The sequence below is a fragment of the Amblyomma mixtum genome, chromosome 8, assembly GCF_055824585.1.
Source record: "Amblyomma mixtum isolate Tamu chromosome 8, ASM5582458v1, whole genome shotgun sequence".
Classification (NCBI taxonomy): domain Eukaryota; kingdom Metazoa; phylum Arthropoda; class Arachnida; order Ixodida; family Ixodidae; genus Amblyomma; species Amblyomma mixtum.
In genome coordinates, this window is record NC_143019.1 from 113,872,646 (window position 1) to 114,005,299 (window position 132,654).

At 45.7% G+C, this 132,654-nt stretch overlaps 1 protein-coding gene and 1 long non-coding RNA gene across 5 annotated transcripts; one reads left to right on the forward strand and one right to left on the reverse strand.

The window, feature by feature from the left end:
* The first annotated feature begins 54,375 nt into the window (after positions 1-54,375).
* Positions 54,376-109,802, forward strand: LOC149334003 (cytochrome P450 2C23-like). 4 transcript variants are annotated; one of them, XM_089554979.1, is made up of 9 exons: positions 54,376-54,509; positions 85,907-86,169; positions 86,825-86,949; positions 92,522-92,628; positions 96,385-96,689; positions 99,013-99,125; positions 101,545-101,803; positions 104,205-104,395; positions 108,707-109,790. In XM_089554979.1, exons 2-9 carry the CDS (start codon positions 85,934-85,936, stop codon positions 108,907-108,909), a joined length of 1,539 nt encoding a protein of 512 aa, XP_089411105.1. In that variant the 5' UTR covers positions 54,376-54,509; positions 85,907-85,933; the 3' UTR covers positions 108,910-109,790. The 4 variants fall into 4 exon arrangements, with proteins under 4 accessions (XP_089411105.1, XP_089411104.1, XP_089411107.1 ...); XM_089554978.1 differs by lacking the exon at positions 54,376-54,509 and adding an exon at positions 82,691-82,949 and having other exon boundaries at positions 108,707-109,788; XM_089554981.1 differs by lacking the exon at positions 54,376-54,509 and adding an exon at positions 82,693-82,949 and having other exon boundaries at positions 96,388-96,689; positions 108,707-109,802.
* LOC149334004 (uncharacterized) lies at positions 73,871-77,039 on the reverse strand. Its single transcript, XR_016284707.1, has 2 exons — positions 76,652-77,039; positions 73,871-76,274 (listed from the first exon to the last, which is right to left on the reverse strand). It is a non-coding gene; the product is annotated as an uncharacterized LOC149334004 (long non-coding RNA).
* Positions 109,803-132,654: the final 22,852 nt, after the last annotated feature.

A 132,654-nucleotide genomic window follows, 5' to 3' on the forward strand; every position in this document is an offset into this window, starting at 1 on the left:
GACTTCAAAACAGACTAGGCGAACAGCCTGCCAAAGGGAGGCGATCCATGATCTTTGAAATAAAATTGCAAAATTTCTGAACAGGGTTCAGTAAGAGACAACCTCAAACAAGCTGACGCAATTGCCCTGTTAAGAAGCTGATCTGTAGAAATCGCTGGATAGAAATGCCCTTCTTCTCCTTGGAGTATACGCCAGACTCTCCAGTTCTCACTCCTCAGAATATTCGCCATTATTTTCTTCTCCCCGTCGGGGCAATCGCGGATGTTCAAGAGAGGACTCACTGCAGGCGGGCACAAGTTTTATAGCGAAAACTCTACCAGACAGCCGAAGCTACAAAAGCCGGCACAAAAGCAGGAACCGAACAGCTTCGCTGTCTACTGCACAAAAGCACTATGCAATCGCTGCAGCCTATCACTCCTTCTGGTTTTGTTACCTCTGAAGCGATGGCACACACCCGGGGCGGGGTGTTGGCCAGAGTTTCGTGCAGATCCAAACAGGTGAAAAATTCATCCAGACATATCTCAAGAGTTTGAGAAATGTTGTTGTTGTTGTTGTTGTTGTAGCCTATGACAGAATGGCACATACCCACACTGGGGGATCGGCCAAGAATCGGGAGGTAAAGGTTGGTATTCACCTGTACGTAGTAAAGGCAAAAGGAAAGCACACGGGAGAGGGACACCGGGGGAGTCTACCCCAAGAAGGGCACGAAGAGGATGAAAAAAAATTAAAAAATAATAATAAATATAAATAATAATAATAATCATATATATATATATATATATATATATATATATATATATATATATATATATATATATATATATATATATATATATATATATATATATATATATATATATATATATATATATATATATACACCCTGAGGAAGGACGGTCCTCCGTCCGAAACTGTCGGTATTAAATTAAGATAATTGCAAGGTTGTGACCCCTTCTTCTACAAGTCTTCCTGGCCCATTGAACGACAAGACCTCCTGCAACTACTATATATATATATATATATATATATATATATATATATATATATATATATGAGAGAAGCCAACAGCCACAGAAACCAAGGAGCACAGGGGATTTTTTTATTTTTTACTTTTTTTGTGGTGTTGATCAAGTAAGAATATTACTGAATATATTGTCGCTTAAAGCTAATTAATTAGAAAAGCAGAAGAAAAAACAACCACATGCCGCCGGTGGGATCCCAACCCACGACCTCCGAATTACGCGTCCGGTGCTCTACCTCTGAGCTACGGCGACGGCTGTCAATTCTTCTGCTTTCGGGGGTATTTATGATTACAAATAACCTAACCTTGAGAGTGTTCATCAACGCCACCCACGTTCGTAAGCGGCGGACGTGGAACGTCCTGAGTTACCGCTGGTGTGACGTAGAACGCCATCGAACGGCGAGGGTGGAAGCTGTGAGAACCCTCTTATGCTTCCTATGGCGTCAAGGCTGCCAGAACCGAGACCCTCGCTAAGCAACTAAGCAAACAAGGGAAGGGGAATGAGGGGCTCGTTATAAATATGAGAGAAGCCAACAGCCACAGAAACCAAGGAGCACAGGGTTATATATATATATATATAGGAGTTTGGATTGGAGAGAGAGTGAGAGGGAGAAAAGAGAGAATAATTCGAAAAATAAGGAAGCATAAAAAGAAAATACTGAAAGCTTTAGCAAGGCAGTCGATGAGATTCGAGCAAGAAATTTTGAACAGCGTCACAAACAGACCTGTGGCTGAACCCAAGCGTGGTGGCACCAAATGATAGCAAGTGTGGGCTGCTCAAACTAAGGCCAAGTTGCTTTAAGGGCAACTCCAGCAGTCTTCTTCTCAAAGAGGTGAAACGACGACAATGGAGCCAAAAATGATCGATAGATTCAGGCTCACGGCAAAATGCACAGAGGGGAGATAACGCCAAACCAGATCTGTGCAGATAGAAACTCAGAGCGGGGATGCGGCAGCGCAACCTCGTCAGAGATACTTCTAGCTGCCGAGATGGACAAATTTTCCTGCTCCAGGAATATTTCATATGCTGATATTCCGCCAATGTTAAAAGCCTTGCGCGCTTAATAACGCTCGGCACCAGAACCTATATGCTGTGATATACGCTGTTGCTGGGATGATAGGCAACACGGGGCCGCCTAGGGAAGCCTTTGCAACGTTATCCGCGATCTCATTTACAGTCACGCTGCTGTGGCTGGGTATCCATATCAAGTGAACAAGGCTCAAATGCGAAGGAAGGAGCGGTAAAAAAGTGCTTAAAGTGGACAGTCAACATGCGATCCGAGGGACGAACACAAAGATAAAGAATCGGTAATGACTGCCACTGCAGAAATAGATGGATCAAGCTTGCGCAGAGCAAGAACTACTGCCAGAAACTCAGCTTGGAAAATAGGGATGAAATCCGGAAGGCGCAGCGAAAAGGACCAGTCTAAACGCGGACAGAAAATTCCCACCCCTGCCTTTTCATTGCACTGAGAGGCATCGGTTGCTATTGCAATTTTTGTAGGTAGGGATAGGGGCCTTAAATGATCCTCTAATAGTCCATTTAATATACGGGGTGGTAAAAGTTTCGCGTTTTGAGGAAAAATGTTGTCGAAAACAATGTGGGCAGAGGACCCACTGCTCAGTGCTGGAAGGTGTGGGGACGCCTTCGTCCCCTGCGTTCGCTTTCCCTCAACTCACTAGTTCCCTGTGGTTAGCTTCCCTGCAACGCACTCCCTTTAGTGGGGTTACTTTTAACTAACAGGGGAGGGTGCTCGCGTCGCAGCGACAGCAGCGCCACGGATGGCGTGTTTTGCCACTCGCGCGGGGGGGAAGGCTCGCTCTCTTCTTGGGACCGGGAAGCACGCGGACGTTTCCGCGCGCCGCTCCGCTCTTCGCCGCGGGCGTCTTGCGGCTGGAACTTGCTCCCGCCATCCCGTCCTGTGGGGCCTCGGAGCTTCCCTTTGCCCTACCGTGGGCGAACGTTCTCTCGTAGCCGTGCTGGTGAGTCGGACATCCTCGATTCCTCAGTGTATTTTGTTGCTAGCTGGCGTTATTGTTGTGATAGCAATAAATGCCTTGTTTGTGTCAGCCAGTGTGTCGTTCCTTTGTTCCGGTAGAGCACGGCCCGCCGTGGTCGGCAAGCGCTCGGTAGCGCTCGCGACCCCGGGGTGGGGTCCGCGCGGTTTCGAACTGTGTCAGCCGCGGTTAAATGGGGAATATGTATTTATCCCCCCCCCCCCCCCGCTATTTTAAACCCCACAAAGGATGTTGTCAATCTGCACGTTTAAGGCTCAAGCAGCCTTTGCACGAACACAACCTGTGGGGTATGAAAACGAGGCCAGTGGACACCAAAAAAGGAGGTCGGCTGGCAACAGAAAATGCTTTGCGAACGGTGAAAATGGGATTCAAAGATTTTGAGGAAAGCTGCACAGTTAGAAAGTCAAATCGGGATAACAGAGGAGGAATGCGGGCCTCAAGGTACAGCACATTGGTAGCGACGAATTTGGAGACGCCAAGGCACATCCGAAGCACCTGCCTCTCCAAACGGATGAGAGGACGAAGTTTTTATGAAGCCGAGCCTGAAAACAACACAGAGCCAAATTCTAAAATTGGCCTGACATACAATACATAAATCATTAGGAGCGCATCCCTGCGCATACCGTACCTGTGACTGCATAACCTCCGTAACATGCCTGCGGCACGAGTCCCTTTCACAGCAACACGACCAATGTGAGGCCGCCAGGTGAGTTTGTCGTCATAAATGACGCCCAGGTATTTTAGGGATTGAACTTGAGGTATTGGTTGAAATTTGCATGAAAGAGAGACCACAACAGGACCCTGTAGAGGAAAAGCAAGGACGGCACACTTGTTGACATTTAATGTGAGGTGTAAACTGCTCAACCAGTGCTCAAGAGAACTCAGATATGATTGAAATTGATCATAGAGGGAATGTATATCAGGCGCAGCCGGAAAAAATGTTATGTCGTCCGCATAGACGTAAGTACGAACATGGTCGTGGAGAGGAATGGAGCTCAGAATAATATTGAACAGCACAGGCGAAAGGAGAGCTCCTTGTGGAACACCCCTCGTCGGTTTGTATCTCTCGGATTTTACCCCATTATGAACGCAGAAGAATTCCCTGTTATAAAGAAACGCAGACATCCAAGCAAGTAAATATTCTGGAAACTGGAGGGACTGTAACCTGTGTATTAGGATGGAATGCTCTACACTGTCCTAAGCTTTAGAGACGTCGAGCGTAACCAAAGCAGCATACAGGCGTTGACGACGAGCAAGAAGAATACGACTCTCAAGATCTACATGCGCATTCCATATCGAACATCGCGGCCGGAAGCCGATTTGACACAGGCTGAGAATAGTTCTGCGGTCCACAAAGGCTGAAACCCGCATAAGTAACACACTTTCTAATAATTTTACCACGTTTGATGTTAGAGAAATAGGCCTAATATTTTCCAATTGATAGCCTCCACCCTGGTTTTTAAGTAAAGGGATCACCTTGGCCAGCTTCCACTCAGAAGGGATCCAAGCGTGTTTGATAGAATAGTTGACCAGGTGTAACAAGGAGTCGAGAGACGCCTCAAATAGAATCTTGAGCAGCTTTAGAAGTGACACCATCAGGACCGGGAGCAGAATCTGGTAATCTCTAAACAACTTGAAAACGCTCCGATAGAGTAACTTTAGCGAAATAATTATTTGGCGTCACTGGCGCAAACAACATGGGACGTAAAGGAAATAGTGACGAGAACCGCTTATGCAGGCCCGCGGCTATTGATTCAATCACCTCGATAGCTTCCTTAGGTGACATAACTAATGACTGTAAATTACGAGAAGGCAGGACCTGTTTTCTGGACCGTAAAAAGCCAAATAATGCCCGTCGGTTGCCCGACTTTGAAAGATAAACAAAATGCTCAGAGTCATATTACTCTTGCGCACGAGAATTTGTGCGTTTAAAGGTGGCTACTATGATTTTATAATCTTTCCCTTTTTTTTGGGCATTGGTTATAAAGAAGCTCTTTCTATGCTGCCTTCTTCCGCCTGTAATCCCTCGTACAGTCCGCGTTCTACCAATGATTAGAGGAATTCCGTTTTGATGGCCGCACCAGGAACTCCGACTTTTTACGGCATTCCTCTAAAGCCAAGCATATGTTTGTTGACTGGTGGTCTTCGGCGATGTTAGAAACTGACGCGAGGACAGAGCGCAACATCGTCTGAAATTTTTCATAATTTACATGCGTCCGCAACGGACGAGCCGCAGGTGTTACACGACATATGATATCAAAACGAACAGGCATATGGTCACTTGAGGAGCCGCAATCAACAGTCGACCAATTCATTATGCGAATTCCAGGACTGGTGAATGTAATATCTAAAACAGATTTAGACTGAGCGCAAAGGTAAGTGGCTGCTCCAGAATTTGAACACGTAAGGCTGTTATCAGAAACCCAGTCCCAAAGGCGCTTCCCATATAGATTTGTGTGGTAGCCCCAAGACACATGGTGTGAATTGAAATCGCCAGCCATGAGAACTGGGTTTCCACAGCTAGCGAGAAGCGAATCTAGCGGTCTAGTATCCTGGACTCCATAGGGGAAATAAACATTTACTAAGGAAAATGGGGAGCACCCACGAACAACAGTCTAATGCCACAATCTCACAGTCAGGGGACATTAGCTGAAAGATACCTTAGCCTTGTGGCAAAGTTTTGAAGAAACTAACGTTAGCAAACCCCCTCCTCGTGACTGGCGATCTAGATGAAATGAACGATAATTTTTAAAGTGAAAATGTTTGTCGGCTGAAAGCCACGTTTCTTGAAGAATAATTACATCCGGATTAAGCTGGGAAGAAATACAGTGTAAATCTGTTGAAGCTGTAAGAATAGAGCGACAGTTCCACTGCAAAACTCGCAACGACGCTATGGTTTCGAAAGCAGAGCAGCAGCAACTGCCTGCTCTAAAATGGTGTCCTTCGGCATAGTGCCAAGCTGCTCCTTCTGTGATTTGGATTGTGAACGAGGAGAAGTAGATGGAGGAGATATCGGGGACCCACTGCGCTTTAGGACCCGCACATCAGGCTCCATCATCTCGGAATCGGAGATAATTCCAGCGTCACTGGAAGTACCTGAAGTGAGAACAATGTTGGGGGCAGAAGTTTGTTCCTGGGGCTGAGATGTTGCAGATAGAGAAGAACGGACAAGAGCAGGGGTAATTACTTTCGATAGAGAAGCCAAACTGGCCTGCACAGCATTAGTAAGCTGGGAAGCGAGGACGTTGGTGAGGCATTCCGAAACACTTGAAGCAATTTTCTCTACCATTTTTGTCATGGACGCCGCCACAGCAGGCGCAATTGCGAGAGTCAGCGACGAATCTAATATCATTCCCTGGAGAGCGGTCACCCCTGCATACCCGTAGGACCGTTCCTTAATTTCCAGTATAGCTTCTCGGCGCGAACACCGTTTCCTGTCTATAAGCTCCAAGATCTGAATCTCCTGCGCACGAGAGGGGCAGTTGGAAGAATTAGCAGCGTGGGCGCCACCGCAAAGGCCGCACTTCTCATTCTGCTCAGAGCAAGAGCTCGTGTCAAGACTCTCTCCACAGGAACAACAGCGCAAGGTAGATTTGCAACCGCCGGCGCTATGGTCATAGCGCCAGCAGTTGGTGCACTGCAGAGGCCTAGACGACAACTGGTCAACCCGAAAATTAGAGGCCAGGCCTTTATTTCACTGGGGCAAGACTTGCCGGCAAAGGTGGCAATTACCGACTCAGTGGGCGCCCGCATGTTGCCAACATCCCGGCTGCAGCGGTGCACAGCAACGACACCTGCGGTGGACAGCAGATCAAGGGTCTCAACTGGAGACAGCGAAGAGTCGACGCCTCGGACAATGCCCTTCGTGCAAGCCAGGTGAGGCGGAATAAAAGAGCTTACCCGGAGAGATGCGAAAGACGAGGTAGCTAGGAGATCTCTGACGCAGGCGAGGTCTGAGGACCTGCAGAGAATACCGCCGCGTCCAAACTGGCGGACCTCACTGATGGCTTCATAATGAGAAGTGGCTGACTGGAGCGCAGCCCGAACAATTCCAGGATTGGTCATCTTGATGGCGCCACCATCCTTAGGCACCAGCGCAACCGGGATGCTGCCGACGCCACTGCGCAAAAAAGCCTCCAAGGGCAAGACATCAGGGGAAAGGGATGCCGACCAGGAGGAGCTCCCCTGGCCGGGAGATTGGGTAGACATTGTGGTGTTGGCCGTCTTGGTAACGAGAGCCGAGTCCGTGCTGGTGTCCCATGATCAAGAAAGACCAAGAAGCTTTATTGAACGCATACAGCCTATATATACATGAAATGACGTCACAAGACAGAATCCAAGAGAGTCCACAAAATCGAAACAAAAACTGAAACAAATACAGAAAACACATGAACCACAATACAGCATACTCCCTTTCTTGAGCGAAAAGAATTCACAGATACATATAAAAAACGACACACAAACAAGAAAACACACTCTCTCTCTTCCTTGTAAAAAATTCACAAATACATATAAAAATTGACACACAAGAAAGCACACATATTTCACTTATTCTCTTATTCTACTTAGTCTCTTATTCCGCTTATTTTACTTATTTTCCGGGAAAAAAGATTTACAGCTATATTAAAGAAATGACAAAAACAAGAGAACACACTCTCTCTCTCTATACACACAAAGAAATATCCATACAAACACACAACAAGTCACTTTGAGGACATGAAGCCCCTCATACCACATTGATCAGTTTGGCACAGTTTTGGAGATGCGCCGCAAAGTTCCAGTTCTTCAGAGGTGAGCTGTGCCACGACATCACTACACCAACATCGCACTCACTCCACAACATACACACATCATAAAAAAAAACACGTTCCTGCACAACATGTCCCAGGATGTCACCTCTTTGGGTACAAGGTAGGAGCAGCGTCGGGCCTGAGGCACTTCTCCGGAAAGAGGTGTGTGAGGGAACCCGATGCAAAGTGCAGCGAGCACACGAAGCTCTCTTCCTGCTCTGACGGCATCCAGTCAAGCAAGTCACCACGGCCAGGACACTGTCGCACAAAGTCAATCCAGTTGTGGCTGTTGAGCTTAGGCTCGGGTAAAGATGTCTACGTGGTTCTTCAAAGCGCGCAACCTCACATCGCTCTTGTTTGTGACCACGGTTTTTTGTGGCACCATGTGCGCACAAATGCTCGAAAGGAGTCATCGTAACTACGTCGCTCTGCAAACACGGACCCTTGTCGATTTTGAAGCGCGTTCAAAGACTGTAGTCGGGGAAATGAGCCCTTGTAACAGTAGAAGTTCAATGCGCCTTCAGACGCCGCCGTCGACCGGGAGCCGGCCATCTTAAACTCACCGGAAATACCAGGGCGTTTCCTTAAAATACAACGCTCTACTAACCCGCCCTCCAGCGGAACAGAAGCGCCGCTCCACTCGCCCACTAACGATTGCACGCAATGCGCATGCCCACTTCAGCGCTCGCTTGTCTCAGCCGCAGTGCGGACCGTAAAACCGGTCAGCTAAAACTGCCTATCCGCTTCTGCTTTTCGGTGTGTTCTCAGGCTGCTGCTCACCAACTCAGCGGCGGCTGAATTTCGATGGAGCCGAAATTCTAGAGGCCCGTGTACTGCGCGATGTGAGTGCACGTTAAAGAACCCCTGGTGGTTGAAATTTCGGGAACCCCTCACTACGGCGTCCCGCATAGTATGAGTCGCTTTGAGACGTTACATCGCCATAAACTAAACTAAACTAAACCTTTTTCATTCTATTGTATTTTAAAACATACTGCTGGCCTCTTTCAAAGCTGTTGTAGGATTGGGGTACAATACGGTGGTTTTAGACACGCCATAAGGGCGTTTCTAGAATCACCACATTGATGCCTGTTTTCAACATTAAAAGCCGTGTAGTGGGCTTAAGATGCGTTCCTGCAGTACTTGGGAGTCAAAGTACAGCACAAATTGCAAGCTTCACGATTCGTGGCCGTACGTAAAAACGCTGCCGAAGCAGCGAGATATGTTTACAACAAATTTTGTTTCTTTTACAGCTTGCAATCTTTTTGTTCATTTCATTGAACACCCTACTGAATATTTACTTCTATTTTTCATCAAACGAGCGGACGTGCGTTGTGTGGCATGCTGTCGCTACCATTACCAAGTTAGCCTGGCCGGTTAGTGTGCCCAGGCACCTGGCCAGGTCTGGCCAAGGTGAGCCACGGTCGCTCACAAAGCCTGATGATGGATAGAAGTTTCGGAACCGCGTACGAATTCCTGTTCTGAGTGAGTGAACAGGAATCCTTACGCCGTTCCGAAACGTCCTCCATTATCAGACTTGGTCAGTGACTATGGCTCACTTCATCCCATGCTTATCGGGGCTACATTACAAAATCATTAATTCCAAGGGATGACCTTATCAGTTCAATTAACAGAGCAGGCCGGTTTATCATCCGCACTTTTCATTCCGTAGTCGACGTGCCTCATGTTAGCTGTGGGGGCTTCCGCCTCACCCTCAAATTAATTCTGATGATGTCATGAAGAGCTCGTAACGTAGGAAACTTGAGAACTTGAAACGTGCTGTGAAAATTTTCTCGGCGGAGGAGACAGTGATGTGGATACACGTTCATGGCGGTGCTGAGGATCAGCGCACGGATTTTGTATTTCCATATCAAAGTTCGTTTTCTTGATCAGGTGCGAATAGGTGTTGGTTTTTCTTCTCTACTGCTTGACGGACTGTAAAGTGCTGTCTTCGGACGAGTCTGCAAAAACACAAACACCGGCTCCGACCTGAGTGACTGTGAGCACGCCATTGTTAAGAATTGTTAAGTTTATTTCTCTTGAAATGCCAATACAGAGTTAAACAAGCAGCTGCAGGCGCAGAAAGGTAGAAAACTGCAGGAAACGCTGTATGTCGATAAACATAGCGGTATAGAACGTTGCTTTCTAGTCGCATTCACCACAGCTGCACAGGGAGTGTTTTCGCGGAACAAAAAACAGCACATGTCTGAGGGAAAAATGATACGGTTGGGAATAATTATGCCATACTTTTATGAACAAAATAGGCACTGCATATTTTTGCTGCGCAACCCACACATGCGGTTGTTTGGCATGAGATATGCCCGAGCACTTGGACACGCATTGCCGAGCTAGGCAGGGAGTAATATGCGCCATAAAATAAACCTGACGTGCTATTTTTCTGTACCTGAAAATAGTCACAACACACTGCTAGCTGCACAAAGGGTGTGCTTCATTCACGTGACCTCTCTGAAAGCGCCTGGCGTGTTCAACTGCGCAGTGCCTCCCCCGACTCAGTTTGCTACTGATCAGAGGATCTAGTCTACAAGTCCAAGGCCCCATTCGACTGCAATGCTACGCCAATTTGATTACATGATCGGCCACCATTTTGAATCTAGGACGGGAAATGTTCGAATGTGAGTTGTAAGGGCTAACGCTCTTAAATACAGAGAGGAAAGATGGGTTTTCGAGGAAGCCCGACGAACGGAAGCCATTCACGTGTCGCGAGTTTCGGAAAGACGCGTCCCTTAAGAAAGAAACTGTGAGGGAAGGACAGAATGAATCTCAGAATTCTAACCATGCTTCCGAGCGGCGCAACGATGCGCGACGTTCTTTTAGAAAACAGAAGCCGTTATCTTGCTACAACTGCAGAAAGCAAAGTAACATCGCGGCGAGCTGCCAACAGAAACTTGCTTTTGCAGCACTTCGGGAAACAAACAAAAATGCGACCGTTGGAGCCGTGTATGCAGAAAATTAAGGCAAACGGTAAAAAGTACATAGCACTTCGGGACTGGGTAGCAACTATGGACGTTATCCACCCGTCTTTCGTTTCCTCGCGTGACTTTCGGGGACATGGCGCTTCGATACGACAAGTTGCCGAGAAGCAAGTTGCCGAGAAGCGAGTTTATCGATCACAACGGATATCATTGAAGGATAGTTTGGAAAACTTAAAACAGAAGCCGCTTTGGCTGCCGCCCTCCCGGATTATTTTTCCTACCTCTTCGCGAATAGCTCGCAAGGTGGATATACTATGGTAGCGAAGGCTCCATTGGTACAAAGAAATGACGGCTCATGGGCACCCCAGTGCCACTGGATCCTTGTGGGCACACGCGTGCGTGATATTGAATGACGTCACGCCACGTATGCTTTTGGCGCGAATTATAAACCAGTATTTTTGGTATAATCCGCATTTTCGAGCCTGCGTCTCCTGGAGGTTGCTGCCCTTCAACGTGCGCCGACCTTTGCCAGTCAAATGTGCTCGAGTTCTGGCTAGTCATGTCCTTATTTATGAGCAATTGGAAACCCAACGAAATTGGGTGTCAAAGAAGGCAGCGTAGAAAGGCAGCAACCCTTCTAGACACAGGCTAAGCTTGCGTCATTCGCAGCGCAAATACTAGTGCAAGCACCTTTAAAGTACTTGGTCTCCGAGTATAGCAAAGTTATGATCCACAAAGCACTGGCTCATGTTCACAGTTGACAACAGAGTGCACGGCAAGTATCATTTTCATATTGATGGTTTATTACATCAATCAAATAAACACAGTGATAAAGCACACGTAGCACTGTTAAGCTGGCTAATCATGGCAATGGTCGCAGTACAGACAGGAAAAAGATCTGAAGTGCTACAAATGTTGCCAGTTGCAAAATTTTAATGTACAGAAAACATATGACAACTTCAGTTGAGGCAAAAATGACATCCAATAGGCGCGATAAGATACAAATGGCGCGTAGAGCACTGGGTCTACTCTTGATACTCCATTTATTCAAATGAAAAAATGTAGAAGCTATGCTTACACCTGCATGAAAATATTAAAAAACAAGTTTTAGCGTCAACAAACCTGCTCAACGCTAGGACATTGCACCATACATAGGGCCTGCGGACAACCTCGAGACCGGCTTCTTATGGCTAACCGGGTTAATTTGAACCAATTCTAATCAAACAAAGCATACATAAAGAGCAGTTTACAGTGAAGTGCAAAGACAATCACATAGCTGTAGAGGAATCATTGTACGGTACGTTACAACATAGCCAGACAAAGCTCAAGCGCTGTTCTGGGTGTTTTATTCTGTCATCTCATTGTGCTCGGAAACGCCGTGCTAAAAGCTCTAAGGAGATGCAGAAAACCAGCTTAAGGATGGCTTTGTAGCCAATGGTGGTGAGTGGTAGTTATCATGACGCGGCTGAGCTCGTAAACCGCAGGGGGCAGAAAGGTGGAAAGATTAACCTCAACATCAAGGAAACCAATTGAATCCCTTGCCTAGAGGGTTTCTTTTGAATGGCACTCGCTTTATTGGAATGGAGTTTTATCCGACAACAGTTCGCAAGGACGTAGGGGGCACCTCAATAAGTTGTATATTGCATAAAAGTGCCCTAAAAGGATAACATAGTGAAATGAAAGATGCTGCATTGTTTAACCACTGACTCTTAGCAGCGATACCACGTCCTAGCAAAGCAATATACACAAGAAAAAGATAGAAATACATTATGAGCAGGCTTTTAATCACAAAAACCCTTTGCAGCTTTTACAAGCCCTTACACCAGCCTTAAGAGGTGTGCTGCACAAACGTTTCAAAACACCTGGCAACTTCATAAAACATTCAGCACAACATTCGGCCGCATTTGTCCACTAACATTTTCCAACCACCTTACTAGAAGTACAAAACTAATTGTATGTTACATTGTAAATTTGGCACGAACCTCACATACAGAGCATAGCGAGAGGAAAGGAGTTATGATCCCAACAGCCTTTGGTGTATACCAACCGTAACATTATCACACGGCACACTTAAAGTAGAAAGTACACCAATGAGCTGCTGCAGCATCCCCTTATGATAGTGTCTAATGATGTTCTCTCTCTCTCTCTCTATATATATATATATATATAGACGGGCGACCACGTGTGGGTGTGGACACCAGTGCGCCGCAAGGGATTGTGCGAAAAGCTTTTAAATAGGTATTTTGGCCCGTACAGAGTCCTGCGCCGCCTGAACAGCGTCAACTACGAAGTTGTCCCCCATGGAACTGTGGTCGCCGGCCCTTAGCGTCAACGGCCTGAAATCGTGCATGTAGTGCGCTTAAAGCCGTACTTTTCGCGTGTCTGAGCGTTGTGTTCACGCTGTTTCGTACCTTTTCCCCTTACCCCATGTGTGAACTTGACTCTCCCTGCATGTCATCTAGCGCGCACTGTATAGTTCACCTCACCCCCAGTCTTTTTTTTTGTTCCTCCTCCCCTCACTGTAAATACCCCATTCCACATCGAGACGATGTTTGCTTTCGCGGGGGGGGGGGGGGGGGGGGGGGGGGGGGAATAATGCCACGCGCCTATCGCGCCGCGCGGCCTCCGCGCTGAGTCGAAGACGACGACGAAGCGGCGGTGGGCTCTCGTGGCGCGCTGTTCTGTTCTGTGTCGTGGAAGCTGGCTCCATAATTAAAAGAAGGCTCCCGGTCTTGGGTTCTTCCCAAGGTCTACCTTCACGGCTCCTCGTGACAATATATATATATATTGTAGTGAATTACAATTAACGCGCCTGAACTATTATGAATGCGCCTCAGGTTGCCTCGATGGCAGACGAAGAAGTTGACGACGAAGTGTGCCGGCGCGCGCGGCTCCAGCTCTCTGGCTGTGTAGACTGACTGTGATTTTGCTGCCGTCCGCTCAGCTGTTTGGTGAACTGTACAGCTGAGGTCACTAGTACGCGAACCCCCTTTCATTTGGTGGAGGTGCGGGGTCACGACGCTGCGACTCCTCTGGTGGCGCCATTGCAGGAGGTCATCCGCCATGAAGTTGCCGAGGCTATTCCTACTGCACATCCAGTCCCTTCGGTTGCTCCCTTAACCTACGCCGAGGCTCAGTACCCCCAACCATCTCCTATACCCGCCCGGATGACCTACGCAGAAGCAGCGGCGCGCTCCGTGCCCCTGACTGTTCCACCTCGTCAGCCCGTCCTGCGCCCCGCCCCGTCTCTCCGACCAGCCCCGGTTTCTTCGCCGTCTCCGCAGCGGCTTTACAACCCTTGGCGCACATCGGATAACCGACCCATCTGTTACTCCTGTGGGTACGCGGGACATGTCGCCCGCCACTGTCGCCGTCGCATGGTGGCATCGCCAACCATCTCAACCCCTGTGCATCCATCCCAGATGTTTTATTCGGCTTCTCCATCCTCGCCGCTAGACGCGTACGCCCCCGACCGTCGTGCTTACGAGACCCGACGTTCTCCATCACCGCGCCGTCGCTCACTGTCACCAATGCGCCGTCGCCCTCCCTCCGCTGAAGAGGGAAACTAAGATCCGCAGTTCCGGAGGCAAGAACTGCGCGCTGTTCGAAAAGCTCAAGGCCTCCGTTTTCCCCACGCAACGTTCTTCAGGTCACCGTCGACGGACTGCCGGTACATGCGCTTATAGACACGGGTGCCTCAGTATCAGTGATTCACGAAAAACTCTGCCGCCGCTTGCGCAAAGTCACGACGCCATTTACGGGTCTCTCGCTCCGCACCGCTAGTGAACAGTGCATTGCCCCTCTCGCCTCGTGCACAGCGCGAGTCATCATTGACGATATATTGTATTCAGTCGAATTGTTGGTGCTGTCCTCATGCTCACATGACATAATTCTCGGGTGGGACTTTCTGTCACACAACAACGCCGTCATCGATTGCGCCCGCGCTGAAGTTGAATTTTCCCCTTTGTTTGACGAGCTTACTACTGAAACCTCTGCCCCATTGCCACTCAAGGTCACTATCGCTGAAGATGTTGAAGTAGCGCCGGGAGCATCTGCCCTTGTTTCCCTGTCGTGCCGTGCCGCGTCGGATGACACCGTTTTATTTACGCCGTCTGCTTCCTTTGTACGCCGGAAGAACCTGCCGCTACCTTCTGCTGTCCTCGATGTTCGGCGGGGTGTCACGAAGATGCTGCTCTACAATCCATCCTCGTGTGCCCTTACCCTGCTACCTGGTGAGTCCCCTGGCTGCATTCAACCTGTCTGCCTTCTCTCTGCCCTTAATGTCCACGAGGCAGCCAGCGGTCCCTCTCTAAACGCCATGCATTCCGAGCTCGCTACTGAACCTGATCCTGATGAAATTTTCCGCGCCGCCATCGACGATACTCTTCCGTCCACCTACCGTCAGCAGCTTTCAGCCCTTCTCCACACTTTCCGCTTCGCTTTCGATGCAGCCCATCAGCCTTTAGGCCGTACATCAACCGTGGCTCATCGCATTGAGACCGGCTCCCACCCGCCTTTTCGGCAGCGCCCCTATCGCGTGTCTGCGGCTGAGCGTCAAGTGATAAGTGAGCACGTTGAAGACATGCTGCACCGTGGCGTCATTCGTCCCTCTCACAGCCCTTGGTCTTCTCCGGTGGTGCTGGTCAAGAAGAAAGACGGTTCTATCAGATTTTGTGTCGATTACCGGCGACTGAACAAAATTACCCACAAAGACAATTATCCGCTTCCCCGCATCGATGACGCTCTTGACTGTCTCCAAGGCGCCGAATACTTCTCCTCTCTTGACTTGCGTTCGGGCTACTGGCAGGTCCCGATGGCTGCCGCTGACCGTGAGAAGACCGCATTCGTTACCCCCGACGGCCTTTACGAGTTCACCGTTATGCCATTCGGCCTGTGCAACGCGCCAGCTACATTCGAAAGAATGATGGATAACGTCTTACGGAAGCTGAAGTGGCATACGTGCCTCTGTTACTTGGACGATATCGTTGTCTTTTCGGTAGATTTCTCCACTCACCTCACGCGCCTGCAGCAGGTTCTGACTTGCCTCACCGACGCCGGCCTACAGCTTAATCTGAAGAAGTGCCACTTCGGCGCCCGGCAGCTAACCATCTTGGGTCACATTGTATCTAAGGAAGGCGTTCTCCCCGACCCGGCCAAACTTCGCGCTGTTGCGGAGTTTCCCAAGCCGACAACAATGAAGCAGCTTCGGAGCTTTATCGGTCTGTGCTCCTATTTTCGGCGCTTCGTCCGCAATTTTGCGTCGATCATTGCGCCACTCACGAAACTGCTTGGAACAGACAACCACCTGTCCGCTTGGTCCCCCGAATGCGAAGACGCGTTCACCACACTGCGCCGTCTTCTTACCTCGCCGCCCATACTTCGCCACTACGATCCGAGAGCCCCTACCGAGGTGCATACTGATGCAAGTGGCGTCGGCCTCGGAGCTGTCCTGACTCAGCGGAAAGATGGTTATGAGGAATACGTCGTGGCGTATGCGAGTCGGGTGCTCAGCAAGGCTGAATGCAACTATTCCGTTACGGAGAAGGAATGTTTAGCGATCGTCTGGGCACTCATGAAATTTCGACCCTATCTGTACGGCCGCCAGTTTGATGTCGTCACGGACCATCACGCGCTTTGCTGGTTGTCGTCTCTTAAAGACCCGGCCGGCCGCCTCGCCAGGTGGGCTCTCCGCCTTCAGGAGTTCGACATCCGCGTTGTATATCGCTCTGGCCGTAGGCACATGGACGCCGACGCTCTATCTCGATCTCCTCTGCCCACCGCCGCTGCATGCTCATCCGTGCCTGAACCCGTCCTCTCGCCTCTTACCGCCTCTGATATGCTTGCGGAACAGCGCAAAGACCCGTGGCTTGCGTCGATCATCGACGTCGTGACCAACGCTCACACTGCTGTGCCTTCGCGCACTCTACGCCGCCAGGCACCACATTTTGCGTTCCGTGATGGCCTGCTCTACCGCCGTAACTACACGCAAGATGGTCGACGGTGGCTCCTCGCGATACCTCGTCATTTACGTTCTGAGATCTGTGCCTCGTTTCACGCTGACCCACAATGTGCCCACGCCGGTGTGTTGAAGACGTTTCAAAGAATATCTCAGCGTTATTATTGGCGGGGCATGTACGGGTACATTCGCCAATACGTCCGCTCCTGCATCGCCTGTCAGCGACGCAAGTCTCCCGCGCCACGTACGAGCGGCCCCTTGCAGCCATTGCCGTGCCCGGCTCGCCCATTCGATCGTGTTGGCGTCGACCTCTACGGCCCGCTGCCCTACACGTTATCTGGGAACCGCTGGATAATTGTTGGCGTCGACCACCTAACCCGATATGCAGAGACCGCCGCACTACCCGCTGCCACTGCTCGTGACGTTGCCCACTTCCTAATGCACAATTTTGTTCTCCGCCATGGTGCGCCGCGCGAGTTGCTCAGTGATCGAGGCCGTGTCTTTCTTTCGGACGTGGTGGAAGCCCTCCTCAGAGAGTGTCGCATCATTCATCGGACCACCACTGCCTACCACCCTCAAACTAACGGGCTGACTGAGCGCTTTAATCGCACTCTCGGCGATATGCTCACCATGTACGTCTCGTCAGATCAGTCTAACTGGGACTCTGTGCTGCCTTTTGTGACGTACGCATACAATACCGCCACCCAGTCAACCACCGGATTTTCCCCTTTCTACCTGTTGTATGGCCGTGAGCCGTCCTCCACAATGGACACGGTTTTGCCGTACACTCCGGACGCCTCCGAATGCACGCCCCTTTCCGAACTCGCCAAGCACGCCGAGGAATGTCGCCAACTGGCCCGTTCTTTCACCTCGGACTCCCAAGGTCGCCGAAAGCATGAACACGATGCCCATCAAACCGCGCACGCTTTCTCTCCAGGTTCATTAGTTTGGCTTTGGGTCCCCTCCACTACACCAGGACAGTCTTCGAAATTTCGCAGAGAACATCATGGCCCTTACCGCGTCGTCGAATCAACATCCCCTGTTAATTATATTGTAGAGCCGCTTACACCCTCTTCGGACTTGCGTCGTCGCGGCCGTGAGCTTGTCCATGTCAGTCGCCTCAAGACTTATTACGACCCGCTCCTCTTGCCAGCACCATAGGTCGCCAGGATGGCTCCTCTTCCATCCCGGGGCCATTGTAGTGAATTACAATTAACGCGCCTGAACTATTATGAATGCGCCTCAGGTTGCCTCGATGGCAGACGAAGAAGTTGACGACGAAGTGTGCCGGCGCGCGCGGCTCCAGCTCTCTGGCTGTGTAGACTGACTGTGATTTTGCTGCCGTCCGCTCAGCTGTTTGGTGAACTGTACAGCTGAGGTCACTAGTACGCGAACCCCCTTTCAATATATATATATATATATATATATGAAACCGATCCTTTCATTTTCCATTTCGCTTAGCAGGGAGTACGTGTAGTTTAATTTTTACAGCCACAAAAAAGATATTTCTTTTTACTAAGGGGACTGCAATGTTAAAAAAGGAAACATTCATTCGCAGAAGTTTCCATTTCAAAACCGGCCTATTACTTAACAATTCGATAAAAAAATATTCCGCCAGCACTTCTTCGAGTAGGCACAACATTGTGACACAGCCATCCTAGTACTCTATTGATTTTTTGGAGGGTAATTAGACTATTATATTTTTCATTTGCAACTTCACTAGTTGGGGGCCTCTGTTTTCCAGCTATTTTTGTAAAGTGTAAAGAACTTGAATCCGCAGGGAAGTGCTCCCCTAAGATATGTGCCTCTTCTCCTACACTTGTTTGTGTACCAGGTGTTGTTAAAAGGGGGATTGTGAAGGGTGAGTGACTGCAATTTAATTTTTTTACCTGCTCCCATATTTTTTTTTTGATGTGATTTGACTGTTTATGGGTGATACAAACTCTGCCATGATGCTTTCTCGGCACTACGACGGATATACCGAGCTTTTGCTCTCGCCTTTTTAAAGTTTCTGAAATTCTGATGTGTTGGATATCTACTAAAAATGCCCCAGGCTCTGTTTTGTTTCTTTTTGCATCTTTACATTCTTTTGTGTACCAGTATTTGTGATTTTGTTTTACTATTCAACAGGATTGAGGAATAGCTAAATGTGTGGCAGCTAAGATACAATTTGTGAATTTTAATTGATCTCATTGATGTCATGGTTTTCTAAATCTATTTTCTGTAACGTGGCTTCTGTTCTAAAAAGTTGCCAGTCAGCTAAATGTAGCTGCCAACGCCGTGGTTTTGTGGGAATGACTGTTGGTGAGGATGAGAGACTCATTATTACAGGGAGATGATCACTTGCATATGGATTGTCTAAAACACTCCAGTTCAAAATCGCTAAACACCGACAGTGAACTAAAAGACAAATATAAAACACTTCCTGCGGCTACGCCCTGTACCACCCCCACCTCCGCGCTCCTGAAACCCACACCAGCGGGCCGTTTCTACGCCCTCCGGATGCATTGTCCCTCGAGGTCCTCGCCATTGCGCATGCCCTCCAGTCATTTGCCCTCCCTCTCTCTCTCCAAGAGTACACAGTCTATTCAGACTCACAAGCCGCTATACACCACATACAGAAACGCACCCTAACCCCTTCTCTCCAACAGGAGGTCGAACGAGCGGTCTCCGCTTTGCAGCCTTCCATCGTTTTCCTCCGCTGGGTCCCTGGGCATTCAGGGATTGACGGCAATGAGCTGGCTCATCAGCTCGCCCGTGACACACTTTTCAGGGCACCGTTGATCCCCTGGCCCAAGCCCTCGGAGGACGGTGGGAGACTCTCCCTTCGCCGCACCATAAAATAGGTCTACCTCGAGCTCCGCCTCGACAAACGCCTTTACCCTCCCCCTCATCCATCACTCACAGTGCCGGAGGCTCGCCTTCTTCGGCACGTTCAAATGAATGCAATCATCACCCCGTCTCGCCTCTTTCTCTATCGCTATCTATCGGACCCTTCCTGTCCCAACTGCCCCTGTATCTATGCGGACCTTGCCCATTGCCTCTTCTATTGCCCGGCTGCTCAGCAGTCGGGTTCCTACCCCCCACCTTCTTTATCCATCACCACCTGGCTCGACTGGCTTGGCGCTGAAGGGGAGGAAGAACAGCGACTTCTGGTCGCCCAGGCGGTCGATATGCTCGGCCTGTAAATTTTGGCCGAATAAACGTCTTCTACTACTACTACTAAAACACTCATTTTCCCCGAGGTTGGGGAGCAGTACGTGGGTTTATCCGAGTTCAGTAAACAGACGTTATTGCATAGAACAAAATCCTCTCTAAGATAGCCTCTAGCGTCAGTTTTCTCGCTTCTTACATTAACTTTCAGATATCCCACTTCGATTGTGTCGGGCAGTGTGCTGGTGTTGAATGTGAGGATCAAGTGTTTTGTGTCTATTTCCTTATTATCCTTGCAGATCTTGATTCGGTGGACGTCTATGACGTCTTGGTCACTCAGACCATCGAGCATCTTCTTTTCAGTGATGTGGACAAAATCATTTTCGGATATTACGCCTCGGACAGTGTTCAGAGATGGGTGTGAAGTCACAGAGACAGGAATATACCCTACAGATACCATGTTTGCGAGTTTTGAGTACTGGACGTTGTCACGCAGTTCGAGCAGTAAGTCACCACTGGCCATTTTTCATACCTTGTAGCCAATGCCCAAGGCTTCTGTCAAACACTTTGATACTAGGATGGGCGATAGTATTCTTGCTTGCTTATCTACTACTTCACTATGGATGACATGGTAGTTACGAAAACCATGACTTTTCTTTTCTGGAAAAAATCATCTGCTTCCTGCTCTCTTGAGAGATCGATCATGTTTGGAAAGAGGGGGAGCCATAAAAAAAAAATTTAGTTTCTCGGTCATAGTGTCGGTCATGGTACCATGGAGCCCAACAAGGGGACGGGACAGAAACTTGCGAGCAAGTCCTGCCCGCGCCAGTTGTATGCACCTCAACTATAACCAAATATGACGCAGCTCAGTGTGGTTGGCCACACAAGGTTAACCCTAGCCACCTATGCAAAGTGAAAAAACCGATGAAAGAGGAGGAGGCAGGAGAGTTGTAAGAAAGAGATAGGGAAATGAAAGATGGAGCGGAGGCTAGGAAAAGGCGACTGCCGATTTCCCCCGGTCGGGTCAGGCCGGAGGTGCCGTCTGCAGGAAGCTGGGGCCAGAGTGGTGTCTCGCCTCCGCCGAGAAGCCTTAAAGGTCCAAACGCTCGGCAACGGCTCAACCACTAGGATCCCCTTTTCCGCGGACACGGCGATGCCACGCACGGCTAAGCGCGGGTGCTCGGGTCCATGGTGACGCACTGCTCACCATTATCCCCCTGCGGGGATGTCCCTGCGGGTGCTCAGGTACCCGTGGTGGCGCAACTCACCAACGTCTGCATGAATCAGACGCCGCTGCGGGGTTATTTTCTAATGAGAAAAGGAATGTAAACAAACGCAATCATATGAAAAACATATCCAAATACTGTTCACTGTTAGAGTACTTACGTTGTACAAAACGAACGAACATTTTTTTAAAGAAAAAAAGAACACATCAACAGGAGTGACAAAGCTATTGCACCAGGAACGGAAAAAAAAGAACCCGTCAGATTTGACAGACAAAAAACAAAGGAACGCGCAGAATATATATTTTTTTTCTTGCTTCCTTCTTGCTAGGGAACTACACGCACACGAAATTATACAACGTCTTCACAAAGCAAACAAAATACTGCCTGAAGTCAAAACATTTTTTCCGCTCTTTTTTGAACACAGGAAATCCTTTGTTGAGATAAACATTTATATCGGTTCTATCCAACATTTTAATTGTTCGAAAGTTTAACGTTTGTCGCCCGTAGTTTGTTCTTATTGCTGGCAGTCTAAGTGCAGGATTTCGGATTGAATAGCGAGATGAATTACTAGAGGACGTAGGATAAAGTTCGTATTTATGAATCCATAGTAGTAATTTGAAATAGTACACCTGGTCGGCCCGGAGCATAGCATATTTTATGAAGAGCGGTTGTGTGGGTATTGGATTGGATTGGAATAAACTTTATTTGTGCCTGCAGTTGGGCGCTCGCGCGCCCCGACGAGGGCCTACGTCGTCTACGAGGCTGCCGTTACTCGGCGCGGGTCTCCGCTCGCCGTTGCCGGCTCGCTGGGTCCCTGCCTTTCGAGCGCCCCGAGGACCTGCTGGACGGCCCATAGCTGTTGGTCATGGTCGTTGCTCTTCGCTGCTGCCTCCAGCCGCGGCGGGATTGTTCCTGATCTTGCTTCCCTTGGATTTCTGATGCAGTCCCACAAGATGTGCGTCTGATCTGCCGGCTCCCTCCGGCAGACTCTACACGTATCGGTCGGGTAGGTCTCGGGGTACATGCGATGCATCAGTCCCGGGCTCGGTAGCGATCCGGTCTGGAGCTGTCTCAGTAGTACCGCCTCCGCTCGACTCAGCCTCGGGTGCGGGGGTGGGAGAGTCCTGCGAGCCAGGCGGTAGGCCTTCGTGATTTCGCTGTAGTCGGTCATGCGGTCCTTGGCTCCGAACCACGTCGGACGGTGTGTTGCCGGGGCGCGGTTGGTTAGCGCTCGCGCCGATGCGTGTGCCGTCTCATTGTGGTTCGCACTGCGTTCCGACGCGTCGCCCGCGTGCGCCGGAAACCACTTGATTCTTACTCTTCGGTCTTGCAGTTTAGTCGCTCGGAACCCATGACTCGGAACAGATCAGTGGTGAGCTTAAGAATATGTCATGTCCATCAAAGATCCTGAGAAAACCAGATTCCCAGAAGTTTATTTACTTACTTGGCTAAGAGGGGTGTCTTCCAACCTTACAATCATTGTGTGTGAGTCCTTTTTATTGATTGGCTTAGAAATGACATATTTAGTTTTACTAGTATTTAGTCCTTGCCGATTCATTCGCAACCATGTAGAGAGATTAGAAAAGTAAGTGTTGACTGCTTTCTCCAGGGATTCATTTGTCTGGGCCTTGAAGAAATCACATTTGTATCGTCGGTATACATTATTAATTAGGGAGAACCGGATATTCTTGTTATATCATTAATGCATACAAGCCATAGCAGTGGCCCTAAAATGGATCCCTGGGGAACGCCATGCAGAACTGTCATTGAGACCGTCTCAAAAGATGTGTTCTAATTAATCCCAGTGGAACTACTCGTACTCCATATGCTTGTAATTTGTTAAGCAGTATATCGTGCAGTACAGTGTCAAAAGCTTTACTTAAATCCCGAAACAGACCAAGTGTGAAGAACTTAACCGTAATATTTTCAATTATTTATCTTTGATATTGATGAGTGCCTGTTCTGCAGACTTTTTCTGCTGAAACCCCTACTGAGCACTACTAATTATATAATGCTTTTCAAAGAAGCTCGAGAGCCTCACGTATATAGCACGTTCGAACATTTCTGAAAACACTCGTAGAACCTAAACAGGCTTATAGTTGTTATCATCGGTTTCTTCGCCACTCTTATACACGTGAGTTACTTTAGCAATTTTTAGTTCCTCAGAAAATTCTCCAGACTGGAGCATCTTATTTATAATATCGCACAATAATATCGCACAAGTGTGTTTGGAACATATTTTATGGGTGGTACTTTAATGAGTTTAAAACTACATTGATGGTCATGTATATGCAGAATGGCAATAACGTCTGCGGTCCGAATTCAATTAAGGCATCGTCAAGGCGGCGCACATACAAGTGGTTGAGTTTCCATACTGTCAGTTGCGAGGGGATCCTCAAATTGGCTTCACGGTGATGGAAAACCCACTAATGGCATGCTCAGAGCTATTAGGCAGCACGGTTGGTTTTAAATTGGCCTTGCGGTCAGTCGAAGGCACGTGGTTGCTCCTGAGAGCCCGGTATGAAGTTAAAGTTGGTGACATTCGGCTGCACGAAACTAACTATGAATAAGAGAAATGGTGGGCCTCTTTAGCACTCCTTAGGACTGCAAGTGCGTGCCCTGCGGTTTACTTAAATATCCCCAGTTGGATTCCCCCTTGATCTCGTAGAGGGAAATTTAGTTAATGATGATTGTTGTAGGATTCGTGACGTCTTGAAGATTCGAATTGCTCAATCACATTGCAAGAGGACACTTTAGGAGAGGTTAACTTTTTATAACAATTAAAAGCACAACGGAGGATACAAGCAAGGAGAAAACATATTTACAATTGACTGGCTCGCAGTTCTAGGTGACGAAACCAGCCTCGCCGTACACACGTGCACACAGGATGCCGCCTAACGACTCCGTCCATAAGGGGAGTTTGAAGTCTCCTGTAATCCCCCGCCATTCGGCGCCCCCTCTTTTCCCGCCGGGTTGACTGACCCCTTCCTGTGTGGTTGTGCGGAGGGCCCAAGAAAAAGAACGTAATGTTTATTCCCATAAAGCGACCGGATGCAGCAAACAACATACGGCACCGCGAACTTCACTCCTCCCAACCAAGAATGTCACACGGACACTTGTTGTCAGTGGGACATTGAAGTTCAGCCATGGTGTCCAACAACAAAGGTACATACGCACGCACGTACACATACGTCGGCTGTCCGGTGAGTCCACACACACGCACACGTGCGCCGGCTGTCCAGTCAGTACACCACAACGCACACATGCGCGCACACAGCGGATATTTCAACCCGCACACACAAGGCTGGAGACCAATCTGCACATTCCAGAATTCACCATGTCAGATCGGTGCCCCAAACTGGCAGAAATAAATTCTAGCCACCTACATCTCGAAACAACACTTGTTTCTTTTGAGCCTTGCCCAGAAGACTGGACCCAACTTCCGAATTATCCGGGAAAACACCGGTTCTAAAGGCTGCCGCCACCGTCGGAGCAATGGAGCTCACCTGCTCCCCGCGGGCTACGAAGATTGCTGCTGCCCTCGCGTCTGCATTCTCCACTTCTTTCAATTTTACAGTTCGCTCAGGCCTCTCATCGGCTACTTCGCATGCAGTTTTGCAACGAGATTCAAGTAGCCCTAGCTCTTCGTACAACTGCCCAGAGACGTTCGCTTCAAAGAAAATCGTGCCGTCACGCCTTTTCTGACAACTGCCTTCACCAGCTTGCTGCCGCACTTCTGGCAATGAAACATACTGTGTCTCCTCCACGCTGATACCCATAGGGACAGATGCATTATCCCAATCCTGCAGTTCCTTATCAGCTTCGAAAACCATTGCAGCGAACAAACGCGCATTCCTTCCTTTCTCGGCATCAAATGCAGCCTCATCGCTCGTTGATAGCTCACAATCTGCTGCAGAAACTTTTGCAGCTACCGAATTGGCCTCAAGCTCTACCGGCGTCTTATATTTGTCTCGAATTTTGAAAGGCTTTTCCAAATCAGCTCTCTCAATTTCTTGATGTAGCCGCTCTCTTTCTGTCTGCTCTAACAGCGAGTGCGTCTCAGGTGTTACCAACTTCGCTACACCATCATCTACATCTGCTGCCACTGCGCAGAGTGTCAGCTCCGGCTGGCTAACCGATTCATCTTTGGCAGCCAGCTTACCTTCGCCTGCAAAGAGTGTTGCCACTATTCGTGCCTGCTCTACCTCTTCGTCGAGCATTACAGCTGCCCCAGAGTTTGCGTCAACCTGTTCTGGCCCAGTGCTGTACACCTGTTCACACACAATGCACTCATGTGCCTTCTGGGTCTGCTCTATCTCAGTTTGCTCTGACAGGCAGAGCTTCACAGGCGTGAACAACGCCCCTATGTCCTCAGCCATCTCTCCTGGCACGGCACACACGGTTGGGCCCTGCTGCCTAACCGCTGCAGCTTTCACACCTATAGCCATTGGCCCACAGGTAATTCTCAATACGGGAACATGCTGTTCTCGCTTCGATTTCGGACAGTCAATCATTAGATGCCCAAATTCCATGCAGTCAAAACATTGAACTGCTGCAAATAACATCCCGCTATCGGCTTTCGTTCCCTGCCCTACTTTCAACTGCATCTGTGCAAGCTTTGTTTTTTCTTGCTCAATTAGAAGTTTCAACTTCTCAATCTCCAAACGTCGCATCATGCCCTCCTGATCGTACCGTGCGGCAGCCATCTCCGTTTTCCGTGCTATCGTTTACAGCATGAAAACACTACACCGACATGGTGAATTCGGAGAAAGCAAAAAGGTCTCCTACCTTGTCACTAGTTGCTCTCCTCTGCCGCGGTGATCTCGTCGCCCTGAGTGACGACAGCGGGCTCCTCGATGCGATGAGTTGAGCCCCGGCTCGCGCAGCAGCTCGCTGACTTGAACCTCCTGCCTCTGACTCGCTGGTCGCCTGGTTCTTCTCTTGAACCTCAACGGGGACGCCTGGTTCCTTCCGCAGCTCACGGACTAGGCACCTCCACGACACGTCGGTCGCCTGGCTCCTTCAGCTCCTCGCCGACTTGAGCCTCCTACGTCCCGTTGACAAAGACCAGCTGTCTCTGAAGCTTTCAACGTCGCTCTATGACGCTGACGTTCCTCCTTTAGGACGTACCGCTCTGCAGCTTGTCCACCGACTTGATCCTCCGCCCCTCCGTCAGATACCTCGAGCAGGAAGACGTAGCAAATCCTGTCGCGACTGCGCCAGTTGGTTTCCCTCTTTTGATCTCATAGAGGGATGATTTAGTTAATGATGATTGTTGTAGGATTCGTGACGTCTTGAAGATTCGAATTGCTCAATCACATTGCAAGAGGACACTTTAGGAGAGGTTAACTTTTTATAACAATTAAAAGCACAACGGAGGATACAAGCAAGGAGAAAACATATTTACAATTGACTGGCTCGCAGTTCTAGGTGACGAAACCAGCCTCGCCGTACACACGTGCACACAGGATGCCGCCTAACGACTCCGTCCATAAGGGGAGTTTGAAGTCTCCTGTAATCCCCCGCCATTCGGCGCCCCCTCTTTTCCCGCCGGGTTGACTGACCCCTTCCTGTGTGGTTGTGCGGAGGGCCCAAGAAAAAGAACGTAATGGGCATTCCCATAAAGCGACCGGATGCAGCAAACAACATACGGCACCGCGAACTTCACTTCCCCGATAACATGAAGCAAAGTACGCATGAAACAGTTACAGCTTCGAAACAGGCGCTAAAATCCCGACAAAAGCATATCTAAGCAGGCGACGATGGCAAGACATCACCTGTGAATGTCCAGCGGGAAGCAGTGTAGTAAGACGCAGACGGTACAATCCACGCTGTCGCAATATGCTACGGAGCAAAGTTTATTCGCATGCCGCAAGCTCATCTTGAAATGAAGAGCTGAGCGCTTCAACCCTAGAGCGCGAAGCGTGATACAGCGACGTGAAAAGGTTTCGCACTGGGCATACACCGAAGACGACAGAACCAATAAAACAGCTGAAGCGGTGCAGCGGGGTGCAAATCTTGCCAAACGGTGTCAGAGCAGCGACGAGCAAGGACGACAAAAACTTCTCGAAGAGGCCATTTCGAGACCGGTGAGACTGATTTGTGCGCTTTGCCAGACGCGCCGAAGCCGACAGCTGGTGGTTAGAAATCGCTTAGTAAGCTCCCGCCACTGGCCGCAAACCGAAACAAGCCCAGCAAAGTCGCGCTGCAAGTGCACCACACTCGTAAACCGGGAGCGCAAGAAGAGTGTTACAAAAAATTACAAAATTCGGCATAATATTTTGCTACCCGGCACTGAAATGTATATTTCTTTTTCTTGTTGTATAGCATTTTAATTTGCACTTTTATATTTCTTTATATGAGTCCTTTGCCTCCCAGTTTCTGGCCGTGCTGCAGGCGCACTAAACCGTTTTGGGGCCCAGCCTTCGCCACCATTGTACATCCGCTTTGTAGCTAGGAGCAGCTGCTGAAGGATCAGGGCAAACCATTTTTTGCCGACATGGCGTACATGGCCCTCGTGCGATACAGAGAGCAACATCTGTCAAATGAACTTGATTTCATGTTGCTTAGCGAACAGCGAGGCGGCGCACAGGCCGATCAAGGTAACGAGTGGCGAGACAGCAGGGGGGATGCGGAGTTCGGCGGCTGGCGTGGGCGAGCGTGGTTTGACGTGGCTGGTAGTCGTGCGTGCGCTGCTAGCCGCGAATAGAAAAGGCGCAGAAGTCAGGCGACGCGGGCTCACTCGCTCCGGTTTCCGCCAGCTGGCCAAAACTGGCTGCAGTTGAAAGGGAAACTCTGAATCGCGAGCAGCAGGAAGATTGCTATATAACCGATTCGATGGAAAAGGGTCAGGCTGGATGTGAAGAAAAAGAGGGTTCCATTCTATGAGAAATCTGGCTTATTGTACCGCTGCTACACGGCTAAGAAGGGTCGGAAATATGAGCAGTGTTTGATTCCTCGAAAATATCGTGGCAGGTACTGGAACTCGCACATGAAAATAAGTGGGCAAGGCATCTTGGCTCAAAAAAGACCTAGACTAGATTGGCTCAGGGGTTTTACTGTCCGTATTGTTGGAAAGATGTCGAACAGTTCGTGCGCTCTTGCGACACCCGCTAAAGAGTCGGCAATCCACTGACAAGTGGCAGGCACCAATGAAGTCGGTGCCAGTCACAAGAAAACCTTTTGGGCGACTGGTGATTGATATTTTAGGTCCTCTGCCAGAGTCTGTATGTTCTGACTGCCCTGTGTCTCGAAACCAAGTTCCTATAGGCTGTACCACTTAAGGAGCTAAATTCTCCCCAGGTCATGGACTCTCTGCTCTCAATGTTCGCACCCGTCAGGTTATTTCCCAGATTCAGTGGTACAATGGCGGCATCCTCAGCAGCTGTCTAAGTTTCTTGAACAATGCAGTAGTGAAGTGGCGCATAGTTCGATCCATCACCAGCAATCTAGCTTAGTAGAACTAGGCTACTAGGTTCGCACTCGGTACTGAAGCGAATATTGAGAGCCTTGTGCTTCGAGCGTCTCTGTGACTGGGAAGCCTGCATTCCCGCCGTTGTGTTCGCCTTGAGATCTGATTCTCATGATAGCACAGGCTTTAGTACCGCAGAGCTTGTATAGGGCCGGAGCCTAAAAACTCCGCTGCGCATGCTGCGAGTCTTGGGACGGCAGTGATGACGATCCATATGTAGTCTCCTACTTCCTCAACCTCCTTCAGATGCTTGGAAAAACAAAAGATATTGTAGAGAATCATATAAATGAGGCGCAAATCTTGTCAAATGAATATTGAGAAAAGTCAACAAAAAAGCACTCCTTCGAAGTAGGTAGCCAAGTGATGTTAGCACGACCATCGAAGAAAAACTAGGTCGAGGTTCAGTGGAAGGAGCCCGCGAAGGTTGCATCGAAGCTTTCTGATACTAACTACGAAGTTAGGGAGACGGTCCAACAGAACTTATGGTATAAACTTCATACATACAGCCTCAACTTGACAACGAATGCTCGGCTGCTGGCCCGAAAGACGCGGGTTCGACCCCGGCCGCGGTGGTCGGATTCCGATGGAGGAAAATTTCTGACATCGCCCGTGCGTGCACTGTGCGATGTCAGTGCACGTTAAAAAACCAAGGGCAGTCGAAATTTCCGGAGCCCTTCACTATGGCGTCTCTCATAGCCTTAGTCGCTTTGGGACGTTAAACCCCCATAAACCATAAAACATAAATGCTACGGATGAGGGAGGAGCAGAAATCCTGACGACGGTTGACATGAAACAATCAGGTTTAGAGGTAATGTCGGAACAGTGTATGTCGTACGCGCGTCTAAGCGCCGCCGAAAAGAAGGATATAAAGGGAATAGTTTGAGTTTAAGGAGCTTTTTTCGAACCGTCCCGGAAAGACCAAGGTCGTAGAACACGACAACGAGAAAAAAATGATGGATGAGGAGATCCAGCACATGCGTGACTTGAGAGTTTTAGTACCAAGTGAGAGCGACTACACATCGCCCCTAATACTAGCCCAGGTTTCAGGAAAGAATTTGTTGGCGTGCGTCGATTCTCGGCGCCTGTACGCGGTAACCCGAGATCAGACATATCCGATACCGAACAAGGGAGAAAGGGTAGAGACGTTGCCGAAGTCAAAATACATATCTATGTTGGACCTCGTGCGAGGCTATTGACAAGTACCCCTTACGGAACGCGGTTCGCATTGCTAGTTCGCATTGCTGCATCTCGACTATGTTGCCATCTTTTTCGACACTTCTAAAGGACTTATGAAGCACTTGCAAGTCGTACTGAGCAGACTGAAAAGGGCAGGCCTTTCTGTGAAACAAGCTAAATCTCACCTTGGTTGCTGTGAAGTGACTTATTTTGGGCCGTGTTGTGGGGCGCGGCCTGCGTAGTCCTGCGTAGCCGCTATTGCGTAGCGGCCTTCGCAATAGCGGCCTGCGTAGCCGCTATTGCGAAATATCCCCGCGCAACCACTAAGACTGAGATAATGGCCTTTTTGGATTTAGCTGCATGTTCCCAACACCATGTGGGAGACTACTCTGACCTTGCCAGCCCGCTAACGGACGCGCTCCGGAAATTGTAGCCCGTTAAGGTGACGTGCGACTTGAAGAAAGAGACCGAATTTGAAATGCTGAAACAACTTTTGCCAAATAAGCCGTTTCTAACGGCACTAGACTTTCAGGAAGGTTTTATCATCCAGCGTGACGCAAGAGATCGCGGCATGTGAGTAATGCTATGCCAAGAAGATGCTAATTGTCCTGAACGACCAGTTTTGTATCTGAGTCGCAAACTCAGTTGTAGAGAAGAGGTATACAGTACCTCGTTAATAAAGTGCGCCTGCCTTGTGCGGACCGTTCAGACGCTGGCTGTTACATCGCCGGTACTAAGTTTGTTGCGGAAAGAGACCATTGCCCTCTAACTGGGTTAAGTAACATGTCGTCTAAAAGCGGCCGTTTTCTGAGCTGGAGCATGACACTCCAGCAGCACAATCTCTTTGTCGGTTATAAAAAGGGAAGGTTGAATGCGAACTCAGATGCATTCTGGGCCTCGCTTCCTTCAGTGACCTCCTCCTTACTTACCTTCTCTCGCTTCGCGGCTCACTGTCGTGTTCGTAGGAAGATCTGGACAAAAAATATGACCTCATTTCCTTCCTCAATTCTGTATTTTCAGTCTAATTGATTTCAAGGGAACCATTCTATTTCTTATTATTTTTGCTGATCATTAATTGTTCTTGCCATTTTGTTTGTCACCAGTTCACAAAATGGATGTTTTAATCTTTTGCACCACATACTACACTTCTCTCTTGTTGCAGTTGGAACAAAAAGGGGACAGCATTTAGTTAGGCTGAGATGGACTATGGCTCTGTATGGTGTTTGACGGATGACAGAGTACTTGATCGTGTTGCCTTTGCCGGTCAGTTTTGCAAGCTGCAGAACGAGCAATGTTCAGTGGCAACAACCAAGGGCATCGCAGCGACCCGAGCGAAGCTGGTCGGGGTACCTTGGCGACAACGCTGTGAGCAGAGATGCTGGGTCAGCGAGTGAGACATGGGTACGTGAAGCTACTCAGGAGGAAAAATTGCACCCAATGCCAAAGGGAAGAGCGTGCACAACAAAACAAAACGAAGAACCTACAAAAAACTTTCTAGAAAAGTGTACTCCTCGTTGCTAAGCGTAATGGATGGCTTGCTGACGCATCTGCTCCCTTCTTTCCTGATGTAAAAGGCTTCGACCACCTCTCTCTCAAATCTGTCCTTCCCACTCCTCAAAAAAATAGTTTTCTCGAACTCCGGACGGCAACCCCTGCAGGCTTTACAGTGATCCACTAGGAAGCTTCCTTCGTTATTCCGCGGATTCCGGCAGTGCTCGCTGGCGCGCTCATTAAAACACCGACCAGTTTGGGCAATGTAGCTGAGCCCGCTACATAAAGGCGGGTTTGGTGCGAAATAAAATTCAGTTGCAGGTTGGTGCTGGTGCTGTCGTGTTTGTCTCTTTTGTCCACGTTTTTTTTGCGCCGTTTTCCTCCTAAATCATGAACCAACTAGCCCCAACTAGAGTTCTTCTTATGTGAAGCTACCTGGCGTCCGTACACCGCACGTGAACTTGGAAAAGCCTGGCGAAGGAGTGAGCCCGGCATCCGAACCACGTGGAAGCAGCTCGTCTTCCCGGCGTCCGATGGCGTGGGTGCTGTCACGGACGAGGAAGCCGCCCGGATTCCAATTCCGCCGGGCGCCGAATTTCTCCGGCTAAGCCCACTTGACAAGGTCCGGTGCTGCGCTGCAAGGCAGCGGCGCACAGGCGGGAAGCATCGGCGAGCGATGTGTCCAAACTTGCAGTGAACTGCGACACACTGAGGCCACCAGTTCCCTTGCCACTGAAACTCATCGCGCTGCGGCCTATTTGAAGCGGATGGCAACGCGCCCGCTGGTTGGACCTCTCGGGCTCCGACAAGTGCTGCCTTCGGATTGGACTACTCGAGTGACAACGGTTTCGTAGGCTTTCTAAGCAGCGCTGCAGCTTGCAGGGTGAGACCATCCCGCCATCAGTAGAGTGCACGTTAAAGGTGCACTGAAGAAGAATCTGAAATCGTCTTTTTGCCGCGGGAGCTCAATCTACACGTTCTGAGCATTCGCAGAAACTTCGATTTATTGACCTGTGTGGCCGATTTCCTTAATTAAATCGAAGTAATGTCCGGCTCCCGCCTTTTTTTTTTTTAATTCTCCCTCGTACGGTCGGCGGAGTCGACCAACGCGCGGAGTGCCTTTCACCCAGTCCCGTGGCGGCTTGCCGCTCTGCCATCGGCGGAGTAATACGTAGTAATCCGAAGAAGCAAATAGTCCGCGCGTATTTTTATTTCAGCGGGCTTATTTTGCGGCTATATTATCAGCGAATGAAACCATTTATTCACGAAAACCTAAAAAACAACATAAAGCGAAAGCAAAGCCTCCACGGAGCTGGCTGAAAGGCACTCCACGCGTTGGTCGACTCCGCCCACCGTACGAGGGAGAATTCAAAATAAAGGTGGGAGCCGGACGTTAATTCTATTTAATTAGAGAAATCGGCCACACACGGCAATAAGTCGAAGTTTCTAAGAATGCTCGGAACGTGTAGATCGAGTTCCCGCGGCAAAAAGACGAGTTCAGATTCCTCTTCAGTACACCTTTAAGAAATCCCAGGTGGTCGAAATTTTCCGGAGCGCTTCACTGCGGCGTCCCTCATAGCCTGAGTCGCTTTCGGACGTTAAACCCCCCTAAACGAATTTTATTTCGGTTCGCTTATGGCTAAAACCTGTTTTGCCATAGTGCGTCTTGAAAATGATCCGTCCGCAGCATAAAATACTTTTATAAAATATTGAATTGTTGGATTTCGTCTCGTTTCTATCCACGACAAGGCCGATAATGAGAGAATTAGGCTACTTCTTTACAAGAGCATTCGATATAAAAGAATGGCTGGGTTTTTAAAAGGAAGCGACCCAACCCATTTAGGCGAATTTCTGAAAGTCCGAAAAATATCACACCTCGATCTGAAGAAACCCGAAGGTGCCTGTTATGAACATAAGTTTTCTTTAATAACAGATAAACCTAAACTGGTGTGCAAAGCTTTAAACACTATGACATCCAGCGGGAAACCTCATCTATATACTGTCTCATGGCACGTCCTGCTCTGGTGTAGCATTTGCTGATATATTTAATGGACATTTTTTTTTTAATTCAGGCGCTTCTCATACTTCATTGCACATGTGTTCGCTACCGCTTATCTACATTTCTATGCAAGCTGATTGCTGCGGGTCTCTATTTCTGTCACCCGCTTCTGAAAAAGAAGTGGTAGCGATAGTTAATTCCCTTAAGAATAAATGTTGACCAGGTAACGACAGAATAAGCAGAGCACCAGTTAAAGCCGCTCTCAGTAGCAACAGCGCACCTTTAACACATATAGAGGGTCTGTCCTGAAAGTAGTAGGACAAGTTTTTTCCTGGGCGAACGGGCGGACGAGAGGTGGTCTGCGCGTGCAGGATCGTTGAAGGGGGATATTGGGAATGCTGAGGAAAATCGGCAGTCAGCTCTCGGCCGTTGAAGAGAGCAAGTCGCTTGTACTGTGAACCCATGTCGAAACGTCTCGTTATGCAGAATCATGGAGCGTTTACGGGATCAGCGATACGCGATCAAATTTTGTGTAAAGCTTGATAAAACGGGCGAAGCGACTAAAGACAGGATTAAGGAGGCCTACGGTGACGCTGCCGTGGGTAGATCAGGTGTTTTTTGAGTGGCACAAGGGGTTCCAAGAAGGTAAGGAAAGAGTGGAAGATGACGACCGCTCCGGATGCCCTTCGACCAGCAAGACCAAGGAAAATGTGTAGCGAGTCAAACATTTACTGAAAAGTGATGGTAGGATGAGTATCAGAATGATTGCTGATGACTTGAGCATTCCTCAAACCCAAGTTTTTGAGATCGTGACAGAAGACGTAGCCATGAGGATAGTGTGCTCGAAATTGGTGCCGGGAGTGTTGTCAGAGGAGCAAAAGGCCAACCGGAAAGCGCTCTGCCAGCATCTTCTTCATCATGTGAATGAGGACCCCGATTTTTCGCCCAGCATAAGGCGGCAACGCTTCCTCAGCCACCCTACAGCCCCGACTTGGCCCGCCAGATTTTTCGTATTCCCGAGAATAAATTCGACGCTCAAGGGGAAACATCACGGATCGGTAGAGGCGGTTCAACAGGCCGTGACGAGGGAGCCAAACATCATTTCGGTACGGGCGTTCCTGGAGGCGTACGAAAACTGGAAAACTGATTAGCAGCAGCGTGTAGGTGCCGAAGGGTGCTACTTTGAAAAATGTTATTTATCTGTACTATTCTCATGAATAATTTTTATTAGAAAAAATGAGTCCTACTACTTTCAGAACAGACTCTGTATGCCACAGAATGCTCCGGACGGGTATATTCGCTGCGACGATGAAAAGAATACAATTTGAAGTAATTTACAAGGGCGGCGGCAAAAAATGCCTTAAGCAACTATCCCCGTATTTTGATATTGCCCCTACTTCCTAAATCGCAGAATATATGGAACATAAAGATTAGAAAAATTTTAGTCAGAAGAATCAAATATACAAAGAACAGGATTCCGGGCTTCTAAATCGACGCGAAGGGCATTACAGAAATTAAAAGATAGGCCACTTTCTAACTTGGAACGTTCGGTTATCACCATAGGAATATTTCTTGATTTTAGTAAGGCTTTCGACTGAATTATACACGATATTTTATTATTAAATCTAGAACTATAGGGCATTCGCGGTATTGCACACAAATTATTAAAAAGCTATCTTACAGAGCGGAAGCAGTCTACATGGCAACAGTAGCTAAAATGCAGCACAGCTGCAATAAAATCTGGTGTCCCATGGATAAGGGTCTATGCCTGGTTCTTTGGCTTTAATTTTGTGTAATAACGATAAATCGATCGATCGATCGAATCTCTGATTTCTGTAGTCCTTGCGGGGAGAGCCACAGAGCCCGAAAACTAATGGGGTTCACTGAGCCGTCAGTGTAAACGTGCAGCCTGTTTCCGTAAATGTAAATGTAAATATTCGTGTTTCTAGTTCCACCGGCCATAAATCAATCTTCTTCATGATGCCGGGTATTGAAAGAAGCACATGAGGTTGCTGAAGGTTCCACAGTGAAGAGGACGGTCTAGATGTCGGTGTCATCGTCAAAGGACCAACAAACGAACGCTCCCAAAAATCGAAATGCATCTGCTGAACACGCCCGACCTCTCTTCCAAAGATCGTACCGAATGTCACCACGAGAACGCCAATCAATCAGGGACCCTAACCCAAAGCCTCCGTATTTCGTGGTGAGAGAGGACGTACTACGTCTGCCGCTATGGACGAGGTTGCAGCTGGTGAACACTCTGAAGGTTCGCTCACACTACACATAAATACCCCCGGAAGCAGAAGACTGGACAGCCGTCGACCTAGCTCAGCTGGTAGAGCACCGGACGCAAAATTCGGAGGTCGCGGGTTTGGATCCCACCGGCGGCATGTGGTTGTTTTTCCTTTTTCTTTTATTGTTGAGAACTGCAAATGAAAAAAGTACATCCCCTGTGTTCCTTAGTTTCAGTGATTTTTGCCTTCCGTCATGTATCCCCTCCAGTGGTTACACTCGGGGAATCAACAAGGACTGCGCCCAGTAGAGTCACGCACAGTATGAAAACGCTCTCCAATGTGCACTGAAAATTAAATGCGTACATATCATGCTGTAATGCCGACAAACGAATGCTACGGTATACCGCAGTAGTGAGAAGAGGGTAATTAACAATAATCAAATATTCCGGAGAATTTAAGTTTTTTTAATGCCTGCAGTAGTACGCCATCAGACAAGTGAGATTTGCTTTCCACCGAACTACAGCTCGAAAAACAAAAAATACGCATGTGCCCTTGTCCTCGTTTTATCATGGTATCCACTTTACGCAGCACTTCTACAGCGCGCAAGCTTCTTTCAGTCTAGTAACACAATGTGAAGCGGCACATAAAATGACTTCGTTTGTCTCGCGGTCAAACAACCTTTACGCACGTGCCGCAAAATTTGTAGCCTAATAAAAAACTCTGCTTGCCAGCTATGAAATTAATATTAATTTTCATTTCATTTCTGCGGCATTTGACATAGGCTGTGACGGAAGCCGCGATGGTGAGTGTCGTTTTGATAGCGGATTGCTGACGCGCCTCAGCCCCGTATTCCGGCCTTATGGGGTCCGTACTATGGCCTTATGAGGCTCATTTATTAACGTCAAAAGTAGCAGAGCTATGCCGCCATGAGTATGAAGCGACGCATTCAGGATGAACGCACTAGTTCATATCGCGGACTACCATTAACATTCGGTTCCCTCTGTGACCCCCGCGTAAGCAGAATTTGGGCATTTCGCACAGATAACGTAACTGACATTCAATTCTAACCTTAATTTCATTAATGTCGCCGGTGACATAGGCTGTGACGGGCTGGTCAGTGTCTTTTTGAGAACGCAATGCTGGCGCACCTCCCGTCCGTACTCCGGCCTTATGAGGCTCAGTTATTAAGGGGAAAAGTAGGAAAGCTATGCCGCCATGATCTATGACGCATTCAGGGTGAAAGCCCTAGTTAGGACTGCGGACGACAAGGAACATTCGTTACCCTCTACGACCTCCACATATGCAGAACATGCTCATTTTGCATATATGTCGTAACCGACATTGTTAACTATTGTACAACTATCGGGAGAGAAGTTTCAAGGACGGGACAGGACTCGCGAAGAGTGTATCGCTGGCGGCGATACATTTTTATCGCCTCGACCATTCCTTAAAGAAGGGGCGATCCTCGGGAGATCTTCCGGGAACTGTGCTCCCAGTCCTTCGCCTCCATACTGGAAGCAACGCTTCGGCAGTCCGAACCAGTGATCCGCTCTTAGCATCCAATGGGAAGAACAGCTCGACGGCGCCTTATAAAAGTGGTGGCATACGTTGTGAAGATCGCCAGCTTGTCAACTCACCTTATGGAGGACTTATATTCCCCACACACTGGGGGGCATAGCGGGCGCTATGCCCCCCCCCCCCAGTGTGTGTGTGTACTGCGTTTTAAGAAGGACTTGCAAGATTTTTGAAAATACGATCTGTAAAACAAACTCTTCCCGGGAACACAGCCTCATACGCTGCAGGCGTAAATTACTTTTCCAGTAAGCCGCAGAGAAAAAACTTGGCCTCCTAAAGAATTCATCGACATCCGGAACAATAGCGGAAGCAGGATGCTTTCCGCTCGACGTCATTGCCTTTCAGGAAATTCTGCAAACACCTCTCCGGCACGTCCTCGAAGGAAAAAAAACTACAGAGAATGTTTACTACAATCGAATTGTGCTACGTAGAAGACGACGGTGAACAGGCAGTGCCGCGGGACGGAGCAGGTGGAATTCGATGAAAGCAACGCTCTCCAAAGTGTGGTCAGTTTAACACGAGGAGTGTTGGCTGCGGCGATAGCCCATGCGGCGTGATAACCTTTTCAGGCCTGTTTGTGCAGAAGGACTCGGCTTAGAGCACCTGCATGTGAGGCAGTTGGTTGCAAGTTTCTTCTTTTTTCGTGATTGTTCCCATCCGATTATTAGAGCATTCTTGCAGGTTAACTTCATGACTCTACTTCGAACTTCGTAGTTTCTTCCAGTTTTACTCAACGCCCCTGTTTACTAGGCTTTATGCCGGAAGATTATGCCTCCGTGCGGTTTTTAGAGCTCGGTTTTCCAAATGATTACTTATATTCTGTTTCGCGCAAAAATCTGTACAGAGATTTGATAACGACGCTCTCCCCGCCCCCGCTATATCATTCTGTCTACTTTGGGCTCATGGGTGATGATGATGTTTTAAAGCGAGTGCGTAAAAGGCCAATTTCTCCTTGCACCAATACATTTTTCTATAATTTACACACCAAAACTCTGCCTGTCAACACGTGGCTCGATAGGAAAAACATTTTTGTGTCTTCTGTAAGCTGCCGCTTGTGCAATAAGCCTGAAACAATTTAACATTGTTTTATAGACTGCAAAGACGCGATTTGGTTGTGGGATGTGCTGCAGAGGACGCTACAGAAAGATTTTTCCTAAATTCCTACAGTGTGTGCTACCTTGTTGTTTCCCAACCTGAATGGAAACCCTAGGATATGATTCTTCTGATTGGACTTCATAACCTTTGGAAAACTCGCATGCAAGGCAGCAACGTTGAACCTGTTGTTTCGCCCAGAATTCATTTTCGCCGAATGTTACTGCAGGTAACGGACATTTAAAAAGAACAGGACATTTTACCGGATTGGTTTCCTCTCCTGATGCGCTGTATATCTTGTCGGCCTTTTAGTTGTGTGAAGTTTGTATCACGTTTGAGCCACGTAGCGCCTACCTAAGTGCTCTGTAAATAGCTTTTTGTGCGTACACACACACACACACACACACACACACACACACACACACACACACACACACACACACACACACACACAGACACACACACACAAACACACACAGACACAGACACACACACGCACGCGCGCACACGCACACACACGCACACACACGCACGCACACACACACACACACACACACACACATATCTAAACTGATTTCTTGGCAGCTGATTGATCAATATAAGATAGTCACCACAAATTGAAAAACCTGTTGTTTTTCAATTTCTGGTGACATTATCTTGTATATATACAGGGTCTGTTCTGAAAGTAGTAGTACTGGTTTTTTCCAGGGCGAACGGGCGGACGAGAGGTGGTCTGCGCGTGCAGGATCGTTGAAGGGGGATATTGGGAATGCTGGGGAAAATCGGCAGTTGGCTCTCGGCCGTTGAAGAGAGGAGGTCGCTTGTACTGTGAACCCCTGTCGAAACGTCTCGTCACGCAGAATCATCGAGCGTTTACTGGATCAGCGATACGCGATCAAATTTTGAGTAAATCTTGGTAAAATGGGCAAAGAGACTCACAACATGATTAAGGAGGGCTACGGTGAGGCTTCCATAGGTAGATCAGGTGTTTTTTGAGTGGCACAAGCTTTTTTGAGAAGGTAACGAAAGAGTGGAGGAAGACGACCGCTCCAGACGCCCTTCGACCAGCAAGACCAACGAAAATGTGTATCGAGTGAAACATTTACTTAACAATGATCGTAGAAAGAGTATCAGAATGATTTCTGATGACTTGAGCATTCCTCAAACCCAAGTTTTTGAGACCGTGACAGAAAACATATCCATAAGGAAAGCGTGCGCGAAGTTGGTGCCGGGAGTGTTGTCAGAGGAGGAAAAGGCCAACCGGTCAGATCTTCTTCATCATGTGAATGAGGATCCCGATTTTTTGCCCAGCACAAGGCGACAACGCTGTCTCAGCTCCCCTACAGTCTCGACTTGGCCCCGCCAGACTTTTTTCTATTCCCGAGAATAAAATCGACGCTCAAGGGGAAACATCACGGATCGGTAGAGGTGGTTCAAGAGGCCGTGACGAGGGAGCTAAACAGCATTCCGGTCCAGGTGTTCCTGGAGGCGTACGACAACTGTAAAACTCACTGGCAGCAGCGTGTAGGTACGGAAGGTTGCTACCTTGAAAAATTGTAATCGTTTGTACTATTCTCTTGAATAAATTTTGTTTAAAAAAAATGAGTCCTACTACTTTCAGAACAGACCATGTATATATATATATATATATATATAGGTTGAAAAATCATAAAGTACTTGACTGCTTACAAGAGTATATAGCGAAGTATACGCTTCGTTAAAGGAAACATATTTATTCGATTCGACGTTTCGATCGGGAGAACCATCTTCTTCAGGAGTGATTTTCTGTGCCCACCCCTATAAAAGGGGATGCATTAGCAAAGTAAAATCACTCCTGAACAAGATCGGTCTTCCGATCGAAACGTCGAGTCGAATAAATATGTTTCCTTTAATGAAGCGTATACGTCGCTATATATATATATATATATATATATATATATATATATATATATATATATATATATATATATATGAACGTAATTCGGTTGACACACGGTATAAAAACAACAACTTTATTCTAACGTTTCGACCAGGGTCTGGTCTTCGTCAGAGACCCTGGTCGAAACGTTAGAATAAAGTTGTTGTTTTTCTACCGTGTGTCCACCGAATTACGTTTATGTTCTACCGGATCCATCCGATCTTCACCCCCTTCTTATATATATATATATGTTATCTTTATCTTTTTGATATATATATATATATATATATATACACCTACTTGGTTGCTAGAGGTAAAATGAGAAATTGAGCAACGCTTCATTTGGGTCAATATTTTCTGGGAGTCGACATTTCGGACAAAGCCTGTCTTTTTTCTGTCCTCTTGACTCTTAATAAATGTTTACCTAAATGAAGCGTTGCTCAATTTCGCATATATATATATATATGTGTGTGTGTGTGTGTGTGTGTGTGTGTGTTCCGAAAGCATGAAGTACTTGACTGCTTACAAGAGTATATAGCGAAATATACGCTTCGTTAAAGGAATGATCGAAACGTTGAGTCGAATAAATATGTTTCCTTTAACGAAGCATATACTTCGGTATATATATATATATATATATATATATATATATATATATATATATAAACGTAATTCGGTTGACACACGGTAGAAAAACAACAACTTTATTCTAACGTTTCGACCAGGGTCTGGCCTTCGTCAGAGTGATCACTCTGACGAAGGCCAGACCCTGGTCGAAACGTTAGAATAGTTGTTGTTTTTCTACCGTGTGTCAACCGAATTACGTTTATGTTCTACCGCATCCATCCGATCTTCACCCCCTTCTTATATATATATATATATATATATATATATATATATATATATATATATATTCTGTACATTTATTGTATTATTTATTGCACATTTATTATTGTGCTGCTAACTTGTATCTTGTTGTCTATAAATCCACTCTTGTAACAGTCCCAAGAAGGGACGAACAGTGTGTTCAAATAAAAAAATAACCATGTAGAATAAATACCATAAAAGAAAAAAATGCCGCGATAGCCTAGTGGTCTCGCTGAGCGGCCCTGAAAGGAGGTCTGTTCGCGCAGCCGTGGGCTCGACTCCCAATCATGGGTATTGATTCAATTTCTTTTTCTATTTTCAAAGGTTTGACCTCTAACACAGCTGAAGGTCAAAACTAGGCACCTGGCGATCGATGCACGAGGTCTCTAGTGAAGCTTTCGCTTCGAAAAGCACTTCCTGCACCACGTTCACATAACCCACAGAAGGTTTGGCTTTGATCAAACAGTCAAACTTCTCAACCTCCCTCATATCACTCAGCAAAGAAATTCCTGCCTCCATGCTTTCCACTCTTGGCACTCTCGCCTCTCACGATAAACCAGTACAAACCAGGCATAAATACGAAGAGCCACATGCCACATGCGGTGCTACTACAAGATTCTCTCACTTTCTTTGCTGAGAAACACTCTGCGTACATCCACATCTTCACAGATGGCTTGACTTCGCAGGAGTTTTCCTCTGGTGGTCTTTATGTGTCCTCGACAGGCCAAATACTTTCCTGTGGCCTGCAGCGGAAGGCCTCGTCCACGGCGGCAGAGCTCCACGGGATTAGAGAAGCTGTCTCCTATATCTCACGCCGCAGCCCTGGCCTTTGAGTTGTCTTTACGGTCTCCAAAACAGAGCTGCAATCTCTGTCCAACCTATTGTAGAAAAACAGTCACCATCCAGTTTCTCCTGACGTTAGTTATTTAAACCACCAGGGTACTGTCGCAATCACTCTATTGCACTTCTGTGGATTCAGGCTCACTCTGGAATGGCAGGTAACAAAAAACAAATGGAGCAGCCCGCAGTGGTCTTCAACATCACAACTACAAGTTGATTTACTTCACGTCTGAGTCGTCCCTACCAGCTGTAAAAGCGCTAGGGATGAAAAATGCCGCATGTGGAGCTTGCAGACACATCATCTCAAATTTCTGCACTCTATCGAACCAGAACCGAAATCAAAACAGTCACCCAGAATAATTCCTCGCCATCTGGAAGCTCTTTATCATAGACTTCGTCTAAACGCTGCATTTACAAATGCCTTACAGTTGCGTTTAGGTCAAGCGAACAGTCCGTATCGCTACAACTGCGGCTTAGTAGAAACACTGAAACATAGTTTGCTAGAATGCCCGGCGTATACTGAGGTTCGTGCTCATTATGAACATTTTATGGAATTAATCACTCAAGTGCTTCGAACACTCCACTGTGTATTAGGACCCTTAGCCTGCTATAGGCAGCAGAGGCGCGCTATGAACTCTTTATTTGATTGTTTAATTCGCATTGGAATTATAGGCAAACTCTAATCCCTCCATCTAGCACTCTCGCCGCGTATTACCTATGCACTGAACTTCGTAATCCCATTTCCTACACCTCTCTCATTTGATCTTGGTCTCCCCGAATCCCTTCCCCGCGCAGAGTAGCAAGTCAGCGAATTTAAACGTCAGCACAGTTTCCTTTTTTCCGATCAAAAAGTTTCTCTCTCTCCTCTCTCCCTTTACCTAAACACCGTACAATTAGCTAGCCATTTAACAAAGATTTAGTGATTTCCATTTTAATCACAACTGCATGGTGGCTAATTCGAATGCCGATCTCCCAACCACGAACAAGACAATATTGTATCAGTTCTTAAAGCAAAGAAAAACTTGTACTCTAAAATGCCTGCAGCCCAAGGAACTCCGGCGCTTTTTGTTCTCCACAAGGCCGACACAAAGCTCATAAGGCGCGCAGAAGACGCTGTCGAAACACAACGTCCGCTAGTGCCGCGTTAATGTCCCTACGGCGTCAAATCCCAACTGCCTGCTCTTTCTATTTTCTTTCTGTTTTCAGAGTTTTTGAAAGCATTCTATGAACCACCCAGCATATTCCTTTAATGCTCACCAGCAGCTTAGCAATCGCGAAAATTGGTCTTTGGTGTGACAAGTGGCAAATGGAAACGGATGCCTCAAAAAAATTTTCCATGTCTATGACGCGAAAGAAAAAATCATATCATTATCGCCTACAGCATAAATGGTGCAAAACTGACTTATGTTACGAGCTTATATATCTTGGAATCTGCACTAGTCGTTGTTTGAACTGGTTAACGCATGTTTACTACGTTTGCGATAAGGCCATGGTAAGGCTTTAGTCATTGTGATCAAAACTTCATGAGGCCACCCGCGATGCGAGCCTTTCGAAATCATTCTAAAAAAAGTACGCCTATTTATTGCTGTCAAACACATTAACGCAAGTACAATCTTACCGATACCTTGGAGTTGCTATAGCGAGGAAATTTGACTATTCTGATCACATTTTTAAACTAGTAGCTAGTGCATGAAAAACCTTAGCCTGATCAGAAGATCTCATTACCTGATCCCTCTTTGTCCTCGAAAATTACCCGACCAAAAACTCACTCCTATTAAATTCGAATATTTATCTGCTATACGGATCTCATCAAGCATACTTAACAGTTTAGAAGTCTTATGGACTCAGTGCGAAACACCAGTGCACAGACACAGCGCTGTGTCCGTGTACTCGTCCTGTCCTCGTGTTTCGCGCTGCGTCGATAATGTCCAACCAACTTGCCCAAGCTTCCACTTTGTCAGCTTAGAAGCCTTCCAGAACCTCATAGCCCATTTCATAGCCTGGTATTGTGAAAGTAACCTCAGTATCACCAGAATTAAATCTGTGTGTTACCTTCAACCACTAGAGCACCGACGGATGATCGCGCAACTCGGCCTCTTTCATGAATTCTACTACAACTTTTCTGGCGAGTATGTTTTTGCAGGCTAGTTGGTGCCTAAGCATTGTGGGTTTTTTGCGCAAAAGACGACACAAAGAAACGAGTTGTTAGTAAGCGCTTGTCCTGTCTACCTCGTTTCTTTGTGTCGGGTCTTTTGCGCAAAAAACCCACAACACAAAACTTTTCTGGCCTACGTGAACAACCTGGAGCTCCTACAAGACCATCGCGTCGCCTCTTTAATTCCTTCATTGTGCTGCGTTTAGGCGATTAGCAGCAGATTTCATCAAGTATCTTCTGTGAAGTGCAGTAGAAAATTGGAATCAGCTGCCATACTGCACTTTGAGCAAGCGCGACCCAATTAAATGTAGACAGGTAATAGTGAATCACTGAAGTGAATAAATAATACACAATAACTTTTTCCAACATAGTGCTTTCTTTTTTTTGTTTCTTCACTCCTATAGCCTTTTCCCGTTCTGCATTGAGTAGCACTGCATGGTCTCGTTTTACACTGTACAGCACAGAATCGCATCTCATTCCACTCTGTTACATTATCTTGGATTGTAGTTGTGTTATTACTTTGTATTTTTTCTATTGTGTTCGTCTACCGCACATTATGCAGCTGCCTACTAGGAGCCCTTACGGGTAACTAAAGATCACGGTGATGATGAGGGTAATTTTAGAGCTTACGAAACGCCTGTACTTACAGTGCTGACTTTTTCCAGGCATTTTCGGTAACCGTACAATCAAGCTAACATTTTATAATATGAGTGAGCACAAAACAAGGCCCTAAAGAGTACCTTACCAGGTTAATCTCATCAAAGTACATAAATCTAGAGAGACACATCAAAGTACACAATCCTGATGGCACCCGAGCAAAGTGTTCGAAGCACATCATACTACTGCATTTTGAAACAAATTTTTTCGAAACTCTTTTCTGGTTTGAACTTTAGATGAACGGAATAAATTACCATATGATGTCATTTAGTGTTCTGTTGTAAATTATTTTCAATGCCCTCTTTCCAAATGTTCCTTCACGGCTGGAACATTTTCTGCTCATTATTATATGGGTTCCTGAATCCGTTATATGGTTGGCCTTTTTTCGGCTGCAGCAGCCTTCCGCACTCCAATGCTCCATATAGGTGAAATAAACATTAGCTGCTGCAGATACTGTAAAGTGCTGCACATTTCTTTCGATACACTCTGTGTTACTCATTACTGTGCTATTTCGACTAGCTTAAGGAAGAGGAGTTCTATTTACGCTTTGATAGTTAATATTTTGTATCCCGAATTGTATCCACTAATTTTTCTAAATGTCTGCAAACTTATTGAATGCCTACGGGTATTTATTTCCCGTTATTTTAGAACAATATCAGCTCTCTTTGAATAAAGTGCTCGCCGGGAGGGCGTGCTTTTGCGTACACTTGTGTTCTCTGCTCCCGAAAAGCGTTTCTGAGCCTTTGGCGACATCGGACAGAGAAAGATCATTCTTTGGGTGAAACGCACCACATGCGATCAACCTCTCTTATCAAATAACGCAGTTCGTGCTCATGTGGTGCGTAAGACACAGTGCACTTTTGAGGCCACACAAAGCAGCAGTGAACATATCGGCATCAGTAGCAGCCAGGTTGTATTCAGGAGGAAGGCTGGCACTTGATCACACATCACTCTTTCCCTGTTCAATACCCAGCCAGCCTTCCCTAAATGGGCAACTGCACGAATTTTTGAGAATTCCGCGAAATTCAAGAATTCAGATCTATGTAGGCTGTAGGTAAATCATGCCAAGTGTTTTTGCACTAGCGTTTAAAATAGGGACGCAATCAACGATTGAATTTTAGGCTTCTCCTCAAAGCACCGGTTCAGCGCGGGCAAGTTCGGTGTGACGTCACGGAAGGCAAGATTTTAAACTACCTCTGTCGTCAACCACTCCCCGCTGTGCCTCGTTTGAAGCTGTAAAGTAAAGGCGCCAAAAACTACACACACACACACAAAACAAGAGGACGGGACAGAGCGCCACATCAACCTCAGTTTTCAGGAATTCGCAAACTTCGTCAGATCTTTTAGTCAAAAACGGATCTTCTGCATCTAATTTAGTCAAATGCTTCAACAGGTAAAGACTAATCTGCTTGTGCCACGAACCTTTTTCTGTTACTATCGTTCTGGATGGCAAGCTATTGCAAGTCGTGCAATGGCTTTCTGTGACCATCTGGGTTTTGTCAGCCTGCTAAAGAAATTGACAAAAGCAAACACAAAGCGCTGAAAGTGTTCTTTACGGTGAAGACGCACAAGCAAGGCTTGCCATTCAGAACGATAGTAACAGAAAAGGGTTCGTGGCAGAAGCAGATTAGTCTTTGCCTGTTGAAGCATTTGAATAAACTAGATACAGGCGATCCGTTTTTACTAAAAGATCCAACGAAGTTTGTGAATTCCTGAAAACTGAGGTTGATGTGGCGCTCTGCGACGTTCTTTTGTCTTGTTTGTGTGTCTTGTTTCTGGCGCCTTGACTTTACAATGAATTACCAACTACGCCAGCAAGAAGTTCGTTTGAAGCTGTCAAACAACTGTGGGTGGGAGTTGCCTTCGGTGGCGTTCTTTTGTTTCCTTTAAGGTAAGCGTTTACGCGTTTGAAATCTACCGGTACCTTCGATGACGTCATAATGCGTCCCCCATTTAACGCTGTGCGCTGCGGAGAAGCTTTAAGGCCATCGGGATTTTAATCTTCGATTGCGTCACTATTTCAAATGCTAGCCCAAAAAGACTTTGCATGCTTTTTGTGCAAAGTTAACACATTCGAAAACTTTAAGCCGGTCTATTTCTAATTTCTACGCAGTTGCCATTTAAAGGAGCTCTGAAACAACTTCCGATGAGAGCACATGAACTCTCTCAATCGCTTCATTGTGTTTTCATGAACACCTCAGCCAAATGATACCCTTCTACACGCTGCAGAGGACCCACAATAACGCGCGAAAGTTGGCGAGCCCTTCCCGGCGACTTTTTCATACTCACACCCTCCTCCGTCGGTCGCACCTACGTGTACAAGTTGAGAGATGGCCATTGATTAGATCCTTTCAGACGTCAGGCAGCTATAGCGGCGGCGGCCAATATTCCGCGTAGCTCCGGCAGGCCAGGAAACTCCGCCCCTGGAGGTGGGGCCGGCCGATAAGCGCCGACCTTACAGCGTGCAAAAAGTGACAAGAGAAGAGGGAAAGGCGCGAAGACGCTGAAATTTTAACTTTTACTGCAGATAACTCAGCTTCTATCAAGTGCATTAAAGAAATTCTTCCTGGACAATATTCGTCAAGCGGGGTGCTTTCAAGTCCCAGACATACCGCAACTTAACTACAGCCCGTTTAAAATTTCTGAATATCATCGCTTACCCCAACTCCTTGCCAACTTCGGCGGCTTGTCCTACTGTACACCGTTTTTGACCGATAAAGGTCACCCGGTACATCTGGTCTGCACCGTTTAAGATTACGCAGGTATTTTGAAATATATGCGAAGTGAGCTGCGTCCACAGTAACTTCATCGTATTCTACCACAGCTTCGAGCATGAATCGTCTCTATTCTGACGCCATTACGCTGTGCCGCTAAAGTATCACTGTAATAATGTTACGAATATGTTATAGAAGGAAAAGAAAATATCAGGAAACCCTATGCAAGAAATATTAAATCAGGCTTAGGCAACCACTTTTTGAAACGTCGTCGGATTTTGTATTGGAGCATGCAGCAACAAATGCAAGAGTGTCCCAGCTGCGAAGAGGGTTTTAGCACAGAAGGGCGTTAATGGTTAACTCTGGGCATCGGCACGGATTATACCTCGTGGACTAAAGCAAAAATTGATTTATCAAACAATTAATATATTAAACAGTGATCACTTTAGCGTATAATACAAACAATCCTTCCACAACTTCAAAAACTACCGTAAAAAGCTTTTAGTGGGCAGTGACACTGCATTCTCTACTTGCGCTCATCCCTGATAACACATGTAACCTCAGCTATGTCGCATTTTATTATGTTATTTCTATGTTAATATTTATGTTATATGATATATTATGTTACGTGATTTCTCTCAGCGCTTGTAAAATATATTTGTCATTGTTTCAACATTTACAATGCACGTTAGCCTAAACCTTGTTTTATTGTTAAATGTTTCTATGTACAGATCTATTTATTGCTCATGTTATTTATTTTTTAGACCAATGAATTCTGTCGTTTTTCTTTTCTTTGTTGACTTCTGTTGTAAGCCAATTTTGTTGTTACATAATACCTATCTTCTGCCTTTTCAAAATCTATCATGTTAAACAAAAAATAATGCTTTGAAGACGTGCGATCTGAATAATTGAATTTTTCGTTGCTGTCTGCTGTGTGTTAAGATATGTTTGGCAAATATGTGTGTGAATGATACGTCATGCTGCCTTGAACGGTTGCGGCGCAGAGGCTCTGTCTGGCATTTTGCCTTTACCTCTGCCCCTAACACGGAGAAAATCCGTGAAACAATAAACATTAAAAAAATACAGTATTAAAACTTTCTCCCTTTTGCACTTGATTGCGTGTAAATGGATACTATGCTAGCTCGGCAGCCCCACCTGTGAGAAGAGGTTAATGAACAATATTCGAATCCTCAGCAGATATATTTTCTTTTTATTGTCATTTTAGAATGCCATCAAAGTAGAGAGATTTGAATCAGGCTGAGTGTGGTTAACGAAACAAAACGGCATGTATTCACACATGTTACCGAACGGCATGTAACCAAGCTAAATGTACCGAAGCTTTTAAGAACCTGAAGGTTGTTTACAGTCGCGTGACCCAGTCTGCAGCATTTTTCGTTCTTCAGTTATTTATTAGTTAACCCTAATTAGCTAAGTTTTTAGTTGCAGACTTCAGGAACAAAGTGTCAATGAAAAAGTTGTAGATCGCTTTGAAAAAAAATACTGAAAGGTTTCCACCATGGTACTATTTGTGTCAAGTAGTTTTCCTCCGGCCTTGAGCCATAATTCGCACAATAAGAAAAACCTTCCATGTGACCACGGTGCCACTTCAACGTCCCAAGGCGCGTCTTAGAGAAAAAAATCTCCGTTTTTTTCTGAACTGCTGTCGCCGATGTGCTTTCGTGTGCAGGTTGGAGCAGAGATGTGAGCCAGGAGCTGTTCATGCGATAGGTTTCTTTTGAGGCTACTAAATAAAGGTACATATATTGTGATTCACCAAGGTGGAAATTTGGACAAATCGGTATTGATCCATAGCATCAGAGTAGCGCAAAACCAGGACGACGGACAAAAGGGGAGAGAACACACACCAAAAACACAGGCGCTAACTTCCGACTGACGAAGAAAGCTAAAAGCAACCATGTGAACGGAACCTGTTTTGACCATTGTACAAGGGTGTTTTCACCCGCTACTATTGACCAGCGAAATGCCTACTGACTCACGAGATAACATTTTTTGATATTCGGCTTAAATTCATGGACAACCACGTTTGCTGGTGCTATTCACCTCGCGCCAACAAACCGCTTCTACCCTATACATCAGCTGGATCTGAACTCATGAAACGAGGCATTATTAACCTATGCATGGAAAACGCCTTTGAAAAGTCGTGCCCCCATGAATCCACTTCTAGCTTTCATGAACAACTCGCGAGGTTCCTCGAAGCAGGGTACCTTAAAGATTTCGTGGGTTCAGTCGCCGAAAACCTCCTGAAAAAGAAGCTCCGGAAAAAACGTGACACCACAGAAGAAACGAGGAGCAAGGTGGCTGTCATTCCTTACGCCCATTGTCTCGCGTACAATCTCAAGAAAATAGGAAAAAAGGCAAACGTTCTCGTGGTGTTTTCAGCTCCAAAGAAACTGAGTGTGTTATGCAAAAGATCCCTGCCCTCCGCACATCGCTCCCAAAAGCAGCAGTGTATCATTCGCCACAGGAATAGATTTGTTAAATGTACTGAGGGCAGTGTGTACAATATTCCGCTCTCTTGTGGCAAGCAGTATATTGGTCAATCTGGTAGGTGCCTGAACGATAGGCTTCGGGAGCACACTAACAACACGCAGACATATACCGGCAGCAATCTAGCCTTGCATTGCAAAGATTGCAAGTGCGTGCCTTTTTTGGATAAATGCTGAGTCGTTGCTAAGAGTAGAGATAAGCTAACTCGCGAAATTGTGGAAGCTGCACAGATTGCTGCCTTACAAGATAACTGCGTTAGTACTCCGTCCATTTCCTTGTCTAAACGAGAGCTGGCCTTCTTGGGTTCAAAACGTCCGTGATCTCCCATTTTTTATCGCATCTTTTTTTTTCTTTAATTTTTCCTCTTAGGTCAGCGCATGCGCAACTTTTGCTCAGGTTCCGTTACCTTGGTTGGTTTGAGCTTTCTTCGTCAGTCGGAAGTTAGCGCCTGTGTTGTTGGTGTGTGTTCTCTCCCCTTTTGGTGTGTGTTGGTGTGTGTTGGTGTTGGTGTGTTGGTGTGTGTTCTCTCCCCTTTGTTCTCTCCCATTAATCAACCAACACGCATTACGCCCGAAGTATCAGCGTTACTAGACACCTTCATTACTAATGCATGTGATGAATTGTCAATATCCGGTGCACTGGCAGGTGATCTTAGTGATCACCTGCCAATTTATTTAATTACAAATCTCATAGTCCCCCATAACAAACCTGCAAAGAGGTTTGCTATGCGTATTGAAGACATAAGCCAGACTACTTTACAAACATTTTACGATAAACTGTCGCAAGTAAATTGGAGCAGCGTCTACGAGGAAACCGATGTTGATGAAGCTTACGGTATTTTTATTGCCACCTATAAGCAGCTGTATTGTGAGTCTTTTCCATACAAAACCAGAGTGTCAGCTTCGAAGGCACGTAAGCCGTGGATAACTAAGGAATGCCTAAAGGCGATACGAATTAAGAACATACTTTTTAAACGCTTTCTAAAAACAAAAGATATTGACGATCTGAAGAAGTTTAAGGCTTCGAGAAATAAAGCCAACAGTATCAATCGGCAAGCCAAAAGAAACTACATGAGTAACCAATTTAACGACGATGTAATGAAGCACTCTGATATTGTTTGGGGTCGACTCAATAATTTGCTGAAATCAAAAGAGAAGACTGTAGTAGATGAAATAGTCACAGACGGCACTCACTTGTCCGGTTCTCAACTAGCAGATGCTTTCAACGATTTCTTCGTGTCCATTGCAGACAGCACGCAACCAAACCAATACCTCAACAGCTTGAGTCAAAAGGTCAGCGAAACCGCGTTTTTAACCCCTGTTACAACTAACGAAGTTCTTTCGGTCTTACAGTCGCTTAAAAATAGTAAAAGTAAGGACATAGACGACCTCCAAATACTTCCAGCGAAGTATACATCCCACATACTTGCTCCAATATTAGAACACATAATAAACTTGGCATTTTCCTCTGGAACTTTCCCGAAAAAGCTACAGATTGCCAAGATTACCATCATTTTTAAAGGAGGAGACGCTAATAATTTCTCCAACTACCGACCTATATCGATCTTGCCAGTTTTTTCGAAATGCTTTGAAACGCTTTTACAAGTGCGCATTACAAGCTTTATTAACAACCACAAAGTCATATCACCTTCCCAGTTTGGTTTTGTCAAAGGAAAATCAACGGAAACGGCGTTATTAATCATGAAGGAAATTATATTAGAGTCATTTGAAGAAAAAGAACTAACTCTCGGTGTTTTCGTGGATTTTTCCAAAGCATTCGACTCCATAAATCACCAAATATTATTTCATAAACTTGAGCACTATGGATTTCGCGGCACATTCCTTCAGCTTTTAATAACATATTTAGAGCACCGCCAACAACGGGTTGTAATTAACAATTCTTCATCGCACTTTAGATCCATTCATTCTGGCGTGCCGCAAGGCAGTATTCTTGGACCTACACTGTTTAACATCTACATTAACGACATTGTGAACATTAACAACAGCGCTAAATATATAATGTATGCAGATGATGTCAGCATATTTTTTAGGGCTAAAACACTTAGTGACTTGACATTAAACGCTAATGAAACTCTGCGCAAACTGGTCGAATGGAGTACTGAATCTTTGTTGAAAATTAACGCTACCAAAACTAGAGCTGTACTTTTTAGACCTAAGAACAAACCACTAGAACATTTACCTGCACTAACGCTTGGTTCTCAAAACATTGAAATAGCGCCGTCAATAAAGTGTCTAGGTGTGACACTGCAGTGCAATCTTTCATGGGACATACACATCGACAATATGGTTAAGAAACTTGCAAAATGCACAGGCATGTTATACAAAGTCCGCTCTTTACTACCTCTGAGTGTCAGACTGTTAGTTTATAATGCACTATTTCTATCTACCCTTTCATATTGTCATCTGGTGTGGGGTACAACAACATGGTCAAATACATATAGGCTACAGAAAATACAGAAAAAGGTCATTCGTATCATTGCAAATGCCCCGTTTACTGCTCACACTCAACCTCTTTTCGCATCATTAAAAGCAACTCCTATTAACGACCTATAAATCTATTGCTACGTAAACGATATGAAAGAGAACGGAAAAATCAAGACGAATTCTTTGATATCACAGCTAACTTACGACCCAAAGCTAATTACTACCCAACGCGTAATAATGACGTCTGGTATGTGCCCCGTACTAATTATGGTCGTCAAATGCTGCGACATATAATTCTAATTCTTCTTAATCGGCGCAATGAGCCCTGAGGACCTAACGGTACGGTTTTTTTCTTACTGCAAGTTTTTCCTCCTTTATCCCGTTTTCTTTTGTGATTGTTATCCTTAGTTCATTTTTAGTGTCTTTGAGCGTTGCGTGTTAATCTTGCCGACTTCAACTATCTATAATTTCAAGAGGATGTTCACTAATCTTTATTGAATGATATTTACCTATGCATCATCATCATCATCATCAGCCTGACTACACCCACTGCAGGGCAAAGGCCTCTCCCATGTCTCTCCAATTAACCCTGTCCTTCGCCAGTTGCGGCCACTGTATCCCCGCAAACTTCTTAATCTCATCCGCCCACCTAACTTTCTGCCGTCCCCTGCTACGTTTGCTTTCTCTTGGAATCCATTCCGTTACCCTTAAGGACCAGCGGTTATCTTGCCTTCGCATTACATGCCCTGCCCAAGCCCATTTCTTCCTCTTGATTTCAACTAAGATGTCATTAAACCGCGTTTGTTCCCTCACCCACTCCGCCCGCTTTCAATCTCTTAACGTTACACCTATCATTTTCCTTTCCATAGCTCGCTGCGTTGTTCTTAACTTAAGCTGAACCCTCTTTGTTAGCCTCCACGTTTCTGCCCCATAGGTGAGTACCGGTAGGACACAGCTGTTGTATACTTTTCTCTTCAGGGATATTGGTAAGCTACCATTCAAGATCTGAGAGAACCTGGCATATGCGCTCCACCCCATTCTTATTCTTCTAGTTATTTCCCTCTCATGATCCGGATCTGCGGTCACTACCTGCCCTAAGTAGACATATTCTCTTACTAAATCCAGCACCACGCTACCAATGGCGAACTGCTGTTCCCTTGCTAGGCTGTTGAACATTAATTTGGTTTTCTGCATGTTAATTCTTAGCCCCACCGTTCTGCTCTGCCTGTCTAACTGATTGATTGATTGATTGATTGATTGATTATGATTTACCTATGCACTGTAGTCTTTTTTATTGTTCTGTCCGTGTTCTGTTGCTGCCGGTTTTTATGTACGGGGGTGCGCCCCTCTGTCAAGCCAGTCATAGGCTTTTTGGGTGTACCCCCTAACATCCCTGATGTTTAAATAAAGGTATTTGTATTTGTATTCCTGGTTTTGCGCTACTCTTATGTTATAAACCGACTTAGGGTTGTTTAGAGCCGCGTGGCCCGACACTGCAGTGTTTTGTTCGTTATTCAAAGTTAACTGATTAGTTTAGTCTAATTGGCTAACTTATTAATCGTTGACTTGAGCAAAAAAGCGTCAATGGGAAAGTTATAGATGGTCTCCAAAAAACGCTAGCAGGGCTGTTTTCATCAAGGTACAATACGGTATATGTACCTTTGGGTTCGGAAAGGTTGTATTTTTGGGTTCGGAAATTTCCTTTTCAAAAGCCTGGTTACATTCAGCTGGAGCATCTAGTATATGTCCTTGGCCTGCCTGTATTGTGGACATCCACCCAAGGCATTACTGGCACGACGTGAAGCGACAGATAAAGGCTGACCTCTACTTTTCAGTCACCTTCACGCACGTGTTGCTGAATTTGTAGGACTGAAAAATATGTTTTTCAAAATTTACACTACAACCTTAATTGCGTTGCTGTCACAGCTAACATCTGCCCAGCCGCGCTGATTCCTGTCGTTTTGACAGCGAAGGGTTGGCACGCCTGTATCACGTACTCTGGGCTAATAGGCTGTTATTAGGGTCAGAATGGTACAGGTGCGCTGTCACGAGTGTGCATCAACCCGTCTAGGGTGAGTGCTTTCGCTTTTATTGTAGGAGACCGTTAACATTCACTTCTGGACGATGTCTGCTGATGCAGAACATGCTTTTGCACATAGGTAACACAACCGAGACTGATAACTAACGCTATAAAAGCGGCTAGGAAGAAAAGGCATGTAGTGCGGTACAGGTGCAGCCCAGGCAACTGTTCGTGTTGCTGGAAACCGACGCTGGTAAGTATGTTGCACACCTGATAACAAGATATGTTATCTCCATTTCAGCTATCAGATGTATTCATCCGTAGAGTGGCGGACAGCAGCCATAGAAATTGCTGCTCCCTTTGTTTATCCAGACGGTAACTGAATTCACAGTGGCAGTAGTGCAGGTCATAGTTGTACTCGAAGAATAATAAATGCTGTGAAAAGCCATGACCTTTAGTTCTGTTGGTACTGTAAAAAGCCATGCCGTTTTCTCTCCACCAGTGTTGTTCTATAGGACTGTGTGTAGTGTAGAAAAAGATCAATGGAATAAAAACTGCAAGAAGGTGTGTGACAGCATCGACAACTGCTATCAGCTACCTAAAGCAGCTGTGCCCGAGCCGGCGCAAAACAAACAAACATTAGAAGATAGGCAGAGAAAGCGAAGAACTGGGGGGTTGTAAGAAAAGATAAGAGGAAAAAATGTATATATAATGTTTATAATGAGCCCTGCATTTTCCATCGCCTTTGCCTGTTCAGTAGCATAACTAGGATCTCGGTTCTAGCATTCTTGATGCCATGGGTAGCAAAGAGGGTTCTCGCACAGCTTCCCCCCTCTGTTCGATCCCGTCCTACGTGAAACTTGCGGTAACAGAAGACGTATTGCGTCCGCCGCTACGGAGGAGGGTGACACTTGTAAACACTCTGAAGGTTAGGTTACAGGCAAACATAGAATACCCCCCAAAGCAGAAGACTGGACAGCCGCGGCCGTAACTCAGTAGGTAGAGCGCCAGATGTGGAACTCGGAGGTGATAGGCTCGGATCCCACCGGCGGCATGCGGTTGTTTTTCTTCTGCTTTCTAACCAAGTATCTTTAAGCGACAGATCGCTAACAGTATTAATTTACTATAGATCAACAGCTCTTTTTTTTAAAAAAAATAGTACCATACCCTTGTGCTCCTTGGTTTCGGTGACTGTTGGCTTCCTTCCTTCGTACATATATTGGGCAGGCGCTCTGTTCGATCCCGAGTGCCGCCGGGTACCCTGCGGTTCTCCGATTTGCACAAGATTTTTCCTGGCCTGATGTTCGGCTCTCCTGGCGTGAAATGTTTGGAGGAGGTCTTGGGCCATCCCCGCCCCTCCCTCCATAGAAATTCTGTCTGGGAGGGACAGGAACATGACAATGTCGACACCGGAGTGCCACAAGGCAGCATTCATGGGCCAGTCTTATTCTTTAATTATGTCAACCACATTGTACACTGCACCCACGGTGCGCAGCTGATGTCATACGCTGATGACACTACGTTTCTTGTAGCGGGCGATAATGAATGAGAAATTGAATAAAAGGACAATTTGGCGCCAAGCAGTTTGTCTGGGTAAAAAACACTCATTCAAGAATAAATCCAAATCAATCAAAAGCTCTCTTGTAAATACCAAAAGGGAAGCAACAATCGAGATAGGTTAGCCTACTTACAGAGATGCAACTCATGGAACTAGCTAACTGTGTAAAGCTGTTCTGCGCAATGCTTTCAAAGAATTTAACTTGGAATGAACATATGAGTACCATGCATCTAAAGTATGATCAGCTGTTGGCATGATATCCAGAATGAATCATGTAATGCCAGTAAAACTAAAGCGTTTATTTTACAACGCATTATTGTTTTCGTCTACGCGATATTGACGCGTAATATTGTGTACTACAGTTGTCAGAGACTTCAATAGATTACATCTGGCACAGAAGAGAACAGTCCGATGCGTAGCTATTGTAACGTATTCTCATCCAACTAGCGTTTTGTTTTTATATATGATCTTACAGTACGGGAAAATGTTTCCCTTCTCCTAAAGCGGCATAGAGAAAATCGGTATATCCCTACACCCCGGTCGCATTACAGTAAACAGTGACTATGTTATACTTTGCGTATACATTGTCAGATGAGTTGGCCCTAGAGTATTTTGACCCCTCTGGATAGTCAAAAAGTGTATTATCAATCAATCAATCAATCAATCAATCAATCAATCAATCAATCAATCAATCAATCCACTTTCATTTCCTGTGAAAAGGGGGAGTACGGGGCTAAAAGCTCGGAGAGCTTGACTAGGTCCCGACCCCTAGTCGTTTCGGTCGCCGAAAACATTTGCTCTCCTGCATGTTGCATTATTGCTGTTTCCTCTTATATGATATGAACTTATGAGGTGTGTAACGTTTGTTTTCACACGCAATAAGGTTATGTTTTGTTTCTCGATTTGTATGGTTTATTTCCATGCATGTTTCTTTTTGCCGACACAACCGTTGCCTACAGCGACAATGTATTGCATGTTTACTAGGTGCCGGGCCCTTCTCAAGCTTCTCCTACAGCTTTTAGCCCAGGGTTCCTTCTTTGTAAAAAGAAAAATAAACTGAACTAAACTGAACTCCACTTAATCTTGTGCGGTAAACCACGATTTGGTCTTTTATTTATTTTTTTGCCCATGCGTTTCACCTAAGAAAAGCCGAAGACCTGGCCGGGGAGAAATTTTGTAACCCTTATAAAACCAGCGTGTACCCAGTAATACAGGGGATCGAAGCTGGCGCTCCCGAATGCGAGGCGTAATACCGGGTTTCTGTGATCAAAAAACAGTAACTTCTCGATATAAAGCGCACTTATTACTGAATAAGAAATAATTTCATGGTTCCGTGCACCGAAGCTTTCTGCTCTCAGTGTTCTTGTCGACTTTTTGAAAGCTCGTAATGCGTTCCCAGTAGAAGGGTCTGTGCAAGTAAAAATCGCGACCGCTTTCTCTCAGTTCACAGTGGCACATTGCATACTTATGAATAAACTTAGTAAAGACGATTTACAGCGCGCAGTTCTCCCGTTAAATACCACATGGTTCCACAGGTGCGCTCACAGCACGGCGCCATTACGGGCCTCGTGAGTCGCCGGCGTGTACGCCCCGACGCAGCAGTGGAAATACTGCGGTTGGCTGCCAACGTGTTCTTCCTGTGAAGATGTGAAAAGGCAGAGGAAATGCGTGCTGTGTTGTGGATTCCAAGAATCGCAACAAAGAGCTAAAAGTGCGGGATGCGATCATTTGCGATCTTCACGGAACCGAACTGAGCAAGGACGTACTGCCCCTGTTCGCGCCTGTGCGCCATGTATCATTTCCGAACGGGCGAACGCAACAAACATGTTCGCCTGCGCTGGATACCCAATTTAGAAAGGCAGCTGGTTTCCATCTTGCAAAATCTGCGAGGGTAAGTGCACAACATAGCCGCATGAACGAGCTGTTCAGCCACCGAAACCGTTACTTCGTGCTTTCATTTATCGTCCAGTGCGCTGAGATTGCGTTGTTCGTAAGTTAAGGCGTGCGGCCATTGGTAATATAAGCGTCCGAGGCTGAATTAGGAGCGGGAAGAGCGACACGATTCATTTACAACCGTTACAGGCGCCTATATAGACTCTCCTTCCGCCATGCTGAAACTCGCAGACTTAGAACCACTTGCAGATAGAAGGAAGAAAGCCCGTGTGAACTTCCTTCATTCATTATACTTTTCTCCACTTGGTATCCGCCCTGAAAATTACACCGTTAATGATTCTACACGAGCCTCGCGCCATAAGCATGCCCTTAGCCTGAAACCTATTTTTGCACGCACAAATACCTACAAGTTTTCTTTTTTTCCGAGAACAGTTTCTGAATGGAATGCTCTACCGGAGAACTCTCCGTTGCTTTGTAATCATTCTTGATTTTCACTGTTGGTTTAGTAGCTGTACTGTAACCGCGTTTTCAATTGTACTTTTGCGTTGCTTGTTTTGCGGTATTTATATTGTTCGGTACTATCGCACCTGCTTTGCCTCCTGTATGTATTTCCCTCTCCTGCTTGGACATACAGCATGTCCGCACTATTCAATAAATAAATAAATAAAAGGCAACTTAGGCTCTTACACATCGCTACTGAATAGTGGGCACTGCAAAGCCGTGCGAACGGACAACCTATCGTCAGTCCGTGTATTGCTCGCCGTCTTCGTTCTACTGTTGAACTTCGCTCCAAGTAGCGCAGTTTTCGTGGGCCATAATCGAAATCAAGCATTTGCGTTACGGCTGTTGCGCTTGATGGTTGTCACATCCTCGCCGTCCATGCGACAGAGTTACCAAAATTGTCTCCTGCTCTGAGTGTAGCTGATTGCTTACAACCAACGGCACCTCGGGCATATTCATGGCCGCATATCGAGAATTGAGCGTGCCACAATTTTAGATGGCAGGCTGACATGACTGTGAACTTCGTGTTGTTTGAACGCGTTCCCGTGCGTGCGTTACAATTACATCGCTGAATCCTTTGGAACGATTGCACGCCAGCTTGTGAAGGCCGCCTGATGCGTGATACTGCTTACATGATTAGTTAACATTTTTGTGTTTATTTATTTTTGCCGCCTTTATGTGTTTAACGAACCAGAATAAAATATTTTATGTTTCTTAAGCGCCATTAACTGGTTGTAAACAAATGAATGCGTACGATGTGCATGTGAGCGTTTTAGAGCGGTGTCTACAGGCATGTACCAATACGACAACGATGTGAGATTCCGCAGGAGCATTAAACCTTGACTTTTTAGATAATAACAATTAAAAATTTAGGCAAGGAATTCAGCGGATGCAAAGACTAGCATTCAGGCGATCCAGTCTTTGGCTAGAATAGGCGGATAGCTCAGCGGCTCTCCGCGACATAAAGCCTGATCACGTTTTCACGCCTTAAGTGATCAAGTTAGAGCTTTCACATGTCCTTCCCAGCTTCGGACAAACGATAGTGTTGTCTTCCCACTCCTTTAATACGGTATCAGCAGAAACACTGCCAGTCGGAGCCGTACCATCAGACGCAGCAGCCGTCGCGATGAGGCGCGCGTCGAGCAGTCACAAGGGGGCCTGTAATGGCGGCGTGATCATGTGACAAAAGATGGCATCTCCGATGATACGGCGCTGTAAAGTGTATATACTACATATCTGAACACAGTATATGACCTCTGATTTTGCAAACCTTAGTATGGCATCTCCAATCAATCAATCAATCAATCAATCAATCAATCAATCAATCAGTCAGTCAGTCAGTCAGTCCATCAATCAATCAACCGATCAATCAATCAGTTTTACTTTCACAAAGGAAGAAAAGATGCTTAGCGAAAAAGTGGGCAGGGGAAAAAGCTTGACCAGGTTCCAACCACCAAGGTAACAATGACATGATTGCAGTGGTGTAAAATTATGCTCTTAAATTGGGCATAGTAAATGAAAACATCAGCGGAAATCAGCATGTAAAAGAAACCGTCAAAACAAAACTAGTGTCTATTTCAGGTTTGATTGCAGAAATAACTCCTTTATGTCACTTTTTTTCAGTGCCATAACGTCTATGCGTTGCTTCGGGAAGTCATTAAGTGCGTGGCGGAGGGTGTAGTCAAAGCAATGACTGCCATATTTTGTGCGTGTAAAAGGAACTTTCCATTCTAGTTGATGCCGCTGAGCGTAGAAGTACTCTTTGTTGCGGAGATTAGCGAAGAAGAGAAATGAATTTAACTTGCAATGTATTGCTGTAGTAAAACTGTTTTTTAGTGGGTACTTGTATATATTAGCAGCTTTCGTTATTTTGTATTCATGGAAGAGCATTTTAGTACGGTCCTTGAATGGGAGATTTTCTACTGCCCGAACTGCCGTTTTTTGTAGCAAGATTAGTTTAACTCTTATAGACTAGTTTTTCTCCATACCAGTGCACAGTGAGTACTGAACAAGCAGTTATACAAATGCTGTTAAACTTTGGTGGGGAATAAATGGCGATTCCTATTGAGCATATCTAGTACTTTCCGCGCCTATGAACAAGTATGACCGACATTATAGTTCCAATGCATGTTTTCAGAAAAAAATAATTCCTTCTGTTTTCACCTACCTTCCTCTATTGATTGTGTACACTATGGACCTATGGAAACGTGCTCAGACACTTCTACAAGTTTACCTTGTGCGTGAATGAGAACGCGCTTTGTTTTCTATTCATTCAATACCAGGTTGTAATTCTGAGGCCACTCTTGCAGCCTGAAAGAAACTGAGCTTGCATGCAGTAAAAAAATGGCGAGATCTTTCCCGGCAAAAAATAAGTTAAATCATCAGCATACATAACAAATTTGCATATATTGTTACTTAGTAGAAAATGATTTATAAAAAATAGAAAATGGACGGTTCCTAGATTGCTGCCGTGTTGCACACAGCTTTGCATGCATTGCTATACCTCGGATATAACGTCCTTTTGTGCGTTAATTTTGGATATAACGAACCTTTGTTTGGCACCTCATATAACGAACTTAATGTTTTGACCTCGGTTGCAGTGAACCTAAGAGTACCACCTCGGATAAATTTAACTTTACCGAGTCAACCTCAGATATAACGAATGTTCGGCAGTTAATTCGTTGAAGCGATCCACCGAGGATGGCCAATGAGTGGTTTATCGCATAAATTAGCAAATAATCTGGCCTTAGTGCGAGCAGTCTTCATTTTGCGGAATATTTTATATTTATAATTCGATTCTACTGGAGTTCTCGTGTAGAACAAGCAACAGCAGATGAGTAATCTGCTTTGTTCCGTCTTAAGTGCTAGGCTTTCGCATCAAAATTAAGAAACAAATGACGGACGATTTAACGCGTTCAGGCCAAATTCGAATTAAGTGTGCCAGCACTCCGGTTTTCACTTCTGTTTCACTAGAGGGTGCATTAAGCTCCGCCTTAAGCGTATAACGCGATAGCGATAATAGGTTAAAGGGGTCACGGCACCATTCTTCAGACTCAAGCTATTTATTGCATGTCGTTCGCTGCCCATCTAGGAACTGTTGAACAAAATATGAGCTCGATTCATGCAGCGCGTAATTTGTAAGTAAATGTTTGAAAGTTCTTCTGAACCGTGAGACGGTCAGGCAACACCGGCGCACTCGTGGTTCATGACTACATAGACTGAGAGTCACGTGCTTGATCGCGATTGAACGACTGTACAGCGGGTAATGAGCATAGAGGAGAGAGTTTTCGTTGTTGATGCTTGATTTGCTTTGGGGTGAAGGGGGGAACTTGAAGAGAGGAAGGGGGGGGGGGGCTATATCCTTCCCTGTTCTAACTTGTCCCCAGTCTTGGCGTGTTCATCACGGCCGCGCTCGGGTAGGCGCGCGCTCTGCTCCGCACTGGCCGTACGCGCGGCGGTTTTGCAGCAGACGACGACGCTGAAGCTGATTCAATATGGGCGTCGCTGCCAGGGGGAGGGTGTTAAAATGTATTCATAACGTCTACCTGATGCGCAAAGCAGTGGACGTTGTGCAATTCCCGCTCAGTGTCGCTTGGCCTACAGCTTGCTTCGCATCGAACGCGCAACGAGAGGCAATTTGAAACTCGCCGCCATTTCCGGGACATCACATAATCTTCTTACTAGTCTTCATCACCACAATCACCTCTCATTAAATCTGTGGCAGAAATGTGCTGAGTGAAAACGAGACGAGACAGGACGAAGCGCAGTTTTTACTCAGCGCATTTCTGTCACAGATTTAAGGATGAAACACCAACTAGCCACACTTGTCGCATTGGCACCTCTCATTAACAGGATTAAATAACTTATTAATGTACACACGTTATTTGAGTTTCGGAAAAATTGAGGCGACCAGCCAGTTTTATTCAGGGGTGTCCCTTGCGACACACGTATCGTCGCGACTTTCAATGCGTGTAAATCATCAGTGCTTTCCGTAAAATGCAGACAGCGAAACAAACTGCCCACGCATTATTTCGGGTCTGTTGTAGCCGAATAAATTTAAATTTCGAGGAAGGCACACACCCCGTCAAAATCACGAAAGAATGTGCGATCCTTAAACGATTGTATATCTAAATCCAATTCTCCCATAAAACACTAAAAGAAAGCGCAGTTACCAACTACAGATTCTGCAATAAACTTATTTAAGCACCGCCATATTCCCCAAGGGCGCGACTATCAGTCACTAAAATTGTGTAAGCGGTAATACGGCTTGTGGTAACTTTCAGTGGGAATATATGAAAGGATGACAAATGGTTCTGGATCAATTATCGGAGGTCTCAATATTCTGCCCCGAATGCGGCATTTACTGTCAAAGCGTATTAAGCACACGAAGCACAATTCACTTTTTTATTCTTAATTGTTCCTGGTGTGACCATTCACTAATATCAAATGGTTGCACCCACTTGAAGAGAAAGTTCCTCGAAATACTGCTCATGCTACGCGATTGAACCCGCCAAACACGTTTGTAGAACTTGGCGTCTTCGTGAAGAAGGTGTAAAGCAAGTGTAAGAGAAAATAATTTTCAGTACACCCTTGTTAGACTTAAATCTAGATAACCTAATCAGAGGGCTCATTGCTGCGACAAGTTTTGTGCAAAAATCATGTTGCAATTATGGCCCACAGATTTTGTGCTTGACTCTTAGAAATGTATCTGACCTCGTGTATAAGTATATGGTGCTACCTGTTGTTACGTCAATGTGACTGGTACTCGCTCTATTTATGCGTAAACGCTGACATGCTCAATTCCTATGCATGCGAAATATGTAAGGTACTCTTTTCAAACATCGGTACCGTGCGTTGACATATCTAAAACAAGCTATGGATTTAAAAAAAGCACAATGTAAAGAGTGCGCCACAAGTAACTCGCACAGTGGGAAAGTGAAGTCGCGCGAAACGCCACAATGTCTGGAACAGTTGTCTGCGCAAGAAATAAAGATAGGAAACAAAGTGCCAATGACGAAAGTCTGCAGCAGAAATACGGCATATTCCAAAGGCGGACGGACAGTACTGGTATTGAGAAAGACGATGTGACACCAACAGTGGCTGATCGCTTTTTCAGATTGGTCGTTGGCAATTCAAATGACCAAAAATAAATCAAGAAAATGGTGGGCAATTTGAATCGTTAGACTAAATACAAATTAGGTGCGCCAGCAATTCGGTTTTCCCTTCGGCTGTAGTGTTCAGATCAAGTGTTTCCGCATAGCAGTTGTTCGGTTAGCGATACTGGGTTAATGCCCATATCTGCGGAAATGGTCATTCATTTCATTCATAGATCCCAGGGAGCCTTCGCACCATTCCTGGCGCTATCGTGCAGCGGTCAAGCTGCGATGCGCCACTGCCCTTCAATGGCAGGCGCTGCCATCGGTGAGACTTGGGTTGCTTGGGTTAGGTTGCGAGCCAGGTTGCGACCCAGGATGCAACTCAGGAAAGCCCATCTCGAAAAAAGCTTGATAGATGTAGCCAACGTGTCCTCAGGGTACTGCGTAATTGAAGGATGCAGATGAAAAGGGAAGCACTAGAGCTACGTAAGCACGATGAAGGATGACTTTCTATGGCGGGCCGCCTTCTGTTGGCGTCGGCCTTGAAAGTCATTGACAAGAGACACAATGGCGAGGTGGTGACAGGGGATGTCATCATCAGCCTTACTACGCCCACTGCAGGGCAAAGGACTCTTCCACGTCTCTCCAATTAACCCTGTCATTCGCCAGTTGCGGCCACCGTATCCCCGCAAACTACTTATTCTCATACGCTCATCTAACTTTCTGCCGCCCCCTGCTACGCTTGCCGGCTCTGGAATCCACTTCGTTACCCTCAAGGACCAACGGTTATCTTGCCTTCGCCAATATAAGTGCTTGCGTACTAAAAGCTTACTTCCCCTCACAGTTTGATTTAGCGGATGTAGGAAGCGCTTCATAGCATACTAGAGATTCTGCTCCTTCCGCTCGAACACGTGGGCACCAGTGTGGGTCGCGGCACGTGTCGTGTAGGTGCCCATAGGACAAAAGTGTCGAGGACAACATGCCACATCAAGCAGTGCTCTGCGCCTGCCGTACGCATAGCCTGACACTGAAAAACGGATATGACGGAAACCGAGACAGCAAGATCAAAATTGGCAACGGCGAGTGCCTCGATCGTGCCGCAGTTTGTAGTGTCCTTTTTTTTTAGTTTAGAGCTGAAACCCCATCTCGAAACCGGGAATACAGCTTTCCTTACGCCCTAAAAGGAACCCTTAAATGCGTGTTTTCGTCGTTAGAGAATTAGAACCACATTGCTGATTAAGAAAATTTTAAAGCTGAGCTCATTTTTTATTTGAACGGCCTTCAATTCTGCATTGCAATCTTTCCTCTAAAAAAAAATTAAACTTGGTGGTTATTTTTATTCATTTAACACACTAAATATTAAGCTCTTTGGCGTGCGTAATGGCCGCTTTGCATTGTGCTATTTTGCTGTATTGAATTTTGCTGTTAATGTACTCCCCCCCCCCCCCCCCGCCTACAATAATGCCTCTAATGGCGATGTAGGTACCTTGAATAAATAAATAAATACACCTGCACAGATGGCGCCAACGTGTATCGCATGGTTGTTAAAATAAAATTTTCCATATGTTAAAGATCACCCTTTGTACTCTAATATTTTTCAAGCGTTTTAGTGGCCTGAGAACGTCTACGCATGAAATGCATGTTTACGAGTTAGAAAACGTCCTATAAAGAGAAGGCACTAACCCCGCTATCATTCCCACGTGGGCTACGAACGTCATTGACGTACCTGTTGAACCACGATGGCAGCTGTCGGAATCCACCTGTGCGCCGCGTTACAAAAATCCAGCGATGCAAAACGCTCTCAATGAGGGCACGCTTGTGACTACACTCTTAGAACCCCGTCTGCGTCACTGGCAACCCGCATTCTGTTTCACTTAAAGTAGCTCTTAAAATTATATCGTGGGAGGGAACAGAGCGAAACAAAACGACGGACAAAGTAAGAGGACACAAAGACGAGCGCTGACTCGAAACTGAATTTTTTATTGAAAAACGAAAACATATATACATCACAATCACGTGAACAAACAGAGCAACGAGCATTGGTCTAGCGGAATCAAGACCATCAAATGTACAAAATGCCACGTGGTGAATTCCGAACAAAAGCACCCCTGAAAACCGAAGTGAAGCAAGTCACGAATTATCTAAAAACGATACTTCTTTGTTAACTAATGCCAAAGAAGGCTGGCTGATACACTGTGATTCCTTCTTTCGTATGAAATAAGCTTCCATAATCTCCCTTGTCAATTTATCCCGGTGTCTGAACAAAATTTTTGTTTTTGTGAGCAAAAGGCGGCACTTTTTCTGTTTTTTATCATTTTCCTTCCCACACTCGCGGCAATGATCTTTCAGATGAGAGTATCTGGTGTCTTATAGTGAATTAAGATGTTCCCTCAGGCGAACATTAATACATCGGCCTGTCTGACCAATGTATACTTTTTGGCACGAGAGTGTTCCCTCACACGATGTATCAGTACAAACTCGCCCAGTTATCCATCCTTCTTAAAATTATGCCGTTCACGCAGAGGTCAGTTAATGCTTTCATCCGTCGCATCCGTTTAATGCCGTCGCATGCCACTGCTCACTTGCTGTGAAGGGGGTGGGAACTTTGCCAAGCTTTAATCGCTTTTATTCCCTCCCCCTCCATCAACGTACCATGATGGAAATAAAACTATTATTATTCCTATTATTTTTGTCTTCCTCCCAAACCCTCGCCTACCAAAGCCTTGTCCGACTCTTTCCCTAAGCCTCGTTTCTTGAAAGTTCCTGGTTCTCTTACACCTTAAGTCTCGCCCCGTAAAAATGTCTGCATTACGACGTCCTCAATGCCAGCCTCAGCAGTTTTTACGTCGGAGTTTTATTTGAATTCTGGCAATTTATTGCTGAATTGCTCTTTAATAGCATTATTATTGTTAATAATGCTATCCGCCACATGTTTAGAGGAGGTGATCCGAGACCTGAATTGGAAACACTTGGGGATAAGAGTTAATGGAGAATACCTAAGTAATCTGTGATTTGCTGATGATATTACTTTGCCAAGTCACTCAGGAGATGGGCTGCAACGCTTGATAAATGAGTTAGACAGGCAGAGCAGAACGGTGGGTCTAAAAGTTAACAAACAGAAAACCAAAGTAATGCTCAACAGTCTCGCAATGAAACAGCAGTTCACAGTTGGTATCGAGGTGCTGGAGGTGGTAAGGGAATACGTCTGCTTAGGGCAGGTAGTGACCGCCGATCCGGATCGTGCGAGGGAAATAACTAGAAGAATAAGAAAGGGGTGGAGCGCATATGGCAATTTCTCTCAGACCATGAATGGCAGCTTACCAATATCCCACAGGAGAAATATATACAACAGCTGTATCTTATGGGTACTCACCTAAGGGGCAGAAATGTGGAGGCTAACAAAGTGGGTTCAGCTTAAGGACAACGCAGCGAGCCATGGAAAGAAAAATGATAGGCGTAACGGTTAGCGACGGGAAGCGGGCAGAGTGGATGAGGGACCAAACGGGAGTTAAAGACGTCCTAGTCGAAATCAGGAGAAGGAAATGGGCGTGGGCAGGGCATATAATACGAAGGCAAGATAACCGCTGGTCCTTAAGGGTAACGGAGTGGATTCCAAGAGAAGGCAAGCGTAGCAAGGGACGGCAGAAAGTTAAGTGGGCAATGAGATTAAGAATTTTGCGGGGGTACGATGGCCGCAGTTGACAAAGGACAGGGTTAATTGGAGAGACATGGGAGAGGCTTTTGCGCTGCAGTGGGCGTAGTCAGGCCGATGATGGTGATGGTAATAATGACTCCTGAATATCTAATAAAGGTGCTTACTTCGCTATTTGTGCACATAATTTCTAACTCTTAAAACTGTGCTCAAATTTAATGCCCAGAGGCATCTCACACACCATTACCGTACCCAAAACCTCTCTCGAAAATAGCGCTGCGTACTATGGACCCTACGGTATTCTATGGAATTCTATAAACGTGCGAAAAAAGAATTGCAAGAACATCCCCTTAAAAGTAACCCTAGGAAAAAACAGGGCACGAGCAGCGCGCGTCCATCGCTGCCGTGTGGTTGCTGGCGTGATTGCGAGGCTGATGGCTCTCCTGCGTCGGGAGCGGGGACGGCGGATCGCGCCGGCGACCCAGTGTGCGTGAGAGTATCGGCCAAGCGGGGACGCTAGGTGTGTAAACGATGTTGTGGGATGGCGGCACCGTCGGCAGTGACGGCACAAGCATCGCAAGTTCTTGCTGGCGTTAACCCATCGGAATAAAGCTTTCGCGCTTTACAGTCGCTCAAACCAGACGGAGTCTAGACGGCTGTACATGTAAAGCAGTTTTCAAGGGCCAAGACAAGCGAGCGAAAGCGAACAGCGCAGTGTAGAAGACGACCGAGTAGATGATATTCCTGGCCACCTGCGGAAAATTTCGTTATAAGTTTGGGGCTCATTTTGGTAATTCCTTATGAGCATTATTTATCCAGAGGAAAACAATTCGGAAACGAGAAAAAAAGCCACTCGTGACTATACGTTTAGTTATTATGGAGTAGTCAATGATTGAATTCTTGTAATGTTTCATGTTCGTATTTTCACGAGCTGTAGTCTTGGGCGTCTTATTTATATTTGCGGAATTTTTCTTATTTCTGTTTAACTGTATCCTTTTCATGGCACTGTACAGTATGCTTTCTACTAGTCAGCACTCTTTCTCTGATGTTTTCGCTTTGTAGAATAAGCAGTAACAAAATAGATAAAACATACAAGCATCATGTGTGGCCCATTCGCACAAAGAGATGTCAACGAACTAAAAGCTCATCCGGCGATAGAAACCTGACTGGAAGTTCACTCACGTAGCACGTGACAAGCGCTGCCAGGTGCACAGCTAATGCTTCATTGTTTTTTCAGTTTTATACGTGTAAGTTGCTGAACGCTGACGCTAGTATCGCCGAGGATGTGAAACTAGTGGCCGGATGCTAGCTAGGGACTTCGTGCCTCACCGGCACTGCTCTACTCTGCAGCCCCCCCCCCCCCCCCCCGCCCCCCTAATCAATTTTTTTCCGTCTATCGTTTCTTGCCTTCACATTACCGCGTACCGCTCTCATGAGGATACGGACGTCAGGGGCACTCGTACTGCCTAGAATTCACTTCGAATTGAGTTCCGTTAAACACGTGAGGGTGTCCATGACTGATTCCGAGTGGCTGGCAGAGGAATTGCACGGAGAATTTCTAGCGTGTGGACGCCTGTTCAATACTTAAAATTTAGTAGTCCCAAGTATAAGAAAGACACGGTGTCTATGACGCCAGCATTTCCATTTTGCGGCTCAATAAGGAGATATATATTTTTCATACGCTTTTCTTCCCTCCGACGGGATCGTGTTTTTGAAATGCATTGCTCTGTACCACGACGTATTTGATTCAAACTAAAAAGGTAGTGCTCTCATTGCTATTTTTAATAAATTTCGCGTAATCGGAGAACGGAAGCCTGGGACTTAGCGGTTAATCTCTCCAGGTTCAGCGTTACCTTTAAATACAAGTGCAGGAGACATGACGAGCTCTTTCCACATTTCAGTGTCGTTACTGGACAAATTGCGAAGCCTAACTGAAAACAAAACGCTTATCTTCAGTTCGTGTTTGTTGTCAACGCTACGTTCGTTTTATTCCCTTAGTTGGGGCTCGCGTTTGGTCCTGCAGTAATTGCGAATTCCCCCAGTAAGGTCCGCTGTGCTCGAGAAATAAAAATCGCCAAGTACAGGTTTCCCACCAAATCTTAAACGCACTTAGGTTCTTCACTGCAGGGAAGAAATAGAATGAAAACTCGAGTAAACGTAATCGTTGAGACAGTATAAAGTTCTCTCTTTCAAGTCTTGGTTAAAAGTTTACAGGGCGGAGCAGCGAAGCAGACCATGAAAAGTGGACATCTATGAATCAATAAATCTACAAAGTTAGCGGTTAGCTTAGGAAATTTCGTCTATATTTATTCTTTTTTCTCAGACGGTTTCGCACTCGACGATAGCCGCCGCGGTGGCTCAGCGGTTACGGCCCTCGGCTGCTCACTCGAAAGACGCAGGCACAATCCCTGCTGCAGCGGCCACATTTCGATGGAGGCGAAATGTTAGAGGTCCGTGTACACTGCGATGTCAGTGCACGCTAAAGAACCCCAGGTGGTCGAAATTATCCAGGGCCCTCCACTACGGCTTCTCTCATAGGCCTAGCCGTTTTGGGACGTTAAACCAAAAAAAACCAAAGCAACTAAAAATGCTCAAAGAACCCTCGGCGTTGGCCTTTAGCGGACAAGTGGTTCAAGTAATGTTCTTATTTCCAGAACAATGCTGCAAGCTTAGCATGGGTAGAAAAAATTCCTTTTAGTCTTCAAAGTCTATTAGGTTCGAGGCCAACACGTACGCTAAGACACGCGCACTCATGGCACTGAAATATTTTGTGGACGACAGTGATATACGTGGAAAATTGCTGGAAGTTACATTCAGAACCTTTTTTACTCCACTCGTGCTCTTTATTGTTTGCTTTGCAGTGCCCGCTTTAACAGTCCATGGCTACTGTGGCTCTCTAATAACCCCTAACAATCATCATTTGCCTCTAATAATGAGGTCATCATTACAACGCTATTTTCATGCTCTTCGTTTATGATTCACTCTCAGTTCTGCTGGTCGCTTATATTTCATTTACTCAGGTTATGATTCACGACTACCGAGCTTTTAATGTCTTAGTATTGTTAGCTTTTCTGGCTCGTGCATTTTTTCCTTTATGTAGTGTCAGAGCTCTTCGTTTTCGGGTTTTACTTGTGCGAGAATTGAAGGCGGAAAAAATTGGCCCTACTTTCGTCAAAAACTTCTATTGTTCTAGTTTTTTAAGGTAATTCTTTCCTGCGGAGATAATAGATACTTTTTTTTGTTCTTTTCTTCCTGCACAAAAAGTGCTGAATTTTAGCTAATCAATATCTTTACTGGTATATAAAGCTGAACCGAGATGTATACACCATATCAGACCCGTGTTTGTGCTGATTAATTTCCTCGCGAACATTTCCTGCGGGAGGGTTTCAAATTGAGCTAGTTGGTAGTTTACATGGTCAAAGATAATTGCGCCTTTGAAAAAGACTTGGGACAACACAGGGACGACACAAACACTGGTGCGCACCAGTGTTTGTGTTGTCCTAAGTCTTTTTTCAAAAGCGCAATTATGTTTGACCATATTTCCATCGGCGCATTACACAATGCTCTCTTGGTGATCGACTAATCTCCGTGTGCAGACTGGGAAAAATTTTAATCAGAAACGCAGCGACCGTTGTGCACGCAAAGTGCTTGGAGCAGTACAAATACCTACAGCGTCGCTCCGCTTGACAGATTTATTCCGCTATGACGTCTGGTCGGCATCTTGTTCAGGCGTCAAAGCTGTAAGGCAACTTTTGAGCTTCTCCGTAGATCAACCCACGAAACGAACAAAGTGCGTTAAGAGAGGTTAAAATCATCAGTGCAGAACTGAAAAATTCTCTTCAGAATAAGTGCACGATTTCGGCTGTTTTCTTTTGGATGCTGTTAGCTTTGCTCACCGGAAAAATACGGCCCTTTAAGGGCAAATATTTATTTACAAATTGCGCTTTACTTTATGATCTACAAACACTCACTGGGCGCGAAAATCACTTAAACCGGGCTTTATCAAGTAGACCGGATTTTAAACGAAAACCGAAGGCACTCGTTGTGCATTACTTGTCACAGCTCTGTTATGTTTTTTTTTATTGTCGCCAGCTCTAGCGTGATTTTCTCCATCTGTGACGAGTAGCAGCTGCCGTTCCATTTAGGCCCCAGACTCTCCTCACATGTTAGCGTAAATAAAACAGGCCTCGTAACTTACCTTACGAAATCCGCAAAATTGTGATGATTTGGTTCTGGAGCTGTACGCAGAGTTTCCCAGAGTTGCAGCGTACAATAGAGAAAAAGAATCTTAAATTACGTGAAACGCGAATTGTCGGAAATATTAAACCTATTTCACCCTGGAACGAAACAGCACACAAAGCTTTCCTGCTTCAGCAGACTTTCGTCGGCAGTAAACATAGCCACTAGTCATTCCAGTCGCTTTGTTCACAGCCGGAACCTGGTGAGCTGAAACGTGTAGAGGAAGTTATTACTTACGAGGTACAACTCCAGTGTAGCGGCATGTGTGCGACTCGGCCAATAATTTATAGCAACCATGTTAAAAGCCGGAAAGAGCAAAGTGCCTCGTGCTTCATACAGGTCATTGTGTGACAAATCCTTTACACTGGATTGCACTTCAAATGCGAAGAACGCATTTCCTGCGCTATACGCATACTACTGCCGAAACTTCCGATTAACACCCAATTTCCCTCATCACCTCGCACTGGCTGAGGACATCCTGCTCAAAAACTGAAGATCGAAATCCAGGCTTGTTTCAGTGCAACCTAAGATCATACCAGAGAGGCATGACCTGATTCCGAGTGTCTTACTTAAGTGCACTGACAGGCATTAGATTCTTTCTCTGATCAAAAGCTTGAACAACGCTTTGAAGACAATCGAGGCTGAGGAAAAGGAGATAGAAAAATGGCTGGCAGTTTAGCATTCGTAAGCTAGAAATATTGTGCAAAAGCAGTTTTTTGCATGTGGACACAACCGCCACGCACATGAAAGCGCGATTGAGGTGTCCAGTGACCCAAGGTGCCAGTTATGCACGTCTTCGACTTTTTCATCTTCAATGCCAATTTACCCATCGTACGCCGGCGGCCTATACTCCAGTGCAGCTTTTCTACAGCAGAGTTGTCAACGCCAAAGCGTCTTGCTCTAGTGCCGTGTTTCTGCCGCAACGTTGTCCATGCGAATGCATGTTGCACACATCTGACTGTCACTGCCGGCACATAGCTTAAAGCGCGAATGTAAGTTTGATAGCAGTATTAGTTGATGAATACGATGTGGTGGTGGTGGTGGAAAACGTTTATTTGCTCTAGTTTACAGTATTTTTTGCAGCTTCAGATGGAGTCTTCCATCTTCTCTTCAGGGTCGGTTCCCCTAGTCCAGGGCTCCGCTCAGGGTAGCTGCCCTGCGTGCACGCCTTACTAGTCCTTGTTGGACTTTCAGGATGTCGCTGGATAGCATCCTCTCCCACTGTTCCGCACTCGGGTTTTCTATAACGGCTAGCTCGTCTATTTTCTGGCCAGCCCATGTGGCATGGTATAGGGTTGGTTTGTCTCCACACCGCGGGCACACGCTCTTGTACTGCGTGGGGTATATATTACTTAGGATGTTTAGGCCCGGCAATGTTCCCGTTTGTAACTGTCGCCATGCTACGGCGTCTTCTCTATTGAGTTGTTTGTGTGGGTGCGGTATTTTCGTCTGATCCCTCCGTAGTAGTTCAGAATCTCTGTATAGCTTTGGGCTACCGGCTCGGGTTCCTCAGCGGGGTCGGGATTGTTGGATGCTCGGTTTGTTGCGTATCCTCGAGCAGTGCATAGCGCTACAGTGTGTTGCAGTTTAACACGAGGGGCGTTCGACTGCGTCCATAGCCTAGCTAGTACGTCTAAATGTGTGTAATAATAGCATGTAATGCATGCAATAGTATGTAAATACCTGTATCTCCGGCAGATAGTTTCACCTCTCATGTTTTTTCCGGCACACTACGCACCCAACAGTGCGAGAATTCTTGCAAGTAAATTTACTTCAGGCTTTACCGAGCCTCATTCTGTCTTCTAATGTTTCTGTTCATCCGTGTTACAAGAACCTATGAATGAGGTGTATTTTGCTGTTCGTTTTTTACTTGCTCATTTTTCCTCTGAGTTCCTTTTTTCGGTGTCGAGGAAACGGTTGTACAAGGACTTAATCTGCATGCTCTTTCCTCCGCCATTGTATCGCTCTGTGTATTTTGGTTTACCGGGTCATGACGTACTCAAGAGAGTACGTAAAATGCCCCTCTCGCCGCGTACAAAAACATGTTTCTTTAAGCTACAAACTCAGACCTTACCAGTTACAGATTGAGAGAAAATGAGTATTTTCGTGTCTGCGGTGAACTGCCGCCTTTGTGATGCTCCTGAAATGATTGAGCATTGTTTCATGAATTGTAAACATGCAGTACTCTTCTTGGACATCATGCAACGCACATGGAAAAAAAATAGAGAATTTGACGTCGCATTCAGCACGATTTCTCAGTGCACTACCATTTGTTGATGAACTCTTAGATATGTTATTTTTAATTGGATTACACAGCCTGTCGGAAACATGGATGATGGACCGATATTGTGAATCGGTTGTTTCTGCTAAAGCCTATTTCAGTAGAATGGTTGTACACATAAAAGAATTGAATGGCCAGACTGGGTTTGAACCGGAGTGACACTCACTCAGTGCTGTGCTGTTATGCCCTTTTTCCAGTTCTTTGTTGCTTACTAGTGACGTATAATGATGTATTAGTTATGTGCTCAGCATTCACTTCTCGTGCTTCGTTGCTTACGTGTGTTGACTTGTGTTAAAGACGGGGTAGCAACATCCCACCGCTGCCACCAGTTTGTTACAGACGAGGTAGCATGGTCGTGTGCCGGAGAGGGAATGAGGGACGTCTGAGACGAGGCTTCTGGAAAAGGACAATGAAAGAGGACTTTATACTATATTTAGACTTTTACAAGTGAGCTCTACAGGAACGCTGCATCACGACAGCTCATCAGAAGACCATGATGCCAAAAAGCTTTTCGGCCGTGCCGCTGCCGGGGTTTTTAAAGAGTTCCCTTCCCTAGGGTCCCTAGATGGGGGCCGGGCCTGCAGGGGAAGGAAGTTCTCACTGGCACCAATCACAGACACACACGCACGCACTCACTCCCGAGAGATCACACCGCCGTCACGCGCTGGGAGAGGGGGAACGATGCCATCCACGTAGCGCAGACGCCGGAATGTCCATGAGCGGCGTTCTTGCGCATTTGGAACGCGCGTTCACACTCAGTGTAGGGGAAACGCTCGCTCAACCGGGCAGACGGACGCGGCTTCCGTGGCAATCCAGGCGCTCACCCAACGCGCGTCTCGGGGTTTGTCGGCGTTTCGCTGCTGCCATGTCGTTGTCTTCCCCACGATGAAGGCGAGACGTAACAGACTGCCCCGCCGGGGGAAGGAGATCCCGATGGACAGGGGACAGCATCCGCTGTCCGGAGGGATGTTGCTTGAGGCTGGTCTCAACCGGAGTCGGTTGACTCTCGGCGGTTCTGGAGCTCAGCGCACCCCGAAGGCTTCCTTTGCATGTGCAGGTTCCCAAAGGGCACTGCAAAGTGACTCGTGCTCCGCTAGCGTTAGAACCACGCCGAAAACCCACCCGCTCAGTCCGTAAGCACGACACACTCCCCACTAAGCACTGCCAGGCTCTTTCCCTCTTACAAAGCCAATTAATCACTGGGAGTAGTTCAGCAGCACTCAGAAAACTCCCACAGATCGGCACATTACACCACAAAGCGCATCTCAATTTAAAACAATAAACAAAACCAATTGGTTCAAAATCCTACATCAGAAAGAAAAAGACCAGCAAACTGCAACTATGATGCTGACTCTTGCGCTAGGGACCTCAACTTAAGCTATCGGCATTACCTTTGAGACTCCTCTTTTTGTGACGTATTCCGATTCATAATGACCCCGACAATTACGAACGCGCTTGTTCCCCTTCATTATTTTTAGCAGTGCCTACATTATCCTCCGAGCCCTCATGGCTGGCGGATCTGCACTCTTCCTCATTGCTAGCCTTAGTGCTTTTATTATCCCCCGAGCCTTCACGGCTTGTGGATCTGCACTCTTCGCTAGCTTCTTGACCGAACTCCTCGGTCCTCGCTGCCGAAGTGGCCTTTCTTTCCTGGACCAAACCTGTCCTATGCCGCCACTTCTGCACAGCACTCGTGTCATCCGGCGACTGAGCGGAGCTTCTAACTCGGTCCCTTACACTCTCTCGGTGTAGCTTACCACCGTCAATTTGGCCTTCCAAATCTGCCTCCGCGGGAATACGAAAGTATCGGAGGAGCGCACTTTTAGTTATCGCATAGTTGTGGGCGTCCTCGTCAGACAACATCGCCAAGACATTACAAGGTTCACATGGGAGAAATCCCATCAACACAGTTGGCCAATAACTCTGGTCAAGCTGCTCCTCCATGCAAATTCTCTCAAAATTTTCTAGAAAAGTTCTAAAATTTTCGCCTTTTCTGAAAACACTTAAGCGAGATCGCATTCTCATACTTCTGATCGCGTTAAGTTCACGCGTGAGTTCCCGCATCTCTCTTTCGTATTCCTGTTCACGCAGCTTTCTTTCGCGTTCCATCTCTATGTCGAGACGCTTCATTTCCAAAGCGTATTGACGCTCGCGTTCCTCTTTCTCTTGTTTTTCTTTACGTTCAAGTTCCCCTCGTTCTCTTTTTGCCAATTCTCTCTCCTCAATGGTCTCAAGGCATTCCGCAAGCTCGTCATCTTCAACCTCTAACGCAAGAATAGCCTTCAGCAGTTCTGGTTTTCCGAGTTTGTCTGATACATCCAGACCAAACTCTTTCGCAAGCTCCAGTAACTTTGGTTTGCGCAGCGTCTTCAAATCCATGGCTGCTCCGAGTGCTGCTTTCTCTACTGCCCGCTATTGTCTTGCTGCAACTAACCCAGCAGCAACGACAACCCAATTACCAGCTCTGTTTCTGACACTAGCAAAAGCCTGGCAAAACTCAGCAGAAGAAAGTCCCGCACTCACCAAACCTCGCAGCCAAGAATCCAGCGCAGTCGTTCCGCTGCAGGCAACCAGTCAACACACAGGGCTCGTTGCACTGCCTCCGACTCGCCGTTCTGCTGCTCAGCGTCCCGTTGTCCGCAACTCTCCGCTGGCGTCCGATGTTTCGCATCCCACCGCTGCCAACCAGTTTGTTAAAGACGGGGTAGCAACATCCCACCGCTGCCACCAGTTTGTTACAGACGGGGTAGCATGGTCGTGTGCCGGAGAGGGAATGAGGGACGTCTGAGACGAGGCTGCTGGAAAAGGACAATGAAAGAGGACTTTATACAATATTTACACTTTTACACGTGAGCTCTACAGGAACGCTGCATCACGACAGCTCATCAGAAGACCATGATGACAAAAAGCTCTTCGGCCGTTGTTGTTGTTGTTGTGACTGAGAGAAGGATGAAAAGGAAATTGCACGGGCCTGCTACTGGCTCTAGCCAAGCCACCACCGCTGCCAACGTGCAGATAGAGGAGAGGTAAGAGATCAGAGGAAAGAGAAAAAGGCAAGTAAAGACGCGCGTCGCAGCAACAACTGCGTCCGCCGGAGCGGACGCTGCTGAAAAAATCAGATAAGCGGCCGAAGCCGCGCTCGCCGAAGCGAGATCAGATACTCCTTTTTACTCACATTCTTCGGCCGTGCCGCTGCCGGGGTTTTTAAAGAGTTCCCTTCCCTAGGGTCTCTAGATGGGGGCCGGGCCTGCAGGGAAAGTTCTCACTGGCACCAATCACAGACACACACGCACGCACTCACTCCCGAGAGATCACACCGCCGTCACGCGCTGGGAGAGGGGGAACGATGCCATCCACGTAGCGCAGACGCCGGAATGTCCATGAGCGGCGTTCCCGCGCATTTGGAACGCGCGTTCACACTCAGTGTAGGGGAAACGCTCGCTCAACCGGGCAGACGGACGCGGCTTCCGTGGCAATCCAGGCGCTCACCCAACGCGCGTCTCGGGGTTTGTCGGCGTTTCGCTGCTGCCATGTCGTTGTCTTCCCCAGGACGAAGGCGAGACGTAACACTTGCCACTGATTTCTTAATGTTTGCAGACAGTTCGTGTACAGTCTTTGTCAAAAGCAACCGGGCACAGGTGGTTCGTTTCTTACCCGCGTAGCCAAGCACTCATGGCAGCCCTTAAGCCCTGATTCTGTCTAAAGTATGATGAGCCCTTGCCCTCATGTTCTGACACCTTTCGGTCTTGAGGGGCGCCTTGAAGGCTCCGTTATGCGGTTGAGAAGCAAGAACCTGTTGCTCGGTTACTTTTGGCAAAGGGGGTACATAATACAACGATCATTGTAAAAAACACCAGTTTTAAAAAAGCTATGTTGTGTTGTGATGGGTTTTATGGCACATAGGCGACTAATGCCATTATGCGCCAAGCACAGAAAAAAAGCGTCGGAAGCCTACTCCTCTCGCAGTGTCTAGCGAATCGGATCTGCTCGCGCCGCAGAGGCTTCGAATCCTAGACGCGGATATTTATTTGATTTATATTAATTTCTTTCGTTCATTCGCCACAAACCCACAATTATGGCAAATTTTGCTCGCGGTTTACCGTCGAATGTTTCGCTGTAAAATCTCCCCTAATATTGCTCCATGTGGAATGCCAGCGACGGCTCCAGCTCGCATCCTTTTTTCGCCACTCAGTCTGGGTCAATTTCGTTTCAACAAGAGTATAGTCGGATACAGCTCAAAAATTGCGACGGCTGTGCAGCCCCTGATAGATATGTTTCAGTAGTTTCACATAGGGCTTATTTTTCCGCAGTCTTGACATGTGGCAAAAACAGAGGCTGTGATAAGGTAAAGTAGATCGTGGGGACTGTTCTCATCCAGAAACATTAGCAGGTTCAGGCTCTTCTGCATTCTAATTTGGTAATGCCTGCACTGCTCCTCATATTTAGACTGCGTCAAATTCTTTCCCGTAATCTATGAAGGCTATATATAGGGGTTGGTTATGTTCTGCGCATTTTTATATCACCTGATTAATAGTATGAGTATCGTCGATTTTCCAGTACCCTTTACGGAAGCCTGCCTTGTCATTTGGTTGATTCAAGTCTAAGGTTGTCTTGATTGTTTTACCGATTACCTTACTACATACCTTGTAGGCAACGGACAGTAATCTTATTGGTCTATAATTTTTCATGTCCTTGACATCCCCTTTTTATGGATTAAGATGATGTTATCGATCTTTCAAGATTTCTATATGCACATGATATGAGGGTAATGCGAGTGCACGGTGGCTAGTTTCTTTATCACGATCTCCCCACCGTCCTTCAAAAGGTCTGGTGTTATCTCATCCTCATCAGCTGTGTTCCCTGTCTGCATTGTTCCTAACTTTGCATTGCGAATTTGTGTACGGGTAAGCTATTAAGTCTGCATCAATAGCGTTTCGAACTGACCTTTGCTCGGCCTTGCATCTGAGGTCTGTTCAACAACCTCGACCGGACATACCTGTAAGCAACTACGTCAGCGTCAATAGCGTTTTAAACTGTGCTGTTTTTGTTTCGTACTATCACATCTCTGCGCTATTGAAGAGACGTCGATTGGACTTACAGGTAGCCACCACAAAGGCGTAAAAAGTATTTCAAACTGGGCTACTTAGTTCGCTGCGTGTTTCTGCATCTTTTCGCTATTCAACATGCATTGACCGGATAGCTGGCAAAACTCGGCAAGTTGGCTCCTTGCACAGTCACGCATATTTACGCTATTTAACAGACGAATGTACATGGGTACAATCCACCACTGTTAACAGCGTTTCAAACTTAGTTGGTTCCGTACACAGAATTCCATCTTTGTGCCTTAATAAAATTTGGCTGGCTTTAGGGGTAACCCACTACTCTGCATCTTAAGTGTTTCCTTCTGGCCTACTTGGCTAGGTGTTCTGAATTGAGCTTGTTGGTGTCTCCTCGCTCCTCGTTTGTGGCGTCTCCTTCCTTGTGTCCCGCCCTTTGCGCTGTTTTCAATACGGAAGTTGGCTCCTTGCATAATACAACACAGGAAATAATTGCATAAGTGCAATGCATTGTTTTACGCCTATCTGCATTCGATGTCTTTCTAAGCGCAAGGATATCAGACCATGCATGTGCATCAATTTTGGTCCTCCTGGCTCATTTTACATACCGTTGGAAGTTCATCCTGTATAGCACCCTGACCCTTGCTATCATGTCCAATGGCTCTTGCCTACTACCGAGCATCGCCTGTAAGTACCGGATTTACGCAGGAGTTTTATGCTTTAAAACACTACCGCGGCCACCTTGACGCCGTTTACCTTTGATAAAACAGTTCATGCAGTTGTCAACGTAAAAACTTATATGATTCAAGCCCTGCGTGGAGAGCGTAGGTGACAGCTGTGATTAAGGGCTTGGCTTTCCGGTAAACACTTTGTCGGAAGTAAGGCGAAACCAGTACATCACAGCCTTTAACGATTAGCAACCTTCCTGGCGGACGTTCGGAACAAGGAATCTTCTGTAGTAAAATGGCAGTTTGGGCGAGTTGGTTAAGCATCTTGTAATAAAAACAGCGCAAGGACACAGGACGAGAACGGAGAGTAGACACACACGGCGCTGAACTTGCAACTAAGTTTATTGGAAAAACACGCTGCTTTTCAAGGCAGGGCGTCAAGAAAGCGCGCGCATGCGCTTTGTCAAAAATACACTTATCGGGTAATAAAATGTCTCCTAAAGGCACGTGTGATTATCGGTGCTAACCACTGTTTAGCAACTTCATTTCCTTAGAGGACAATGCTACTGAAGGCTGGCTGACACATCTGTTTCCTTTCCTCAAGATATGAAATGCCTCTGCTACTTCCCTCGTGCTACGATCGTTATGTATGAACAAGATTTCGGTGTCAACGAAAAACGGGGTGCACTTACACTCGAGACAATGCTTGGACAAGTTTGTTGAACTCTTTCCCAAAGAATTTTGGTGCTCCAAAAGCCGTACATTAATGCAGCGACCTGTCTGGCCAATATAAGTACGGCCACAGGACAGAGGAATCTGGTAGACTACAGCAACCTTACACGAGACGAACCTGTTTGCATAATTAATTTTACATCCTGTTTTCTTTCCCACTCCATCCCTCTTCCTTTGAACAGCTGCCCCCACTTTGCCTACCTTATTAGGTGCCGAGAACACAACGTTGACACCATACTTGGCCCCCACTTTCTTGAATCTGTGCGAAAGGGAATGTACGTACGGCATTACAGCTATATTCTTTGTTCTATCGTCCACACTGGCGCGCTGCTCAGAGTCACGTTCGGCGGTTTTCAATTTTTTCAGGATCTTTTCCGCACACGACACAAGAACTGAGTCTGGGAAACCGGCCTGCTTACAGCGGTGTACCTGGGCGCAGAGGCTAGTCTTCATTTTGTGAGAACAGGATTTCTTTAACGCCATACTCATGCACCCTGTTACTATCCCGTTTTTTACTAGTTTCGAGTGGCAAGACCTATAGTTCAGCAGGGGCTTCTCACTCCGAGGGGAGTATTGCCAGCACACGTGGTCTTTTTCGAAGACCAGCAGTAAGTCCAAAAATTGTAATGTGTTATGCTGAGGAATTTCATGCGTAAATTTCAGTCCGGACCCTTTCTTTACAAAACAATCTAAAACACTTGACACGGTTTCTGCCTGAGGGTACTTCACAATCACAAGGTAATCATCAACATACCTAAAAATGCGTATAAAACCACCTGCCAATTCATTCGCCACTTCCTTGTCGACATGACTAAGGAAGATGCTGCTGAGCACCGGGGCTACTTTAGATCCTATACACACGCCAGACTTTTGCAAGACTGTTTGGTTTTCCCAAGAGACATACGTATTCTTGAGATAGAAGGTGAGGAGTTCCAGAAAGGATGCCGTAGAAATTCCGCATCTATCTTGAAAAGCATGTTCGTCATTTTGATCTTCAATGGATTGCTGTACATATTGCAGGAGAGGCACATGCGGTAGAGAAAAGAACAGATCTTCCACATCTATACTAAAACCAGAACAGTCTCCAGGGTTGTCACTGAGTAGAAAGTTAACAATTTCCTCTGAGTTTGGAACCAGGAACGGGTCATTCACATGCAGTGTTGAAAGATGTCTGTTTAGGTACGTGGAAACCACCAACTGCCAAGAGCGATGCTCGGAAACTATTGCCCTGAACGGAATCTCCGGCTTATGTGTCTTGGCCGCGAAGAAGATTTCCAGAACCCCTAGCTCAGCATCTTTCACCTTCTTTGCTAGCCCTTCTAAATTAAGTTTAAGCAGCAGAGCCTCTGCCTTCTGTTTACAGCAGCATCTTCCTTAGTCATGTCGACAAGGAAGTGGCGAATGAATTGGCAGGTGGTTTTATACGCATTTTTATGTATGTTGATGATTACCTTGTGATTGTGAAGTCCCCTCAGGCAGAAACCGTGTCAAGTGTTTTAGATTGTTTTGTAAAGAAAGGGTCCGGACTGAAATTTACGCATGAAATTCCTCAGCATAACACATTACAATTTTTGGACTTACTGCTGGTCTTCGAAAAAGACCACGTGTGCTGGCAATACTCCCCTCGGAGTGAGAAGCCCCTGCTGAACTATAGGTCTTGCCACTCGAAACTAGTAAAAAACGGGATAGTAACAGGGTGCATGAGTATGGCGTTAAAGAAATCCTGTTCTCACAAAATGAAGACTAGCCTCTGCGCCCAGGTACACCGCTGTAAGCAGGCCGGTTTCCCAGACTCAGTTCTTGTGTCGTGTGCGGAAAAGATCCTGAAAAAATTGAAAACCGCCGAACGTGACTCTGAGCAGCGCGCCAGTGTGGACGATAGAACAAAGAATATAGCTGTAATGCCGTACGTACATTCCCTTTCGCACAGATTCAAGAAAGTGGGGGCCAAGTATGGTGTCAACGTTGTGTTCTCGGCACCTAATAAGGTAGGCAAAGTGGGGGCAGCTGTTCAAAGGAAGAGGGATGGAGTGGGAAAGAAAACAGGATGTAAAATTAATCATGCAAACAGGTTCGTCTCGTGTAAGGTTGCTGTAGTCTACCAGATTCCTCTGTCCTGTGGCCGTACTTATATTGGCCAGACAGGTCGCTGCATTAATGTACGGCTTTTGGAGCACCAAAATTCTTTGGGAAAGAGTTCAACAAACTTGTCCAAGCATTGTCTCGAGTGTAAGTGCACCCCGTTTTTCGTTGACACCGAAATCTTGTTCATACATAACGATCGTAGCACGAGGGAAGTAGCAGAGGCATTTCATATCTTGAGGAAAGGAAACAGATGTGTCAGCCAGCCTTCAGTAGCATTGTCCTCTAAGGAAATGAAGTTGCTAAACAGTGGTTAGCACCGATAATCACACGTGCCTTCAGGAGACATTTTATTACCCGATAAGTGTATTTTTGACAAAGCGCATGCGCGCGCTTTCTTGACGCCCTGCCTTGAAAAGCAGCGTGTTTTTCCAATAAACTTAGTTGCAAGTTCAGCGCCGTGTGTGTCTACTCTCCGTTCTCGTCCTGTGTCCTTGCGCTGTTTTTATTACAAGGAATCTTCCGCTTGCACACGTATTGCTCTTTTTCCAGGAATCGTCTCTTGTTTCCCCGAAAAGCCTTTCACTTAGGTTGTAAGCGCACGCGTTTCCTTTGTGATTTTTTTTTGTTGCAGCCTGTCTTGTGTGTAGGGTTTCCAAGCGGCGGAATGAACGTTAATACGTTTGGCGCATCCGGTCCACAAACACTCTCGCGTCAGATCTCTATCCGGCTTTCGCTCAAAATATCGTGCCCCACCTACAGCTGGTTGGCGACACTAGCCGCGGATTATTTACAGAGTTGGCTTACTACTGCGCAGTTGATGCGGCAAAATAGCCTGACGAACCCGCATGGCAGACAATCCACGATGCCCGGTTTTAACCGAGCGCTCCTGACGATTACGAGCTTCTGAAACGGGATGCCAACGCGATTTCAGGTCAGTAACTTCGTTGCCTGCGATCGCGCTTATCCAGGCTGCCGCTACTAAAATTAACATTGCACTTGCACTCTAAGATGATATGTATAACGTTTTTGGGCCATTGTACTTTATTGCCTGGCTGCTATATCCAGCACTTTAACCACGCTGGGAAATTCTAATGAAACAAGCGGCTCTTGCAAAGATACTTCAAAAAAGCTCTAACCTGCCGAAAGCGTTCATCTTTGCATCCCTAAGCCACCACCTATGACTAGTATTTCCGCGACCTAAATCAGTAGGGTATAAAACTTCGTTGAATGTCTTTGCTGTTTTTTTTAACCAGATTTATTGCCACAGGGAATCAGTGGGCGAAAGTGTGATGAAAGATGCAGTAGTGAGCGATGGTATGGTCCCTGGGTAAAGGCAATATATGAAGCACGGTTGCGCGGTGAACGCCCCGCTGCCTTCAGGTGCCGGATCCTTGTAGGCTTGAGAACACACAGTTAGTGGTCACAGTTAGTCCCACAGTTAGTGGTCAATGTCGGTTTCAGTGTCCTCCCGTTTTCATATCGGACACCCAGGCCGAGGAAAGAAATCTCGGTGCTCAGGTCACTTACGAGTGACGGCAGGTTTGAGGGCAACCCCGACCCGGATCCTCCGAATTGCAACCTCTGCTGCACGGGTAATACCGCGAGGGGGGGGGGGGGGTTGCCGCACACGTAGGGATGAGAGCAAGTGTGCGGAGCCGAAGGTGCCCCTTTCTTGATAAAAGAAGGGTAAAGTTGTCCAAATGAAGCAGCCGAGGTAATGATGAGCCTGGGGCGGGTCACTAATTCTGCCTGGCTTTGAGAGGTCAGCACATCGTGTGGGACCCAATCAATACGTACTGGCTGCGGTATTCGTGCCGCGAGCCGGTGGATGTCCTGGCATATTATTGGGCAGAGCCTAACAAGTCGTAGCAATCGCACTGCTCAATAGTTAAGATCATTTGAGATAGCTGGCGGAAGAACCATACAGCGTCGTTAAGAACATTTACAAAAAGGTTGGCCGCTTCATAGAAGGTATCTGGCGTGAAAACTACCCATTTATAATGTACAACGGCTCATACATATCTGCCCGCTTTATAAAGGATGTATACAAGTAGTTCCTATCGCTACCGCGAGTACCCTTTTATGAAATGTTTTCTAAGTCAAAGAATATTTTTTCGGTCTCTGAGTCACAGTTTTGTTCACTGTGAACGTTTGAAAGAATTCTGGGCTCACCGCGGTACGCTCAATAAAAAAGAAATTATATCTATTCGCGTATGTATACGGTATAACATTAACAATTCGCACTCCAAGGTGTCCATGATTGAAATTTTTTCCTAATTGTGCAGAGTTTGTACATCATTCGCCCTAAATAATTTGCCTTGAAATTTACAAGTGGAATTCCTAGCCGTCTCAGGCGGTAGTTTTCGAAAGATTATAGAAAGTAGCCAATCGCCAGCATTGTCACTTATGATTGTCTTTAGGCAGAATGTGAGGCAAACGTTCTGATTTCTGGAGAAAAATACGGTCGATTATTGCCGAAGTCGCGTTCTCAGCTATTGCACAAAGATTCCACAAAAAAAAAGCGTTCCTCACTACGAGTCCCTTCAGTGCGTACAGGCCTTGACGCGGTTATCTGATGAGCTCCGTACTCGTTTCGCGAATAGAGAGAAAACGAAAGACAGGAAATGAAAAAGCTGCTGTCAACACATATGTTTGTTGTTGTTTTTTTCCTAGGGATGCTCTAGTGCTAAATATCTTTGTCAGATCAGGCAACAAAAACTTTTTCCAACATGTGTCACGGTGGAAGTTTAGGCTTGCCGAAAACTGTTTTGCGGCAACACTTATAACATTGGGTGTGATATATCGAGTATGGTAAATGTCTGATCATTTTTTGTTCTGCAAGATGTCAAAACGGCAGAACTCAGCGTGAGGCAGTTCTATGGAATTAGTGACGAAAACCGGAGCCTATTCTCGTACATCCCAAATAGCACTAAAAAATTTTAACCACCTCTCGCAATTGTAACATTGGAAAAAAGACAGCAGAAACACCCATTTCAGCGATGAAGGCTCCCACTTCTCTTTGTGTTTTTGAAATTTTGACAATGACACATTCAAAACATTGTTCATATTTCTACACACCTAAAAACAATCTATGGCACAAAGTTACTTTAGTATTTTCGGAAAATACACAGGCTTCGTTTCCCCAAGCAAACATTTGCAAATAGTGCTTGTGATTTTTGTACCACGTCTCCTCGTCCACTGCTTTTTGCCCTAACATTTTGTGACGCTGTAGCACGAACCTCACACCAAAAATTGCCAGTGGCTGAGCTCTGGTTAAGCCTGGATATACAAGCGAAAAGCTGCTTCTTTTGACGTCATGGCTGACGCAGTTCGCGCACAGTGCACCGGAAGCACCACGATAACGGTGTAGGCAAGCGCGTTATATAGCCCTCCTTCCTCATGCGTAGTAACTGTGGTAAACACGCGGCTGCAAGTAGCGTCATACGGGGAAGTCGAGCGCTCGGGTGTGAGAGATGCTCATGAAGGAAGGCACAATTCTATAACAGCCCTTTCGCCAGCTCGCCTTATTCGAATCCACTATAGTTAACCGCTTGCGCCAGCACCCCGAACGGCATGGGTATGATGTGCTGCCAATGAGGACGCGAATAATTTCAATTTATTACGCTCGATAATGGTAAAAATCGTAATCCTTAAAATGGAAGAATAATTTATTTTTAATTATTCAGAACAACGTTTGCAGGCTTATGTTAGGCAATTTTTTACAAATATTACGGCTCTGGCAAAAGAATGAAAATGAGAGGGATGTCAACCCACATCCGCCCGTAATTCATCAACTGAATCACTATTCCCTGAAATAAACGTCGAGCATAGGCTGCAGGCTATGAATTCAAAGCTGTCGAATCAAGGAATTTTTTCTTCGCCTTCTAGGCCAGCTGAAGGTGGGTGACCGCAACAATGATGTGGACGTTGCACGCTACAGTTGCTACGTGCACAATAACACTGCTTTTGGGCGCACTGCTTCGATGGCTGGGTGATCTTTGGAGCCGCAAGAAGGAACACCTGCGAGACGGACCCCAGCTTCCTCCAGGACCAGCCGGTGTGCCCTTTCTGGGGTGCTTGGAAACCCTCCTGAAGGGACCGAACGCCAAGAAGGCGTTTGCTTGGTCATCCACTTACGGGCCCGTTGTCAGGTATAAACACCACGAAGCTGCCTGGACGGTCATTTTGTGCAGTGTTTTATCTTTCGGTCTGTTATTCGTTATTCCCTTTTTCTACCAAACATGCACTCAAAGAGAAGTGGTGATATCATCATGACAGGAAAGCATTTGATACATTGCTCGGCTCTGAGCAACTTTTGTAGACAAGCATTAATATAGAGCTACCTTTCCGAAACGAAGCGATGAATGTACGATTTCAGGAAGTAACTCTATCTTTTGCAGGTTACTCTTGTGGGAACCAAGCGACTATACACAACAGATCCACGAAACTTTACCTTGGGCGCTTAGTAGTAAGCAATACATAGCAGACAGAGTAGAGAATTAATGCTGTCGGAAACAGAACTGTCTGTGACAGGCAGGTGAACACTTTGCGTGAGACGGGCCGCTTTATATTTGTGAAAAAGGGTAGAAGACAACGGCACGACAAAAATGGGCACACCATTTTCTCCAGGACAACACAACACTGACGCTCATTTACTTGCATACCTCACTAAGACGTGCATAGCTAATGGAGAACTAGAAAATATATTCATTTAGTTGTAGTGCCAAAAGACGTCATGCGTAAGGCAGGTGTGGGTATAGCCATACGGCTACGTCATTCAAGCCCCGTTTCGTTTCGTGTGCGCAGAGTCAAAGCTGGTCTTTCCGAAACAATCATCTTGAACGATGTGGACTCTGTAAGGACGTTCTTGAGTCACAAGGACATGCTGGATCGTTCACCAGGCTGGGTCCAGGGTGCTAGTGTCGACGTTGGTAAGTTGACGCTTTATATGAGTCGCGCGTTTCTGTTTTGCAAGTAAAGTTGTTACTTAGATTTTACAAATGGTTTCGCACCCGCTTCGCAGCTCTATACGCTATCTTTGCTTGCAACCCGGAGCGCAGCCTAGGGAGAACCGAAGGTAACGCGATATGAGGTATTAAGTGCAAAAATCGATTAGAAACAGCTCAAACATGTCGCGTCAGGTGCAGTGATGATCGACAAAGCGGCTCTCAAGCCACTCTGCGAAAATCACCTAGGACGTTTGCACCTTTCTCGTACGCGATTAGCATCGCGATACCTGGGACGGTCAATTCGCAGCCTTGGCCGCGGGGCTTGTCCCGCGTTGCTGTTGAGGCAGGGGTGTGAAATTTCCTATACCTGCCAGCGGCCCCGAATCAGAGACGTAGCGCCAATTCCTCCTTCAGTTACGTTCATAGCGTTTGGTGTACGAGTTATCTCCATAACAACGGATGACTGAAACACGCTGAGGGTGTTCCCATGGCATCTACTTCAAGCGTTGATTGGTACAAAATCGGACCTCCTCGGGGAGGTGGGCGGATGTATCATTGCCCGCCTGCTCTACGCGCTGGCGGCGCAGCCGCGCGCCGCGCTTTACTCGGGTTTTCGTACACCCTTTCATTTCTATGCCGTTGTGGCATATTGAAACTGGTTGCGCTGCTGGTCAGCAATAGTAACCGCAGCATTGGACCAATGTACGAAGAATAGAGAACATATTTTCGACGGTATTATTGACGCATATATCCTTCTCGTTACGTTCAGTGTAAAAGATACATTTTCCTTAATCCCCTATAGGTCTACGTTATAGTGCTGCGTACAATATAGCTAATGTGTGTCGACGCACCGGAGGCGTTAAGTTATCTCAAAAGACGCACCTGACATTTTGAGTACATCATTTTGTGCATCACTCACGCAACACATGTGTCATCATTCCTGCATGTACCGCAATACAGAAGGATCATTCTATGCATAGTTAGTGCACTCAATTTAATGCATGTATTATGTACCTTAAAATCGCAAATATTTGAAAGAAAATGTTCAGTATTTATGTAAACGCGTGGAAGCAAACCAGTATCATGTAGTGGCCTCCACTGTCTACGCTGATATATGCGACACCAATAAAATTTAGTTAACATCCCTTAGCGAAAAAGAGGATGTGCTAAAAATGCATTTCAAACGTATTGTATTAATTTCATATTTATTTCGCATTTTTTTGTCCCTATGCTTAAACTGCAACGCGAATGCTTTCTAAGTATACTAGGAATAATATTTTAAACGTTCTTAAAAATACGTGAAAAGTACATTTTTGCCCGCTTAGCATATTTATAATGCATTAAAAATATAATAAAAATATACATTAGAAATATACTAAAAATATACATTTAATACATTAAAAATATGTTTACTCGGGCTTAAAAAAAGTCACTGGGCGGCTCCATGGAATGATACGGGTTAATTCTTCAACTGGAGAACAAATCGTACACGGGTATTTATCATTAATCAACAGGAGTCTGATATTATAAGGTCACGTGATTGAATGGCAGTGACAGATACCTACACACAGCATACCAAGACGACAGCTACACAGCAAACAACAAATCCGACGACAAGCGCTATACTTGGCTTGCCGTATATATACCCAGCGAAAGCGACGCACTATATTGCACGGTGAGGCGTTTTTTTGCGCAAATACTGTGGGCTGCCAAATTATCGCAGAAGTACCCTACTGGTCGCGTTCGAATCTGGGGTTAATTGAGAACGGAATTGCTAGTTGAAACTTGCGTCAGGCACAGGTCAGGAGTCGAACTGTCAACCAACAGATACATGGGCGTGTAAAAGAGCCGGTCTGCCCTGCCAGACGGGGTCCTTTCCGCTGGCTTATTCGGACCCAGAAGTACCCAAGGCGCTTTTGCTGGTATAATGCTATCACGTTCTCACACGGAAATGTTCGAATGACATTGAGTGGAATGACATTCGAGAATAGGAATGACATTCGGACTCGACGGACTGCCGCGGTGCTGCACGACACTTTCGAAACGCATTCGAAAGCCTCAGCTCGTTTTCAGTGTACAGCGACGACGACGACGGCGGTCACACTAGTCCGACAACGACAGTATATATCACGCTGAACAACAGCATGCAATTATAGTGAAATATCTAGTTTACTATAATATGATTCTAGAGGGACACGTTTTTCAGGCCAACGACACCGACCAATCCGGTCGGCGGACGATCAGCCTTGTCGGCGGCTGAGCGAGAGCACGGTGATGAGGCGGCGGTGTGTATATGCTCGCGCTTCTAAATGAGCGAAACGAACGGCTATATTTCACGTGTGCACACCTGAACACTCACCAGCGATAAGCGCTTGCCAAATCAATTTCAGTCGACGACGGCTCTGTTCCCTTCCGCGGCGACTAGGCCCAGCGAGTTCGCAGGGTTGGATCTGTGATTTCGGCGGTTGTGAAGAGCGAATCACAAGCTTTAGCGAATGCAAATAGTCACCAGGTGTAGTTTTGGCAACAGTGACCTGAAATCAACTATTGCTTACATCGCAGGGCACGCGTACGATGAACGGAAATCGCCGGTGTGACCCAGACTGGCGAGCCGTGCTTTACGGCCAGCAGCAGTCGTCACCGTCGCTAGCTTGTGGATAACAGTCGCCAGACATACTTCTGGATAAAGTAGTTTAAAAAAAAGTACTGGTCACGTCGGAGAAAGCCGGGACAAGAAGCGAGAAGCGCCAGTACAACCAGTAAGCACGAGTACAACCAGTAAAAAAGAAAACAGATTGTTCAATAGAACGAAAGCGCAGATTGCGCTTTATGTTATGTAAACAAGCGATGTAAACAACAGTATGAGTGCAGTCGTCCTCATCGGCGCACTCCCGGGGAAATTTCATGCTGACGCGGTTAATATTCATTGGCGTAATATTATCTTCAAGCACTCCCTTAGACAGAACACGTGTAGCATCCTTAGATGACATTCGGTTGGAAGGCATTCGAAGCGCCCGTGTAGCAGGGGTATAAGTGGTGATCACCTTCCTGCTAGTGGTTACCATAAACGAAAAGATGACAAGAAAGGGAAAGTTTTCACTCTTCGCTGAAACGTCATTTCGAGCCCTAGATTGTTTCACGGTAGCTTGAAGTGTAATGCAAATATGTTTACGCGGACAACCCATTTCTTAGAATTTAAATAAACTTCAGACGGATTAATTGCGTATTTACGAAAGTACACTTTAAATAGATGGCCAGCACCAGAATGCGATCCCGAAACTCGATTTTGAGCATTAGATTGTTCAACGACAGCTTGTAGTGCGCTGCAAACATGCTAATGCGGACTGCCAATTTGCTAGAATTTCAGTGTTCTTTGGACGAATTAATTGCGTATTTACGGAAGTACACTTCAAATACATTGACGACAAGCAAATGCCATTTCCCGAAACGCGATTTCGAGCACTGGACTGTTCAACGGCAGCTAGAAGTCTGCAAAGACGTTTAAAAAGACTGCCCGTTTGTTAGAATTGAAGTATATTTTGGATGAATTAATTTCATATTTACGAAAGTTCACTTTTTATACTTTGACAAGATGCTAAAACTACATACATATACGTTTACAAGGGCTGCCCGTTTTCTAGAATTGAAATATACTTTGGATGAATTAATTTCATATTTCCGAAAATACACTTTTAATACACTGACAAGATGCTAAAACTGCATACATATTTTTTCACGTATTTGAAAAGTGCTCGAAGTATGCTTTAAGTGAGGTATTTCTAGCACATTTTAAAAATATATTTCGAATACCAAGCATGAAATTTCAGGAACGTATTTCCTACATATTTTTAGTGCATTCATGAATACAAAATATGTTTAAAATACAATTTAAATAGCCCACCGTATATTCCAAACGTATTAGTTTTTGCTAACAGTTGCATAATCAGCTCCCCCGACGTTCCGACTCTTCTCCGGACCAAACCCGATGACTACGCCGCCAACAGCAGTGGCTAAATCATTGTTCATGATCCGTGGCCCAAAAATGAGCAGTGCCACCCGAGAAAGCGAGCGCGGGTAGCGGTTCCTGTCCTACCAATGCGGGCCTCACTGCACTCTTCGCAGTTTCGAAAGTCATGAGCCCGAAATTAAACACCACCGTAGTTTTTGCAGCACCTACATCGCGAACACATGAAGGAACACGACGCCAAAAGTTTCTGTGGCCGGCGTCGCAAAGCAGGCGACAGCGCCTGAGATCACGAGACTGACGGAGTTCGCGAAACACGCAAAGGATGAGCGGCGGTTGCAACGGCCGCGTCGGTCAGAAATTCTTAACGGATAGAAAGAGAGCGAAGGACCATTTTCTCCTTTGAGAACCTTGTTGCGTCAAGATCTTGTTCTTTTCTAGACACCAGCGCAATTCCTCGTTCAGTACAGTGCACAACGGAAGGTGTAAGCAGTTACGGCTTCAGCGGAGGTTTCTCCAGTTAGGCGGGGCGGAAGTGGCTAGCGCTTTCCTCCCCCTGCTTGAGGCTAGGCGTGCGAAAGTATAGGTCATGCGTTCTTCAGGCTGCTTTGACGTGAAAAGGGAGCACTCGCGTTAGGCAAAAGAGCAAAATGTGTCATTCCTGAATGGATGTTGGAAACGTATGGCAGTCTTCTTAAGAAAAACTCTTTCGAAAAACTGCGTTCTCACTCATCATTATGGAGTGATCAGCATGTGAACGTTAAAACTGACTGGTCTTGTGATGGACTAGAAGAAGAAGCGGGCACTGGCGCGGGAAGGAGCGCTCGCGATAGGCCCGCAGCCATTACAATTATGATATCACCATCCTGTGCTATGGATGTCGGATTTGGCGTACTGAAGCAGCATATCGATTATGAAAGGCTGCACATTGGGTGCCTTCGTATTACTCTTGAACACGTATGGTTCTCCCATGACCACACCACTTTTCAAAACGCAGAGTGGACTGAGACATTGGTCACTGTCCACTTCACAATGACAGTGGACGTCTCAAGGAGCATAAAGGATCTTCTCATATAAGGCTAAAAACTTCTTCCAAGAAAACTACTTCAACACGAACGAAAAGCATGAGCACGCATGGTGCTCCAAATTTGCTGCATTTCAGGGGACTTTCTCTAGCGGAATGCGGACCCACCAGCAAGATGCCGCACACATAAATCACTCCTCTCGTGCACCTCAGCGGCCATTAATAGAGACACAGTTCTGTCTCTTCAGACACCCACCTCTCCGACGAGTTTTATCTGTGAGGGAGTACTGGAAAGCTATAGTTTTTATTTTTCAACAGTATTCGTATTACAATGAAATAATGCGCGTCAACCTTAAGCCCAAAGTATCTCCTAGCAGTGTGTCTGTGTGTCAATGCGATGCCCCAGAAAACAAGTGCCGGAGCGGTTATAAACAATACAGTACGACTGTACAATGCTACCCGCGTATGTCTGCATGATTCTTCAATGTCTGCCCTAGCAAACAAGTGCCCGCGTGATTATAAACAATGGAGTATAACTGTAAAATTCTGCCCGTGTATGTCTGCAGGATTCTCGGCCTACGGAGGCAAGAAGTGGGAATTAAACAGGCGCTTTTCCCTCAAGCTTCTTCGCGAATTGGGATACGGCAAAGCCGACATGCAAGCGATAATTGCTGTGAGTATTAACCGGTTCCCTTCTTTCACTTACTACTCGTATCTCCGTCTGCATAGGCTGCCGTCGCTGTTTAAGCCAAGCGTGAAGCGCTTTGCGCGTGAAGAGTATAGAGCTATACTTCAGTTCGTGATCCGATCGACCTAGACGTATACAAAAATGTTTTTGACATTTTTGTTGAGTGTGTTAAAAGCCAGTAAACCATTGGTCATGAAGCCCAGTGCTTTACTAGCTCGAAACGCTCAGCATGGAGCACCCAGTGGAGAAGAAAGAGGGCAGTATAATTTTCCGCGTACGGTGGCGCACGCAGTCGTGTTGGTTACTAACGTTGTAATGAGCAGTTCACAACGACACAATGAATATAAGAAAGGTAAATACAAGGGGGGGGGGGGGTACTGCGCACAAAAAGACATGGACAAGAAGATAACACAACAAGCGCAGTTGTGTTATCTTCTTGTCCATGTCTTTTTGTGTGCAGTACCCCCCCTTGTATTTACCATGATTGACCGACTAGCCCAACAACGTACGCTCTTAAATATAAGGAAGGAATGACAATTCGTCTTGAAAGCTCGGTCAGCATAGGTTATAACGAAGTTACGGCTAGAGCGAAGTAATCGCCAGGCCCCTTCAGCTTCGTCATAACGAGGTTTAACTGCATTCGGAAGTAAAGGATAGTGGAGAGTAATACAACCGATAATGCAAGTGATATTCCCGCCGTGCACGCAACCATGACACCGCTTCATCTCTGGCTGTCGCGTCCTACTGTTTTCCGTCATTATTCCCAAGCTCAAACAGGTCATGTCAAAGTAAACGCACCCTTTAAGCAGTAAGCGATGCACATAGACGAAAAAAATTGTATCTAGATGAAGAAAAATAAATCAAAGGAATATGTTTAACTTAGCTAAGTTTGATACATGAAGAATATCAACATAAAAGGTCTATACGCTAAATGTAATTAGAATTTTCCTAAAACGCCATTGTAAAAAATGCTTTCTGCACCACACTACAACTTAAGGGACAAACCGTCCAATCTGCTTCTAGTAGCACAAAAAGATAGTTCAGAATCCCTGTCCGATGAAGCGCCTCTGGCAAGACCCGCATTTATTAGACGAAGAAAGTCTGCTTTTGATTGTGATGCATTCAACGTTCACGAATTCAAATGAGTCAGGCGTTTCACCTCTTCATCAGGGTTTCACCTCTTCATGCAAACTCTCAAGCGTCGTCATCGCTCATTGTAGGTTATCGTGATGTGTGCTGAATATGCATTTAGTGTAGCGTACATTTCCAACAGCCACATGCAGACAGCTTAAGAAATTGGCGCACATCACAAAATACGGCCATAGAACCATGGTCGAATATTGCTAATTTTTTCAATTCTTCTAGTTAATGCGTATGGCCTCATTCGGGAAGGCATTTCTGTCCACGCTTTCAGATACAATTATCCGTTTTACAGTATGAAAGCACTATGTGAAAGTACCTTGGCAAATCATTTTATATATTTATAAATTTCACAAAATGTATAGATATTGCTGAAAAGTGCTATATAATTACCGCGCGATTAATTCGAACGAATAATCAAAGAGCTTAATTTCCCGTCATGTGAACGGCTGCACGCCCTTCTTTTTAAACACATTATATATTATGGTTTCTGGTCTTTCTCAAGCAATGTAGGGCAGAAGAGGCCATTGTAACACCAGCATGCTTGCGTCATAATTGCATCAAGAAGCAAGAAGATATATGAGCGATTATTTCCAATAAATAACAGGCATAGAGAGCTGAAGTTGGAGTATGTCTAAAGGTTTGAAAAGTTGACGAGGCCTTTACGCGAATAAACCTGATTCAACTTGCAGCAATCCCTGTACATGTTTTGCACTGAAACAAAATCTCTCGTGAACCTACAGAAGCATATTTCCTTAATATTGACAATGACACGTGTCAATATAGAATAAGCATAAGAAAGACATACTTAGAAGAGAAAAACACGTACTTAAAGGCTAAAATTAACAGCGACGTTAGAGGCACTAGAATACAAGCACTGACTTTCCTTAGGTGAGGTTTACCAGATTAAACGAAAAATCTTCAGAAAAGATAGCCAGTGTCTCCCCTTCAAGCCGTGATTTCATGAGTAATCCGCTTTACACGGCGGTCCCGAGCCTTTACGCAAGACAGTGCTAAGCCCTGTACATAGGACATCACTTGATGTAACTTCAATTTTAAAAAGGCGTTCTTTTCTGCTGCAGCAAAGTGCCTGTGTTTGCGTAGGGGAACAAATATAGCTGTGAATTTTGCTTCAGTAAAGCTTGATCCAGTGTAGAACTTCTGAGTCCTGAGTTATAGTTATGTTATTTCTCAATTTTATTGCGTACGGGTTGAGGATTTTTCGCTTCGCAAAGGTTATACTCCTCGCTCGAATCTTCGCTCGTGTGAAAAGCGCCTTTTAGATGCAGGGCTAACGCTATTAGTTTCCCCATAAGCCCTTCGGGCTTGCACGTAAGGATTCATGGTAAGTCAGCAGCATGTAAACAAGACTTGTACTGCTCTAATGCCTTTCGAAAAGTGTCAGAAAAAAGAATTTTCGAAATTCTCTTCGCGAAAATATTTGCTAAATAAAATATTTATGTCGACCATTTATTAATGGCTTTCGTTCAAAGCCACTCATCTCCCGTAAGCGTTGAGGAAATTGTGGCTGCGTAGTATTTTCCTAAAAATAGAATGGACCTTGTCTATTTTGCATCAGAGTCCTCTTCTAAAGAAGTATCGGATAATCTAAACCACGTTCTCTTATTAGGTTGTCGCTTCTAAATACCCAGATTTTCTGAACAAGCGCATTTTTTTCTAAGGAAAATTGTTTATAAATCTATATTTTTCGCATGTCGTAAGCGTACACTGTCACCACCAAAATATCGGTAGCTCCCCTCTTATATTTCTGATAGTTTTATTATATTTATTAGCAAAAGGCATACGACTGTATTTTCATGGCAGCCTTAACTCCTTGCTGCGAACGCAGGACAAACTTCAAAAGCAAGACTAGGCAACGCACCGAACGGTTAGACCATTCCCACAATATTTTTTTTATGGGGTTTAACGTCCCAAAGCGACTAAGGCTATGAAAGACGCCGTAGTGGAGGGCTCCGGAAATTTCGACCACCTGTGGTTCTTTAACGTGCACTGACATCGCACAGTACACGGGCCTCGAATTTCTCCTCCAAAGAAATTCAGCCGCCGCGGCCAGGATCGAACCCGCGTCTTTCGGACCAGCAGCCGAGCACCATAGCCACTGAGCCACAGCGGCGGCTAATGAGAGATCTTCAAGACCACCTTGCTTGGACACCACTTTTAATTGTGAGGCAACAGGGGCATACTGTGAGATACCGTTGTAAACATTCCCACAATATGTTTACAACGGTATCTCACAGTATACCCCTGTTGCCTCACAATTAAAAGTGGTGCCCAAGCAAGCTGGTCTTGAAGATCTCTCATTTTATTTACACCGATATGGAGGTGCAAGTTTCAATATTACTGCTTACACTTCCTCAAGAAAGCAAAGCGCTTTCGAACATGAAAAAGCACAACTTCAAACCAACACCCCATAGATTTCCTCAACATAGAGGATAATGTAATCGATAAGACGCAGGATGATAGACCTAGCTTTCACCTACAACTAGTAGATCATTGATGGCCAAAAGTGTTTTAAAATTCCAGAACATTTATACCGAATATGAGCTCCGATCGTCTAACTCAACCAACGCTTATGTCCAGGAGGGATGCGACCATTTGCTGGATCGCATAGCCGAGGCTCGAGGACAGCCCCTGGATCTTTTCCAACTACTGCTGGCCAGCGCTTCCAACAACATCGGCGTGCTGCTATTTGGCCGCCGCTTTCCCTTCGATCACCCCAAACACCAGCAACTGGTGGCCTCCATACGAGACGAATTCATGGAGAGCCGAAAGAAGAGCATGGTGTCCCTTCTGCCATCCAGCGTCACGGCGTTAGCAAGACGCCTGCCATTCACGGCAGCAGCTGCGGTGCACAAGACCATGGAGTCGGTCGAAGCGTTTGTGAGGTGAGCTGCGCTCTGGGTGCTAGTTTGAACAACAGGGCAACGACTATTGCAACGTGACTAACGGGAAATCTCAGGCCCTCCATTTTAAAATGCCCCCAACCTCTCGACGCACTTGTGTGGAGGACGTAATTAACGCACGCTCTGTGGCAAGCGCACATGTCTGCATTACAAAAATAGGGCTCCAGTCATGTACCTGAATTCTTCTGTTGCCGCATTCGCCCTTGAACATTCTCTTTGTTAGTGAGTACCTCTCGGAGACTGTGACCGAGTGCCCTCAGTGCTCACTGAATACACTGAGCACAACGGATTACTGAGAGGGTCTGGTTCAGGTTAGTTGATCTTTTTCCTGAAAAGCCCCTTGAGGAGTGGGATTTCATTTACACAAACAAAAAACATAAATAAAGGTGTTCGATAAGACGTTCTTGAAAAGCAGAGGATGAAGCATTCAAAACGTTATCGTGGACGCTTAAGGTCCTTACGTACTGTGAATGCGAAAGTATCTTTTGACCTAAAGGCCTTTAAACTAAACGCCTCAGCCATAAAAACCTTCGACCTAATGCACTTCATTCCGGCAGGCATTTACCTTTCAGGCCTTCACCAAGGAAGTTGACCTAAACACCTTTACCAAAAAGGCATTCAACCTAAAAGCCATTATCATTGCCATTGTCATTAATTACCTCATCAATATTTAGTAACGTCCTTTATTATTCCAAATCTACCACTATCACTATAGCTAAATATCACTAACTATCCCACTACCTACTACAGTCTCGTCTGACGACTTTGCTTTATTGTCTACGGTCACCCATTACTATCTTATGGTTTACTGCAGACGGCCTGCGATGCCATGGTGACGTCATGAGGTTTTGGTACCACTTGGCCATCGCCGCCGGGTTACGTTGCTGATGAGCGATATAATCGTGTACTCTGTTCCAACCCGTAGCTTGTATTTTTTCCGCTTTCACAAAACCGGATTCCGCTGTTCGCTCTCGTGCAAGGCGGAGCCGTCAGCAATAGCTTTAAGGGTATTTGTAGCTTATCACTCAAAACACGCCCAGGCGCCCAGCAACACATTTAAGATATGTACGATACCCCTATTAGTTGACGAGGCCTACAGATGCTCTAGCGCTGCAAGGAAGGGCTGGGGCAGAGCATAGACAATGTATTCTACTGCCGCAGCAGTAACAGCTGCACTTGGCAAAAAATGCCTTCATTATCTATGTGAAGCCTTGGTGCCTCCTACCATCACGCCACCAACCTACACCCTCCCTAAACCCACCACCCACTAGAAACCCAAGCAGCAGCAGAACGAAAAAGCCGCGGTGAAATAGAATTCAAAGACAGAGTGGAAAAAAAGCTGCCACCCAGAAGCACATCCCCTTAGCCATATCCTCACCCCACCCTACTGCTAGGGGGCTGGCCACCCAACGCCGCCACCCGCCTCCCACCTCCTCAACCCAGTTGAACCCTCCAGAAGCGCCACTCACCCGACCATCTCCGCCAACCTTCAACCTACAGAAAAATTGTGTCGTGTGTCTGAAGCCTTGGTTCAAAGCAGAACCATTCTCAAGTGTAAAAGCATCAACAGACCGATACAGTTCATGCGACAAAAGTGTTGGACATTTCCTCTGTTGTCGAAGAATAATCAAAAATATTTCTTTTTGGATGCTTCTGTAGTCTTATGTAGGAGTAGTTATGACGTTTAATAAGTGAACTGACAAACCGTTATATGAGGAGAGCAACTTCTATTTTGCATGAAGAGTAATTTTTTTGAAAACATGTGCATACCAAGTTTAGCGTTTTCGTGTCAGTGATTTTCTAAATATAAAAAGGTCGTTGCTCTTTCTGTGTGCTTTCGCGACAGTTGTATAAACTCCTGGTTTAAGAATTCGGTCTTTGCCTCACCGGTGAACAGGCGGGCATCCGTACAGCGTTCTTTTACTTACTTTATGACGAATAGAATCAGGGCTATACATAGTGCCCATTATTCGCTTCTTCCTTGCAAATGCCACTTTAGTACTGCATTTTTGGCCAATCAGCACTGGCGTTTCATTTGGTTAGGCCAGCTTGTACTTTGCCAGACGCATGTAGCCAAACAGGGGACACTGAAAATTGGAATCGTACCAGCTGGCCCAATAACACGCTATTGAGCAAGGCCAATTGGAATGCACATCATAGCTTTGAACAATGTTTTCCCAAAAGTGGACACAGAAATGGATGGCTAGAAGATGGAGACTAAGAACTATAAACAAGTACACTGTCTGTTCAAAATATTTGAATAACGGTCTTAAGTTTTAACACAGTCCTCTCACTTCCCTTACAGAGAACAAATTCAGCGTCAAGCAGGAAATATAAACGCCTGCAGTGGATCTTTTGTGGAAAAATACTTATTCCAGACTCAGGAACGGAGCGATAAAGACACCTTCGTTCATGACAGTAAGTGCTACAAATTTTTTATAACTGCAAGATGTGGTCACGTCCTCACGAAGTCAAGTTTCGCGTTCTCTTTAAGATATCGTCAAGCAGTGCTCAGTGCAATATGGCTCGTGCCAAGAGTTACAAAACGCCAAGAACTCAAAAGTTCAGTAGTATGAATGTGGCACCTAAAAAGAAGGCATTCAAAAGTATAAGGTTCAGGCTAAGCTTGAGCATGCCGAGGCTGCATTGTTAAACAGATTGCCATTCAACATATCGCTGTGACGCCGTGCTTGTGTCAGTTAGCGTGTGGTTAGGATGGCTGTGATTTTTTAGGGCTGGGCTTATCTAGTCACACGGGTGATTAGTGGCAGAAAGCAACTCTGGTCGACCACTGATGAGGTGCTTCAAGGGACCATATAAGATACTGCTACAATGTGAAATTTTTACAGCTAGCAGAGTACTGCAAGCGAAGTCGGGTAGGCGAAGATTACAAATCGAGGCGAAAAATCTTGCAGTCATTAGTCATTAAATCTTCCAGTCATTATATCTTCCTATCCATATAGCGGCTTACGTAGTACGTTCCTCATAAAGGCGCCCGCCGCGGCGGTTGAATTACGATCTCAGTGCACGTTAAAGAAGTGGTCGCAATTTCCGGAGCCCTTCTCTACAGCGTCTCCCGTAGCCTGAGTTGCTTCGGGACGTTAAACCCCCGTAAACCTAAACCTTTATGAATGCGAAGGAATATGACGTGGAACGTCCTCAAAGGCGAAGCTGTGCAAGAACCCTCTTATGCTATTAAACTATTAATCGCTCATTTATCAACACCACAAATAAAAAATGAAACATTCCCCTGTGCTCCTAGCTTTCGGTGGCTGTTGGCTTTTATTTTATGTATGCCATAAAGAGCCCGTCGTTTCGTTTTCCTTTCCTGCTCTTGTACAATACGCATTGCGTATGATTTATTTTATGCATTGCGCGCAAAAAGAGACAATGAACTTCTATAAGGGCCTTGTATGGTTTTGAAATCTCCGTATTCTCCTAGTTACTATTATACTATTGTACTATTGTTACTATTGCAACGCCTCAATGGCCCTCATAGTAATGAAATAAATAAATATTTCCAAGTTGTCCAAAATAATTCTTTAGAAATAATATTTACTTCCTTTTTGGCAGTTTTTCATAAGCATTCTTCGATGCTTTATATTTTCGTTTCATACACACAAAACTCCTAGCCATTATTGTTTATTATTGATGCACTGCCAATCTCGTCATGAAACAATGCTCACGGATATGGATTACGAAGAAAATCTTCACAGGACAAGTGGTGATTCAGAACTCAATTTACAACAAAACACGAAGCACGCAAGTAGGACCAAACCTAACGCACGGGGGATCGCTCGCATATCAGGCTGTTAAAAAATAAAGGTAGATAAGAAACATTAGATTCGATATTGTAAAGTGGGAACCAAACTGATGCTCGCAATGCCAAGAAAATGATGGTGCAGGCTTGTTTTTTTGCACGTCGTCTTCAACGACGTCTGTGATGAATACTGCCGTATGGAAACAGGTGCCGATCCACCATTTAAATTTCTAAACATGGTATAAAATGGCTTGAGTTGCTTGTGTTCAGGTCCGCTGCTGCTGCTAAACGGTTGTATTCGATCATGCAAACAATAATCGTAGTCATGTCCTGCCAAATAGAATTTAGGCACCAAGGGCAGATTCCGGAAGTTATCATCGGTAGAACATCGTAGCATGGAGCTCTTCTGGTAACAGTGGCATTAAATGGTTTCCAATTGTCCTGCTTAAATCCTGTGGACAGTATATCGACAGCCCCTTGTGTCAAGTGCTCGAGCCTTTGTGAGAAGTGCTCGAAAAAAAATGCAGCATATTGAGGCGTCCGTACCATTTATGCTAAATGCCATAAAAAAGGTTCTTCTTAAACTAAAAACTCGAAGAATAAGCTTATTATTCTGCATACCTCATCGTGATGAAGCAATTTGCTCCTCGAGATGAATGCGACAAATTTTCAACACCTTAGCATAGTAGGCGTGTTGGTATTGAATCTTAAAAGAACGAAACAGCCCTACTAAAACGAAGGGCCAGGATCTTTTGCACTGTTTAGTTCTAGCATGATGTAATACCAGTTCGCGCACTATGCTAAGTTGCCACAATTTAGCGCTTGTGCGTGTCTTTTTTTTTCGTGGTCCTTCGTTCTAGTTTAGTTTAGTTTAACGCTGTTAAGTTCTTTCAAGTTAAACTCCAGTGCTTGAGACGCGGCAGACAAATCAGGCGCGTTTACTTTAAACTCAATTTTTGTTTGTCTTTAAACTTGTCCTTTAGAGGTAAGGAACGGGGCAGATAGTGCAGCCAAAAGTGTTGTTCAGCTATCTGCTACAGAGACAGAAGGAAAAAATATATATATTTCACGGTCCAGGCTTCTCTCTCACTGGCAACGCCGTTGGGTTCCTGATCCCCGCAACTGTCACGGTGTCCGCAATGTTGATGCGAATAATTCTGCTGGTGGCCGCCAACGTGAAAACGGTGCAAGCACGCATCCAGAGGGAGATCGACGCCGTCGTTGGAAGCGAGCGGCCGCCCACGTGGGATGACCGCTACGCAACGCCCTACACCATGGCCGTCATGTGGGAGGCACAGCGGTGGCACACGCTGCTTCCCCTGGGGCTACCTAGGTGGTGAGTACTCGGCGGAATGGCTTCCTTCATGTGTCCGTCACTCGCCCAAGCCGCACTGGTAATTGGCCCAATATTTGGAATGTATTAGCAAAGGCCAGTCCTTGTAAGGATCACAGTAAAACCACTCATTTCCAATGTTAAGCCGCTGACCTGAGCTGCTTGGGCGCATAGCCCTTGTAATAACGCATTTTATCTTATGACTTCTTCCGTACTTATGGTCGGAAGAGAATATGTGGGTGTTGTGGATATTGGATTCCAGATCTGTCGACGAGAACACTTGCTAAGAATATTTTTCCTGCAGCAGGCTTATCCTTTTAAAATAAAGCTTTTAACGTAGTTGCGTTAGTACCCCCAGTTCGAAGAAAATAGACTTTTTATCATGCGCTTCTATATTGCGCGCTTTATCAAGCGCGCAATATCATGCTGTAGCATTAGTTGGGGTGGGCACTTAAGGTCCTTACGTGCTATAGGCATTTCATCTAAAGACATTTACCATAGTGGCCTTCAACATAAAGGTCTTTACAGTGAATGCATTCACCATGAAGGCCTTCACCCTAAAGGTCTCCACCATAAGGCCTTGAACTCTGAAGTCTTTGGGTAAAGATACTGGTAACGGCCTGCCAGGCTTCAGGGACGTGCGTGCGTACAATCTTTGGCAGAAGCATACAGCCCAAGGGGTCTGCTTCTCAGCCCTGCAGCGCGGCTCCTCTTCCATACTCAGGGACCCTAATCTCCCGATGGCGGGAGGCACTTAGATCCTCTCCATCCTCCCAAGCTTAGGGATGTGAGATGTTCTTGAGAGTCCCTCTATACGGCTTGAAAGCAGGCCCCTTGGGCTGTATATTTTTGACGAAGACTGTACGTACGTATGTCCGAAATCGGAAAGTGCGCCTATGGTGCTACCGTACTAAAAATTGTCCCATGTCGACCTAGGTGACCGTTTGAAGCCTCGCAGTTGGCAGGGCAACCTAGGTGGCCACCTAGGTCCCGTGACCTTGTGGCGCCATCACAACCTGCCCATGCCCACCGGATAGCGAGCAAACTGACCACCGTGGCAGGTGGCAGTTAAGTTAAAAGTTGGTCGTGAGAGGTTGCTCGCAAAGAGAAACCTGAATCTGACAAGCCCCACCAAAGGCAGCAGTTGCCATAGCAGGGCAGTGGCGCATTGCTTAACCGCTGCACCACTGCGCCAGTAGTGGCATTATGTAGTTATGAATGTAGTGTAGATAATGATCAATTCCGCACATATGAGCATTAACCAATTAACGCCATCGTGTTATACCCTTAAGGCGGAGCTTAAGTGTGCCCCCCCCCCCCCCCCCCAGCTTTTTTAAACCAAAATTTCTTGCTTTAATTTCCTGCTTTTCCTATAGACGTAGGAAATTTTGAACCCACATCTTAAACGACACCACAGATTATCCCTGGTGTGGCGTTTGTTCGCAAATGTCACTGCATGTTAAAAGTGTTGTTCTCATGTTTTAATTTCTTGTTTCGGGTGGATAGTCTGCACCTCCACCGGTTGAATATAACAAGGAAGTCCTGACAAGGATGCAGTATACATTGATAGTGTCATTTTTCTCTTATATCAAATGCAATGGTTGTACGTGCAAGACCATATCGAACGACGTAGAACGAATTGCGCGCAGCTGCAAACATTTGAAATACATCTGGTATCACCTCTCGTCAGACACAAAGGAAAAAATTATCTGTCGGTATCTTTAAGCATAAGGAAATTAGCATTACAAAGCTTTGCGGCAATATCACTCGCGCTCTGAGCGGCCAAAGATGTGCTGCCGCGACTGTAATCCAAATTTGAGCAGAAGGCTCCGAATATTATCTAATTGCTTCTAATTTTCTTGCTCTCAGTACGTATTAGCGTACAGGGTATGAAGCGTTCTCTACGTGGCTGAACTGTAAGACAAACATTTTGCCAATATTATTTTTACAGCTGAGATGTAACGTCCAATTCTTGACACCTGCCAAAACTGAATGCATTTTCGGACTGTTACTTAAATTTTACTGTTTTGTGTAAATTAGCGCGAGACTGCCCTAAACTCTCCTACTCACCTTGTATAGTCGTCAGCACGCTTGTCTAGAGAGCTCGGACGCCGCCCTGTAGCACAAAGGAAGGGAAATTTTTAATCAGGTATAAGGGTCCAGAGACGACGCTTACGATGCACAAAAGCAACATAGACACACAAACCGTCCTGACAACTGCACTGCATGAGCAATATATAGGCGGAGTAAAGATTTCAATTTGTTTCGCAGCACACCACTCCAGCCCTCTTAGAGAGGCGTGCTGACGACTTTGCAGGAGGTCCCATTAAATGTAGTGGTTTGTAAAAAATTACTTAGTATTAAATTCTGTTCTGATTCATTACTGTCACAATGGTTCTTACAGGGCAGGCCAAGACGTCGTGATAGGGGAGTATTTTGTGCCTCAAGGATCCACCATCGTTCCCAACATCTGGGCAGTTCACAACGATCCCAAGCGTTGGAGTGAGCCCGAGAAGTTCGACCCTACACGATTTTTGAATGAGGACGGATCACTCGCACTTGAGAAGTTGAAGAGCGTCCTGCCGTTTTCAGTCGGTGAGAAATGTTTATAAATATTAATTGAATTTAGCTAGAAAAATTTATTTCTATGTACATGCAGCTTATCACTTTCATGGCCTCTATAGCGCGTTCATTATTCCTTGCACTATTCTGGTTTTGTTTATTGGGGTTTAACATCCCAAAGCAAATCGGGCTATTAGGGACACCGTAGGGAAGGGCTCCGGAAATTTAGATCACCTGGGGTTCTTTAACGTGCACTGACATCGTACAGCACACGGGCCTCTAGAATTTCGCCTCGATCGAAATTCGGACGCCGCGGCCGGGAGCGAACCCGCGTCGTTCGGGTCAGCAACCGAGCGCCATAACCACTGAGCCACCGCGGCGGGGTCCTTGCACTATTGTAGTGTATTGCCACAGATTCAGGTTAAATTCTCTAGTGAGTGTTTTTTTTTCTTTGTCGTCATGCACGCGGCCTCATCATTTTTTCTGCGGCCAGAGATGCCTATTTACAATTTTTCACAAAGAATCCCGAAAATGCATGGCTAAATTCGCGGCGATCGGCACTGTTTCCTAAGCAGCCCAGGGTTTGTGCGGCATTCCTTGTCACCTGTATATAAAACATGGCCATAAGCGGGTTACCTGACGCCGGAAAATGCCACGTTCAGGTGTCGCTATCGCTGCCTCGGATTTCAGTTCTTCCGAGCATATAAGTGCACCCAATAAACACTTCCCTTTCGAAGTGTCCCCATGCACTTATAATCCACTGCAACGTTCTCTCTCGCTCTGATCGCATGTGTATAATATATGTGAGTTGGTACAATGAACTTTTCCAGGGTTAGTTGTCTCAGCTTCCTTCCCCACAAGCGCGTAGTGGTCGCCATCGTCCAGTCATCACATGTCTTTCTCTACCTTCGTTGTTTAGGGGTAAACAAGCGCTTGCTGCACTTACGTAATCAATCCGCACGCTGCCAGTGTCTCCTGCCTAGAGTTATCTTTATCCTCAACTGGAAGGGAGGGGAGGTCTGAAGCTTTGTAATCATTGTGCTTATGTTAGGTTGTTTCCGCCGCAGCCAAGGGGGGCGCGGCCCCGTCAGGCCTGTCTATTGCCTTTTGTTGCGTCCCCCAAGGCATTTCCGTAACGGAATGTCTTGAATAAAGAAAGAAGAAAGAAAGAAAGAAAGAAAGAAAGAAGGAAAGAAAGAAATAAAGAAAGGAAGGAAGAAAGAAGGAAAGGAAGAAGGAAAGAAAGAAAGAAGGAAAGAAAGAGAGAAAGAAAGAAAGAAAGACAGAAAGAAAGGAAGGAAGGAAGAAAGAAAGAAAGAAAGAAAGAAAGAAAGAAAGAAAGAAAGGAAGAAAGAAAGAAAGATAGAAAGAAAGAAAGAAGGAAAAAAGAAAGGAAGAAAGAAAGAAGGAAAGAAAGAAAGAAAGAAAGAAAGAGAGAAAGAAAGAAAGAGAGAAAGAAAGAAAGAAAGAAAGCAAGAAAGGAAGAAAGAAAGAAAGAAAGAAAGAAAGAAAGAAAGGAAGAAAGAAAGAAAGAAAGAAAGAAAGAAAGAAAGAAAGAAAGAAAGAAAGAAAGAAAGAAAGAAAGAAAGAAAGAAAGAAAGAAAGAAAGAAAGAAAGAAAGAAAGAAAGGAAGAAAGGCGCTGCCAAAGGCCCCGCAAGTCCTTTGGCGAGTCGGTAAACAGTATTGCGTCTTTTGATTGCATAAAAATTAGGAACCAAGAGGCTAGCTCCCCTTGTACACTTCATTTACCGGGTAAAACAAGAAGCGTCGAGATTTTTCGTCGCGTAATGCGCCGTAATAGCAGCACGAAGGTGCGCATGTTTACAAATGCTGACAAAAGTCTCAAGATTAAACAGACAAAACAATACGCAAAACATAACAGCGCAAAACAAGGTCTGCGGCGATCTATTACGAAGTACTCTTGCTGAGTCCACAAGGGCGCATATGCAATGTTCTTCACATGGCTGCTTTAACCGAAGTGAACCACAGAGCCCATATACTGTGGCATAGAATAAAACGTTTCCCGGGAAAACACTGCGAGAAGTTCCTTGAGATTTTGGATTCCCCACTAAGCACTCGAACGCAGCGCGGAATCTACGTGGTCGCCCTGAATTTTCATCCCAGAACCGGACTCCCACGGAGGCGGAGGTACATCAGCGCTAGCAAATCATTTCCTGGCCCCTATTAATCATGGCAAAATGACCAAGCGAGGGCGAGCATGTTCTTGATTGCCTCGCAACATGCAAAACCCTATGCGGAGTCATCGCCTCTTAGGTCGGGCAGCGTTGACAAGTAATGTGTTTTAAACATGTGACCAATGACATGAAAAAACACATAATTTGTATGCAGTAGATTTCTTGTCATTCATGTTATGTAAACCGCTACAATAATTTCTGGATAACTACATTCTTTGACTAAGTTTAAAAAGCGTTAAAAAATGTTATTCTTCCCATTGCACACCACCGTTTAAACCAAATGCGTTTGTAATGACTCAAGCTTCGTCTCGGTTTTTTCAAATGCATTACATCTAACTGCTACAACCTACTGTTCACTGAATTTCTCAGATTATATCCCCTTGAAGTACTCAGTAAATATTTCAGTGTCAACAAAATGCCAGAATAGGCACGTGGCTTCTTCGGTAGCCTCAGGGCTTCCTAGCCACATTATTTATTGCATTCATTCCTCGTACATTATTGAGCAAATTGCTCTATTTGCGCAGGAGAACTCTTCATATCAGGTGCCTGTACAAAGTACCGTATATTGTAAACTGTGGATTTTAACAACTCGATGTGACACCTGGGCTACGAAGGACGCCGTAGTGCAGGGATCCTGATTAATTTAGACCACCTGGGGTTCTTTAACGTGCGCTCACATCGCTCTGTGCACGGCAGTTGTTGTATTTCAGCTTCCTCGATATACGGCTGCCACGTACGGAATCTAACCCACAACCTTATGATCAGCAGCCGAGCTGCATTCCCACTGAGCCACCGTGGTGCGTCCTAATCAGCGTATTTCATATCGCCCACATTGGGTATTGTGATCTCATTTACCCTATAATACACTGGCTTAGTGTCGATAATCCTCTTGTCGAGTGGCCATTCAGTATGTAGTTGTTCCGAATTAGTCGCATAACTTACAGTCCTTAATACCGGCGTGCACTGTAATAGCAAGTAATCAATTAGGCAGGCAACAACGAGCCCTCTGGATTGCCTGCCGAAATGGTTTCACGTTCACGATATGTCGCTGAATGTAGGCATTCAGGTCCCTCACAAAAAAGGCGTACTTCAGTAGAGTTAGTTCTTGGGCTAGTTGGTATACTTGATTTAAACTCATAGTTTTTCAGCGCAACGGCACACGGCCAAAGAAAAGAAAGCAGATGTTCGTCCTTCTTCTCTTCCTGCTTCTTATCTTTGGCCGTGTGCCGTTGCGCTGAAAAACTATGAGTTTAAATCAAGTATACCAACGAGTGTAAAGGCGTATTTTTATTTGATGGTCGCTTAAACCTGATCCATGTAATATTGACGAAGCATAGTGAGCACGTGTCAGCCGGGTGACCAACACGTTCTTCACTTGTGTACAGCAAAAACATCGATAAACACCGTTAACGTGTCAAATAATTGCATTTTACGGACAGCGGCGATTTTTCGCTTCAGGCATCTTTGAATAGTAACAACATCGCCTCAGGTCCCATATCATCTCACCGAATGCACAATAAATAGTATTTATGATAAGTAGGCCGCAGAGGTTAGATTTTAGGCCACGTAAAACTCAAAGGATATCAGTGTGAAAGCGTAAACGTAACTACATCGCCATGGAATGCAGTGAGCAAAAGAAAAATTCTCCAAGCGCCATGAAACTTTTTTTTCGCAAAATGAGACGACTCATTGCAAGACAAGACGACAATACGAGTGCATTTTTTGTGTCGCCATTTTTGCGCAAATAACCTTTCATGGCAATAAGGGAGCAATTACTCATTGACGTCCACCCGAGCGCAGCCTCAACATTTGCCCCTAAACATTTCTCCTAAACATTTCCATTAATTTCCTCCTAAACATTTGACCAACCTTTCATGGCGTCTCTAATATTGTTCCACCTCGCCCGACATCAACTCTTGCTGAAAGAAACAATTCGCCCTTCATGTTTCCTCCACGACGATGTGGGTACATTTCCTTCCCATAAAAATGGCTATAATTACTTGAGCGTCTGATTTAATATGTTCAGAAATGTCCCGCGCTGGTCTGTTTTCGCTATCTCTATTTTTCCAACATTTACTCTGTGCATAAGCAATAAAGGATGCGATGACTTTCACGAAAACTGATGGTGCTGTCGTGGTTGTTCTTCAGGGAAGAGGAGCTGCCCTGGCGAAGTGTTCGCTCCGCTGGAGATCTACGTGTACGTGACGCGCATGCTGCAGAAATTCCGCATCGTACCGCAAGCAGGGAGCGTACTGGACGTAAACATCGGCGACGATGTCATCATGGAGCCAGGCCGCCACATGTTGCGTTGCATACCAAGGGAACCGGTTTCCTCCTCGCCAGGAAGCTGATATTAGGAGACTACTTTAGACACATTAATTTATTTCTTCAATTAATAAATAAATGGCGCACAATTCTCACATCATCAAATGAAAAGAGTAATGTTTAATAGTTGCGATGGCAATGAATTTTCGCAGATAACAAAGACAGTAGATCTGTTAAGCGCCTAGATAGTTGCGTTAACACCAAACTGCGACGCTAGGCATACACCGAACATACTGCGGATTAATTGCACTGCTGTATCATTTGTAATGGAATGTTGTGATGACTGTTGGATTTTATTGTCTTTATATGACTTTCTGACTGTTGCGGCTGATGGTTTTATGGCTTGTATATTTTAGTTGTGTGCCTCTCCTGGTTGGCCGAAATTTATGATTCGTGGTATGTAAAATACAAATAAATAACATACAATCTAATAAGGTCTCTCGAAAAGTTGTGATCTGCGCTCGTCTTCTTTACCTCACGCTGCAAATCACTCCACTACCTTTGCCCTTTCACAGATGTTGCTGCCGCTCATTTCCCCAAAAGTAGGAGGAGGGGATAAAAATTCGGCAATCCACATCATGGATTGTACACAGCGGTCTTATGCGAGCGGAGATATCGGGTACTATAAGCCTTGGCAAAATATGTCAGTGCGTATGTCTCTCAAATCATGCGCGCATGTAATGCTTATCATCAGCTTTCGTACCTAAATTCGTAATCTACTTTACATTTACATAAAATCTCATAAATAATATTCTTGTCTGACCGAGATGAGTTCCTATACACTTGGCTGTTTCAACGAGTTACGTGCACAAGAGGGGTGGTTTCCCTGGAAGCTTCTCGAACGGGCGTGTATTTTGGCGATGTCGACGAAATTTGTTGGGCCACAGTTCCGTGGGTAACTGAATTTTCGAAACTGTTAAAAATTTTATAGATACTACGATGCGCTACGCTTCTCTCCAAAAATAGGGAGACTAAGACTAATAGTTAAAAAGTTTATGATTCAGTAATAATTAACCAGCCTTGCCTTGGCTTCAAGGATGATGAATTGCCCTGACGAGATGTTCGCTCCTCCGGAGATCTATATGTACCGTCTGTTGCAAAAGTTTACAGCCCACCGCGGCACTGAAATAAACGGCGCGGTGGGCTATAAACTTTGCCAACAAAGGGTACCTGACACTGCACAAGTTCTGCATTGATGCGCAAGCAGCGATTCTTCACGACCTAAATGTCGGCCGCGCCGTCATCATGAAGCCACGCGGCCACATGTTCTTTCGGTTACCACATAAATCCGATTCCTCCTCGCCCGGAAGCTGACAGTACAAGCAGCATTAGGAAAAATATATTGTACAGGTGCGTCTTCGAAGCGCATGTCGGAGGCTGTTGATCAAAGACGCGTCACGGTAGGCGCACACCCAGGAGTCACTCAGGAACCAGCACAGCACTTCGTTCTCCTCTTCGTCCCACCGCGTGAACGGCTGCCGGTCGTTCCCATTACAGTTACCTCCCCGGCGAAAAGAAGCCATCCTGGCGACTTACGGGGACGAAAGAATTGTCGTATCGTAGTAGGGGTTAAGACGCTCGACGTGTACAGTTTCGCGCCCCCGGCGCCGATGATCCGGGGAGGGGTCAAGGGGCTCAACTATGTAATTCACGGGAGAAGTTTGTTGAAGAACGCGGTAAGGGCCGTGATAGCGGGAAAACAGTTTCGTGGCGAGGCCGGGAGTGGAGGGAGGCACCCAGAGCCAAACGAGTGCGCCGGAGGGATATGACGCGGGAGGGTCCAAGGGGTCCCGACGGTGCTTCTGGTGCTGCTGGAGCTGTGTGAATAACAAATATGAATAACTAAAATCAGACACGGACACCATGGGTGCGACGGCACCGGAATTCTGCCAGAGCTTATCTAACACGGCGTGTTGCTAAGTCCACAGAGAGCTCTTTTGACGAACGGTCACATCGGTCAGATACCCCTGGCTGACGGCGTTCCCTGGCGTGTTGTATTAACACAGCCCATCTAAGTTTCGCACGCTTCCTTCTGAGAGCAGTATCTAGGCGAACCAAAAATTACGTAATGTACAGATTACGCAATTTGAGCTCGTGTTATTCACATAGTCTTGTGCAGCCGCTGCAGCTCCTAAGCCACATGGGGGCAAAATTACACAATTAAAATTTCCGAAAACCGTCTCTGTATTCACATTTTGTGAAAGGCTGTATAAATTATCTTAAAGCTCGTTCATATGCAACTTTTATTTTCTTCAAATACAATCGTCAGGCCCAGGTCACTCTGTATGGGAGTAAAAGCGACAGTTTAAACTTATGGAAGTTCGGTACTCTCCATCGAGTGCCGCAACCGCTGAAATGTCAGCTCCTAACAAAACCTAATTTATAAGTTAGTTCTTTTCTCATTCCCTTTCTATGCCCTCTCCATTTCTCGTGTTTAGGGCCGCATTCAGGGAAGCAAACCGCTACCTTCAGCTTGCTAACTCCCCCCGTCTCTCGGCTTGCCCTCTCTAGCTTTCCCAGTGCTAGAGACATCTATGAAAAGCCTAATAGCGCTCATCATCTTAGGTACGGTGCGGTTTTTCAACATTGGTGTCAGCCGCACCATGTGCGACCTTACAGCAGAATATATTTATGTACTATCATGATCAGAAGTTTACAGGACGCCAGTGCGCGGGAAAATTTCATTCTGGCCTAGTAACGTGACCCAGTCGTCTGAATTGTGCGAAGCTATGAGGGGACGTGCATGCTCTATCAGCAGGTAGCAATACTGGGTGGCTCGGTAGCGAGATAGAGTTGCAATAAGCTTCGTTCCGAGAACATCCGACCAGTAATATTTTTATCCCGGCAATAGTAGGCCTAATGTACAGCGTCAATCACACTTAGAGGGAACACGGCTCCGCGTGGCAGCACAATTGCGACCAAGCTGGTAGCAAACTCATGCAAAGGGGCAGATTACACGAAGCATCACTTCGAGGTCCCTCTTCTCGTGCGCCACTCTGCATTGATTCATGAACGAGTTAGAGGCAATGGCACTCCGCATGCGCATGGCCACGCGGAGCCGTGTTCCCTCTAAGTGTGATTGACCCTGTACATTAAGTCATGGCAAGTCTGCTAGGATACGCTACCTCAGTGACCTCTTCACACAACGTGACGGATTACATTAGGCTTTATTCCTACAGCCGTTTAGGTTCCTGACCGGCCTTTTGAGGGTTACACAGAAGCTTTCGATGGTCTTTTAAATATTACAGTTAGGGCTATATTGAAAATTCCGCACAGAAATCTGTGCCGGGTGAAAAGTTAAAAGGGAGTAAAAGAAACCGACACTCTTTGAGGCAATAGGAGACTAGTATCTATTTACGACTTTTGTTAATTAAAGGAACTGATAGGATTCTTCCTTTGGTTTTTACGAGTAAATTTAGAGCAATTCAGAAGAAAAAGCGACAAGGGGGTCCTCGCCAATATGCTATCTTCGAACACGTGACGCTTCCAGAGGAGCATGGGGTCCCGTGCCAGCAGCTGTGTGTCCGTGCAGCGCTGATGAAAACTCTCAACGGTAGCCTGCCTTTAACGTAATTACTTTCGAAAGTAGAAGGCGAGATAGCCGTCGCCGTCGCTCGGCTGTTCAAGCGTCGTGCGCGAGATGCGAACGATTTGGTTTCGGATCCCACCAGCTCTACGCGGTTCTCCTTCGATCTCCTTCCGCCTTAATTATCCCGTACAAAAAAGAACAAACATTTCGTAACTTTTTCACTTCAACAAACGCCATAATAAAGAAACAGTACAAAAAGTAACACTTCTCTAAGCATCCAGCGGCCTCAAACATCATTGGCTTATTTTCAAACATGTCTTAACGAGCCGCCCAGTTTCCCTATCCCTGCCGGCTTATCGGATTGCGTAGCGCGCTGAAGGTGGTACATTCAAGCACACAAACTATGGCTCACCTTACCGCTATCAACTCCTCTATACAGCTCTCACCCCCTCCACGATCTAAATTGCATTGCTGAAAGCGAAGCGTTTATTGCGAAACCATTTCTAGCCGCAACTCCCCAGTCTTCAGCGGTGTGTGTCTGTGTGTGTTCAGCCTCTGAGTACCAACAGTAAATGACTCGCTGGGTCACTAGACACCTCAATCGCGTCGTGAGTAGGCGATGGCGGCCACCTCTAAACTGAGGCAGTTATATGCTTTTCCTATTCTCGAAACGAGCGGGAAGATTAGACTTAGATGATTTTGAGGAAATGAAAGACGCATAACTGGCTTCCTGGGTCAACGGACACCTCAATCATGTTGTGAGCTACGTGGCAGTGTTTTCCAACAGCGAAAAATCGTGCTTTCGCGCAATATTTCATGCTTAGCAATGTTAAACCACCACCGATTTTATTTCTGGGCGAACTGTGACACTCACCGAAGCTATGCCAACGAAGAATTCTTGATTTCGCTCGAAAGCAAGACGCAAGAAATTGCCAGTAAATATTCTCAAATGAAATGTTCATGATCACTTGATAACTGTGATAAATTCCTATCGGAAAGAATACCCCCAGTATTCGCTACAGAATTCTAGCCATCTTCCGCACGATGCTGTGAGGAGTTTCAGCTTAGCGCGTTTTTCATCTAACGTTTTGCATGATGTGTGGGTGGTCTATAGACAGTGTACATTTACTGAGTTGTAGTTTCGACCATTTTTTCTTGATCCCTATCTCTTCGCATTTGCTGACCACAGTTAGCACCGAGATATCGTAACGTGAAGGTTTCAATTTCTCGACATAGTCACCAACGGCAAGAAATTCCAACGTGAAGAAATACTGCCATATAGTTGCAGCAACGAAATCGTTTTCAAATGCAAAACGAATGACAGAGCTCGGCTTGTGCATTAAGGAAGACTGAATGATAGTGCTCATATGCGCCGGAAGAGGCCACGGTGATCTTCCTTCGTCTGTACCCATTGCACTGCATATTTCATATCACGTCGCATTTGAAAGTATGGAGTCACAAACGCCACGATTTTCCCATTTTGTTCCTTTCGTCTTATGCTAAGGGCACTGAATTTTTTTTATTTCTTTTTTGGCGGGGGGGGGGGGGGGCGAGACAAGCTCAACATGCATACATTTTTTTCTTATATGGATCTGTAAAGGAAGGTACTCTTCTGCAAAACACCTGGCACTGACATCACCGGGACGCGCTGTATGGGCCGCACCGGAAAGATCAATTCCAAAATGGTTATTACGGCGTTATAACTCATATACCCACCCATGAACCAATTAGATATGAGGTTCTACATAATTTACGCGAAAATAATCAGTTCGTAAGAATAAGTTACGTGCATATAGAGAGAATAGCAATATGCAAAGAACGACTGTTTATTTAACTACAGAGAATTGCTGATCCGAACGTACTCTACTGATAATAGTAGGCACCTAGTTTCATTTGAATAGCGCCTCACCGTATATATTTAGTGATGTACGCATTCCGCTCAAACCATCTCTTAGGTAAACAAAGTGCGTCATATTTTATCGCCTGTCTTAAAATGCTCCGAACGTTCGTTCACTGCTGTTTTTACGTTGTTTTAACTATTTCATTCAGAAACGCCTTAAGGGACCTGATATTAAGTTAACTGAAATAACATCGGATCCAAGCAAAGTCACCTTGAGTAACGTGCGATGCATGCCTGCCCTTCTTCAAGATTATTTCCATAAACTAAGCAAGGTTCTTGGCGCAACGCTAAATGACATATTTGATGGCTTATCACCGGTGCACCTTACATAGCTTCGAGATTGCCCCTTTAACAATGGCGGTTACCTAATGCAGTTAGCGACTCTTCACCAATTGAGCCTAGCAAGGTTTAAAGCTTATCGGTCTGTTTCCGCCAAAAAAAAGGCAGTTCTTCCAGCTCCACGGTCGTTAGTTAGTTCGGTTAGTTCAGCTCATGTATTCTTTGCAGCCCTCTAGCGATGATTTGCGAAAATAAAACACATTAGACCACTTAATTAAAGCAGGTTAAGCGGTCACCTTCTAATCCCGTCAGACTGTGCCATGCTGTGGCGCACTAGAGCCCTTTCCTAATACTCGTCGTCGGAGCAGCTGTCGGCGCCGCTGCCTTTTAACTGATTCCGAGCACTTCGTGATAACTGTCTTATCTATCTGCATGGTGTGCGTCTACACCGGCCCCCAGCTTTTTATTGTCTGCTAGAAAAAACCTGACACTGACCGATAGGAGTTTATCTTGTAGCCCTTTCGGCCCACACGTCGCTTACTATCGCATGCCACTTCCTCCTCGGTGTGCATTGCCACGCGCGACAGCTATCAGTCCCAATCAGACAACGGAGATGTACTCTGTCTAGAAGATCGCTAGAAGGCAACCATGGAGAATGCATGCGGACTATACACGTGAATGCACTCAGTTTTGCCAACACAGAAATTGATACAGATTATGCCTACTGCCTATTCCATTCCAAGTAGTAACGGCCCTGTATGCTATGAAGGATGGAATGGCATCGCAGCGCACGTCGCATATGTTCTCTCGGTAGAGCAGTGGTCATACGCAGGGGTACTAAATAGATAGAGGTCATGCGTAACCGGAGCTTGGCACAACCAAGAGCAAAACTGTGCAGCTCTTCGAACAAAATGTCCCGCAGATAACAAAATTGTGCCGTGTGCTGTAGCGTTGGGACTGCATGCAGGGACAGCGGGTGAGCTTCGGCAAGACGCTGCGAAAACGCGCAATCTTTTACCCCGTCAAATGTCACGGTTCTTTTTAGGATTTGCTTAAACACACACTTCTTCACAGCCACGTCACCATAACTCGCTGTAATCGCCTAGCTCAGTACAAGCCATGGAGAAGTGTTGTCAAGCGAGCACGCAGCGGTTCGATGTCCCTCTCGGGGCAAAGACGCAGACAGAACACGTTCTGCAGCAAAGCCAGCACTTCGTCCACGTCGGTGATGTCTCGCTTGTCTAGGGCGTCGTAGCCTGCATGTCGCAGCCGCCGCCTGTACCGACCGTTGTACAAAGAGATCCTCATTTCGCCCTCCGAGCGTGAAACCAGGAGCATCCGTTTCATACAGGAATCCTGGTGAGTAGACATGTACCAGTTGAAGGGAGTGGTGTCAAACCAGTAGTGGTTGTCAGGCTCAATGTGGTAAAGTGGCATCCAATCTTCACGCCGACGAACGCATAGTTCGAGCGTCCCCGGCCGGCAGTAGCTTGAGTTCATCGGTGTCAGTACGTACGGGTGATCCATGCAAGAAGTGGACTGACCCATAGGAAGCGGGAGGTAAGGATTGGCCATCGGGAAGCCTACATCGACGAGGTAGTCGCCTTCGGGAAGCTCGACAATGAGCACGAGATGTTGTTTGACCGTGAGCGGCGTGTCGGGGCTCGCGCTCCTGCGGACGCGAGCCATGCGCAGACGAAGCCTGTAGCCTAGCGCCTCCAGAAGACGACCAAACAGTGAGTTGAGCTCGAAACAGTAGCCGCCGCGACCACGCTCGACGATCTTGGAGAACAGGGAGCAGGCATCGAGGCTAATGGGGCGGTCGAGCAGGACGTCGATGTTCTCGAAGGTGACGCGGTCGAGGTGCGCTTCGACCAGTGAGCGCAAAGCAGCTAAGTCAGGGGTGCGCGGCCTGGGCACGCCGAGGTGGGACAGGTATGCGGCCGTCTGCTTGCTGCTTAACGGATCCATTGTTATGCCGACGTTGCCAGGAGGCCTGCCGCTCCGTGCAGCAACAGCTGGCGGAGAGAGACAGAGCAGCTCCTCTGTGCTTTTCGCGGCCAGGAAGAGCGGAGGGCACAGGAGAGGATGTACGGAGAAAGGAAGCCGGCAATCTCAAGTTGGCGTCACGGAGTCCACAAGTGTAGGCTGCGCCGTTGCTCGGCAATAAAAAAAAAGAGTCGTCAGCAAACACCGCACTGCTTCCGTCTGATTATGCCGCATAAGTGAAGAGCGGCGGAGGTTACTCGAGTGGCACGCCTATCTTTACGATGCCGCTTGGAAAAGGTTGCGTGCGAGTGGAAGAAGGGTGCTCCCTTTGTCGGCGCCAAGTTTAAAATTTGAAACGCAACGCAAGGCGCTATAAACTAGATGAAAGGTAATATCGCAACAGATGGGTCGCTAATGTATGTGAGTTATTCTGTGTCGGCAATGTATGCGTGATCGGTTGTTGCTGCACGATAATTTAGCTGGCTACGGATGACACCTTAATACAGCGATCACAGTAGTCCTTTCAAAAGCGCCTTTCCCCTTGTCCGGAATACTAAAAGTACATCAAAGACGATGTTTTCATTACTGCAGCTTCGCGAATACTAAATATTCCATGTAAATACACCTTATATACAAAGAGTGCACCACAGTGAGACGGAACAAATGGACGATTTTCAAAATAACAGTTCGTATTTTGGGCTGTAGCGAAAGCAGTGAATTACCAAAAAATGTTTTGGTGCTATTTATTTGAAAGGCGTTATTTCTACATACACCAATTTTATGAAGTATTTCACGTTTGAGGAGAACAAAGCAACCAGAAATTTTCTCATTACTCCTGAAACGTGGATTACATACCGATTACTTCGAAGCAACAAATGTCAGTTAATGACATCCTAGTAGATATCAGAAAGAAGAAATAGCCATCGGGAGGAGGAAAACCGAGAAAACCGGGAGAATCGCCCTCTGTCAAAGTGACTGGATAGTTTGCTGTCAGCTGTATTTGTCTCTGACAAATCGATACACACTTGAAGATGTGCATGCTGTCTGAAATTTGTCAATTAAATTCGAATGCATATTATGACGCAATCTCTCTGCTACGCGTAAGGGACGAGGACAAAGTAGGAACATCTGCCACACACACAAGCGCACAATTTCAACTTCGGTTCGTAAAACATGCAAGGCGTATAAAAGCGTTCGCAACGGCGCGCCTAGAATCTAATCAAACACGTGAAGTGAAAAAAAGTGACCAAGGAACTAAAATGAAACACAAAAAAAGAAACACTGCAAATGTGTAAAAAGAACGAGAGAAGTCGAGACTGTCCTGATAAACTGAAACCTCGTTGTCGACACCGACGTGTCGTCAAAGGAGAGGCAACGTGGAGGAGCTACACTTCAAAGATTCCCTAAAATGCATGTCACGCTTCGGAAATATGCTCGAGGCCATACAAAAATGAAATTTGTTTGGATTTTGTCGCTGGCATATGAGCTTCACCTTATAAAGACGTGCACCAGAGGATGTGAACTGTCAGGTGAGAATCACCAAGGAATATTGCGTGCTCTGGTAAATAAAAGGGGTATTTTGCTGCTGTATTAAACTCTCACTTTAAACCTGATACGATAATGTCCCTGACAGGTTTTCGTCAACAGCCAAATGTAGTCCCAAGGCCAACTCGCATAGGTTTAAATATATCCAGAAAATCCGATTTCACATATTCATATATGGAGGAACTGACACAGTTCAGCATAGTGCATTGCCACTACAGAATATGAAAAGGCGCTAAGGAAGTGCAAATACAAAATGGGCCACTTCGTAATCATGAGTCAGTGTTTTCCGAAACAATGCCTATTGGAAAACTCATGGTCAGCAAAAGAACACCTAATGAAGCACAAAAGATCAGCGCACAACATGTCAGTAGCTACTAAGGTACTATATATATCCCAGGATCCAAAGTCCCTCAGTTTATCCGGCCCAAGTAAAATCAGATTAATATTGAATGCACGCTGTTTTTACTGGATATTTATGAATGGGTTAGAACGGCTCCAAATAACTGGTCATGAGCTCAGAACAGATTAAAGAGACCAAGATAGTAATCATCGACAGTAGTGTTATTTTGTCCAAGAGACTGGCTAAATGATCAAAGGCAAAAAGAATTAGTGGTCACATCTCTACTAAACATTTATCAGACGCAAACGCTTCCACAGAGGCTCGCTCATTTAGGCATTTAGGGTGCTAAGTCATATGCAAACCCTGTTGACAGTTATATTTGTAATTTATTTTGTAGATAACTCATCAGCCAGACTACGTTCACTGTAGAACAAAGGCCCCTCTTAATGCTATGTTGGAAAAATTAGGAAACACGGCACTGCTGGAGCAGTAAGGGTAGGACTAATGTGACCAGGAGCCGTTGTCTTAGGACACAACATGTTCCCTTGGTGAAGGCAGCTGGCATGGAACCTTTATTTATTGTGTGCTGTCAATGCATATAGCATGTCTTGGGGTGTCAACAGTTACAAGGAAATGAAATGTCTATGGAAACAAGATTTTTTGCCGAGTGTGCACAAGTTAGTGTACTAGATTCCACTCACTTGTGCAGTGCGTCCAACCGAAACTGAGCCAAGCCCTTATTTTTTCGCCATCTTGGGACTGAACGAGAACCAGAACCACTCAAAGAAAGTTCGAAAATCGGTTCAGCCCCACTTTTTTGGCAGTTCGTCATACTTTTATTTTTCACACAAAAGGAGATGTCCTCGCGCGTAGAGTTTCCGCCGAGAGCTGTACGTGCTAGGCAGTGCGAAAATGGTACCAAGTCTATGCCACCACAAGATTGAGGTAAGTCTGGTGGGTAGGAAGAAACTATTTGGCGCTTCTGTAACGTGCATTCGGCAATTCTAAAGCATTGTACGCCAGAATGATGTGAAATCTTGAGTTTATTAATCTCCCCTTTCGCATATTTGCCTATGGTTTTAATCTAATTCTTACCGCTCCTTGCCCCGCCGCGGTGGCTCAGTGGTTATGGCGCTAAGGCTACTGGCCCGAATGAAGCGGGTTCCATCCCGGCCGCGGCGGCTGAATTTCGATGGAGGCGAAATTCTAGAGGCCCGTGTGCTGTGCGATGTCCTTAGGTTGTCGAAATTTCCGGAGCCCTTCACTACGGCGTCCCTCATAGCCTGAGTCGCTTTGGGACGTTAAACCCCCATAAACCAAACCAAACCAAACTTACCCTCTGCTCTAACTCATGAAGAAGCAAATGAGAATAGCTTCCATTTATTCGAGTCATGTACCTTAAACATGTGAAACATATTCCCCGTGACCCTATCACGCTGTGCAACTTTTGCTTTCGGATGCATTCGTTCTCTCAGACAGCAGATACTGAATCACCCTTCACGATGGCTCAGTGGCTGCGGCGCTCGGCTGTAACCCCAAGGTAGCAGATTTGATCCCGGCCAGTCAGGGCCGCATTGCAATGACGGCGGAATGCGAAAATTCGCGTGTTCTGTGCGATCTCAGCGTGCATTGAAATGAAATTATGAAATGAGTTGAAATGAAATGAAATGAAATGAGATGAAATGAGTTCATGGTACGAAAGTTTAAAACAAATAGTCTTGGAGAACAATGTAAGACAATATCTACGCAAGATTTAAGCAAATTCGAAGGACACGTTAAGACAATGTTCAGGCAATAGTGAAGCTAATATGAAACCAAGTGCTCTCATACGTAATACTCGGTTTAACGGCGTTAAAACATTGTAATTTTATTTGTTCATGCTCAACACTGCTGGCAAGCGGCTTTATCGCTTTGTTTCCGACGGGAGATTCTATGCGCTTTATCTCGTATATTTCTAGCCACACGCAGTTGATTCTACGTTATTCGAATTTGTCGCAGGCAATTACCGCGCGTTATCTCGAAAGTTCTGCATCAGCCTTCAAATGATCGCGGCCGAGAGCAGCGGGCATTCTGTACTTTGATGACAACCGAGCACGCTTGGTGCTATCCTCGCCGCCTAGTTCCTTTCTTTGTGGGCTTTACAATAAAGTGACCCTTTTAGAAGTCTTTTAGTTTCTTCCCCACTGCCGGACTGCCGTCGCCTCTGCGTGAGAGCTCGGTAGGGCGAAATCGAATTGATCAACTCGAAACGGAAACGGTGTTGATCCAGTGTTTTAGGTGAATCCCCAAGGTATAGTAGATTTCTAATAAGAGAGTAACTACTCACTACCAACCACCAAACGCGGCCGGCATTCCATTGCTTCTCACTGGCTAAGTTGAGTTCTATGAGAACGTTTTTTTTTTTTGTTTTTTTTGGGGGGAGGGGGTTCACTGCCCCCCACCTCCAAGCATTCTTCAGTAGTAGTAATAAGCTTTTCCACATATACAAGCGATTAGTGACAGGGTCTCCGAGGATGAACCCGTTCTAAACCGCCGGGATTCGGTCCACTCCGGAGCTTTAGACATATATGAAGGTCATGAGTAGCTAGGCGACCCAATTGGAGCCCCTAATCCCGCGCCCTAGCTGTGGATCACTCCGGACTACTACGGAAGCATGAACCTTAATTCATTGCACTCACGTCCAACTTTGTTCATGAACACGGCCGAGTACGAGGGCATTATAGCTACGTGTATTGCTTACACTGCAAAGTACTCCGTAGCCGAGAAAGGCACCGAATATGACAGAGAAGTTGCTCTTACATTGCGCTAAAGGATAGTAGACAAGTGTTGAATCAGCGCGTTAAAATTAGGAGCTCCACTTAGCGTGCTCACCTTCGTTGCTTAACTGCCTGTAAGTTTCATGTAACATATTTTGTTCCTGTTGCTACCAGCGCAGGAGGAGAAATCAGGTACTGTGAAAAAAAATGAAAATTTTTTGTAAACTAAGCCGCTAATATCAGGCGCGTGTAGGGAGGAATCCCGGCTTGGCGCGGCCAAACGTATTAAAGTCTTTTCTCGCATTTTTGTCATCGCTACCAACACACAGAAAATTGCGCAAATGCACTTCTAAAAGCCATTTCCTCTGTTCTGAGACTATAATGAATAAATGGACCTTCAGGTTTTAGACACCGTGGTGCGGTGGTGCACCCAAAACGCCATGCAGACATGATGTCGGATAAAGTAAAATGCGCGAATGAAAACTGAACTCTGTGATGAAATTGTGCTGCTCAATAGACTTCCAAAGACATTGCGTCACATGCTTGGGTTGCTGAAGTTTACCATAAAAGATTTTTTTTTTGTAATGTCAGACAACATGGAGGAAGCTCACTGTTTTGACGCTGCGTTAATAAGTGTAGGGTGGGGCCGCAATGTCAAAACGTTTCCTGCACTTGTCAAACTAGCAGCAACAGACGAGCTGCTGTACAGCACAGCCTAGAGTACAGCTGGTACCGAAGGGATTCAATAAATTAAATAACAAAAGAACAGCTAACCAGCTCAGTATGAAACATAAGGAGCAACTATTGCGCTTCCTTTCAGCTAAAGCACGGTGTAAAAGGGTATGCTGAGACTTTTATATTTCATGAAGTGCGTGCTTATTAGGTACATTATTTCAAGCCACGAGGCCAGGGAAGTTTTATTTGTGCTATATAAGAACGAAGTGCGCCGGCGGTTTAGTAACACAGCTCAGTGCCCACATTGGAATCTGGGGACTGGAGAGCAGTCTGTTTTCGCGTTAAAAGACTAAGCCTGGCTACGAAAACGGGCAGTGACTCCTTTAGCTCAATAGCTCTACGAGATGCAAAAGTCGATCTCCGTGTCGGTGCGATCCTTGACACTGACTGACCTTGATAATCCAGCATAGCAACAGTATCACCTTATGTCAAGCAACGCTTAACGGAGGGCATACTACGGCCACCAAGACTCACCATAGTGGACGTGGCCACCATGAAGATACGACCTTTCACTTTTAATCACAAACACTGACCTTTGACTTTTTATGACAGTCTATGACGACACCGTTAGTAATCTTGTGCAATAAAACGTTTAACCCTGCAAAGCTGTGTCTATCTAGGCCGGAGGTATCGCTCGACTTTTGTTTGTATTTGTGCTATCTTTCGTTTGTTTTTTGTCTTCATTTGTTAAAAAACACGGCAGCAATAATTGTTCCACCCGCCGCAGATGCTTAGCGGTTGAGGCGGCTCCGCTACTGAGCCGGAGGACTCAGGTTCAATCCAGGCCGCGGCAGCGGCCATTCAGTGGAGGCGAAACGCAAAAGGCGCTCGTGTGCTATGCGTACTTCAGCGGATCCCGGGAGGTTTAATTAAATCTAGAACCCTAGAACGCAGCGTTCCTCATAGCCAAAGTGTCACTTCGGGACGTTAAACTTAATACTTAATACCAGTTGATTCAAAATAGCTTTGAAACCCTACATATGTAATTTAAGAAAAGAACATGGGCACGCCGAACAGGATGAGCACTGACTGGAAGCGACTTTATTTCAGAAACGACACGATCTATAGTGATGATAAGTGATGTTGCATAAGTACAAATGAGAATACTGCATTGCAATGATCCCGCGAAAGAGGCGTAGCTAAGTAGAAATCATTATTTTTGGCTAATATTTAAGAAACCATCCTTTGTGAGGCGAGTAAATAAATGTGACACCAGTTTTTAAGCTGCCTCATCACATGCTTCAAATGCCTCGAAAACCCTGTGTGTCAACTTACTCTTAAATCTGGAAATAATGCTGATCTTTCAAGATGAGGCTGACTTGTATGGCCAGTAGTGGGCAGGCGAATTCCTTGTTCAAAAGAATAGGCTGGGGCTTAGCTAAGGTTAAGCCTGGATATCTCGAAGCGAAAAGCTGCGATGATCCGCGATAAACACGCGCTCGCGGGAACGTTAAACGATGACACATAGCGCGCGGCAGCGTGCGCCTGTTCTGCGGGCAAGTGCACCTTATATACCCTTCCTTTCAAATGCGCACTGCGCACGGCTGCGGCGAAAGGTCAAACGGTGGCGAGGAAGAGAAGCGGCGGCGCACATGCGCAGTAGCCTGCGCTGTGCGTGACGTCACCCATGCTCCGACATACGCCGGCTCACGCGAAGCGCGGTGTTGACTTGTGTAGTGAAGCTTTTCGCTTCAAAACACGACTAACCAGCAATTTACAGCATAACTGAGTAAACTGTCACTTACTTGTGAGGGCTTTTTAAAAACAACCAATTTTGACAGGAACATCAAATCAACATTTTTAGCTCGGGCGTTGAAAAATAAATAAGAATCAGTCCTTGGCAGTGTGATCTAACCAACTTGTCCTGAAACACTGACTTGCATACTTCTTGCCAAGGTTATTTCCAATGTTACAGTAGTGAGCCAGGAGTCACTTAACGAATCCCAGACTATGTGAGGAATAGTTGGGGGATAAAAATGTAGGAAATTGACTTGGGAGGCGCATCCTCGTGAAGAACAGTAGTTTGCCTGAAGAGAAGACTACATAATAGTTCTCTCTTGCCAGTATTTGCAAGCTAAAACATGTAAGCTACAAAAAGGCGTACAATTAAATTAGAGAACAGTACAGGTGCTAAGAGGAAGAAAAGGATAGACGTAGCATTGCGAGGGAGGAAGATAAGAGAGTGCGTCAGCGAATAGGTGGTGTTCTATACAAACCAGGGAAAGGAAATGGACACGTTTGGCGCACTCACTGCTGAGAACAGAAGACAAGTCGTGGGCTGTTATTATAGGAAGGGAAACAAATGGAGCAAGATACAAAAGAGTTCGGTGCGGAGGGGGGGTTTGGAAAGTCGTGCGGATATAATGGCCACAGAGTTTGCAGGACAGAGTTATTTGTTCATAAATGGAAGAGGCCTGTTTTCTGTAGCGGACATAACTGGGCAAATGATGGCAATAGCTTGTCCTGTGTCCTTAACTACTGCTGTGTGTGCGGACCTATACGAAAACAGTTTAAGGAGTGGTCTGTACACAACGCTATCACAGCTTTTTGTGTAAAGACACCACCTAGGTATTTTTCATTAGGCTGCATATCTGCCACCGTTTGCAGCGGTGCCTACGGCATCTGCGTCTTCTGTTTACCCCTGCAGCATTTGGCCCGGTCGTACCTGCACCTCCGGCATCTGTGCCTTCTGTGTTAGCGATTGCTGTTCTGCACTTACAGCACATACCCCTGTGCTCCGACCATTACTGCCACCCCTTTAACTCAGGCAGAAGCAACAGCCTCATGTGTACCTGCGGTAGCTGTGAGACGTCATCAAGCTCCACTCCGGCATCCCAGACTCCAGTGGGCGCGATGCAGGCTGCCTAGGGCAGCCAGGACCAATCCGCTGCTAAATACTGTGAGCTAGTTTGCACACTTACAGTACACGGGAGGGCATGTTTAAAGATACAGCTTAATGATATTTAATGCTAGTAATAGCAGTCACTTTGGTATTTTTTCTCTTCAGTCACTGTGAAGAAGTGAAAAAAAATAGAAAATCACTTGAAGAAGGTCCTGCCAGCTGTGTCACAGGCACTGACAGGGTGAAAGAAGCAAAGTGAGTTTACTACAAGCAAAGAATTGGCATGACAGTTGCTATTGAGACGGCCGTATTACCTCAGTAACAGGCATAACACAAAAAGGCCTCTTAACCAAGCTCGCTATAAACAACATGTACTCTGTGTCAACTAGGCAGCCGTATTTTTCTTTGCAAACGCTGTAATCAAGTACGTCACCGCGCAACACAGCAGTAAATCAAATAAAAGCTCGCTGAAGTCCTTTCTCAACTGTGGGCACTCTTTTTGTCCATACAAGCGACACCAAAGGCGCATCCACATCCTGACCTCAAAGTTCAGGCTCTTTCTTGGCACTTAGTTACTTATATTCTGTGGCTGTGCCCTTTCTCTGCTCTATTTTTAAACGTGACGAATCAAGTTCATTAATAAAACACCTTCAAAATTCTTGGTAGTATACTGGGAGCACCTACAACAATTAAGTTGTGTCTAAACTTGTGTTATTGGAGTGCGGAGGCTTAACAGTACAATTGTGGAGTGTTGCGTCGTGCTAATAACTTCTACTCAACCGCATGCAAGTTGAAAGAGCTTAGCGACTCTGCTATTCTATGGGGATGTATGCTCTATGTTGTTCTTTAACTTAATTGCTTATTTATTTTTGCGCTTCAGGCTCGGTGCCCCTATTTCTTTACAGTCCTTGCCGACAGTGTGTTCTAAACCTTCAGCTGTGGGTTGCTCTGCCGTGTAGAGCGGTGGTGATTATCGCCTTGCGCGGCAGGGGACCTAGTGCATTACTGTGGTCTGCCACTTATAGCCACCAGGCGTGTGGTCCATTTCAAAAGTATGGAAATCAATTGTGACCAACTAAGAAATATCAGAGGCACTTGCTTTTCTGAATTTTTATCGAGCTGTGCACGCAAAGATACAGACTAAAGAAAAATTAAAAGCAGGTGTGCAGCCTGAGAGATATTTCATTACAGTGAGCGAAGCCTGGGGTGCCATCTATGAAGAAGGTTTCACCGTTGATGAGGCGACGAATGGGCAGCTGGCACAGCTACTACCTAACTGGAAAGCTTGAATCACCTCTCTGTTGTAGGGGCTCAAGTGCTTGAAAAGTGCTGCAGCATTATCAAAACTTGGACCGCACACTTAAGCGCTGCTCTGTTTTTATCTTTCTTGTGCTTTGTGAGAACATCTATAGTCACCAGCCTTACTAATGTAAAAAATGGGCAAAAAAAGTAAACATTTGGTGTACCATGCTACATAACAAGCTGCATGCAATGCTGCATGCATAACAAGCTGCATGCATTATTTTCTCCAGCCTCCTTTCAAAGATTTGCCTTTGTTTCGAACAGCCACACTAGTTGGTGCAATTTTCGTAACATCTGTAAAATTAATTCAACATATTAACGGTGACCTAGAGCTGATATTCTTAAAGCACGTCGACCGATTGCGCACGTGGCAGCTGTAAAATTATTACAGCATATTGACATGATCTGGGGCTGCGATTGTTACGCACGTTGACCAGCTGCGCACTCTTTGCTTTTCCAGTATGGTGTTGTCAAACGTGCGTGAAAGGCTCGTGATATCAATAAGGACTTCTCCATCCAAAAAGGAACTTCAGTTTGGCCCAAAATGACTGCCAACGCTGACTTGCAGTGGTTGAAAACACAGCAGGGCGATATGATGTAGGTTTTCTTTTCACTATCCCAGTCAAAATCGCAACAGCTATTCTGATCAAAAGGAAACAAAAAGTGGTAAAAAAAAGTGGTCAAGACAAAAATCTGATAAAAAACATATTCCGCAAATCTTATCTCGATGCACGGGCATAGTATTCCTATTTCTTGCAGCCACCGTTGTTATCGGCACACTGCGCGATGCCTAAAGGAACACTGGGCAGCCCCACTTAATTGCCGCAATTAATAAAAATAAATTTTATGGTTCTTTCTGGTTAAGCTGCCGTTTTTTTAAACCATTTATTTCTGAGAAAAGGAAATTTTCAGACAAATGGTGGTTACAACGGAACTGACTTCGCGACCAGTGATTTTAAGGTGTAGACCTTTCTTTGCTCATGAGAGGCGTGGAGGGAAGTTGTACACGGAAGTTCTAGACGAAAGTTGTCCGCAAGAACTGTCAATCGTAAGTTGTATGGTCATTAAAATAAAACGTAAAAGTCGATTAAGCAAAAGTTGATAAGAAACATATAAGCTATGTAATGAAATTAAAAAAGCAAAAATAAAAACAAATATAAGTAAAGTGAAAAGATGGGGAAAGAAAGACAGAAAAGGGACAGGCTTTCGCGTTTCCGCTCTTAGGCAGACTTTTCTGCAAATCCTGTAATTTTTAGTTGAGTGGTGGCCTAGCGTGGCATCCGGGATCAGTGTTTAAAAGGCTGTGTTAATGCATGTGGCTTACTTTCGAAACTGTGCGGTGTTGCGACACGTGTACTTCGTTTTTTGGCCTTAGCTGTTTTATAAGAGCTCCACTTTGAATGAGCGGGGTATCTTTGCAATTCTAGCGTGGCAATCAATTGATGCAGGTCAACTTAAATCTATCTCTAATGTTGATCTAAATGACTGAGCGTGAGAATGCATTGAAAACAGACCTGTGCCATCATCTTTCCGCGCACAGTAGTGCATATGTGCCTACTGTGATAATACTGCAGTTGTTCTCAAGTATCCGGAACAAAGTGAACTCCAATAAATTTTCCGACTACGACAGCTCTAATGCGAGTATTAAATTATTAGCACAGGAAATGTTTTGTGGCAGTGCATTCCTGGAGAGGGGCCTTAAGCCACCGCAGTGAAACAAAAATTGAACCAGAGGGTTGCCAACCGCAATCAGCTGCGAGGAGAGCGGAGTGAAATAAAGAACAACCTTGCATGGAACCTTGGAATTGAGTAAGGCAAGACAGGTATTGTGTGTAATGTGTAACTGGCTGTCCGTTAGTGTGCGAGAGTGGACAGCAACTGAGAGGGCACATTCTGAAACTATTCGCGGCAGTGGCTTTTTGAAATCCAGTACAAGAGGTGTTTGTGCTGCAATGGACCTAAAATGTCTGATGGTGATCACTATGACTGCTTGCTATTGCCTGTCTTTCTTCTTTTTTACATATATATACCAGAGGTGACACTTAATTTTGTCCAAGGTGTCGAAGAGGAACCGAACCTGAAGCTAAAACCAAACACGTATTTTTGCTCGGATCCGGAACCGAACCGAAGCTCGGCTTCTTTCGTTGTCTCTATACTCTTCAATGTTTATTTTGCTTTTTTCTTTGGTTTGACCTGACCGTCACCAGGCCAAACTATAAGGCTAATTGACACAGTTACGCACACTGTACGCCTGTAATCTTCCCTTGATTTCGATGCTAAATTGTCGCCAGTAACTGTAAAGCATAGGGCTTCTATAGGTTGCTTCGGATGCTGAAAGACTAGGTGATGTAGTAGACTTTCTCTGAGTAGGAAATCGACGTCAAGACCGTCTTTCCTGTGAATAAACGCTTCGCGTAAACTAGCTTCTAGGTAACCGAGATGAGCGGTTGTCGAGTGTGCCTTCTTTAACACACACTAATGGAGTTCGAGGAGTTGAGGTTTCAAGAAAAAAGATTAGTGTTATATTCAACCAATTTCCAAATACGTTTGCAAAAAAAAACCGGTAAGGGTTGTAAGCTTGTGCTTCCTGCACAAGTTGGCCGCTTTGAGGATTTTAGAAACTGAGTGATAGCTGCTTTCTTCCAAGCCTCAAGTAGTTTTCTGAGAACTCTTATTTTGGTAAATAATTTAAAGGTAGCCTGTGTAGAGGATCCTGAGAGATGTACATTAAGCTCATAGTGTGTTTTCTCATGCCCTCGCGCAGTCTGTTTACCGACACAAAGCACTCTGAACAGCAGGAGAACAGAGCCTAGTTGGTTGTACATGACGCTTACAACGGCTATGCACTGCATGACACTAACACAGAACAAATGACACTCTTGAAATAGAGCGCTAAGCGGCAACTCGTTTGTGTCAAGAATTTTTTCTATTTTTAAATAGAGAAACGCACGTGCATCTCAGATGGAAGACAAAAACAAAAAAAAACATATCAATATTAAGATAAAACAGTAAGAGTACAGAAAAACACATCCGAAGAAACCCGAAGGCTAACATTGAAAACAGCGAATAACAGGACACGTCCCACACTTCAACAGATGCACCGCTTCAGCAATTCTAGTTCTCTATCTGACAGTGACAGAAAAAAAGTGCACACACACGCTTCGTCTCCGGCAGATCTAATCTTGAATGCTTCGATTATCAGTATTTCTGTTTGGCTTCTTTTTGCGGGGGCTGGGGTTCAGCTTCTTTCTAACAAAGGTCTGCAATCTTTGCAAGGAAGGCAAGGTGCCGCCATCTTGCCCTCGTGATCCGCACTTGTTGTGTTCCAAAACAATTTTTTATATATCCACGTGTTCGACCTAGGCGTTGCATTAAGAGGAACAAATGTGTGGAGTTCATGTTGAATGCAAGTGAGGCGATCTCCAAGAACTTTGAAGAAGTCAGGTCGGGATATCAGCGTATAAAAGACAAAGGGAAGGATTTGGGAAAATTCTTTTATGCCTTCAGGTCTGGACAACATGGCGAAGGAGTTAAATTGACGGGAAAACCAATGTCTCGGCCGTTACGCACGGTAAAGGCTCAAAAAGATGGCTATCTGCTGGGAATCATCGTTGGGTACATAGAGACGTGGCAAAGGTGCGTGGAAACGTTTTTCCTGAGCCACTTCTCGGGGTTTGGCAATCGAAGACCCGCACAGAATCTATGGATTGGAAAATGCGATCGAATTCCTGAAACAAAGCCCTCTGATAACCTTAATTTTGATTGACGCGCAGGACAAGATTTACAGTATTCCTGAACTTACAGCCACATCGCCTGTTGAAGACGCTATCGAGTGCTTGGGACATCTTAGTTTCAAAACCAATGTGTTAGTGTCAATGGTTTTCTAAATCCGCTGCAGGCATAACTTCTCTCCTCGTTTGTTGTGCACGAAGGAACCAATAATTTCTTTTTTCGCCATCAACATGGTTTCAGGAAAGTATTATCATGTGAGACACAGTTACTCGAATTCACGGCTGACCTGCACCTTAACATGAACAATAACCAGCAGACCGATTGCATTTTCCTTGACTTTTCCAAAGCCTTTGATCGTGTAGCTCATTGTCGCCTTATTGCTAAATTAACTGCACTTCGATTTGACTCCTTCACCCTAGCATGGCTTCGAAATTTTCTTTCGAATCGTCAACAGTTCACAGTAGTTAATATTGCTTCGTCTCCTACTTACGTTACTTCTGGTGTGCCTCAGGGCAGCGTTTTGGGCCCTTTACTCTTCCTAATTTACATAAATGATTTGCCACTTAATGTTTCTTCTCGCTTACGTATTTTCGCTGATGACTGCATTATTTACAGATCAATTAACAGTACTGACGACCACCTGGCCCTTCAAAATGACCTTAGCCTAATTCATAGTTGGTGCAACACCTGGTTAATGGCTTTAAATGTGTCAAAATGTCAGGTAATTTCTTTTAGTCGTAAGCGCGACAACTCACATTTTTTATACAACGTCAATAATAAAGAATTGTTACATACAGTATCGTATAAATATTTGGGTGTTCAACTAACCGAAAGCCTCTCCTGGACAGACCATATTGCAGCCGTTTGCACAAAAGCTTCAAGGACATTAGGTTACCTATGTCGTAATCTGGGTAATTCACCGTCCAACATCCGAAAATTGGCCTATCAGAACTTTGTTCGTCCACAGCTCGAATATGCGTCATCCATTTGGTACCCACGTCCTACATACTTAATCGACATGCTTGAATCAGTCCAGAACCGAGCTGCCCGTTTCATTTCACGTAATTATAGCCATCACTCCAACGTAACGCAAATGAAACTCGATCATTCCAGGCAGCCTTTAGTTCTTCGCCGTAATATCGCTCTGTTATCCTTGTTTCACAAATATGTTTGTAATGCCACACAATCCACACTTCATACCCAGACCGCCTCCAACACGTCTCGTCGATTAAATAACCACTTAAGTTTTGCGCGCATGTACGGTACGACACATGCTTTTAACTTTTCCGCACTCCCTACCGCCATTCGCTTGTGGAACAATCTGCCTGATCACATTGCTTTCGAGTCAGATCAAGAAAAATTTCGTCATCTCCTACACGAGCATTTTTCACAATAGCACTTACAAATCACTTTATCTTGTCTCTTACACTTGGCAATCTGCTTTGAACTTCTTGTGATTTTCTTTTTTCATTGCTATCTCGCTCTTGTGAATTGCTATTTTATGCTGCGTCGTGTGTTCACTTGTATGCCTTGTATATATTATTGCTTTTTTGAGTCTTTATCCCTGAATATCACTTCAAGAATTGTACTCCCTGATATGGTCATTTTTTGTGTTTTTTGCGTTTTCTTTTTTTTTACTCATGTTATTTCCTTACGTGTGCCTTTGTGGCCTTTCATTACTACAGTTGCTCCTGTTTCGTGTTTTAATCTTGGTACTAATGTTGGTGAGCCTTGTATTGAGGTGCATCTTTTGTTTACCACTTTACTCTGCAACCCCCCTTCACAATGCCCCTATGGGGCCTGTAAGGTATCTTAAATAAATAAATAAATATATATATATATATATATATATATATATATATATATATACCTCGAACCGCTGCCGGGAGAAAAACCCCGTAAAGTAACGTAATTAAGTAACACACACACATATATATATATATATATATATATATGTGTGTGTGTGTTACTTAATTACGTTACTTTACGGGGTTTTTCTCCCGGCAGCGGTTCGAGGTCTGTCAGTCGAGCTATTTTTCTTTAATCCGGTTCAAGGCAAGGTAAACAACGGAAGAACTTGCAGAAATTTCCGAACAATGTGCCTGTTTTCTGCCCTAACGGTAATTGCGTAGCAGATGCTGAAATTCGATCCTTAAAGAATACAGCGTAGCACCAGTTACGTTCAAAAAAGCATTTTCGAGCACCTTTTATGTAGGAAAATAATACGTCCTCCAAGGACGTATTATCTCGGCCTTTTCTCAGCCTTGCGGCGAACATGTCGTGCCGACCTTTGGCCTTTTCCGAAACGAGCAAGTCCTTCCCGTGTTCGATGCCTGGAGAATACACCCCACACTCCATTTTTATTTTTATTTGTTCCGTTGCAAGCAGGCGCCTAACATGATTGGTAGCTCTGTCGCACAATTCTTGAGTACTAAAGATAAGCTAACATAGAGGCTACGCCGATGCAAGCCGTGAACCTTTCGTTCGGTTCATCTCGGGCAAAATATTCTCAACATACCTCTTCAACGCTAACGTATCCTCTAAAGAGGGACCAGACACCTAGCTGAATTTTTCAGTACAGTGCCTGCTTGGTATGATTCTTAGGGCGGGTGATAAGGTAATATGGGGGGTTATCACTTCCGTCAGGGCTACAACACATCCCATTCAAAATAAGCAATAAACTAGGGCGGACAACGGCAAAAAATATAAACAGCTCATGTTTCGTGAGCTCGAAAAGCAGTACCTGCGTCCGGCTTTCAAAACATCTGACTGAGCAATAAAGGCTTCTCTGGTTAGTTTTCCAAATGTGCTTATATCTCATC

Bases quoted from the DNA above. Each gene is read 5' to 3' on its own strand.
- LOC149334003 (XM_089554979.1), top strand. From the start codon at position 85,934: ATGATGTGGACGTTGCACGCTACAGTTGCTACGTGCACAATAACACTG. The intron at 92,629-96,384 runs GTGAGTATTAAC...GCTTATGTCCAG, and splicing joins ACATGCAAGCGATAATTGCT to GAGGGATGCGACCATTTGCT. The intron at 104,396-108,706 runs GTGAGAAATGTT...GTTGTTCTTCAG, and splicing joins CGTCCTGCCGTTTTCAGTCG to GGAAGAGGAGCTGCCCTGGC.